The sequence below is a fragment of the Physeter macrocephalus genome, chromosome 20, assembly GCF_002837175.3.
Source record: "Physeter macrocephalus isolate SW-GA chromosome 20, ASM283717v5, whole genome shotgun sequence".
In the NCBI taxonomy this organism is placed as follows: Eukaryota; Metazoa; Chordata; class Mammalia; order Artiodactyla; family Physeteridae; genus Physeter; species Physeter macrocephalus.
Genome location: NC_041233.1, coordinates 38,430,344 through 38,564,808, shown reverse-complemented (window position 1 = coordinate 38,564,808; position 134,465 = coordinate 38,430,344). Strand labels below are relative to the sequence as shown.

The 134,465-nt window shown below is 47.8% G+C and overlaps 4 protein-coding genes across 18 annotated transcripts; 3 read left to right on the top strand and 1 right to left on the bottom strand.

The window, feature by feature from the left end:
• The first annotated feature begins 30,624 nt into the window (after positions 1-30,624).
• On the top strand, positions 30,625-52,219 carry TMEM72 (transmembrane protein 72). Its single transcript, XM_007129806.2, has 5 exons — positions 30,625-30,694; positions 44,893-44,959; positions 48,480-48,551; positions 50,165-50,304; positions 51,741-52,219. The coding sequence occupies exons 1-5, from the start codon at positions 30,625-30,627 to the stop codon at positions 52,217-52,219; spliced, it is 828 nt and encodes a 275-aa protein (XP_007129868.2).
• Positions 52,220-68,311: 16,092 nt separating this feature from the next.
• Positions 68,312-103,221, top strand: RASSF4 (Ras association domain family member 4). Of its 9 annotated transcripts, XM_055080821.1 has the most exons (11): positions 68,312-69,268; positions 78,382-78,475; positions 80,009-80,084; positions 91,253-91,383; positions 92,779-92,870; positions 93,582-93,739; positions 97,295-97,396; positions 97,643-97,694; positions 98,310-98,431; positions 99,293-99,390; positions 100,780-103,221. In XM_055080821.1, exons 2-11 carry the CDS (start codon positions 78,414-78,416, stop codon positions 100,838-100,840), a joined length of 954 nt encoding a protein of 317 aa, XP_054936796.1. In that variant the 5' UTR covers positions 68,312-69,268; positions 78,382-78,413; the 3' UTR covers positions 100,841-103,221. The 9 variants fall into 9 exon arrangements, with proteins under 9 accessions (XP_054936796.1, XP_028337915.1, XP_028337916.1 ...); XM_028482118.2 differs by lacking the exon at positions 68,312-69,268 and having other exon boundaries at positions 78,273-78,475; XM_028482116.2 differs by lacking the exons at positions 68,312-69,268; positions 78,382-78,475 and having other exon boundaries at positions 79,570-80,084.
• On the bottom strand, positions 86,047-108,302 carry DEPP1 (DEPP autophagy regulator 1). Of its 7 annotated transcripts, XR_008616060.1 has the most exons (10): positions 108,183-108,302; positions 107,881-108,022; positions 105,935-106,331; positions 104,276-104,489; positions 103,233-103,264; positions 95,343-95,501; positions 94,272-94,324; positions 91,575-91,693; positions 88,574-88,757; positions 87,536-87,553 (listed from the first exon to the last, which is right to left on the bottom strand). XR_008616060.1 is itself a non-coding variant. In XM_055080818.1 (6 exons), exon 6 carries the CDS (start codon positions 86,700-86,702, stop codon positions 86,076-86,078), a length of 627 nt encoding a protein of 208 aa, XP_054936793.1. In that variant the 5' UTR covers positions 86,703-86,729; positions 91,575-91,693; positions 94,272-94,324; positions 95,343-95,501; positions 103,233-103,264; positions 104,276-104,489; the 3' UTR covers positions 86,047-86,075. The 7 variants fall into 7 exon arrangements, 5 of the variants coding, with proteins under 5 accessions (XP_054936793.1, XP_054936792.1, XP_054936794.1 ...); XR_008616059.1 differs by lacking the exon at positions 88,574-88,757 and having other exon boundaries at positions 87,456-87,553; XM_055080818.1 differs by lacking the exons at positions 87,536-87,553; positions 88,574-88,757; positions 105,935-106,331; positions 107,881-108,022; positions 108,183-108,302 and adding an exon at positions 86,047-86,729.
• A 14,835-nt stretch (positions 108,303-123,137) lies between these two features.
• LOC129391624 (olfactory receptor 6C75-like) lies at positions 123,138-124,098 on the top strand. Its single transcript, XM_055080839.1, is given in 3 exon segments — positions 123,138-123,429; positions 123,432-123,820; positions 123,823-124,098. Coding segments are annotated over 3 exon segments (957 nt in total).
• The last annotated feature ends 10,367 nt before the right edge of the window (positions 124,099-134,465 follow it).

Sequence of the window (134,465 nt, the reverse complement as noted above, 5' to 3'; positions counted from 1 at the left end):
AGTGAGAGCCCCCCGTACCAAAAAAAAAAAAAAAAAAAAAAAAAAAAAAAAATGCATACAGGAAAACAAAAATATCTTGCACACAACAAGAAAAATGTAACAATGTCTGGCATCCAGTAAAAAATGATCACACATGCAAAGAGGCAGGGAAAATGACTCATACTGGGAAGAAAACTATCAGTGGATTGAGTGCCAAAACATAACATATCAAAATTGATGGGTTGTGGACAAAGAAATACTTGGAGGAAATTTATAGCACTAAAATAGGTTAGAAAAGAAGAAAATCTCAAATCTAGGATCTCAGCTTCCACCTTTTAAAAAAAAATAGAAAAGAAGAGCAAATTGAACTCAAAGTAAGCAGAAGAAAGGAAAAAATAAATATCAGGGCATAAATCAGTGGAATAGAAAACAGAAAACAAAAGATAAATATCAATGAAATTTAAAGCTGTAGGGGTTGTTTTGGGGTTTTTTTTTGCTGTTGTTGTTTGTTGTGGTTTTTTGTTTTTTTGTTTTGTTTTGTTTGGAAAATCATAAAGTTGATAAACCTCTAGTCAGATTGATGACCCAAAAAAGAGAAAAGATCCAAATTACTAATATCAGGAATGGGAGTTATGACATAATTGTAGACTCAACAGATGTTAAAAATAAAATAAGAGAATACTGTGAAAATCCTGAGACCCATATATTCAACAAGTTAGATAAAATGGACAAATTCCTTGAAAGACATTATCCATGCTCACTCAGGAGAAAAGAGATAACCTGAAAGAGCCTTGTATCTATTTTTTTAATTGAATTTTTACTTCAAAATCTTCTCACAAAGAAAATTCCAGGTCCAGATGGCTTTATTACCAAATATTTGAGGAAAAAACTAATACCAATTCTATATAAACTCTTCCAGAAAATTGTAAAGGAGGAAATACTTCTCAACCCATTCTAAGAAGCCAGCATTATCCAGATAACAAACCTGGACGCAGACATTACAAGAAAACTACAGACCGACGATATCCCTATGAACACGAAAGCAAAAAAAGAAAAAATAATTTTTTAAGCCACACAAAACTTTAGCAACTGAAATCTAACAACATAAAAATATAATCCATCATGACCAAGTGAGGTATATTCCAGGAATGCAAGGTTAGTTTATGATTTGAAAAATCAATCAATGTAATTCACCATATTTATAAATTTAATAAAGAAAAACCATATAAGCATCACAATAGACATAGTAAAAATTTTTCAAAAATCCAATTTCCATTCCTCATAATAACTCTAAGAAAACCAGAAATAGAAGGAATTTCCTCAATCTGGTAGAGGACCTCTATGATAAACCTACTGTTCATATTACAATTAGTGGTAGAAGGCTAAATGTTTCCCCCTAAGATCAAGATCAAAACAAGGATGTCCATTCTTACAACTTCTACTCAACATTCTTCTGGAGGTTCTAGTAAATCCAACAGGGCAAGGGAAAGAAATAAAAGGCAGAAAAAGACATCACATTACAATAAATCCAGGATTAACCAGAGAACAGTTACCTAGAACTCCCAGTTGACAGTAATATCTTTCTAGTTTGCCTCCACTGTTAGAAGTAACAGCTGAAATAATAATAGCTCCCACTCACTGAATGCCTACCTTAAGCCTGACATAAATTGGAGCTTTGGATATGCTACCTACAAGCTTTATTAACGCCACAAAAGGAAAAAAAAACTTAGTAACCATGTTCCACTGATGAGGAAAATGTGACTCACACATGTTAAGTGACAGTGGGGATTCCAATTCAGATCCATCTGGTTTTAAACTGCTCACAGAAAGCTGGAATTTTTTTCCATAAAGTAGCTTCCAAGGAATGACCCAAATCAAATGGTTTCTGCCAAATCTACCTACAAAAGTTTAAGCTCCTAGTTAATATTTTAAATCCTGGATCGCTATTAAATTTCATGCCTGTACTAACTTCTGCCTAATAAAATAGCTGTCTGGAGACTTGTACCGACGAAGATTGTGCAGCCAAGTTTGGGCTAAGTGAGAAAGATTGCAGACTGGATTCTAACGTTGTTTGTATTTGTTGGAATTCTCCAGAGAAACAGAGCCAATAGATGGACAGAGAAACAGAGCAAAAGAGAGAAAGGGAGAGGAGGGAAGGAAAAGGGGAAGGGGAGGGGAGAGGAGGGGAAGGGAGAAGAGATTTTTAAGGAATTGGTTCACATGATTGTGGGTGCCGTCAAGTTTGAAATTCACAGGGCAGGCTGGCAGAAAAATTCTGGCAGGAGTTGATACTGCAGTGTTCAGTTCCAGAGGCAGAATTCATTTCTCCCCAGGGGACCTCAGTCTTTTCTCATAAACCCTTCAACTGATTGGATAAGGCCCACCCACATTATAAAGAGTAGTCTGATTTACCCAAAGTCTACTAATTTAAATCTAAAAAGGACCTGCACAGCAACATCTAGACTAGTTTTTGACCAAACAGCTAAGCACCATGGCTCAGCCAAGCTGACACATAAAAGTAACTATCACACAGTCAGAGATCAGAAAGACAGTGCTCTGTAGAGCAGTGCGTCTCAAACTTTAGCATGTTTGGGAATCCCCTGGAGGGCTTGTGAAAACACAGACCCAGTAACTCTTCCACCCAAGTTTTACATATCTTGAATCAGTTCGAGACAGACATTCAGACAGTGCTGTTGGAGGGGAAATGAACTGCTCTGTAAGGTAGGAAGTTCCCCATGAACAGGGGGAGATTCAAGCTGGAGGACCCTTGGTGGGAATTTCATAGAGAGGAGTCAGGGAGCAGCTAGGACACTTCCTCTCCTCTCACACTGTGAAGTTCTATGAATCCCTGAATTCCAGCCCAAATTCCTGGGATGAAGCTTAAAAGGAAGAAACAAACTTTAAAGAAATAGAAGAAGGTGCCAGAGTTAATATAATTCTTATGGATAGCCCTTATAAAAATCACACGAATTGTGCTCTTGCATCTTTCATGCAGAAATCCAAAACCAGGTCATTAAAGCAGATTCGGGGTCTCAGTAAGTTAATGAATAAACAAACAAACAAAAGTCTACGCCTTCAGCAAAACTGTTCCAACTTGCATTAATCTGGAACTGAATGTCACATTTAATTCTGTTAAGGTTTGGCAGGGCCCCAGGCAGGGAATTGTTTGCATTCCATCAAGAAAAGCTGCTTTGGGTGCTAAGGAACCAGTAGTCTTAGTGGGGCCTGACTAGGGTGGCTAGAAGGCAGTGTTCCTCTTGGTGGGCTTACGCAGCACGAGTGAGATAAGGATCACTAGCCTGAATCCCAAAGGTAGCTCCCTATCCTCACTTTCATCATGGCCCAGCTCATCCTTCAGCCAGTGTTACTGCTAGAAACACCACCAGCTTGTGCAGCAAAACAAAACTACATGTATTCCCCGTGCAGCTGTGTTTCCCGTTGTACCATGCACGACCCAAAGATCAACTTTAAGACCCAGTTCCTGCTTTCTGAGAATTAGTGGACATAGCCTTAAACTTGGAGCCAGAAGACCTGAGTTTAAGACCGGGCTCCGCCCTTGGAGGACTCTGTGATTTGGACAAGTCAAATCACCCCTCTGAACCTTTGTTTCCTCATGGGTAAATAGGGCTGAAATGCCTGTCCCTTTATGCCCCACAGAAGGTCTTTGCAAGGGGTTATTAAGAAGCAACTCCTCACATGTGGTCCAAAGAAAGTTTTGGACCCAACTTGCCTGGGTTTTACAATATATGTCACAAAGGTAAAAATATGGCATGAGGTGTTCATAACCTTTCCTGTATTTCACTTTTATTGGCAGCGTGAATGGGAGCAGGATCCTGAATCGTTTATGTGTTCAGCCAGGGGACCAGCACGGTAGCTGTAGAGGTGGAAAGTGGTTGTGCAAGGGGGGTGGGCCAGAGATTTTAGGAGAGACCTGAAGAGGGACTGTGGTTTGTGAGAGGGGCTGAGGGAGAAACCATGATGGCAAGACTGCAATGAAACACTCCTGAAGGTTTGGTGAGACCTTATGCTGTGTTTTATGTTTCCCATATGCTAGCCCTCCAAAAGGCTTCAAGTCTTCTGTTACTCTGAAATGCTTTTGGAGTTGAAACTGCATTTCTTTTGATTCATCACAGTGCTAAGACTGGACCTTCACGACAAGGCAAGCAGGTCCAGATAATTTTTGGTTATACGTACTTAAAAGTCAATGCATTTTAGGATGAAAGCTAGGGTCCCTATATACGTATCCGTAGGCATAATAATAATAATGGTAATAATAATTTCTGACATTTCTCATATCTATCATTTCCAAAACATTCTTGTATGTTGGATACAATGCATTCTACGTGTTCTGCAAAGCGGAGACTTTGTTCCTCCCTTGGAGCTGGATGTTGTACACAGAGGTCACTTTTCCTAAGGGGAGTAACTGTAAGAATTCCATGTCCTAGAGAACAGACTTGTGGTTGCCAAGGGGGAGGGGGGGTGGAGGAGGGATGGATTGAGAGTTTGGGATTAGCAGATGCAAACTATTATATATAAGATGGATAAACGGCAAGGTCCTACTGTATAGCGCAGAGAAATATATTCAGTATCCTGTGATAAACCATACTGGAAAAGAATATGAAAAAGAATATATATCTATAACTGAACCTCTTTACTGTATAGCAGAAATTAACACAACATTGTAAATTGACTATACTTCAATAAAACTTAAAAAAAAAAATAGAAAGAATTCCATGTCCAATTAGAGCAGGTAAGGGAAGCTGTGAGATGTTTGATTGATGGGAACATGCTGGCTCCTCCTGCTTATGTGAGACAAGGCTGAACTCTAACTTCAGATCTGGCACCGTGGTCCTGTTTTTGCAGTGACATGTTCCCATCTAGACTTAAATGTCTGTTTATACATAGATACAGACAAGTACATTTCAGTTAACTAGATCCACCCGGTCTTGCTAGCAGAGAGTGGTTTTGCCTCTTATGAACTCTGCTCTTCCAGCCTCCAGGGATGATGAGTAAATGTCAACTAATAAAAAGGACAGCACTAAGAAAAACAGTGGGCTTCACCTACGTTCCTAGACTGTTAGATGAAAACAAAGGCTGAGATCAGATTAGCCGCATCTTCATAATGAGGTGAATGAATGGGGGAAGAGGAGCGTTTTGGATAACCACAGCTCTTATCCCGCCTTAGAGATAAGGCCTGGGCCGGCCGTGGTCCCCAGCCATGTCTGGGGCTCTATAACTGGGATATGGCTCCCCATCTCTCTGCCAGTTCTTCAGGGAATGAAGTTCCTCTTTTACCTAAAGTTCCTTTCCCCTTTCCCATACATGCTTACGTATGATGCATCCAGATCTCAGCTCTAGGCCTGGCTCCATCCACATCAGCCCAATATGTCTACAGGTGGCCCTTTAGTTTCTCAACGTGCCTTGAGTGACACAGCATTGGTGCCGGGGGTTTGTAAAAGCAATATGGTTACAGGAAGAGGAGAGAAGAAAAGATTTGGGGCATGAGATGGAGTGAAAAATCAGCAGCGCAGGCTGCATGCAGGGTGCGGACTTTTAAAATGCGGAGGAAAGTCTCGGTCCCTGCTGATGAGCCAGGAAGAAGAAGCCCAGAAGCAGAGTGGAGGACGGGCCAAGGCCTTGGCCTAGGAATGAAACTTAAAATTGCACCTGTGTGAAAGTGGCCTGTCCTCCCATCCGGCCAGGATGGCACTTGAAACACACCCACTGTTTGTGGCCAGTTCTTCTCACTCCCTTAAAGTAAGCAGATATAAAAAACAAGAGCAGGAGAATCAACCAGGCAGAACTTACTCCACGTACTGGGGGGACCCATGGACAAAATGTGAGGGATCATAAAATACAAGCGATGACCTCTGTGTCTGTGGCGATGCTGCCAAAGTACGGGCTGGTGGAACACACAGCCCCGCAGGGTCAGAGACAACTTCCAGCCCCCAGGCCTGCAGGGTCCCTCTGTGCCCCCCACCCCACCAATGTGGGGTCCTAGCTCCACCCACTGCAGTTCATGGTCATCTTCCGAGTGCAAAGGCTTTGCTCAAACTGCCACCCCAGTGAGTGTATGACCATGAGGGTCACTATTCCTGGCTCTAGTCCCCAGAGCTGCAGCTCTCCTTCCTGCGTGGAGCGGAGACCCCAGGACAAATGTCCCTCACCAGCTGTGGGAGTGACGAGGCTCTGTGTCACCAAGTCCAGTTTCATTTTTACATTCACACATGTAAAGTTGGGCCTTGGAAAGGATCTTTCCAAAAGGAAGAAAGCATACAATCCTCTGATTAATCAGAGCACTAGTCAAATCAAAGAATTCACCGAAGCCACACTGAGGCCTGAATGATCAATTGTGAGAGACAGGTCTTCTATCCAACCACATCAAATGAAGTAACTGGGTAACTTTCAAATGCTTCTTTATTTGTAGGGCTGGGCCAAGAATGAGAAAATATCTAAGTGAAAATTCAGAATCATCTGAACTTGGCATTTCCGATGGATCTCAGGGCTCGCTTATGTTCAATCCACTGACTCCTAATTAGGAAAGGAGCAGAGAATTCCAAAGAACAAGGTCCCTTGCCTTTCAGAATGGTTATAGGACTTCCAGATGGCATATTGAAAGGCATGACAATGGAGGCAAGCCTGCGGGTGGGATAAAACAGGTGCTTGAAAGCCAAAATGAGATGCCACACAGCACGGTTTGAGTTAATAGCGGCAGCGGAAAACAAAACAACCCCTTGTGACCGCTCTGGGTTGAGAAAACAGCCAGGTCATGGGACCCATTCCTGCAGGCCCTGGAGCAATCAACGGCTGGGCATGCGCTGAAACCTGGGAGGGAGCGGCCTGGTGACACTGAAAGGCCAGCTTGGGGGAGGTAAGGACGCCCCCACCACTTCCTTGCCGCACACCCACCTGCAGAGAAGGGGTTTCTGAGAAGGACCCGGGCGCACCTGGGCCGGGGAGGGGACGGCTGCCTCGATGCAGTGCACCCCTGCCCAGCACAAACGCCCCCTTAACCGAGGAGCTGCTCTCTCCACCTCCTCCCTCCGCCTCCCTGAGCCTCAGATCCGGATCAGCGGCGCTCAGAGGCTGCACACGTAGTGTGGAGGAAAGCACACGTGCTTGCGGGAGCAGACGCCCCTGCGCCCGGCCCCCAGTGGTGCTACTGTCTAGCTGTGGGTGTTGAGGAAGGCTCTCGAGCTCTCTGGGTCTGATCATCCTCATCTGTAAGGAGGTTCTTGGATACCCACCTTGCAGAGGACCGAGAACAATGTAGCGCACAACAGACTTAGCTCTTTGCATCCTCTCCTGTCCTTGGTTGCTCTCGAATCTCTTGGCTGGTCTCGGGGTACCTGCCACCCTGTGGGCGCTGAGGACAGGTCTGTGACTCACTCCTCCTGCTCCCCTTATGCCCAGCGGGGCTCTGGGTGGGTGTCCTTAGAGAATCTCTTCTTATCCACACCCGAGGCCTCAAATCCCCTACCCAATGTTCCAGAGGCCCCTCCCTGCAGCTCAAAGAATTTCCCCTGGGGCCACCTCCCACCCTCTGCTTCAAACCTCCTGATGCCTGGCCAGGCTTCCTGGGTTCCAGCCATCGTCTCAAATTTCAGAGCTCCTCTTTTCTCCACTCTACTCCCTTCTTTCCTTCCTTTCGCATTAATCTTTTTGTCTGCTTTGTCTCCTCTCTCTCCCTCCTTCCTATCTTTCCTTCCTCCCTCCCTCTCTCTCCCTGCCTCACTTCTTCCAGTTGATGAATGGTTTGCATGGCCCCCTGAGCTTTGATTTCATCTTACTGCCAAAGACACTACCCATCACCTCATTCCCTTACTCCCAAATCCTTCACTCAGGGCCCTGGGAAGTCATGTCCTCAGCCAGGCTCTGCTCCCTCCCCCAGACACTATCTAAAAGTTGGCAACGGTAGTGGACATTTGATTTGCAAAAGTAAAGTCAGGGGAGGTGGGCTTATTCTCTCCAGTGAGACCCTGGACATCTGCCTGCTCCAGGCCTGGTCTACCAGCCCTCCCTTCCAACCCCTGGACAAAAATTTGCATCCTTCCAATGTATCCTCTTCTGTTTAAGTTACTAGAATAGGTCCTCGTTGCTTCCAACCAAAGAACTCTCGCTGCATGAGTGAAGAGGGCAAGCCACCCAGGACAAGAGGGAGCAGGGAATACAGGCCACAGGGGACCCTATCTGAGGCCATTTCAGTCATCGAGGTGAGAAATGATTGGTGCTTAAGCTGAGGCAGGAGAAGTGAGTGTGCTCAGAAGGGGATGGATCAAAGGGCTATTAAGAAGAGCCCTTTGGAAGGTGGGTGGAAGATGAGCCCACCCCCAGGCTCCTGGTCAGGGTGTTAGATGGAAGGTGGGGCTCGTGCAAAGGTAGCACATGTGAAATGTGAAAGCCTCACCAAATACTTGCTCTGGCCTCCAAGTCCTTGTGGATCCAACTCTTTTTCTCCCCAGATTGCAGATTTAAAGCCAAGGCCAGGGGGCTTCCCTGGTGGCGCAGTGGTTGAGAGTCCGCCTGCCGATGCAGGGGACACGGGTTCGTGCCCCGGCCTGGGAAGATCCCACATGCCGCGGAGCGGCTGGGCCCGTGAGCCATGGCAGCTGAGCCTGCGCATCCGGAGCCTGTGCTCTGCAACGGGAGAGGCCACAACAGTGAGAGGCCCGCGTACCGCAAAAAAAAAAAAATAAATGCCAAGGCCAGGAAAGCCTTGTTAAAAGCAGGTTTGCTCTGATTCCTGGGTCCAGGAACTAGAAGGGCTCACTGATGGGCCAGGGATGTTCCCTGCCTAGGCTGTCTGCCTGCGGCTGGAAGACTTCTCTGTGTCTGGGGGACTACGCAGTTCCCAGGCCCGTGCGTGGCACGGGGGCTCTGGGAAGACACAGAACATGCGTCAAAACAGATGGCACGTGTTCCTTCAGCCACTGGAAAACAGAGCCATGGACAGACCAAGAGGAAGCTGCCGACGCTGGGGGTGCGTAAAAGGTGGTCTTGAACACAGTCACCCTGGAACAGTAGTGTTCCGTGTGTCCCATCCCATTTTCAGAGCTACAGCAAAAACCCGAGAAAATAAAGGTGCATGATTCAGGGTGAGCCTGAGCCTCCTCCACAAGGACAACTGGGAAGTGGTCCTTGGGTGATCAGGGACCAGCCTAAAAATGAGCTGACAACGGATTCTGGAATACTGAGGCCGGCCGGGAAGACCCAAATCATGTCATCGTCTGGACAATGATGATAAGTGAGACTCTGAACCAGGGGGAGGGCAACATTTACAACACTGGGCTGCTGTACAGGCAGATCACGTGGCAGATGCCCATTCGCTTGACCTCTGACCTTGGAGAGCTCACTTCGCCTTTCCCAGGCTGTCTTCTCTCCTTAGGGCTGTGGATGCATAAAGCATTGACAGAGTCCTGACACATGGTAAATGCTCAACACATTGGAGCTTTTATTTTCCTAAGACATCACTCTCTCTTTCTTTCCTTTCTCTCTAAAGGTGAGGCATTGCCCCACAACCTGCATCCCGCACAGCAGCAAAAGTCCAAGGAGATGGCATTCTCCTCCCACCCCTGCCAGGGACCAGCTGGACTTATGCAAGCGTTTCACGTCTCCAGAACTGAGCTTCTCCTCTCCTAACGAGTGGTGAAAAGGGATGATGTGTGGGGCCACTTCCTGCAAAAACCATGGAACTGAAAGTTCTGCGTTGCATGGTTCTCCACAGTATGTGCTCACGCAGCTGTGTAGTCTCAAGGCATCAGGAGTTCCCCAGCGGCTTTCATGCACAGGTAATGGGAAGGGTTGTCTTCACAGCTTAGTGTCAGTACCCAGATATCCTCGTGATAAAGTCAGCTTCGGAGTCTAAACTGCAATGTACTCCAGGTTCAACAACTCAGTATGAGAGAAGAAGTCTTAGACACTCTGGGAAAACATCACTTCTGAAAAAGATAAAACTAGCAAATAGTCCCAACAATGTTAATGGATATATTTATTATGTATAAATAATAATGAGAGACAAAAATCATATCCCTCTTTTCCATTAGTATTTTAAAACGCACAAAACTTAATAAAACTCATAAAATGTCCCTAAATACGGCTCCATTGCCATTTAGTCTTGTTCACTGATGACATTTCTATTTCCATTAAAGTATTCTTATAAGACTTCTTCTCCATGTCATCTCTGTCAACTCACAGTTGGCAATTTATGTTGTCTGCTTCCCCTCCTTACCTCTGTGACACTTTCTGGAATTCAGTCTTGGTGAGTGTCTGTCCTGAGAAGCTTGATAAATTGTATCTGGCAAATCCCTGGAGATGTCTGCTCACGTCATGATTCTGCTGTTTTAACACAAGCATCAGCACATTCACATGGCTCCGAGGAGGGTTCTCGTCACTCTTCAGTTCTAACACCCGCAGGTCCCACTGTTTAAAGGGCAACATAGTACTATGTGCCCAAAGAAAACAGAGGGGCAGTGTTGGGGGGGGGGGCAGCTAAGAGTCAGCCTGCATGGTTTTTACCGAGGTCACATACCTCATTCCAACACCAGGTCTCTGATTCATTGATACCAACAGAGGGTCCAACAGTTCAATTCAATTCTGACACTAACTACCCGGAGCCGATGCAGATCCCACAGGTTAAGGGCTCAGTCCCGCAAGACTGTCCCCACTTTAGATACCAGTTGCAAACGAAGTCCCCAGACCTGCCCTTCTGCCTGGCTGACTACAAATTCAGGGTTCCCATGGCCCCCTCAGGTTTATAATTTGCTAGAAGGAGTCAAGTCTACTTACAAGTATAATTTTATGATGTATGATGGATTAAATCATGGCCATTGGTGATTGAAGTCAATCCCCAGACCCTCTACCCTACGCAAAGGTCAGGAGGTGAAGCTGAAAGTTGTAACCTTCTAATCAGGTGGTTGGTTCCTCTGGCAACCAACCCCCATCCTGAAGCTCTGTAGGAGCTGCCAAGAATCAACTCATTAGCATAAATTCTGGTGTGGTCAACTCATTAGCATAAATTCTGGTGTGGTCAGAAGGGGCTTGTTATGAATAATAAAAAACGCTCAGGAAATTCCTCAGGTTTTAGGTTTTAGGTTCCTGTGTCAGGAACCAGGGACAAAGATCAAAAGTCTATTTTTTTTTTTTTTTTTTTTTTTTTTTGTGGTACGCAAAAAAGAGGCCACTGTTGTGGCCTCTCCCGTTGCGGAGCACAGGCTCCGGACGCACAAGCTCAGCGGCCATGGCTCACAGGCCCAGCCGCTCCGCGGCATGTGGGATCTTCCCGGACCAGGGCACGAACCCGTGTCCCCTGCATCGGCAGGCGGATTCTCAACCACTGCGCCACCAGGGAAGCCCCAAAAGTCTATTTTTGATTATACCACACAGCCAGAGCCAGGCTGGAATGCCAGAGGTGCCAGGTATCCCCTGGCTGACTGAGCAAGGTACTCACTCTCTATGAGCATTGGGTTCCTGGTCTGTAAACAAGATGTCCTCAAACCTAAAGGCAGGGTAGGCTTGTGAGCATCAGGAGGATAGTGTGAAAATGCCAAACAAGTGTGAGTTAAAACTCTCCATGATGACATTCTGTTTCACACCTAGCTAAAATCAGACCCAGCCAGAGTTCTCCTCCACAACTGTAAGTGTAGATTGCCACACCCACTAAAGAGAATTGTTTGTTAGTTTCTATAAACGTAAACATACATCTACCCTATGACTCAGCAATTCCACTCATAGGTATTTACCACAAGAAATAAATACCTGTGTCTACAAAAGAGAACTGTACTTGAATGTTCGTAGCAACTTTCTTCATAATAGTCAGTAAAAACCTGGAAATAACAGATGAATGGGTAAATGAATTATGGTATAATAAAAACAGATATAAAAACCCAAATGGAAGAATCTTAAATTTTTAAGAAGCCAGACACAAAGGATACATACCTTATGATTCCATTTATATTAAATCTAGAATAGTCAAAACTAATCTCTAACACACAAAAGTAAGAACACAGTGGTTGGGTGGTTGATTGGAGGGGGGTACAGGGAGCTCGCCTGGAGATTGAAAATGTTCTAGCCTTTGTTTTGAGTGGTAGTTACATAGATATATATGATTATCAAAATTCTCCAAACTGAAACATTAAAATCTTCCATGGTACTGTATATTGGTTGTGCCTCAATTTTTTAAAATCTTTTAAAGCTCTCTCCGTGAGGATCATGGACCTAGGCACTGAATGGAGATCTGTCTCTCAGTGGGAAGAGGGGGCCCTGGGCTCTAAAGGACAAAGTGGGGTCCATGTCTAATTCTACAACCCAACCCTCAATTCATTGCCAGGGACTTGCTAAGAAAGGGTTCCCATGCAGTCGTGGACATTTAAACTTGCCTACAGAGGCAGTGTCTATGAAATGCATTCCCTGAATCAGGATTTTTAACTGCCTCCCCCAGTTCTGAGCTCCCACACCAGAAACTCCTGGGACGTAACAAGGAACGTCATTCATCTCTGCATCCCCGGTACCTGGCTGGGGGCAGGCACACCACAGGCGCTCTATAAATTCTTAACTATACTAAATTGTTAAATACCAGAGTTGGCTATGGATGACTCAGAAAAGCCAATCTTTGGCACCAAAGTATCCAGTTTGCCAACATGCATTGACTATATTAACCATATAACTAAACAATTTCTACAAATCAACAGTGGTAGGGGTGGGATAGCTTTCTCCTCATACCACACACCAAAGAGACAACAAATGCAGCCCCTCACTCAGCAGCTGTGTTCTAAGGGAAGCAGAGAGATGGAGCATTGATGTTCTTGTTCTCTCTCTCTCTCTCTCTCTCTCTCTCTCTCTCTGTGAGAACTTCTGGTGTGCTGCCATGCTGATCAGAATAATCATATAAGCATTTGGTGAAGTGATTTATTAGGGGGTAAAAAGCCACATGAGGTCCTTCTCTACTCACCTCACTTCTGCTTTCTGCAACTTTCTTTTGCACTGAAGTGTGGGGAAGAGATAGAAGTAGAGGTTACAACTCCTGCTTCCGACCCATTGATCCCAGGATAAAGTCTCCCACCAACAAGTCCCTTAGGTAGATCAGAGTTGAGGGTACCTGCACCATTCCCAGCATCACCATGGAAACATCTCCACCTCTGGGAAATAATGAAAATTCCTGGTATAGAGTGAACTAGATTTAAAAAACAAGACAGAGTTAGCGCTGAGAGAGGAGTGATAAAGGGATCATTTTAATTAGGAAGTAAGAGGTCATACCACCCACAGGGGTTATGGGGATGTGCGTAGGCACCATTTACAAATCTAATATTGAAGCTGAGTTCAGCAGCTTGGAGTACCTATTAACCACACTCCCGTGACATTCACCTACCTGGTGTACATACATTGAGTTTTGCTACAAATAAGGGTTCTCGTCCTGCACGGCTGTTGTTAAACATTTACCAGTCAGCATGCTATTGTCCCAGAGCCCTGTGTACCTGCAGGAACTGTTGACCTTTACACTGGAAAGTGGTATGGTTTAGTCCATATCTCTGAACGACCCCCTGGCTGTAGTGTGGCATCTGGAATGGCAGGTGGAGGGGTGAGAGGCGGGGAGGTCAGCTGGCAGTCGATGGCACACATCAGAGGATAAGCAGGCAGCCCTGGGGTCGGCCACAGACACAGGGGTGATAAAGAGGAGGCAGATGAGGACAACGCCAGGAAGTGGGAACAGCAGGGCTTCTGCTGACCTGGGAAGGGCTGAAGGAAAACTAGAAGCAAAGTCTGCTCTGAGGTTCTGAATCTAAGTGGTGGGTAGATAGTGATGTCATAGAAGGAGATTAAACTGGGGACCAGGATCAAGAAAAATGAGTCTCTTTGAGCTGTTTTGAAATCAAAGTAATGGGTGGTACCCCATGACCCTGAACATAGGGTGTCAGCCAAGCAGAGATTGGAGGAAAGGTGTCCGTGTCCTTTGCTAACAGATCATCTCCCCTGCTCAGCATGTTTGCACCTTGTTTTATGATCTGAGCATCAGAGCTGGAAGAATGTTTGTGATCCTCAGACCTTCTCACCTCATTGAGCAGAGGAGATCATTAGGAGGTAAGCAGACCCCAAACCTGTCACTCCCAGGCCAGCTCCACAACCCTGGCACACCCCAAAACCAGGGCTGGGACAGGGGTCTGTTAGCGGCAGCACTTGCCCTGTCAGCAGGGGGCAACTTGATTTGCCATCAACTTTGATAGGACAGGCCCTTGTGCTGGACACAGGGGTGGAAGTGAAGGTAAAATAGCCCCAGGGAGATCCAAGAGTAGGAAGGACGCACCAAAGGGAGAAGAAAGCCACTGCGAGGGGCCCGAAGGTTAGCCTGGAGCCAGCTTTCACCTCCTGCTCAAATGTGCCCAGGCTCTGGCTCTCAGCCACCCTGAGAGGGACAGGGCGAGCTTCCACTCGGGCCCAGGACTGAGAGGAAGAAGAGTCTGGGTCCAGCGGGAGCAAAGTAAGAGAAGAGGCCACATCTGTCCAGGTACCGAGGTGTGCTGGGGCAGGGTCAAGGCAGGGCGAGGAAGCAGCCACTTCGAAATGGGTGACTCCAAGGGGGAGGCCCTGCAGCCACCAAAAAGAGTGTCAGTGCTCAGGGGGCGGCTCTCCTGAGGCCATTTATCCTGGTTTGGAGCATGAAAGGCTCCACATTTATGGGGTCCCCACTCGCCCATCCAGGCCGAATACAGGGTGGCAGAGCCAGAAGGAAGAGAGGCACATGTTCTGTGCCTGCCCCCCACCAGCTCAAAGAGAATAGTTTGCGTCTTCATTTGTTATAAACGTCTCTTGTGTGCCAGGCACTGTTCCAGGCACTGGGAATACTGGGGTGAGGGACCCCACAAAGTCCCTGCACTGAGAGAATGCATATGCTAGTGGAGGGGAGACAAACAGTAAGCAGGCATACAAATGAGAATACGTATGTATGTGTTAGGGAGAAACTAAAGGAGAATAACAGACCCTGGACAAATTCCTTGCGCCCTGTTTACTCACTCATAAAATGGGACTGATGTCCCCCCAGCAGGACCGTGGTGAAGCACAGGTGGGACGTGATGGGGTCCCCCCCAACCCTGGAGGGAGGGTGAGTGAGGCAAATTCAACCACTGGCGCTTTTGCCCTTTTTACTGTGGTCAATATACATAAAATTTACCATTTTAAACATTTTTAAGTGGCATTTAGTACATTCACAATGTTAAGCAACCATCACCACCATCCAATCCATCCCCAGAACTTTTTCATCATCCCAACAGAAACTATACCCACTAAACAATAACTCCACAATCCTCCTGCCCCCAGCCCCTGGCAACGTCTATTTTACTCTCTGTCTCTATGAATTTGCCTGTTCTAGGACCTCATAAAAGTGGAATCAAACAGAATTTGTCCTTTCGTGTCTAACATTTCACTTAGCTTCACCTACAAGAGGAATCACTGGATCTTACAGTAATTCTCTGTGTTTAGCTTTTTGAGGGACTGCTGTTTTCCAAAATGACTCCCACCAGCAGTGCACAAGGGTTCCAATTTCTCCACATCCTGGCCACACCTATTATTCTCCTTTTTTTTTAGTAATAGCCATTCAAGTGGGTGTGAAGCAGTCTTTTGCTCTCTTTTATATAATCACAATAATTATTGTCAGAATGTTTCCTGCATATATGTTCAGGACATGCCTGCATTGCTCTGTGCACTATTCATTTATAGTACACATTTTTGTCCAGAGTTGTATATACCAGCCTCTGCACTCTACCTTATGGGCAATTTAAGGCATTGTCAAAGGTACTCCCAAATGTATAACTGTCTCTATGCTTCTTTCCATGGAAACAGAAGTGTCAGCCTGTATAGAGAGCTTGGTATTGTGTCACTTCCAGACCTAGGATGTTAAAAGCCAGTCCTAGCCCTCTCCTCCCCCATCACCCTGCCACTCCTGTGCATGCTAAACCCTGTGCCCAGGAGGAAGGCAAGGCCAAGGGCAACTCACCCAGGCTTCACACTCATATTTATGAGCCATTGCTCTTTTTCAAAACAACTGGAACCAATGTGAGTGGGTAAAGAAGAGGGGAAATATAGAACCTTTAAACAGTCCCTGGCCAGACGTACCTGGTCCCCCAGATCTGATCCTCTGTGATCCTCAAGCTCAAACAATAAATAACACAGGTCCTGGAGCAGGACACACTCACAGGTGTAATTTATATCTCAAAATCCAAGCAAGTTCCAAAGAGCAGCCAAGCCTACAGATGTAAATCCCAGCTCATTCATACACTGACGTTCCATGGTCTGAAAAAAAAAGCAAGAAGGGCTTCCCTGGTGGCGCAGTGGTTGAGAGTCCACCTGCCGATGCAGGGGACACGGGTTCGTGCCCCGGTCTGGGAGGATCCCGCATGCCGAGGAGCGGCTGGGCCCGTGAGCCATGGCCGCTGAGCCTGCGCGTCCGGAGCCTGTGCTCCGCAACGGGAGAGGCCACAGCAGTGAGAGGCCTGCGTACCGCAAAAAAAAAAAAAAAAAAAAACAAGAAGATGCTTTCCTGGGTAAGAGTTACACCCAGCGAGGTCTTGAACTCCCAGGGAGGAGCACTTCCCGGCACTTCAACGAAAGCTATAGGCAGAGACTCCGGGAAAGACATCCGTGTCCTTGGCTACAGGTCATCTTCCCACTCAGCAAGTTTTCACCTCGTTTCACAGTCTCAGGGTATCAGAGCCAGGGGGATGTTGATGATCCTCGGACTTCTCACCTCATCACACAGATGAGATCATCGAGGCCCAGGGTTTCCATGCAGTAAGCAGCCTCAAGCCTGTCTCTCCCAGGCCAAGCCCCTTGACCCCTACACGCCCACCAACATCTATTAAGGGCGGCACCTATCCTTCCTCAAATGGGAGACTTTGAGATCATTGTTGACACATCGGTTTTGGTTCTTTTTTTTTAACTGACATTTGAGTCCCAGCTGATTCTTTTAGCAAGAACAAAACATTGACATGCCAATGGGTGGGTTCAGACGTGAGACCCCCTTCAGTGCAAATATGAAATACATCATTATGAATTATGTATGTCATAATGATGTATTTCATAATGATGTATTTCATATGGCAGGCTCAAAAGGAGAAAAGCCAAACACTGATCATAAAGCGACTAGAAACTGAAACTCCTCCTGTGAGGCAGGAGAAACTTCCTTGGAAGAAGACAGGGCCAGCTTCTTAGAAGCACACACACACACCCGAAGCTCGTGGGACCAGAGAGATGGAGTGACCCCACTGGGGAGGCCCACAGCCGTCCAGAGTAGCAGCTACACCTCTGTTCCATGAGTCCCCTGTGTTCAGGGATCCCTCTCAGGTCTCATATTGGAGGGCCTTTCTTCTGCTACATGTTTCCTTGCTGGACAAAAATAAGGGCCAGTTTAACAGAGACAAAGGAATATTCACCGAGCACTGCCATGTGCCCAGGCTGGGCCGGGAGCTTCACGCCTTGAAATTAAAAGGTGAGACCCCCACCCCACCCCACAGATGGACGGTGGAGCTGAACCTCAGACCACACACTGCCAGCAGAAACACCTCCTTGCCCATTAGACCCTGGCCTCCAACCCTGTCTGAGTTCTAACACCTACAAGGCCCAGGCTGATCTCCTCAGGAGCTGGTTTAGGGCGCTGAGGCAGCCTGCTCTTTGTTGTTGTTGTTTCCCAGTTGATCTTGATGTGCAGTGAGGATTGAGAGCCACTGTTAGACCAGCGGTTCTCAACATTACCAGCACAATAAAGTTACCTGAGGAGCTTTAAAAAAGGGTACTGACAGGGCTTCCCTGGTGGCGCAGTGATTGAGAGTCCACCTGCCGATGCAGGGGACGCGGGTTCGTGCCCCGGTCCGGGAAGATCCCACATGCCGCGGAGCGGCTAGGCCCGTGAGCCATGGCCGCTGAGCCTGCGCGTCCGGAGCCTGTGCTCCGCAACGGGAGAGGCCACAGCGGGGAGAGGCCCGTGTACCGCAAAAAAAAAAAAAAAAAAAAAAAGGGTACTGAGCCTGACTCCACCCCCCCATCCCCCCCATCCCCCCACCAACGTTCTGACTGAATTGGCCTGAGGTGCGGCCCAGGCATTAGAATGTGTAAAAGCTCCCCAGGTTGATTCCTCTGTGCAGTCAAGAATAAGACCCAACGTCTCAGGTGACACTTAGGGAAAGAGAGTCTGGATTTCTCAGCAAAGTCCAAGGACCCCAACCTCTGGGTGCTTAACCCCATAGGGTTCTGCCCACCTCATTCTCCAGGGTCAAAATCTCTGGTTTCACCTGCTCCTCAAACACCCTCCCGCACAGAGAAACCTGCAGCCAGTGCTCCAGAGGTCGGTTGGCCTGTGTCCTGCGCTGGAACCGCCTCTGAGGCTCTTCTCCTGCATCCTGACTTCCCTCATCCCTGTGTGAACTCTGAGCCCAGCTGGCTTCCCAGAAGACCCTGCCAGAGGCCTTTCAGTTCCTTCTGGTAGATTTTCTGGGTTATGTTACCTTTGCAAGGCATTAGCAGCCTGACTTCTGAGGCAATCAAGTTCCCAGTCTTCCAGGGAGGCCCCAATGACTGGGAAGCACTGGCAGCCTAAGAAACCTAAGCACAACGCAGAGACGGTCCAGCCCAAGAGCACAGTGAGGCAGGGAAGGACGGCTGATCTGGAGCCGGGGGTCTCATCAGAGTCACCCACAGGGCTTGTTAAACCCCAGATTGCTGGGCCCCACCCCTAGAGTTTCTAATTCAGTCGGGTGCCAGGGTTGGGGTTGGGGGGGGGCAGGATTTGCATCTCTAACAGGTGATGCTGCTGCTGCTGGTCCAGAGAGCATCCTTTGAGAGACACTGGTCCATAGGCTTTCTACCTTTCTCGCAATTGCAGTTTTCCTCTAAGGATTCCCTGAAAGGCTAAATAAAATACCCCAACTTCTTGTGCTTTGGTTCCCCTCCCCAATCTTCTGTAGAAGGCAGAGTATGCAGTGGAAGGATGGACAGTGTAGCAGGCAGAGTAATGGTCCCCCACAATGCCCATGTCCTAATCCCTGGGACCTGTGAGTGTTATGTTACATGGAAAAAGGGAAGTAAGGTTGCAGATGGAATTTAGTTGCTAATGAGCTGACCTTAAGTTAGGGATACTAGCCAGAGCTATCCAGGTACACCCAGTGCAGTAGCAGTGGAGCCATTTTCCCATCTGGGAGAGAAATGAGACAAAAGAAGAAGAGATTCAAAGGTGAGAGGGACTGGACCACATTTGACGGCTTCGAAGATGGAGAAAGGGGGCCACAAACTAAGGAATGTGAGTGCCTTCTAGAAGCTGGGAACAGCCCTCAGCTGACAGCCAGCAAGGAAATGGGGCTGTCAGTCCTACAGCCACAAGGAACTGAGCTCCGCCAAAAACCTGAATGAGCAAGGAAACAGATCTTCCCACAGAGTCCCCAGAAAGGAATCCAGCCCTGACAACACGTTGATTATAGCCCAGTGAGACATGTATGGGGCTTCTGACCTCCAATACTATGAGGTAATAAATTTGTGTCGTTTTAAGACACTAAATGTGTGGGAATTTATTACAATGGCAATAGGAAATTTTTACAGAAGGGGTGGAAACAATAACTGGAATTAACACTTATCGCATGTGATTTAGTTATCGCAATGGCTCCCACTGGGTTCAGTAAGGAGAACCATGTACCTGGGTTCCCCACATGTACTCAATAATTGGGCTCCCATTGCAGCCTCAGAACTTTGTGGTTTTACATCCCCGTGTGCTGCTTCTGTCCTGTGTGTGTGCCCTGGTGCAGTCTCCTCTGTCTCAAAGTTTCCAGAACCCCATTCCAAGGTAGTCTTTTGGACCAGGTAAAACAGGTGGGAATTATACAGGTAGAAACTGTAGGTGGAAGGAACAGAGGGGTGAGGTGTCACAGGAAAAGCAAACAGAGGAAAAGTGAGTCTAGCTTTTAAAGTTGAGAACATATAGGTAAGGAGCTGACAAAGGAAGTGGTCAGAATGTGGGACTTGATCCCAAGTGGAAGAGTATGTTGGCATCCCCACTGACCTAATGCAGCCTCTCCCTGGAAGCCTCCAGTGATGGGACCTTGCCGTGCTCAAGACAGCTCGGCTCACCATTACGCAGCTCACAGTGTGACAATTGATGGAAACTTCCCAGCAAGGAAAGAGGGATGTGGGTCTAGTGTGGTGAGGCACATGGTGAATGTCATCACTGAGATGAGGAAGGGGACTGACCCCACCCACGCTCCTTCCCAGCCAGGGACAGAGCCCCCTGTAACCAAACAAGGAGTTTCCTGTCCCTTGGCCTCTACATGGGCTACAACCATGACTGATGTGGGGCCAGCAAGTCTCACACACGTGCTTCAATAGCTGTGGATGGCCTGGGGCTGGCATCGTCTTGAGCACTGTGTCCTCTCCATCACTGAAGCCTCCACATCTGTGGCTTCAAGTGCTTCCTGGACGTCACTTCTAAGGAGCCTCCCTGGATGGGCTCAGCCATGTAGTTTCTCTCCCATAGCACTAAGTTCATGCAGCTTTTATACAGTAGTTTTTTTTTTTTTTTTTTTTTTGGTATGCAGGCCTCCCTCTGCTGTGGCCTCTCCCGTTGCGGAGCACAGGCTCCGGACGCGCAGGCTCAGCGGCCATGGCTCACGGGCCCAGCCGCTCCGTGGCACGTGGGATCCTCCCAGACCGGGGCGCGAACCCGGTTCCCCTGCATCGGCAGGCGGACGCGCAACCACTGCGCCACCAGGGAAGCCCTATACAGTAGTTTTTAACTATATACAACTTCATTCTCTCTGTACCACCTAGCAGTGGGCCTTCCATATATAGGCATTCTATATATTTTTGTTGGCAGGTGCACAATTCCAATATATTTTTAGCCTAAAAAATCAATTAGTTAGCAGCATGCGTGTTATAATCCTGTTGTGGTAATATGTTTTTCCATATATGCACAACTATATAACTCGAAGGATTTTCTCTAATATATTAGCATCTGGAGGGAGGCACTTCCTTAATTTTTATCCTTGTTTCTTGTTTCAAAATACACTTTTATTTTTGTTTAAGTAATAAAAAAGTAACCAAGCTTAATATGTCAAGAAATAATCAGTGCCTTAATAAAGCAACAATAACAAACAACTATTTGTTTCTCTAATTCCTCTCCCCAGTTCCACTCCCCAAAGACAAATGTCAACTCTTCTGGCAAATTCTTCCGATATTCACTTTCATATTTTTGGTAATATTCATTTTGCAGTTTTTGACTGATCAGCTGTAGTCATGAACTTGTGACATCCTCCTCACTACCTCTCCTCCCATCTTCCAAAAATATAATCATTCTAGATAATTGTTTTCTTCATTTCTGAGAAACTCTCTTGTGCTACATCTTCAATACTTTTTTTCCCCTTGCTCTGTCTGTCTGGAACTCCTATAGGTCAGTAGGTCAGTAGATGAACCTCAGCCTTTCCCTTCTATTTCTCTTTCTTTGTCTTTTGTTCTACTTGATTTTAGCTTCAAACCGTTCTATCATTTTTGTTTTGTTTGCTTTATTTTGTTTGGGTTCTGTTCATTTTCCTTTTCAAAATTTTTATGCTCTGGTTATTTTTTCATTGCGTTCTGTCCTAGTTTTATAGACGTAACATATTCCCACGTATCTCTCAAGATGGTAATAAGAGGGTTTATTAGTTTTAAGTTTTCTATATGCTTCCTACATTGCCTGCAACTTCTCTCTGAGCCCTCTTTTTCTGTTTGTTTTAGGCCCTCTCTGTCACATTGGCACCTTCCTCAAATATCTCATGGCCCTGCACTGTCCTTATACCTAGGACAAGGTACTGCAACAGTAATTGGGCATGTTCTGTGGAGATTTCAAGGACTTGTGGGTTTCACCGGAAGGTCATTAGAATTTTGGTTCCTCATAAGTTAGGGCCAAGGTCTTCCCTGGGGCTATTCATACTCTCCAGAAAGAGTCCTCCAGCTGACTGCCTGGGGATATAGGTCTGCCTGCTGCTATTCTAGAGTCAGGGAGGAGAAAAAGTCTGAAGAGCCCACAATTCAGCACAAGTCTGGCTTTAATCCTTGTCTTCTGTCCTCTGCTTTGCCTAGCCTTCCAAGGCCTGACACACTGCTACCATTCAGTTCATCTGGAGAAAAAGCCTCTGGGCTCCATTGACTGGGGAAGCAGGAGAAGGGCAGGGCAGAGAGAAGGGATGGGGGTCTCCAGATGATGTGGGTGCATTGGGTCTTCGTTGCTACGCGTGGGCTTTCTCTGGTTGCGGTGAGAGGGGGCTACTCTTCTTTGCTGTGTGCGGGCTTCTCACTGAGGCAGCTTCTCTTGTTACAGAGCATGGGCTCTAGTTGCACAGGCTCAGTCGTTGCAGTGCACGGGATTAGTTGCTCTGCGGCATGTGGGATCTTCCCAGACCAGGGCTCGAACGCGTGTCCCCTGCATTGGCTGGTGGATTCTTAACCACTGTGCCACCAGGGAAGTCCCTATTTACTGACTTTCAACTATCCACTCATTTTTAGCCCCACGCCTGACCCTTGCTCTTTAGTTCTTGGTGTCCCTGGGTGCTGAGCCCCTCAGGGATTTGCAGGGTGAAAGGCACACTGCTGACAGGAAAAACCTACTGCAGGCAAGTAGCTCGAAACTTCCCATGTTCTGAAAACTCAGTTGCCATGCCTCCATCCTTCACTTGAATCCTCCTTTCTGCTCTTACCTTGTGTCCTTGGAGTGAACACTTTTCAAAATTCTCACGCTGCACTTTGATGGGGGCGGAGGGGAGCCAAATGTCTACCACTAAATAGCCACATTCACCTGGAAACCCCTGTGTTTTCAAAAATAAACTCTTTTATAGTTATATCAGAAAATATATTTTTTTGGTATGTGGATGACCAATTGGGTGATGTTGGGTGACTGAACAGAAACAAATGAATAAAACAATTTAGTACTTATGGGAAGTTACAAATGACTTTGGTTGACTTACGAACAGAATTCTCATTTTTCCTGATAGAGCCTTGAACATCTTTTTATAATTTAAACCACAAAATCAGAATGTTCAGAGACACAATCATTAAAAGCACTGACACGGAACGGAAATTGTAGCTTCCCCCTCCTAATTTCACTCCAGCACTTACATTTCAGGGTGGGTGTGGTTTTCTGGGAGAACGCAGCCAGGAACTCTCATGAAGGAGCCTGTGTTCTTTCTCCTGAGCCTCCCTTGTGGCTCTGATTGATGAGGAAAACCCATTGCTCACAGCAACAGCAGAGGAAGACCCTGTCCGAAGCGACTCGACGCCTTTGACTAAGATATTGTTTCCGCTGCACATTGGGGCCCACTCCCAGGAACACTGGGCATTTAACCTCCTAAATGCTACAAACCTGGACTGGTATTTAGTCTCACTGTGTCCCCTGGGAGGACTGATGTCAGAGACCAATTTCCAGAAATCTGTGGTCATCAAGAAGGCCAAGCCCATGGAATGTTTAAAATCTTCCACAGCCGCACCCCATAAATCAGTGTCTTGACAGATGGTCCCAGGAGCCCAAGCTGCACCGGCAGGTCCATCTGACCACGTCTGATGAGGCTTACTCAGCAAAGCAGGCGGTGCCTGTGTCAGACCCCCACCAGGAATAGCAATCCCTCACACTGTCAGTCCTCTCTTTCAAGATGTCTTCATTGAAATGGACTTCAGGCTATAAAGACCTCAGCCTCAGTGACTCAGAAGGATCTGAAGAGTCCAACTGCTTCATTATAAACACAAAAAAACCAACACCCAAGAAGCATGACCTAACCAAGCTCACACTGATCTTAGAGGCAAGTTGGAATTCATCCCCAGGTAACCTGGCCTGAAGACCACTGTACCATCCCTTTGCCAGAACCAGGGTGTCAAAATGACAGCTGCCAAAGCCCTTATCTGAGCTGCAGTGGGGACAGACCCATGCAGCTTGGGTAGCCCCTCTCCACCCATTTCAGAGCAGATATCTCACCCCACCCTGCACAGGCAACACCTGGTGGACCCTGGGCATCTCTGTCTCCCTGGGAGCTCAAGACTTGCAAGAAAATCATTAATACAACCATGCACGCAAGCTGTGCACAGATTCTGGGTACTCCCTGCACTGTAAGGGAGCAAACACAGATTGCAGCAAACTCAGAGAAGGAGGGAGAGATGAGGGGCAAAGATGAGTTTCCCTGAAATGTATCAACTGCACACTCTCACACTGTTGGGTATGTGGCTTTGCCTACTTCCTGCTTTTTTGGCTAAATTGATCCTAAAGAACTAAAATATAAATAAAGGATCACCTTGAACAAGTGTCCTTCATTCATTCAAGCATCTACCATCCCTGAGTCCACAGATCTTGTCAGCTGGTGGGAGAGGGCAGCACTAAGAAGTAGGGAATAATTCAAACACAGTGTGACCGGTCCTGGGGGCCAGGGAGGAGAAGTAATTGACTGTGGAGATCAAAAACAATTCAAGGAGGTGCTTCTCACCTGGACTTTCAGTGTTGAGTGTAATGGTGATGAGGAGGAGAGACTATTGCAAAAGGAAACAAGATATTACAGAGAGAACGACATGAGGAAAGGCAGCATGAGTGTGTCTGGTGGGGCTGAGGCTGAGACCCCGGACAGTCTGGAGAAAGAGAAGAAGAGAGGGGGCAAAGATTGGAGAAATGGCGTGGGGCAGTTTACAGAAGGCCTGGGATCCTGGACTGAGGAGTTCAGAATTAATTCTTTAGGCAGTGGGAAATCTTTGAATGTATTAAGCAAAGTTGTAACTTGTGAAGATCTGCACTCTCCACCAACAATTCAGGCATAGGATGGAGGCTGGAAGACCAGGCTGTGGCAGTTAGCTGAGCAAGAAATAATGAGGGCTAAGCTCAAAGAGAGCTAGGAGCAACAGACAAGGCGAAGCAGATGAGGAGCAATTACAGTGTAGAATGAGAAGAACTGGGGAAAGAGGGAAAATGATTTTGATGTGTTTAGCTTTGGTGACTAGACTAATAATGAGGCTAGTATCCAGGATGTAAAACTCAGGAAAAAGGAAAAGAATGGCGTGGAAATACTAAGTTCAACTTGGGACATAATGAGTTTGATGTATAGTTTACCAAAATACAGGTGGAAATTTAGCTCCACAGCTAAGGAAAGGAGGCTTGGGCCAGAGGGCCTCCCTGGGAATTATTCTCATTCTGGTAACACTCAAGCCAGGCAATTAGAGAGAGTGGAGAGTGGATGAGAGAAAAGAGGGTTCCAAAGCATGTATTAGTTAACTCTTGATGAGTAACAGATTACCCTAAAACTTAGCAACTTGAAACAACAAGCTCAGCTGGGGGTGGGGTGAGGGTGGTGGTGTCTGGCTCAGGATCCTCATAAGATTATAGTCAAGCTGTCAGCCGGGGCCTGACATCTGAAGGTTCAACTGGGGCAGGGGGTCTGCTTTCAAGCTCACTCACGTTGCTGCTGTTGGCAGGAGGTATCATTTCCCCGATATGCGGCTTCTCAGTAGGGCTCCTCAAGACATGGCAACTGGCTTCCCCCGAGACAGAGAAAGTGGCCAAGGTAATGTCTCTTATAACCTAACATCAGGCTGACATTCTACCACTTCTTCCATATTCACTCACACAGACCAACCCTCCCAATGCGGGAGAACACCACACAAAGCTGTGAATACCAGGGGGGGAGATCACTGGAACCATTTGGAGGCTGCCAACCACAGATCACCACCAGGGAAACAGCGAAGAAAGAGGACTCAGTAAAGGACACATAGGAAAAGGAAAGAACGCAAGCCCTAATGCACGTAGGATGATTGCCAAAGGATAATGTCATAGGGGGGTTGTCCAGAAGGAAGGAAGAGTTAACAGTGTCAAATGCTAAAAAAATCCAAGAGGTGGAGTTGAATGAGCACAACAATTAGGCCACTGGGTCTGGGGGTCAGCTGCCAGGCCAGCATAGTTGCAGTGACATGTACCCGGGTAGAAGCCACATTTGAGTAGGTGAACAACTGAACAGAAAGCGAAACAATGGGAAGGAGTGGTAAATTTAGAGCACTTTCAAAAGTCTAGGTGGTGAAGGGAGGAAAGACTGCACGTGGCTTGCAGGGGAAAGCAGCGTCTTGCAGGATAGCTTTGCTCTTAGCTGTAGATGAGTAGATGGGAAAGGTGGAGGCAAAAGTGGAAGACATGGGTCCAAGGGCTCAGGAGACATACCAGGGCAGCGATCGAAAGCACAAGTGTGAGGACTAACCCCGCTGCCTCCATCGGAAGGAAAGGACAAGTGAGGGGGAGGATGCAGTTAAGAGGAATGCAAGGGGTTTTGGGGGTGCAGGTCTGAGGGTCTATTTTCTTCTGCAGACACTGAAATGAGGAGTGAGGTGACAGGGCATCTGAAGAGGCCAAAGGCTTAGACCACATCCCGGGATTTGTCTCCAGTACCAGGCACTTGCTTGAGTTATGCCCGTGAGCTTCCTACTATTTTGCTGAAGTTTCCTCACCCGCAACAGATGAAGATTCGTATACACCCACATTTCATCTTTTCCTGACTTATGCTCCCCAGAGCCATCCCAAGCATCTGGAATTTTTTTGCTGCTATTAATTGTGCACAATTTATGGCTATCCCATATAGTGAGGAGTATCTGTGAAGTATCCATTTATAGCAATACACAGAAGGTCTAGACAAGACCCAGGGAGAGCTGCAGCCCACCACTGGAAGCATTCTTTCCCATGGACCACCATTGGGAGAACAAGGTGGAGAGCTTCACCAAGCCCACCTCTGACTCCTGGGATCCAGGAGCAGTGAGGAAATCAACACCAAGCTTCCACCCAAAGCCTTTCTGAATGATCTGCCCAAGGGTACTGGGATGGTGTCCTCTCTTGGGGCAGCTTTGTGACAGAGGCAACTGTAAAACCAGAGGGGGCAAAAGAGGGAGCCAAGCTGAGACCACTGGACTCAAAATCTCCTCATTTCTGTTCTGTGTGAGCTTGAGCAAATGCACTTAACCAAACATGACTCAGTTTCCTCGCCTGTAAAATGTGAATAATAATAACAATAGGGTTGTGTATATAGCATTTAGCACAGCACCTAGCTATGACAATCGTCACTGACATCATCACTGGTTTTCAAAGCCCTGGAGTCAGGGCTTGGATTATTGTAAGTTTCTTGAGTCAACCTACCTTGCTATGGCTGCAACACACAGGGGCTCTGGTTGTTGTAGCACGAAACAAAATAATATAGTAAGTAAAGCTCTGGATGAGCCCTGTCATCTCAAAGAACAGCTACTCATTTTACCCTGGTTCTCTATGATGTTGAGGCCAGGCTGTGCCCCAGTTTGGGGTATCGTTGGTTCAGTGGGTGGAATCCTGTGTTAACAAACCTGCACAGGGTGGGCCACAGTGCAGTCAGTTTGTTCACCTATGTATTAGCTCCCATTTACTGGCATCTGCTCTGGACGGGTACTTTTGACATGGCACTTCTGACCCCGTAAGATAGCTAGTAGACCCATTTTACAGATAAGGAAGTTGAGACTAAAAGAGAGTAAGGAACGTCCCAGGCCACACAGCTGTTAATGGCAGAAGTGAGTTTGGAATCCATCCCCGCCAATCGCCACACTGCTTCTCTTCCCTGGCTGGGCATCCAGGGCCCACAGGCAGGTGGGCGAAAGAGGAACCAGGTAACGTAGGAAACCCCAGCTCTCTTCCTTTGAATTCTAGGTGGCATCGCTGGCACATCTCACAGTCCTTGTCTGGATTCTTTAAGGAATCATAATCATCTAGAATCACAGACTTCCGGGTCCGAATCATCCAATCAGTGCTTGAGAACTGCCCATCATGTCACCTCCCCCCACCAAGTATTCACGTGGGCTCCAAGGAGCTTATTATCTCCTGCAACAGTTCATCCTACCAGTGGGGGAATGATGGCTAGAACACCTTCACCTACTTGGAGCTAAAAGCTTCCCCCCATAACTTCCAGCCACTAGTGCAAGCTTGGACTCCTCAGGATGCAATAACAATTGAAACAATGCTTTCTGTGTATGAGATCCAGGTCACACCATTGTCTGGAGCAGTGGGGTCTCTAGCACTTTGCTTCTTAGGCCTCTGTAATCTGAGACTCCCTTTTTGTTATTCAGAGTACTTTTCCACACTCTTTATGCAGGTTCCTCAGCCCTGCACAGTGCTTGGTCCTTCCTTCTGTCCTGTCCCCTTCTCGGCCTTTCACAAGCTACCTGGGCAGTCCCCCAGTTGCCCCAGGAAACACCCCTTCTCTTTTTCCTCTGGACCCATTTATGACTACAAGGTCAGACTTGGATGTCTGGGTGCTTCTCTGCCTTCTCAGCCAGCATCTATTTTAAGGTCTCTGGCCCCTGGCTCCTGGCAATATTTTCTCTGAATTCTGAGAGGTCTAATCGGGCCCAACCAGATTTCTCCTTTCCCCGTGGAGCTCCACAGATCACTGAATCGTAGTAAGCGGGGTCATAAACTCTGCCAGAGTCTTCTTTGCAGTTTCTTGAAAAAGGGCCCTCTCTGGGGTTCCTCCACATTTTACCCTTATGACAGGCCCTACACCCCCTCCTCTTCCATCCCTCTTAGGGTGCAACCCCGGTGAAGCAAGGGGACCCTCAGGGATGGAAGAACATTCCTAATGCTCAGCCCCTGTAGTTCTCAGCCTCTCCCAACCTAAGCCCAGTGCACAAAACATGAGCTTCCCAAGAAAAAGGCTGTGCAGAGAAATGGAACCTACGTCAACTGGCTTACCAGCAAGGAACAGGTGAATTTAGCCAGCTCCGTAAGGACGTTGGGTGCTCAGTACTGCTGGTTATGCCCTTCATCTCACCCCCTCAACACCAGATAGCGGCCCACTCCGACACAGGCATATCCAAAGGGAGAGCGCGTTAAAAGTCAGAGACGCTTTCCCAGCAGCACAGCAGAACCTGCCCCTTCCAGGCTCTTTGACCGGAATTGGGTTACACGCTCATTCCTAAACCAAAGTTGCTAGGAAGAGAAAGCTGTGACCAGCACCAGAGGGCTGAACAGACCCCGCCAACGAAGGCCTGGAAGGACACCATATCTCCTGAGCATGGAGGGGCCAGGTTTACAGCATAGTCGGCTGCTGTTAGCGAGGAAGAAGCCAGGCGTGCTGTGGGGCACCCAGAGCTTCCCACGGAGCTCAGGAAGAACAGGTGCCTGAAGGACGTGAGCCACAGGCTGCTGACCCCAGCCCCCAGCACCTCCACCTGTGCAATTCAGCCTGTGCCACAGAGACTCAGGTACCAGCATCGGGGGAGAGGTGTGTGAGTGTCAAGACCTGTCGAAATTGGGAAGTTTGGAGTTGATGAACATAGTCTGCTATTAAACTCAGTCAGCTAACCAAAGAAATAAACACATACGTCAAATCATACATTTTTAAACTTGATCTTAAAGATCACATGAACACAGAAGTTCTTAAACTCATGCAAAGCAGGAAAATTAGTAGTCTTTATGGAACACTATGAAATCTTGATCAAATTAATCAATCAAATTAAAATAACAGCAAAGAATATTTATTATATGAGGGCTTACACACGCTCAACAAAGAAAAAAGCAAAATGGACTATGCCTGAGTTTTCTATTATTAGAATTTAGTTTGGAATTTTTTTCTCCTCCTTTGGTTGTTTTTGATGTCTACCGCATATGGGCAGAGACATAAAAAGTTCCAGAAAAATGCCTGGGAGGAAAACTAAAACTAGATATAATTCAATCCCTTGTGTCAGTTAGTAAAGTAAGAATTAGTAAAAGCCCACCATTGTCCAATTTTAAAGGACAGGCTTCTTGGAGCAGCTCTCAGAACATGCTTTGAGAACCACCAATCCAGCCAAATCTGCTCATTTGTTTTCTGCATAAGTTTCTAAGGCTCAGGCATATCTTTGGGTTTCCCCAAGGTCACCTAGTTAATTATTGACATAGCAACTCACCTCCCAAAGATTATAGTAATTTCCCACATCACATGTCAGGGATGCATGTCAGGGATAAAGAAAGGTCCGTCTGTGGCATGGGCCTGAGCTAAGCATGTCTGGTCAGAGTCCAAATATGCCACAGACTTGGAAGCTTTCTAATCCACCTAAATACAGCAGAATAGAGGCTTGGAACTCATTTCAAAAGTTGTTTCTGCTGGTGATTTAAAGACACATCCCTCTCTCCTATACACACACAAACACAAACCTGCATGTACACTGTGACCTCCAGACACTGACTCTCAGACCCTGAAGACCTCAGGTCCAGATGTGACTTTCTCTGTGCCTTTCTGCTACCCAGTAGGGCATGGCCTGGGCTGACTCCTTGGCTGGCTCCCCACTCCCAGCCAGAAACAGTTAATTGCCAGCTCCACGCTGCCTCCAGCCCAGCCCTAATCGGCCTGATCTCAGGCAGCCACGCTGGGGCCGCAGCAGCTCCAGACCAGGCCCTGGCTGCGTGGAGCAGTGGGGACATTCTTCCAAGGTAATGATTAAGCTGAGCACCTGGCAAGCTGGGAAAGTGAGCCCTATTCACACCTCGGCCAGGCTGGGGTGGCCTGGACTGGTTTGGGAAGGCAGGGTCCCAGGGTGCAAGAGCCCGGAGCTGGTAGCCACAGCCTCCCGCTGCACACAGGCCACCTGGAGCATCTCGGGCCAGAGCTTCTGCTGTCTGCCTTTCTGGGACCCTGCACCATGAAACTGCAGGTGTTCTGGACGGGGCTGGAATACACCTGTCGGCTCCTGGGCATCACCACTGCTGCAGGTAGGACCCCGCCCCCCAGCTTCAATCCTCTGTGTACTGGGCACAGCAGACAGGACTGCCCAAGGGGTGGGAGCCGGCCAGCGAGGGACGGGAAGAAACACCTGGCCACATAGTCATCATTTTCTTTCCCCAAACCCCAGAAACACTGCTCTTCAAGGCAGCAGCAGGTGCAGTGGAGTGAGCCTGGGGCTGGGATCCAGGGGCCTGGTACAGAATCTCTGCCTGGCAACCCACCGTCCCTGTGACCTTGGGAACATCATCATCTGTGAAATGAGCTGAAAGGGTCTGCCCCACCTCTTTGGGGGCTGTTGTGAGGTGGAGGTGGGTGCTGAAGGTGAAGCTGTAAAGGGCTGGGCAAATGTAAGAATCGGCTGCCTCACTGCACGGTCAAGGGTCACTGGAGTGCATCTTGTTTTATTCAAATCACAGCCCCACTTCATGGAGAGGGAATTCCCAGCACACAGGGCAGGCTGAGCTAGAGAGCTGGACACAGAGATCCCAGGCTTCCCTTAAAACACCGTGGGTTTGCGGGGAGAAATGGTCCCCCGTGCTGGGCTTCTCTTCCTCACCCAGCCTGATCCGGGGGCTGCTCGACTTGCCGGGAAGACAGATGGTTACAGTAGTACCTGCACAGCTGTGACCCTGAGCTCTACCTGCTCACTTCCCCAGCTTGGACCCGGACCCTAGCCCCGTGCCCACCACGTGGCTAGGACCTGTGTTGGGAAGGTGAGCAGGCAGCATTCTGAGCCGTGGCTCTGGCCCCCACTGTCCCCTGGGGACAAAGAAGAGACACCCACTGCTTACCAAGTCCTTGCCCACCAGTACCCACAATCTTACGAATGGGTCTTGGAAAATGGGAAATGGCTCCCAGCTCAGACCCAAACAGTGCTGGTTCCTACTCCAGCCCTGTCGCTCACCGATGTGTGACATTGGGAGAGCCACCTGGGCCCTCTGGGATCACACTGTCTAATCTTTATGACAGAGATAACTGAGCCTGCTAGCCAGGTGTTTTGGAGGGTTGAGGATGCATGAACTGAGCATAGCTAAGTAGAACTGAGGATGTAAACCTTTTGGGAGAAGCCCCAGGGCATACTTCAGAGCTCAGAGGGGATCTGTGCCATTCCCTGGGTTCAGGGCCAGCTTCACTGCTCTGCTGGCCAGTGGGTTCTTCTAGCAATTAGCCCTGACTTGGCACAGGGAGGCCTGCTGTCGATGGTCTAATCCCACCCCTCCTGTTACAAGAAGGAGCACCTAAGTTCAAATAGAGGCAGTGACCTTGCCCAAGGTCATGCTACAGGTCAGAGGGATAGCCGGCCTGGAACCCTGATGGCTCGATTTTTTAAAAGGCCAGGCCTCTGCCCAAAGAGCTCCTTCTTCTCAGGGCAGGAAGCCCCATCCGGTAGGCACCAGGACGGGTCTGGAATTGCTCTGCTGAGGGCCCTGAGTAAATGAACGAGTAGGGGAGCCAGGTCCAACCTCCATCAGAACCACCTTGTCACCTACATGAGCTCCAAGGCCCCTAAATGCCCATCCTGGGGAAGGAAAGTTAACCCTCAGTAGGGTTTCTGTGTCTGGGGTTTGAGTCCTCATCTACCACAGTTGATCTTGACTACACCTTACCCTCCTCTATGCCTTGGTTTCTAAATATGTAAAATGCACCCCTTTCATCTGTCATAAACCACAGTGACACTTCCCCCTGCCATGCTCTGCCCAGAGGGGAGACCTGGCTCCTGTCGGGAAGCTGTTTTAAGAGGTATATAAACTTTTAATGGATAGCTACAGACAGTTTAAAAGTCCAATTTATCTCTGCCAGTAGAAGGGTCTGCAGCCACACACACACCCCCCCCCCACACACACACACATGCTACACACACAAACTTCTCCTCTGAACTACAGCCCTTATCTCTGTGCAGAGGGCCAGTGTTAATGCAGAGGATGGTCCTCTGCCTTGGTTTTGATATAGGATCCAGGCTAAATATAGGCCACTATATTGCCTTCTAATGGCCAGGCTTTCCAATAATTGTGTTTGGGTTTTCTAGAGTGCTGGGAGCAGGTGGGAAGCTAGAAAGAGGGGCTTTAGTCATCTTGGGAAAATCTCGAGTTTCTTTCAGCACCACTGAACTGCTGGCCTATTTCCAATGTGTAAGATTTGCAAATTCCTTATTCTCTTAAGCCTCTTTTTTGTTGAAATCCTCTGTTAAGAAGTCCAGACCTCATTTATAGGGGCATTGCTGCTAGAGAGGAAATCAGACTTGAGACAGAGGCTGTCACTTTGCAGAAACTCTGGGAGACCTAAGGTAGCCCTGGTCTGCCTGTGGGGAGGAGTGTGGGTTTCCTAGAAACTAGGAAAAGGGTGTGACCCGAGGTCACCCGGAGTGTCACCTGCAGGGACCAGGCAGCTCCTGATCCAGCAGCCCCTCCCTGGTTTCCCTTTCCCTCTGCAGATGGATCTGAGGCTGTCAGCAGCTCTAAAGGCACCAGGACCTGGGACATGCACCAGGATGGCAAGGCCCAGCGGCTGTGGCCGAAGCACAGCTCACCTCTTCCTCCCCATTCAGCCCCTGTAAATGAAGCTTCATTAGGTTGTCCAGTGGTCCCAGGGGTCATTGCTGTCCCACCCCCATGACCAGCCCCACACCATGAGTGGGCACAGACAGAGCATTGCCACCGCCAAAGAAGGGTAAACAGGGCTTGCAGATTGACCCCAGGCAGAAGTGTTTTGAAAATTAGAAAATGAGGCAATTCTCTCCCTTTGAAGTCATAAGCTTTCCAGGTCATCGCAGACCCACTTCTCCTTATTTGACTTACACTTGGCTGGTGTCATTCATTTGTATCCCCTGCCTGGCCATGGAAGGCATTGGGTGTCCCTCTGTTGCTGAGATGTGGCACCAGGAGCCACCCAAGGAAAAGACACAACCGGGGAACTGCACACGGCCTGGGAGTACTCCACACCTGCCAGTAAAGATGCCGGATCCTTACGTGCCCATCCCTCCGGCAGGTTCTCACTGTGTCCACCTGAAGACAGGGTCATGACATCCGAGACAGAGACTCAGGCCCCTGTGTTTCATTCTCATTAACTGTCAGGAGTGGGGGGACCTGGGAAAATGGGTTTCAGCCCAGATGGGAGCGCTGAGGCCCAGGGCGCACTTCCTCCATAAAATGAGAAAGGGGCCTGTCCAGCGAGGCTGGTCCCCATCCTGTGCTTGGAAGGCAGGATTGGCTTCCCTTTGCACCTCTGCTGTCCTCCTTATCCCCCAGAGTGACTCCCCATGAACTTCCTCCCCAGTCCTCAGCCCCTGCCCGAAGCCTGCAGAGAGAGAGTGGGAAGAGCTCCCTGTGTCAGGGTACAGGGTACACCTTGAAGGCCCTCCAGATCTGGGTTGGGGTGCGGACGGAGGTGAGGAGATTCATTTCCCTAGGCCTTGACCCTGGAGAGAAAGCCCTCTCCTCACAGCTGTGTCCTTGCACAAGGGCAGGCCTGGGCTTCCCACAAAGAGGAACCGCTGAGGAAATGTCTCTGGGCCCTGTGGGGAGGCCTCTCAACTTTCCTCAGAGCAAAACTCACTCGAGCTTCTCCGTCCCAACCCTCAGGGGCATTTTTTCACTCTTCCAGCTTCTGCTCTTGATGTAACAGCTGCTCATGAACATTATTACCTGAGTATCTATCGTGACCCCTAGCTCAGTGCTACATGTTTTAAATGTAGTATTTCGTTTCATCCTCATAACTACCTTTTTTTTTAACATCTTTATTGGAGTATAATTCTCTCAACTTTCCTCAGAGCAAAACTCACTCGAGCTTCTCCGTCCCAACCCTCGGGGGCGTTTTTTCACTCTTCCAGCTTCTGCTCTTGATGTAACAGCTGCTCATGAACATTATTACCTGAGTATCTATCGTGACCCCTAACTCAGTGCTACATGTTTTAAATGTAGTATTTCGTTTCATCCTCATAACTTCAAGTCCACTCTCTAGTAGGTCTGTGTCTTTATTCCCATCTTGCCCCTAGGTTCTTCATGACATTTTTTTTTTATAACTACCCTTTGAAGCACCATCACACTCATCCTCATCCCCATTGCACTTGGGGGGGGAACTGAGGGCTGGTTGGTGAAGTACCTGGTTCAAAGTCTCACACTCAGGAAGCCAAGAGGCAAGATTTCCATTGATGACTATCTACTCCTGAGACCCTACTCTTCATCAGCATGCCTTCCACCTAAATCAGGCCAAAGGACATGTCTTGCTATGTCTTGGCGAAACGATAGGATGCAGAATGCAAGACACACAGAGGGTACCAAAGAGGCTGGCTGAGGCCACCCTATCTGTCTAGTGCCCCCACCATCGGTCAGTCCTGACCATGCACAGCCTCAGGCAGGTGAGGTCATGCTGAGAGTGGACACAGTTACACTGGCAAGAGAAGGGCACCACTCAGCCAACGAGGACAGGAGCCGGGCTTGAGACAAAGCCATTTTAAGCAAGTCCTGCTTGCCACAAATCAATTACTTTCGATCAACCTGGGATCACTTAGGAGTTTTGCTTTGTTCCAGGTTTTTGACCCATTAACCTCTTCTCTACATAAAGGACAGAGCCACATTCCTGACAGCCCCGTTCCTTGCCACATTCCATTCAGATGGAGACTTGGCTTATTAATATAGTCTAGGATAAAAGAAGCATTTAAACCCAGATGTTCTCATTATTTTTTAAAGAGTACAGCAAATGCGTAGTTTGACTTTAGCCCTATTCAAAGCCTTCAAAAGAAAAAAAACTAATGCTTCTGAGGCAATCATCTTGGGCCTTCCTTGCTAATTTCCACCCTTCTTAAATGTATATCTCAGTGTCCACCTCCTGCCATCTAAGGAAGCTTCATGCACTCCAACATGTCCACAGGTGGATTTATTACCAGGCAAGAACATATTGTTTTCAGATCCTGTAAGTGGATGTTGACTGTTTTCCAGTCTGATTGTCCCAATGAGCAAATGAAATATCCCCACCTTAGTTCCACCCTCTTACCACTGGAAGATAATATAACTTACTTCAAGCATTTCTTTCTTTACTTATATGTGCCTGTGTCCTCCTTCTTAGATTTAGAACAAAAAATCTGGATCTCCACCTAGGATTCATTTATCTGACAAACATTGGCTGAGTCCCCACTTTGTGCAATGTAGGCACATAGATTAGGATGGTATGACCTCTAACCTAGAGAAGCGCATGAGCTGACCAGGGAGACAAGCTAGTAAATACATATTCCAGTGCCAAACACTGCAGCCTAGTGTTTGAGAGGGTGAATTTGTGTCCTTCTCTGCCACTTAGTAGATGTGTGACCTTAGGCATGTCAGTTAATCACTTTAAATGTCAGTTTTCTCATCTATGAAATGGGAATAACAAGTGCATCTACGCTCTGGGAACGTGAGCATTCAATGAAACAATGACTAAAGCAGCAAACTTCATGGCACATAGATTCTCACTCAGCACTGGTTAATTTTAGAGGAACGTGCAGGACACAGGGACGGCACAGGGTGAGTAATGAGATCTTCTTGCAGGATGGAAAAAGAAGAAAGATCAGAGGAAAGGAACAAGCTAACATATGTCCCTGGAGGCTGGAAGGGGAGGAAGGGGCTAGACTGTGAAAGGTCTTACACTGAGTAACATTTTTCTTCACATTTGCGCTTGGGTCATTAAGATCATCCCACAGCACATTGGTTATTTCTACATCACATGTACTGATGAAACCAGAAGAAAGATGGTGGCCTCATTTTAGTTTTCATGGGCTGACAGTTCTTTTAAGATTTTTCTTTAGCTCGGTGCCACCATCTGATGACGCCTGTTATCAAAAAAGAATGTAGTCAGAAACAAATGGCTGATGCTGGGGAGATGGAGCCCTCCTGTGGCTTTCCCCTGAGCCTTCCTAGCTTGCCATAGGCTAGGTAAAGATCAGATAAAGAAACATGTAGAGACATGGATAGACCTAGAGACTGTCATACAGAGTGAAGTAAGTCAGAAGAGAAAAACAAATACCGTATATTAACGCATATATGTGGAATCTGAAAAAAATGGGTATAGATGGTCTTAGTTACAAAGCAGAAAGAGAGACACAGATGTGGAGAACAAACGTATGGATACCAAGGGGGAAAAGGGGAGTGGGTGGGTAGAATTGGAAGATTGGGATTGACATATATACACTCTTGATACTATGTATAAAATAGCTTGCTAATGAGAACCTACTGTATAGCACAGGGAACTCTACTCAGTGCTCTGTGGTGACCTAAATAAGAAGGAAATCCAAAAAAGAGGGCATATATGTATACGTATAGCTGATTCACTTTGCTGTACAGTATACACTAACACAATATTGTAAAGCAACTATACTCCAATAAAAAAAAAAAAGAAAGAAACACGGTATGTGTAGCATGGAGAGAGAACATTTGGAGGCACGGTCACTGTTTTCTAGTGCCGGGAAAGCTGCCATGTGGAAGAGTGAGCAGATGCATTCTCTTTAAATGCAAGAAAGAATAAGAATCAAATACTTCAGCCAAATACTTTGACCTGAAATCAAGACCTAGAAGAAATTTCCCTTGTGGGTCTCTACAAGAAGGATGCTATTCTGCCTGAGGGTCAATATCCTCAATAGCATCAGCAAAGGTCTGTAGAGTCCCTCCATGTAAACGATGTCATCAGCAAAAGGTGGGGTATTGGCCCAGATGGTTTCATAACCTTGAACTTTATAACCTTGAAGGAAGAAATAATATCTATGCTACACATCCTTTCCAGAAATTTGAAAAGGAGGGAGTACTTCTCAAGTCATTCTATGAACTATCATTATAGTGATACCAAAACTAGAAAAAGGCACCATGAGAAAAGAAAACTAGACTAATACCCCTCATCAACATAAATGTAAAAATTCTAAAAGTTCTGACAAATCAAATTAAAATGTATAAAAAATATAACCAAGTACAGTTTATCCCAGAAGTGTAAGGTTGCTTTAATATTTGAAAATCAATTTATGTAATTGACCATATTAACAAACTGAAAAAGAAAAGCTATATTATTATCTAAATAGATACAGTGTTTCCCTGGGAGTGGATGGAAGTTTTGGAAGGTAAGATTACAAGGATACAAGGAAACTTTTGGAGTGATAAATATGTTCACTATCTTGATTGGAGTGATGGTTTCCCTGGTATACACATGTGTCAATACTTACCAAATTGCACATTTTAAAGATGTGCAATTTGTTGCGTGTCAATTAGAGACATGGATAGACCTAGAGACTGTCATACAGAGTGAAGTAAGTCAGAAGAGAAAAACAAATACCGTATATTAACGCATATATGTGGAATCTGAAAAAAATGGGTATAGATGGTCTTAGTTACAAAGCAGAAAGAGAGACACAGATGTGGAGAACAAACGTATGGATACCAAGGGGGAAAAGGGGAGTGGGTGGGTAGAATTGGAAGATTGGGATTGACATATATACACTCTTGATACTATGTATAAAATAGCTTGCTAATGAGAACCTACTGTATAGCACAGGGAACTCTACTCAGTGCTCTGTGGTGACCTAAATAAGAAGGAAATCCAAAAAAGAGGGCATATATGTATACGTATAGCTGATTCACTTTGCTGTACAGTATACACTAACACAATATTGTAAAGCAACTATACTCCAATAAAAAAAAAAAAGAAAGAAACACGGTATGTGTAGCATGGAGAGAGAACATTTGGAGGCACGGTCACTGTTTTCTAGTGCCGGGAAAGCTGCCATGTGGAAGAGTGAGCAGATGCATTCTCTTTAAATGCAAGAAAGAATAAGAATCAAATACTTCAGCCAAATACTTTGACCTGAAATCAAGACCTAGAAGAAATTTCCCTTGTGGGTCTCTACAAGAAGGATGCTATTCTGCCTGAGGGTCAATATCCTCAATAGCATCAGCAAAGGTCTGTAGAGTCCCTCCATGTAAACGATGTCATCAGCAAAAGGTGGGGTATTGGCCCAGATGGTTTCATAACCTTGAACTTTATAACCTTGAAGGAAGAAATAATATCTATGCTACACATCCTTTCCAGAAATTTGAAAAGGAGGGAGTACTTCTCAAGTCATTCTATGAACTATCATTATAGTGATACCAAAACTAGAAAAAGGCACCATGAGAAAAGAAAACTAGACTAATACCCCTCATCAACATAAATGTAAAAATTCTAAAAGTTCTGACAAATCAAATTAAAATGTATAAAAAATATAACCAAGTACAGTTTATCCCAGAAGTGTAAGGTTGCTTTAATATTTGAAAATCAATTTATGTAATTGACCATATTAACAAACTGAAAAAGAAAAGCTATATTATTATCTAAATAGATACAGTGTTTCCCTGGGAGTGGATGGAAGTTTTGGAAGGTAAGATTACAAGGATACAAGGAAACTTTTGGAGTGATAAATATGTTCACTATCTTGATTGGAGTGATGGTTTCCCTGGTATACACATGTGTCAATACTTACCAAATTGCACATTTTAAAGATGTGCAATTTGTTGCGTGTCAATTATACCTCAATAAAGCTGTTTTTAATAGTGGATGTGTCAGTTATCTATTGCCAGAATAATGCTGTGTAACAACTGCAAAACCTTAGTGGCATAGAGTAATAAGCTTTTATCATTCACACATCTGGGCGAGTAGGTTAGGCAGCTCTGCTAATGTAGGCTGGGTGTACTCACCTATCTGAGGGTCAGACAGCTGTTGGTTTGTCTAGACTGGCCTTGGCTGGGATGATAAGGTCCCTTGTGCTCCAGCAGGCTGGCCTGGCCGTGTGCCCATGATAATGGCAGAGGCACGAGAAAGCAGGTCCAGTTCACAAGCCCGTTTCCCATCTGTGCTTGCCTGGTACCTGATAACATCCTGTTGTCCAAAGCAAGTCACATTGCTGAGCCCAGATTCAAGGGAAGGGGAAAGAGACCTCTCTTCAGTGCAAGGGACTGCAAAGTCATATAACAAAGGGTGTGGATACCAAGGGCGTGAAGGCTTGCAGGGGCATCATTGCAATCTACCACAGGCACTTTGGCCAATCCACAAGGCCAAACAAAATAGTCCTCTTGGATGGTCTACTATAGTCGATAGTAGAGAATCCAGTAGAGAATGAGGACTCTCTCACCTTCAGGAAATTCTCCCTAAGCAGGCTTGTGAGTGGGTTGGAGGGCACTGAGGCCCACCCTATACTCTAAAATCTCTTCTAACTGAATATCTAGAATTTTCTTCTATAAAATCTTGGCCTTTTCTCATAGTGTCTCTGAACCCTGGCTCATAGGTGTCACCTGAATAGCTCTCAACACACTGGTAAACTTCCCTGCCAGGCTTAGCATCTGCCACAACTTCTCCTGAGTTAAGAAACCTGCAGCTACTACTTTATTGTCTCATTGGATTCTTAGCAACTAGTTCCAACATCTCTGTGTTCTTAGAAATGGTGCAAACCTAGCCCTCACATCTACAGTCAGCTGTGACCCCCTTTGAACCATCCCCAGCCATTGTCATCAGATCAGTGTGTCCCTACCTGAGATGTCCCTACAGACACTAAGACCAGTAGGAGATATGCCATAGCTGAGGATGAAGAAGAGCAATAAGTACGATGTGGGGAGTTATGAGGTGCCCTTAGCAGCAGTGAATATGACATTCTCACCCGGCTCCCCAGGCATCCAGGGCCAAGACCACTGCCTGGCATGGAAAGCCAGTTAGCGTGGCCTCTAATGACCTCTGTGAAGTGTCCTATGTTGCCACCAGGGCACTGCACTGAATGCAAGACAGATGTCAAAACTCAACCCAGTGATGGAGTCGGACCAGATAAGCTACAGCCAACCATGACATCGGCCCTGAGGCAAAGGTAGCAGGAGGCCAGAAGCCTTGGAGAGAGCCCCTTAGCCATTAGTACCACAGACAGGCCTCATCCTCAGGAGCACACGGGCCCTTAGCAGGCTGCACAGAGGGGCTTAACCCATGAGATGTACAGGTAGATGGGGCTTTGGGCCACTTATATCAATCAGGCCTGCAGAAGGGACCTGAGACAGGAAAATCAATGAGCAACATCAATACAGAGAGAAGAGCTCTTGAGCCACAATAAAAATATGTATTAATGGAAGGAAAGGAGAAGAATAAACCCTCCCCTTCCCCTGAGACTACCGATGGGAAAAACCTGCCTCTCCTAATAATTCCATTAGCCGTCGTCTACATTTGCACAACTCTCTATAATTTACTAAGCCTGAGGCTCATAGTCAGTTATGCGTGTTTTATCATCCCCACTTTTCTGGAATAGGAAGCAAGCAAGGGAGTAATCGTTTGCTTGAGGAGCCAGGACTCTGCTTTTCTAATCAAGCCGCACGTTCGTTCTCTGTCACAGCACTGCACGCCCATAGCTTTCATCGACCCACACTCTGGACCAGAGCCTCAGGATGCCGGGAAAGATGCTCCGGTGTGTGCCTGGCCCAGGCCTGCACCACAGGTCCAGAATCTCTGATCCCTGCTAAGTCTGAACTATAACAAACAGCTCAGGAAGGCAACTCAGAAGAAAGCCCTGGCCTCTGGGAGAAGAAAATACTGTGCTGTGGTTGGACTCAGCCCAGACAGGAGGGAAAGAAACTAGAGGCCAGGGAATGAGACGCAGAGACCAGGCTTGTCCACAGATGCTGGTTCTAACCAGACGCCAGAAAAGATGCCTCCCTGGAGACGGTGAGGGGAAGTGAGATGGAGGGGTGGGCCGGACTGTGCCAGGGTGGGCTTGTAATACGATTCTTTTGGGTTGGGTTGAGAGGCAACAGGATCCTAAGGGACAGGCAGCAGGGAGGGACGGAAGGAGTCTAAGGCCCCTCAGTTGGGGTGTAAAAGTAGCACAGGTGGCTCCACCCAGCACCCGCCCCCGCTGTGGCACAAAGAACAATGCAGCCCAGGATCAAGGCTCCTCTGGGGCAATTCTTTCTTATGGAGAAGTTGTTATAATGAAGCCCTGATTCTGGGGACATGTGTGGCATTTGTCCCCCATCTCCATTCTCAATCTCAGCTCCTCTGTCCCCATGACCAGCTCAGGGCAAGGGCCACAGCGTCATTTGTTGGGGTGAGTGGCTGTTGTAGGTTGGCCAATTTTGCTCAGAGCTAGAGCCCTGTGAAACCACAGAAGACGAGATGGAAACACAGTCTAGGAATAGCTGTCAGGAGACATCACGGAGCCTGGGCAGGCAGCTGAGGGCAGAAGCTGGGTCGAGGCCACAAGCAGACAGACGGATGAGGGGGACCGAAGGAAGGACTTCACGTTGGCCAGCCCTGCCTCGACCTCACATGGTCTGCCTCTGAGAGCATGAGCCCCAGAACTGGGAGGATCCAGCAGGGGACCCTTAGGCCCCAGTGTCAAAGGGACTTATGGCCTCCAGTGAGAATCCCCTACGGATCTCCTGGCCTGAGGGGTCATGCTTCTGACTTCACCCCCTTGCTCTCCTCCCCCTACCAAACGGCATATCTCAGGTCCCTGGGCTTGCAGAATCCAGCATGTTTACTGTTGGTTGAGAGCTTTTGGAAGAGTGACCCCACTTTCCTTGATGCAAAACGGGCTACCTGGAGGCTGGGAAAGCTGCCCAGGCCAGAGGTAGAGGGAGGAAGGAGCCTGTGTGTATGGACCACGTGACATCTATGAGCACAAAGTCCAGTTTTTCAGACCTGTTTCTTTTCTCCAATCCAAGCAACAACTCTAGGAGATACAACGAATTCTCCCCATTCCCCGGATGGTAAACCCAGCTCAGTTGAATTAAGTACTTATCCACTGTTACCCACACAGAACTGGGATTTCAACCGAGCTCTCTCTTTTCCCTATTGTTATTCTCATTTTTTAACTGCAAACTGCCTCTAGAGTGTTCCTGAAATGCCCCTTTGACTATTGACCCTCTGTTTCCATCAAATGACATCAAAATAGCACTCCATATGCCAAAGGGGTGCAAATCAGGAAAAGGGGCTGAGCTCCCAAGACCCCTTCCTGCCATCTGCTGGTCTTCGCCAGAAGCCCATGCAAATCTACAAAGACTACAAGGTGGATGAAGGTCCTGCCTCACCCCAGAAGTGAACAATCACAAGCATCAGCCTTGAGCAGAAGACCCCTTCCCCAGGCCCTGGGTGGGAAGACACTTCCCCGGGCTGGACTGGATCCTTGTACAAAAAATTGGTGATTTCACTGAGCACCGGTGATGTGCTTGGCATTAATTAATTTACTGAATCCTCAGAGAGATTGGCTCAGCTATTAACTGGCAAATGGGAGACCGAAATGCAGGACCTGACCTAGGCATCCATGATTGGTTTGTTTGTTTCTTTGTTTTACTTATACTCCCCGTGCCACAGTTTCCTCTTCTGTAAAGTGAGGGTAACAGTACTTTCACATAGGACTGCTGTGATGATTAAATAAGTTAATAAGTGCTTAGGGCTGAGAACAGGACAGGAGATACAGTGAAAACTAAATACATGAATATTTGCCTGCATAACACACACACACACACACACACACACACACACACACACACACAGACACACACACAGGTCGACAGTGGAAACCAGGAAATGGCCCATCGCCTGGAGCCAGAAGGCTCAAGTTTGCTCTATCGGTCCTTTGTTTTCTAGATGTGTCCTTGGGAGAACTACACAAGGTCACCGAGCCTCATTTCTGTCCCTATGAATTGGGGAGTATAGAACTCCCTGTGCTGCGGGGATGCTGTGAGGAACCAGGACACGTGTGACCGTTGTGTATCAGCCACTGAGTGCTCTACAGGTCACATTAACACTGCAGAGGGGAGTGAGGCTGTGTGGCATCGCTGACTCCTCACCTGGGACAAGCCAGCAAGTGGCTAGGACCTGGAGAGGACAGAGGCCCAGTGTCCTCCACCACCCTGGCCCGTAACCACAGGGAACACTGGAACCCCCATCACTAAGAATACATAGGCACCCCCTTCCTCGATGGAGGCCCCTCCTCCCTGAAGTACTTCCGCATCCCCCCACGAAGGGAAGGGAGGAGGTGCTGGCGCCTAAGTGAACGGCTCCACCCTGCATTTCAGAAGACAGCATTTCCGCAGCGGACAAAGGGCTCCGGTCACCTGAGCATGGGTGCTTGCACAGCGAATCCGCCAGGGAAAAGAGGAGGCATCAGGCCCAGGGAAGCAGCCCCCCGCACGGCAGAGATGAAGGGCCACACACGGGCAGCCGAGAACAGAAGCTCAGCCCCACCATCTTTGACTCTCGGGGAGGGAGAGGAGCTGAAGTCACTGTTCGGCAAATACCAGCGTGGGTCGTCAGAGCCCAGAGAGAAATGTAGGGTGCGTGGGCTGTAATCAGTTAGGGCCAGAAAGAGGCCTGATGGGTGGGTCGCCACGGCGGGAGGAACATCTGCATGCTGTCTGTGGAACGTTTCCATCAGCGGGTGGGTGGGTCAGGGCTGCGGCTGGTTGAGTGAAGCCGTGGGAGCGAGGAGACAGCCAGGACCCAGCAAGTCCACAGACGTGGCTCCAAGATGGATTTACTCGTAGAAATGCAAGGTCAGGTATTTGAGCACAGACACCAACTGCCAAGGAGAGACGGGCGGAGAGATGAGGCTGAGCCACATCTCATGTCCCAGCAAAACCCCAGGGGCTTAATCAGCACTGGGTCCAAAGTGATGAGCCAGGAGTGCATGATGCAGCCGCCAAGCCAGCAAGTGAAAACGAGGGCACGGAAACAGCAAGAACCATGATCTGGGCGAGGGAACACAGGTGGGGGCAGGTCCCATGGCCAAGCTCTAGGGCCCAGAAACACAGCCCACATGGGCCTACAGGGTGGTAAGGGTCCTTGAAGCCACTCCATGTGGAGGACACCCGTGGAGCCCAGGGCTTGGTGGCCTGTCAGTGTGGGCTGTTTCAGGGGCACTAAAGGGGTGGCAGCATGATCAATGTGAACAGAAAAGGACAGGCATCTGCTCTGGGGAGACTGGATTAAAAGGCCTCTGGGGTGCTGCATGAAACCCCTCTGGTTTCCAGAGACCAATCCAGAAGGCTCCTTGCTCTCTTGCACCTTCCCAGCCACAGCTCCCTGTGTCACATGGAGAGGAGCCTACCCTGGCTCCCAATCGCCAGGAGAGGGCTCACTCCATGTCCAAGGAGCCTGCACAAGGCAGTGCTGTGGCTGGAGCACCTGGGCCCACTCTCCCCTCCTCTTCTTCTCCCCTTAGTGCTGATCGGCGTGGGCGCTGAGACCTTCCTCCAGGGACAGTTTAAAAGCCTGGCTTTCTATCTGCTGTGAGTATGTGTGCACGTGCCCTCCCTGCCTGTATGTTCTGTTCCAGCTCACCCCAAGTCCCTCTGCTGAGGCCCACCCACAGCATCCCCCCATCCCACACGAGCTCCATTCTGTCCCAAAGGTGAAAGGAGTAGAGGGGGCTTCTGGAATATCCCCTAGTTGGGAACGACTTTCGCCAGATCATCCCGTAAATCAAGCAATTAGCATCCCATCCGTCCATCCACCCACCCATCCATACATACATCTATCCATCCATCCATCTCTTCAGTCATGTCTTTATTCAGAAAACAGTAACCAAGCTCTTGCTTTAGAGATTGGGGAATCATTTCAAAGGACTCTCTATTTGAGCTCCTCTATGTGCAAAGCACAGTTAAATGTTTTATTTACCTTATGTCCTTTACTTTTGACAGCATTACAGAAGAAGTGCATATAGTCCGTTTGGCAGATTAAAAAAAAAAAAAATTCAGAGGGAGTAAGTAGCTCAGCCCACATCACCAATCCCTTGAACAGCAGGGCCCAGATTCATCCACCTGGGTCCACCTTCAGTTTCTCAGCCTCTGTCCTTTCTCCTCTGCCAGCTGCCTCTACAGACGCCCCCTAGTGGGAAAAAGATCGCTGTCCGGTGGTATCCCAGAAGGGTGAGGAGAGCCTGGGCTCCCTGCGGGCTCTACAGCCCAGCTTCTCAGCAGCTCCATCCTAAGGGAGCCTCGGCCTGCCTGCAGGGTCAGCAGGCTGCATCCTCTGCCCCCCACCTCCTCCCCTCCATACCCACCCTCATCACGGTGGCCTGGTCTATGTCCTAAGGAGCCCTCGAGCCTCTTCGGTTTGCTACATGGACCACACCCACCATCCACAACCCCGTCCCACCCTTCTGGCCCATCTCCACACTGCCACAACTTTAGCCACCTAGAAACCTGGCCCCTCTGTCCACCTTCAAGGGATCCCGGAGCCTCCAGCCCACACTCCTTTGCCATCTTCTGGCCTCCACCTTATTTCTTGTCACTCAACTTACACCCCAGGAGCTTCTGACTTTTTCTCAAACTCACCCACATCACCTCCCCTCTAAGCCGTTGCTCCCTCCTGTAGAGCACACGAGTGCCTTCCCAGCCACCCCGGCATTCCCAAAGCCTGTCATTCCTCCCTGCATTTCACCCTGGGAAGCCTCCCCGATCCTGGAGCCCCTGCTGGCTGGAAGTGGCTTCTCCTTGCTCCGAAGGCCCTCCACATCTTACTGAGCCTGTGCCTGGCCGCGACGCACTGTCTGCCTGGAATCCAGAAGCAGGGCGGGCCTTCCTCCTCTCCACATGGTTTCCTAGTTCACCCACAAACATCCACTTCGGGTAAGAGGTGGAGGGTATTATCCTACGGGACAGTCCATATCCATGGCTGCTTAATGCAGACTGCTTTCTACCCAGAACCCTGCCTCTTCCTGACTGCTCCGCCCCTGTCCTGAGGGGACACTGTGCCCATCTGGTCACTCTGTGGTCCAGTCCTAGAAGATGTTCCTTCCACCCTCAAGACCCCTGCCCCTCACTGTAAACTAGTCTATGTTCTCCACCCGTGCCCTGCTCTTACCCCTTGGGGTGGGCACCCATTGCCCACCCGGCCTATCCCTCCTGCCACTCACACCCCACTCACCCCTCAAGGGACACCCAAAGGCCCAAATGTCCGTCCCTCCTCTTTTCACTTCTCCCACTCACCCCCCTCCCATACTCACAATCTCCCCCACCCCCTGCAGATCTCAGAGTCCTGCCACTGTGTTCTCTCCGTCCACTGGAGCATCTCCCCGTAAGACTGTCACTTCCTGCTCTGCGTCCCCAGGGCCAAGCAGGGGCCATGGCCACGAGTAGGCACCAGTAGGAGCTGATCTGTCATTGGTTTTCTCTGGGCTTTTCTCCACTTCTCCTCTACCCCTGCTGCCTCCTGTCTTCCTCCTTCCAAAGAGGCCCCTCAGCGCCTTCCTCACACTTACCCACAAACGGTGGCTGAAGGGTCCACATGGGCAGCATGGAGCCCTGGGCAGAGGCCTTCGTGTGTAGGATGTTGCTACAAGGGCAGGGCTCTCTGCTTGGATTCACTGCCTCGTCTGAGTGGCCCAGCATCCCTGGCCTCAAGAGGCACAGCCTCCGTAGCACCAGTTGGGAAGTCTGAATGAGCCACTCTATTCCCAAAGCCTCAGTTTCCCCCTCTGCTCCAGGACATAGAAAAAGGCAGTGTCACTTGTTTATCAAAGCACATGCTCTGGTGTGCTTGGTAGGCATACAGGCTCTGCGGTCTGAGCGCTGGGTTCGAATCCTGCCCCACTACTGATCAGCTATGTGACCATAAGCAAGGGGCTTGACCTTCCCGTGCCTCAGTTTCCCCAGCTGCAAACTGAGGGTAATCACAGTGATTTAACAAAAATCATTAAATGAATTGGTATTTGTAAAGCCCTTAGAAATGTATGCCATGTATTCATTATGTAAATTCATTATTACCATTTAAAAGCTGAGGAGTAAGAGCTAGGCAGATACTGGGAGGCACAGAGAAAGTGGGAGAAGGTAGAGATTAAGTACTGTATGGTCAGAGGGAGAAAGAGAGAAATAACTAACATTGTCAAACGGACAAGAGAAGAAAGGGGGAGACCTCCAAGAGGTGCTAGCCTGTGCAAAGGCCATGTGGCACCTAACAGCTTCATGTAGGGCTTTCAAAGGCATGATAAGAAATTTTGTTTCTATAGGACAGTGAGACCCTCCAATAAAAAAATGTAAGTTCCCCTCCAAAGATTCTGATATATACAGTCTGGGGCTGGCCCAGGAGTCTCCAGGAGATTCTGACTGGAGGATCCCCGGACCACACTTGAAGCAGAGGAGACTTTGAAGCAGTCTGGATGGGGAGGAATATCAGATTCAGAAGGAGCCCTCGGGCAGCTTGGTGGTGATAGATTGGAGGAACAGGAGGCCAGGAGGTGAGGGTCAGGGAGTCAGGGAAGCCAAAAGGGGAAGCTGGTATAAGGATTCAGGGGGCAGTGTCCAATTCAGGCAATACAGGTGAGACCAGAAAGAATGGGAGTGATTCTCAGGCTGTCTAAGGAACACAGTCAGCCCCTGCTGGTGACTGTTTGGATGACGAGAAGGCAAGTGATCAGGAAGGGATCCAGCTTTAAGGCTCAGACAACCAGCAGTCGGTGTCAGCTCTGGCGACACTGGGTAGAAAGATGTGCCTGCCAGTGTCCAAGCAACAGCGTAGGGGTCAAGATCGTCTCCCCTGCTGGCCTGCAGCTCCCTCACCTATCTCTGGGCCCCGTCCTCCACCCCTACCCCCCACCACCGAGGCCCAGCCCAACGCAGCACAGGCCCTGGCGTCCAGGCAGCTTCTGGTTCATGTTGACTGGGTGACAAGATCAGGTCAAGAAACTCCTGGTCAGTTGTTCGGCTATACACGGAGGCCCAGGAGGCCAAGGCACTGTGAGAAGACAGCCGAGGAAAGTGAAGGGAGGGTCAGAGGGTACCCGGCCTCCTTCACCTGCCTCCGCCACAGGTTTACAGGAGCCGCCGTCTCCGTGAGTGAAGGGGCCTACTTCGTGGCTCGGCTGCTGGCCATCTGCTTCCAGTAAGTAGCCTCCAGAGCGGCCCCACTCCCACCCCCAGCCCCAGACACTCCCAGATGGCTCCACCCATGAGACCATGACCCGGTAGATGTTCTGCTCCAGAAGCAGCCACGGACAGCTTCCCTCCTGACCCTGCCGCGAGCCCCAGCCTGGACATGGGCTCAGGCTCGTGGAGCTCAATGGTCCCCTTTTCCCTTCTCCCAACCAGGGAGTGGACTGACACATCCATTCAGGGCCTGACCCCACCCAGAGTCCCTGACAGAGTCCATCCCCATCCTCTGGAAACAGCCAGGCACTGTACCCCCTGTCTGAGTCATCTACCACGGGGCGAGTACCTCGCGGAAAGCCAGCTTGGAGCAGGCAGAGCTGGGTTTGAGAACTGACTCTGCCTCCTGCTGGGACCCAGGGACAAGTCAGGGCCCACCTCCATGCCCGTTTGTGAGGCAGGAATGCAGATTTTGCAGAATCTTGGGAAGCCACATGACCACAGAGGCCTATACCTCTGCCCAGTCACGCTCCGTTCATGGAAGCTGTCATCAGGGTGGCCAAGGACTGACCCCTGGCCACAGTTCTCAGAATCTAGACAGTTGGGTCTCTAGGTGGTCAGCTAAAGAGCCAGGCTTCAAATCCAGCTGTCCTGGCATCGTGCAAGGCCACTGGCTGCCTCCCAGGGTTACCAGCCCTGAGGCAGCAGGGCTCCCCCATTTCTGCTGAATGTCACTGCTAAAGGACCCTTGCAACTTCTCAGGGCAGGGGAGGGAGGTGCCCTGGGCCTGAAGGGGCATTTTACCGTCTCTGGAGTCCCTCCACTCCCAGCCAGGGTTTGTTACAAAATAATGACCACCAGGGGGCACCAATGAGCCATGGCCGCAGAATGTGGGAGGAGGGCTGTGCTCTGGTCCAACACGTCATCCGCCAGCCCACACCACTCCCCCAAAGCCGGACTGGGCAGGAGGCGGTGTGCAGAGCCCCGCTCCAAGCCAATTCAGAGGATGAAGGAGATGGACCTAAAGGCAAACACTTTCCTCCTTTGCAACCTGGAGACAGCTCCCCTAAGGAAACCTGCTCAGCATCAGGCCTCTGCCAGGCCCACGTGTGATCCTTGCATGCCAGTTAACAGAGAAGCCCCCTTGGGCCAATGCCATCTCATGCCTAGCCAAGGCTCCTTTGAGTAGGGTGCAGCTGGATTCCAGCCCTCTCACCCATGTGGCCAGGCCCTTTGTGCAGTGCACACCCTTACAACTGTCCCAGCCAGGTGTCTCCTGTACTGCACACTTTCTGCACTGCACTGTGGACTTCCCAGTGTGCCCCTGAGTCTCTTACTCTTCTTCCCACTGCCTTTGAAGCATCCTGAGAGCATTTACCTTCCTCCCCCCTGGGCCAAACAGGCATGTCTGGGCTGCATTTCACAAAAAGTGCTGGAGACCCTCTGGAGAGGCTCAGACAAGGCCCCTAACTTGGAACCCACAGTGAGGACTTCATCCCCTGGGGGTATTCAACCAGAGGCCACTGCAGGGAACATGGCCATAATAGGACCCGATCCCAGACTCTGATGGCTTTATATATTGCTGGGGCTTTTCTGGGTCCCTGCCAATCCTGGACTTCCTCCCCCCAGGTGTCATCCAGGGTCCCTGGCCTACAGAGCAAGGGAGAAGGCCCACTGGCTGGGCTGCTTCCAGAGGTTCCTGGCCTACATGCTGCTCTCTGTGGCCTGCTTCCTCCACCCTGTCCTGGTCTGGCACGTGACCATCCCAGGTAGGAGCTCCAGGAGGTAGTGGAGGCAGGCAGCCCCCACTGCGGGTAGGCTCTGAGCAGAAGGGGCTGCATCTCGCTCTCGGGGACGTGCAGCGATGCTGGCTCCAGGGCCCCACTAGCTCCTCTGCCCTTTCTAGCATAGATCATAAGGATGAGGAACTGATCAAGTGACAGGAGAGTCCCAAGAAGTGCATCTTTCCTATAGGCGTCCAGAGGCTATACCCACAAAAGCGAACTGACCTTTTCTCCGATGCTTGTGTGTGGCCTGAGCTTTCAGAGGGAGCAAGATAGTCACTCCTCCATCCAAACCCTTCTGTGCCTCCTTAGCACCTACCCATTCAAGTCCAAACTCCTCAGCCTGGTTTGAAAGGCACACCGAATGGGATCCCCAAAGACCCTTGCAACTCCATATTCTTCTCCCACCCCATTCACCCTGCTAGTCAGCCCATGTTCTGGTCTCAGAAGCCAGCACTTGATGCTTCCACCTCCTGGGTTTTGACAATGATTTTTTCTGCTAGGACCCTTCTCCCTCCTCCTTAGCTGTGAAAACCACACCCCTCCTCACAACCCATCTAAAAATGCCAGGAAGCTAATGACTGCCCTTGGAGATGAGGTGGAAAGGTGGAGCCTCCTCTTCCTTCCTGCTGTTTCTCTTAAAATACCTGTCGTGGCCTCTCAGGGACACTGTGCAGCCTTCACTGGACTCCTGAGCAGGACTCAGCTCTGCCAAGGCCACAGCGAGCCACGGCCTCCCACTCCTTAGAGAGTGTGAGATGCATGGGAGGCCCTGGCCCTGGCACGAGGGACAGCCACCTTCACCTCTGCCTCTGGACAGGGTGGGGATCCCAGTAGGAGACAGAGGAGCCTCTGGCCTGGAGGCTGCATGAGGGGCCAGGAGGGGAGCCAACACTGTGCCAGCTGCACCCACAGGGATTTGCAATTTTCTCCATGTTTATAGGGCAGCGGGCAGTAAAGCGGGATCTCCCCACTCTTGGGAACGGAAGGAAGCCCAGTTCAGCAGTTGGGCCCAGTATCCAACATAGAGTCCAGGTCTGTCGAAGGCATTGCAGGTCCAGCCCCAACAAGCCGTCCCTGAGAGGGAGGCTGAGCGTGGTGATGGGAGGACAGGCGGGCAGCACCAGGATCGGCTGTCAGCAGGAAGGGGGCCTGGGGCACAGGGTCTCCTGGCTAACTGTCAGGGTGAGGGCCCCAGCACAGCACTGGCCCCACTGACGTCCCCCGGCCAGGCATCAGGCCTGCCACACGGGTCTGATGTGGGTCGGTGAGGACAAGTTAGGCGTGAGGGCTGGAGCACTGTGGGCCTGAGTGTGGCCGCCCAGGCGTGCCGCAGTGGCCCTTTGGGACGGTGGGCGTGGACAGCCTCTGGCTTTTCTCCGGGACACGTCCAGCATCCTGACCTCCCAGATCTCTTCCAGGCTCTATGCTCATCATGACTGGCCTGGCCTACTTCCTGCTGAGCAAGAGGAAAAAGAGCAAAGCTGCCGCGGAGGTGCTGGCCCCCGCAGAGCAGTACACGGACCCCTCTGGCAGCGCCGTGAGTACCACCGGCTCTGGGGACACCGAGCAAACGTACACCTTCCATGGGGCCCTCAAGGAGGGGCCTGGCTCCCTCTTCATCCACATGAAGAGCATCCTGAAAGGGACCAGGAAGCCCAACGCCCTCCAGCACCCAGACGCCCTGACGGAGCTGACTCTGGAGCCAGCTGACCCACTGGCCAAGAAGAAGCAGGTGCACTTTGAGGACAGTACGGTCAGAATGATCCCGGACCTGGCCGAAGACCTGGACGACGGGGACAGCGAGCCAGAGGAGGTCACCTCTGACACCAGCCCCATCATCCCTCCCCCCGAGGCCCCACTTTTCCTATCTTCCCTCACGGGCACCAGCCTCTTCTGAGCTGCTTGTTCCAGGCTGGGGGATGCTCAGCAAGGGGTCTGTATAGATAGACAGCCCTGCCTGGAATTTCCTGATGTCCAGGGGCCCTCCGGGGAGCTCGGGGTCTTCACAGGTCAGTTCTTCAACGGGTGACCAGACATCCCCACGGTAGCTGGGCCTCTGGGACCATCGCGCGACACGACAGGTCCTGCGGAGACCTTGAGGGTGGCTCAAACGAAGCTCGCACTGCCTCGAACCCTCACAAGTTCCTCTCTCCCAGACATGGAGCGGAGAAATCCTTGTGCTTTCCCCAAAGGAGACCAGCATTCCCACTTCACACAAGGCTGCGTCAGTCCAGAAGCCCTGGGGCTTCTCTTGCTCCTGACACAGGACCCAGCACTCAGCAAGGACTCACGGCCCATCTCATCTCTGATGTAACCTTTCAGCTTTGAAAGGCCAGGGATGCGCTGGCAGCTTACACATCTCAGAGGCAGGTGTAGACTACAGCTATGGGTCCTGAACTCCAACCGAGATGGTTCAGGACAGGGAGCAGGGAGAAAAGGCAAGGCTGCGAGCCCTCAGGATGGGAGCAGCGCCGAGCAGTGGGCCGAGTTCTCTGCGCGCTCTGGGGCTGGCGCTGGGCAGAGGAGTCACAGAGCGACTTGAGACAATGCAGCTCTGTGCTCACTGCAGGGAGAGCCAGGCCAGATGAGCAATGCTCATTCCAGAAGCATCGCCGAGGGCTCCCTACATCCTCACTACATGGGCTCTCAAGATTCCAAGTAGATGATGTAAACTGAAAGAGACTGAAATCTGACAATCCTCAGCTGTGAATGCCAACACACAGGACAAGGCGCCTGCTGTATGCAGGGACCACAGAGGCGGTGCCCTGGAGACTCACACAGTACAGAGACATTGCTCTGCCCTGCTTGGTGACTGTTGGGAGAATAGGTGAGAAATGTATATTTGTTGAAAATGGGAGAGAAGGAAGGAAGAGCGGGAAAAGAGGGAAGACAGGAAAGTGGGCGGGCAGCAGGCTAGGTCTCTGCCACAGGGCCACGGAAGTGACAGTTACCCCAGAATGAACAAAGAAAGATGAATCAGATACTCAGTGAAGGATATGCAGTATGTATTTCTACAGAGTGTTCTGTGGTCCATGGGATTGTTACAAGACAGAGCAGACACATTATTCTTCAGAGGCAATCTTAATTAATGAGAAATTATAATGCTTCTTCATTTGTGCGTGTGAGCAAACACCAGGGTTCTGTAGAGCAAAACTTAGAGCACATGCTTTAAGGTCTAGATTAGAAACATGTGCTCATTCTTGTACACTTTTCAACATTCCCTACAAGTTATTTTGTAAATGTATGGAAATAGCCTACCAGAAGCTTGTTATCAGTTTGGTGCCTGAATGCAGCAGGTATCCCAAACAAGCAGACTCCTCCCTGCAATAACCCAGTTCTTCTGTAAAACCAAGTGAGAAAAGACATTCTCACAAGCCTTCAGAGGTGGAAGCAATAGAGTTGTTTCTTTAGCTGCCACCGAGGAGGAATTTCAGGATCTGAGAGTCACAGCTGGGGGAGAGTGAGTAATATGGAACATGGGTCTGGGTAGGCAGGGATAGCACCTGATTCCGAATGGGCCAGGTGTCCCAGGCTGGCCTGCTGTGCACAGAAGGAGTCCCAAGTGGGGAGGAGCCAGGGTCTCCACCTGTCATGTGGAGAAGAGGATACGATGGGCACAGACACCCTCGTGGCACAGGCTTCTGGGGAACCCAACGGTCCTGCCCCATTCTCAGCCCAAGTCAGCAGAGCTGGATAGGTGAGTAGGCTGCAGGAAGCAAACTGGGAAGCATGATGTCTGAGCTTTCAGACCCCATTTAATAAACACCTCTGCTACAGCATCCTTTGAGATGTGTCTTAGAGGTGAGGCAGGCATTGGGAGTTCTGGGTGATATGCGTGTGACTCTGAGACATCTAGGCTTCCTGGTGGATGTCATCAGTTAAGGGAGGCTGCTGGGTTTGCTGCATTAGAGGTTGAGGCGATTATGAACTTACCCAGGTTAACAAAGTAAAGCTCTTCCACACTCTTATTGCTGACCCCACCCCCTCCCCCCCAAAAAAGGTTTGGGTGAGATCATTCAATAGACCAGAGCCCTCATCTCTGTCAATGGACCAGGCAAGAAAGTGGCACCTTCCTCAAAAGCAGGCGACTACCACGTCTCCATTTGATTCTCAGCCCAAGACGCTACAACCACATCCTTAGCTACTGCTATCCCTGCAAATATGTAATGACACCCATCCTTGCTGAGAAACAGAGACTAGAAGGGCTGACCTTGTTGTAGTCCGCCTCCCTTTTTCAGCAGAAGGCAGAGCAGATGTTGCATAGACGTAGAACAGAGCTATTGGAAGTAGAGCCCTGGGCTGGGGATTGTTAAATCTGCCCTCAACACGTTGATTGACCTGGGCCAAGCCCCTTCACTTCTCTGGTTTCAGGTTCCCCTAGTAAGTGGGAATAACGGCACTTCTCTCAGGATGGGTGCAATGAGTCCTCCAAGAAAGATGGGGAAAGTGCTTTTCAGATTACAAATCACCCAAGTCGGTGTGAGTGCATGTTCCTATTACTGTGGGGACCTCTCAGTGAGGAAGCCCCAAAGTAAGGAAACACAGAAAACATCACCAAGGCTTGTCTCCAGGGCAAGGCCAATGCAGGTCTCAAATCCAGATTCCAGGGCTTGAGCCTGGAAAGGGTGTAGATACCACCCTCCAGCTTAGAGAGCCATAGTGGGCCCCCAATCACGAGGAGCCATGCCCTGGGGGGTCACCCAGTGTTCCAATCTCTCTCCCACCAGTCCTAAAGGATTTTTTTAGTTTTTAAAATAACTTGATTGAGATATAATTCAAGTACCATAAAATTCACCAAAGTGTATAACTGAATGTCCTTTATTATGTTCATGATCGACCTCACCACAATCTAAGATCACAACATTTTCATCGCCCCTAAGAAAAGCCTGTTGCCCATGAGCAATTATTCCCCACCCCAATCCACTCCTATGCTAAGCAACCACTAATCTACTTTCTGTCTTTATAGATATTCCTATTCTGGACATTTCATGTCAATTGAATCCTGTATTGTAATATGTGGTCTTTTGTGACTTGCTTTATTCACTTAGCATAATGTTCTCAAGGTTCACCCATGTTGTAGCATGTATCTTTATTTTATTCCTTTTCCTGGTTGTATAATAGTCAATTATATGGTTATACTACTTGTGTTTATCCATTCATCTGTTGACGGACCTTTGGGTTGTTTCCATTTTGTGCCTATTATGAATAATGCTGCTATGAACATTTCCATGTACAAGTTTTTGGGTGGACATATATATTCATTTCCCTGATATATACTTAGGGGTTGAATTGCTTGGTCAAGTGGTAAATCAGTGTTTAACTTCTTGAGAAACTGCCAAACAGTTTTCCAAAGGGGCTGCACCATTTTACCTTACCATCAACAGTGTATGAGGGTTCTGATTTCTTCACATCTTCACCAACATTTGTTATTGTCTGACTTTTTTATTACAGTCATTCATTAATTATGGTTTTGATATGCATTTCCCTAATGACTAATGGTTTTGGGCAACGTTTCATGTAATTATTGACCATTTATATATCTTCTTTGACAAATGTCCATTCAAATGCTTTGCCCTTTTAAAAAAAATGGGTTATTTGCCCTTCTATTTTGAATTGTAAGGGTTTTTAACATATTCTGGATACTAGATTTTACCAGTTACATTATTTGCAAATGTTTTCTCCCATTCTATGGGTTGCCTCTTCTCTTTCTTGATAGAGTCCTTTGAAGCCTTTTATTTCTCTTTCTTGCCTGATTTCCCTAGCTACCACCACCAGTACAACATTGAATAGAACAAGAGCAGATATCCTTATCTTGTTCCTGATTCTTGGGGAAAGCATTCTTTCACCATTGAATATGATGTTACCTAGGTTTTTTGTAGCTGTCCTCATGAGGTTGAGGAAGTTTCTTTCTATTTCCACATTGCTGAGTGATTTTATCACGAAAGGTTATTGGGTTTGTCAAATGCTTGGGGCAAAACTGTAATGTAAAGTGAACGATGGAGGGAGAGGGAGCCCCCATATTATTAGCCATCCCTGCCCAGAGTGGAGTGCCTGGGATAATTTCCAAGAGATAGAGCTGAGAGGGAATAAGGGAATGGGTAGTTGTTCAAATGCCATATACCCTCCCTCTTCTCACCAAGATATAGTAGATTTTCTTGAATGAATTTTTCTCCATTTGCTATATGCCCTTAGGACAATTTCCAGAGATTTTTAATTTCCAGACACTTTTAATTTCCTCCAGTTAAATAGTTGGTTTGTAGGGAGAGTGTCCCCCGAGCTCCTTGCACTGCCAGTCCAGAAGTCTTGCTCCTAATTTTTTGTGCCATGACCATGAAGAAATGGGATGCATTGATGAGAACTGTGACCATCAAGTGCACAAGATGTAGGCTGGAGCCCTAGATCTGCTTTTCACCAGCTATGTGGCCAGAGCTCGTGTAACCCTTCTGAGCCTCCACTTCTCCATCAGTGAAAAGGAAATAATAAAAGTACCTACCTCCAAGAATTGACTGAGAGTTAAATATTATGATATAAGTGAAGTAAAGCACCTGGTTGCTGGCAGGGACTCAGTAAACATCAGCTCCCCGGCCCTCCTGGTCCTTGAGTGTTCCTTTTTTGGAATGCGGGAGCCTACAGCCATTCTGGAATCTTTTGCCAGCTCCTTTCTGCAGGCTGCACGTTACTGTCTCGAAGTCCCACCTTCCCTTTCAGCTCAGCCTGGAGCCAAAACCTTGCCAATGGCATATATGTCCTGGGAACACACTTGAGCCTCTTTTCCTGGTGTTCTACCCCATTCCACACCTCACTGATCTCTCAAAGGAAACATACTATTTGATTTATCCAAATGGGAGAACCTCTTGCACCATCCCCTGCCTGCACAAAATTTCAAGCTTTCTCTGCAAACTTGTCAGTCATCCAGCCTGCATCTTCCCCTCAAAACCCTGGGATAAGCTGGAGATTAGAGCTGCTGTCCTGTCGATGGCAGGAAAAACTACTGCTCTTGGGAGACAAAGAGGGACTGTCCCCATTGGCTGGATAGGGGCTGCCCCCATGCGATCTGCCTGGCTGGTTATTTTATCATTGTCTGGAGAAGAAGGAAGACCTTTGCACAGGAGAGAAGTGGAATTCAGAGAAGCCAAGTTTCATTTCAGTGGAGCATTATGCTGTGAGTTTCACATTATGACAAGGGTGAAGACACTTTATAAAAAGAAGCTTCCAGGAGGCCAGGAGAATGGTCCCACCGGGCTCTGCTGAGATTTGGGGCCTTGGGTCATTCCTCATATGTAACGTGAGAGAATGAGGTCATCTCTAAGGGTCCTGCCAGCTCCAAACCTCAGGGATGCCCAGCTGGGCACATTAACAGGGAGTACGTGCCCAGACTTCAGAGCAGGTCCAAGGAAAATCCGATATTGAGTCTAAAGATAGGCTGCGTGGTTTTTGCTGTTGTTGTTTTTTAACAGCATGATCATCCAGGAAATTTGTACAACCTCTTAAGACAGAGATCTGGGGCAGCCGGGAGCATTAGAACTGCTGGGGTGCGCTGACGTATACTGGGGCAGGTGCAAGAGCCCACCCAATGAAATGTTTACCACCTAATGGATATTGAAAGGCTTTGTGAGTCTCAAATCAAATTCCTTTTTGAAGAGAAGATGACAAGTAAATAGGCAATGCCTGTGATGATTCATTTGTCCCTAAACAGCTGCTTCTGTCTGAGGCTGAGCATGGTACACAGTGGGGATGAGGGGGCCTGAAGCCCACTATCGCTTCAGTATCCAGTTTCCGGGAAACTCGGTGAGATGTTTGCAGCTCCCAATCGCGGGTTCCTCTTTCCAAAGTGGAACACATCTCTCTTTTCGATCAGCAGCACCAGTATAAACTTAGAGACTAGGTTGCTAGGGACAAGAGTCCATTTAACTCAACAAATATTCATTAAACTCTTCCTGGTGGGCCAGGCACTATGCATGGTGCTGGGCTACAGGGCTGAGTCGAGCTTACTGTCTGACCCCATAGATGGAAGTGTGGCCGACATGAGGCAGATATAAGCGTTACAATGAAATTGCAGACAATGTGCCACGAGAGATGAATTCAGAGGGAGACCTAGGAAAGTAGATTTGTGTTGAGCTTCAAAAGAAGGACTAGAATATTACCAGGTATGTAATTGTCTATCCCGGGACAAGGGAAGCATGGCAAAGTCCATCAGAATCTGAAGCCAGCCGATATGTTCTCCATACATAACAAAGAAGATTTTTGTGCAGTACGAAAAGCGTAAGGCAGAGAGCCCTATCAAGAACAAAGACAATAACAATGGACAGAAGCGAGACCTGAGTGTGTGCGGGGCATTCAGTGCTTTGCAGGTGCATCTCCTCTAATCCTCACGGCCTATGAAGCAGGGTCTTTTACAGTTACATGCGGCAGACGGGAAATCATAGCACGGAGAATTTAGTAACTTGCACACTGGCTCACAGCTAAAAAGCCGTAGAGCCAGTATTCATTCCAGACTCCGGAGCCGAAATTCTTTTTTTTTTTTTTCATTTTTACTTTTGGCTGTGTTGGGTCTTCATTGCTGCACGCAGGCTTTCTCTACTTGCGGCGAGCAGGGGGTATTCTTCGATGCAGTGCGCGGGCTTCTCACTGCGGTGGCTTCTCTTGTTGTGGAGCATGGGCTCTAGGCACGCGGGCTCAGTAGTTGTGGCTCGTGGGTTCTTCGATGCAGTGCGCGGGCTTCTCACTGCGGTGGCTTCTCTTGTTGTGGAGCATGGGCTCTAGGCACGCGGGCTCAGTAGTTGTGGCTCATGGGCTCTAGAGCGCAGGCTCAGTAGTTGTGACGCACGGGCTTAGTTGCTCCGCGGCATGTGGGATCTTCCGGACCAGGGCTCGAACCCGTGTTCCCCGCATTGGCAGGCGGATTCTTAACCACTGTGCCACGAGGGAAGTCCCCGGAACCGAAATTCTTAATGCCATCAGGAGAACAAAGTGTTAGATTGGCCACAGACCTCATCAGCCTATTGCCTTGACCACGCCCCTTCCCCTGGGCCTCTCTCCCTTGTGTTTTGAAAGAGAAGGGTGTTGAACAAATGACCCTAAAGTGCTTGACATCTAAGTCATCTGAGACTGATTTTTCTCAGGGGTGGATGGAGAGGAGGAAAGGAACAGGGAGGGAGAAAGTTTAGGGAGCTAGCTCAGGTGGGACAAGGCAGAAAACCTTGTCCTCACTGAGGCTGTGACTGTGTTTACCCCACTTTTCACCCTGTGTTTGCATGCCCAGAAGCAGTTTCTATTCTGAGCATTAAACCCTCCCACCCCAACACAGAGAGAGCCTGAGCAGTGCCTGACTCCTGCCCCCGGCACGGTCAGTGCCCTGCGGCTCACCCTGCCGGAGGCCTGGCGCCTTTGGGGTTTTCCCTGGTGGCTGATGGGCCTGAGCCAAGCCTGGGAGCTGCGCCAAGCCCCGCCTCCACGCCCAGGACAAAACTCCCAGCCTCAGCGGGGTCTCCCCTGCATGGCAGGGGAGAAGTGGCAAAGTGAACATCTCTTTGACACTTAGGGAGACAGCATCACCAACCAGGCTACCCTCTGGCTTCCCTCCAGAGGCCCGGGGCTCCTGCCGCCCCTGCTTGCTGTGCTCCAGTCCCGGGGAGTGTTCCAGTCCCTGACCTTATGAAAAATGTCAGCAGAGAGACACCAGCCAGCACAACCTCCCAAAGCCCTCTTGCTCCCCTGAGCCCAGAGCCCCCTGGCTAAGGCGCCCCAGCAGCTGGTGGGAGGTCTTCCTGGCCTCAGGACCCCACGGCCGCTCTTCATTTCTCCACGGACCTTTTCAGTTGCCATTTCTCTGGCTTGGGCAGCTCACAGCCAGACCACTTTTCTCTAGCCAGGGTCCTCTCCCAGTTACTCAGAGCCTCCACCCCACCTAGTTGTGCTCAACGGAGGCCAGTACTCTCCTGAACTTCCTCTCCATCTGTTGTCCTCCCCCTCCCCCTTCAGACCTGGCTCACTCATCACAAGGCAGTGACTTTGCCCCCTGGAACGGGCTGGCCTTGTCTGCTGGGGCTTTGCAGTCAGGGCAGGCATTGCCGGACTTCTTCCCAGGGGCACTGTTGATCCCTTGCTTGCTGGTAGAGCCTGGATTTTCACAGCTGATCCATCTTCCTCCCCTCGGCCAGCCATGTGCTTCACCCTGCCAATCACAAGGGTCCACCCTCTGCAGCGCACCCATACCCCACTGCCGGACAGCACGAAGTGAGAGGGGGATGGCCCAGTACCTTCTGGAAAAGGTTTCCTTGCTACTAAAATGACCCTGACTTGATGACACCCTTCCTCTCCTTCATTTGAATATGGTCATGACTGCTGAGAAATATAGGAACCATTTGCAAATATGAGGGGGAACTTAACCAATATGCTGAGGATGAGTGCAGAGATGGAAAGAACTTGGGTCCTTGAAAATGTCTTTGAGACACTGACTTAACCAACCATGGAACTACCCATTTTGGGGGCTTTTTACTGTGTGAGATAATAAAATCCCTTTGGTTTGGGTTTTTTTTTGTGTGTGTGTGGTATGTGGTATGCGGGCCTCTCACTGTTGCGGCCTCTCCCATTGCGGAGCACGGGGTCTGGACGCACAGGCCCAGCGGCCATGGCTCACAGGCCCAGCCGCTCCGCGGCATGTGGGATCCTCCCGGACCGGGGCACGAACCCGTGTCCCCTGCATCGGCACGCGGACTCTCAACCACTGTGCCACCAGGGAAGCCCTGTTTGGGTTTTTTATTCCTCACAGATGAAAGCATCCCATGTTAGAGTGTAACTTACCCACACCCTTTGCCAGGTTTTGTATAAAGAAAATGTCCTATATCAACCCCAAATCTTTCTTTACCCGTGGACCAAATCAGGCCCTTTGCCTGCTTTGGTAAATAAAGTTTTACTGGAACACAGCCATGCCATTCGTTTACAGATTTGTCTATGGCTGCATCTGCTTGAGTAGTAGCAAGAAAGACAACATGGTCTACAAATAAGAAAATATTTACTATCTGGCCAACTCCTAATTTACACTCAGTAGGCCAATAGAGAAGCAAAAGTTCCTCAAAAATTGTCACAGATTATATATAGGTACATGAAAACATGAAATCCCTAGGAAAGGAGGCACTGTCACATCCTAAAGTGTCTCAAATGCCAAGCATCAGGCCACAACCTGCCACAGAGTCTGTCCCAAGAAGGACATGAGGGGATACAAGCTGTTGGTCAAACTCATGGGTTGTGATGGTTAATTTTCTGCATCCACTTGGCTAAACCATGGTGCCCAACTGTCTGGTCAAACAGAAGCCTAGACGTTGCTGTGAAGGTATTTTTTTTTTACATGGGATTAACATTTAAATCAGGAGACTTTGAGTTAAGCAGATTTCCCTCCATAATGTGGGTGGGTCTCATCCAATCTTAAGGCCTTAAGGGAGCTTTAAGAGCAAAGACTGAGGTTTCCTGAGGAAGAAACAATTCTGCTTCAAGACTGCAACATAGAAACCCTGACTGAGTTTCCAGCCTGCTGGTCTGCAGCTTTCAGACTCAAGCCTGCTACATCAACTCTCACCTGAATCTCCAGCCAGCTGGCCTTTCCAAAAGATTTTGGACCTGTCAGGCCCCACATTCACATGAGCCAATTCCTTTAAATAAATAAATAAATCTCTCATCTCTACCTATCACGATAGGGTATATAATAAATATAATATAATGTAATATAACATAATATATATTTCCTATTGGTCTGCTTCTCTTAAGAACCCTATTACACTGGTCACTCTAATTCTGTCCCATCTGTAAGGATGATATCTTAATTATTACAATAAGAGAGAGTTTTCAAAGTGAAGAGCCAGAAATGATTCCCAATGGACACAAAATTTAAGAATTTTAGTAATTATATGGCGCCATCCTTTCTTAAACACCCAGGACCTTAGTTTATAGTTACACATTTGGGGAAGGAAACTTGGGAATGGACAGCCTCTGTCACACCCGGGGCTAAACAGAGGTGGCTTTGATGGCAGGTTCAGAGGTAAGGTCAACTCAAGCTGAAACATCTTTTTAAACCCAGGGTTTACAGGTCAAGTCTGGCCAGCTTGCCCCTTCCCCACTGGGGATGTTTTACATTCCTTGGGAAGCTGCATACTTAGAAGAAGAGGTAGAGGAGGCCGCTCTTCCCTCCAGGACACAGTAGCAGCCACATTCTCTAGCTGGTGAGTCTCCCCAAAGTGCCTGAGGAAGATCATTTTGAAATTCACAACCCAGGAGCTGGACAAACGGCCCTTGTTTGTCAAATGCTCTGTGCTCTCTCAAGGTTCCTTTCTTTTCCATCTAGAAGGTCTCCACTTCCTTTGGCTGCTTAATATCCTGGCTTGAGGGAAGGTCTTAACACTTCTTAGTTCTCAGCCTTGAGTATCCGTCAGTATCTTGCTATTCACAGAAATTCTGGCTCCTAAGCAACACCAGACTCTGTGTGGAGGGAAAGCCTTACTGAAGACATTCTCCTTTGAGAAGAAGCCTTGTCCTGTAAATCCTCCTGCCCTTGTACTGTTTCATGACCAGCCTCTGTGTCCAGTAAATAGTCTTGCTCTTTGCTAAATGAATCAAAATGTTAAAAAAAAAAAAAGTCATTTTCTACTATTAAAATCATAGTTACATTGAAAATGCAGTTTGCTCAGGAATTTTGCATTGCCAGTTATTTTCATCTTATTTTTAAGACGTTATTAACTCATGGTCATTACAATATCCGTTCATAATAATCGACTTTCTAGCAGCCCCACATTGTCAGCATCCTCCAGGGGCATAGCCACATAGAAGGTGGAAGAACATATGAAATGCAGGTGAGTGGGGAGGTGACACAGGTCTGGGGGAGGCGCAGGAAGGCAGGGAAAATCCAAGGAAGTGGAGAGATGTCCTTTCCCTAGCCTTCTGATTTGTACCGTTGGATGAACCAAAAAAAAAGTATGTATGTCCAGTGTCAGGAAGATAAGGAGGAGGGGGTGAAGAGAAAGATCTTTGACTTATCAACAAACCAGACCTGTTTTATGTTCTCTGTCTGTAGATGTTCATGCCATCCTTGTCCTCACATATTTTTTTCGAGCAGATCTGGGGCCAATTTACATCCTCTTCTCTGGACCAAGTGGAGAAGGGACTTGAGATAAGCTGTTATTCTTCCCCAGAAGTAAGTTTCAGCAACAGTCTTTAGCTATATCACCGTTTAAAGCAAACTCTCTTCCTCCTAGGAAACCCAGTGCCTAAGCACTTATTAGTTCTGCAGAATGGGATACAAAAGGGTTTCCAAAGCATAACTTAAAGGACAAACAATACGTTAAGTGTGTGCGTGTGTGTGTGTGTGCGCGCGTGCGCACACAGGCGCACATGCATGCCCGTTTAAGGAGAAGGCACTTATATGGCATATATCATTGAAATTTATGTCCATTTGGAGAATAAATTCTCATTCCCAGCCCACCTCTGGAATGGGTTGCAGAATTCCATATATTAACCTGAAGTTATTATATTTATGCTAACAAATGGAGTTAATGAGAACCATTTCACATAGGAAAGAAAGGTAGATGGTATGCAAATAATTTGAGAAATCATCTGAAAACTGATGGCAAATTCTGCTGCATGTTAAGATCATGCAATGGGATGACCTTACTACTCAAGGATTCCACCAAAACGAATGGTGCAAGAAGCATTCTGTAAATGGCCTCTTCCTCCTGATGGGTTTAATAAAATAGAGCCCATTAAAGATAAAGAAAAGCTGCTTGGTTTAAATTGGATCTTACAGATCTCAATCAAGTACAGTCATCCAATTGTCTTCTAAAGAATATACATTCAGAACCTGCAGACTTTTTGAAAAATTGCTTTAGAAACTCTCTTGTTCAGAATCTTATGTTGGAGAGAGTAAAGGGGAAAAAGCACACGAAGTCATCCATAAAAGACTTTAGGCAATTAACCAGTAATTTTAATTCAAACTCCCCTTTACTGTTTTAAGGGAATGGCCTTGAAAATAATCTTCATTATTAATATTATTTATGTTAAAATACATAAGCCTATTTTTCCTTCAAGACACAGAGAAATCTAAATTGCATCTCAACAACATGTGATTATACCGAGTCATTTTCACGACTTGCCTCTTAAAGCACCAGAGGGAAGAAGGCAATTTCTCAGTCTTCTTGGAACCGTGCCCTACTGCCAAGAAGCTTCAAGCAAAAGCTGAGCAGAGCACCCTGCCCCAGGGGCAGCCTTACCTGATGCAAGAAGTCACATGTGTTTGATCAGACTCAGGCTCCTTTCCATTTCCACACTTACAAATCAAATATAAGTTTATTCTCTGTGGCTCTTTCTTAGCTAAAAATGTTGGATCATGAGTGCTCCCATTTGGCTTTTTATGGATCTTACAAGTCAGTCTGGACTGTTCACAAAATAATAACTTTTCTAAAGACTTTCTGATGCAGGAATGCTATAAAAAATGAGAGTGCCCAAGATTACACGATAATGCTCTCTTCCTTTAATGGACTCCCAAAGGCCCAGTTTATTGGGGGGATGCCCTGGGGGAAGTAGTCTTGCAGAAAATTCTGTGGCTTTCCTCAGCTTCCCTGAGGCCTGATCTTCCCATAGAGGTAGATATTGTTCTATTGTCATTCTCTGGTGGCACAAACATGACCCCCAGGGCTACCAGGGGGCAAACCCAGATTCTATGTCCCCTTGGATGGGGTAATGAGCCCCCCTAATTCTGTTTTCTTACCTGAATCTTGCAGAAAGGAAAAAAAAAAATCTGTCCTACACCAAATGTTGATTAAACACCTTGACATTCCAGGCAGAGTCAATATATAAGGAAACAGATATAATCTCCTTCTGTCAAGGAGCTCATGATAAAAGAAATGAAATACACAGTGTGCCAGAAAATAGTATGCATGGGCCAGGGATGGGCATTTTAGATAGTGGGAAGACCTCAAAGAAAAGCAATTTGTGTGTAAAACCTGAAAGAGATGAAGGAGTGAGTTCATGCAGATGTTTGAAGGGAAAGCTTTCCAGGCTGGGGGAATAGCATGTGCAAAGGCCGTGAGGTGGGAGTGGGCCTGGTATGTGGGAAGACGAGTGTGGTCAGAACAAAGAGACGGAGGAGAAGTGGGAGGAGATGAGGTCAGAGAGGCAATAAAAGGGGCAAGATCATCTAGGGGCAAAAGTGAAAGGTAGCAAACTATAGCCCATGGGACACATGTGGCCTATCCTGTTTTGTTAATAGTTTTATTGGAACCTCAGCCATGCCCTTGATTTGCTTGTTTTCTATGGATACTTTCGAACCACAACAGCAGAGCTAAGTAGCTGCAGCACAGAGCACTTAACCCACAAAGCCTAAAATATTTACTATCTGGCCCTTTACAGAAAAGACTTAACCAACCTCTGGCTTAAACCAATAGTGGTTTATTTTTCTCCATGGCAGGAAGTCTAGAGTAGGCAGTGAAGGCATTATGCAGCAACTCCATGATGTTAATAAAGACCCAGACTTCTTTTATCTTTGTGCTCCCCTAGCTTTAGTATGTGGACATGTTGTATCATAACCTCAAAATGGCTGCCAATGCTCCAGACATTACACATTTTCCACATTTGAGACAGAAAAGCAGGGAAAGGGGGTATCTATCTGACCCTTCTATCAGGAAAGCAAAAGTTGTCTTCACTCTCCCCCAGCACACTTTTCCCTATCTCTTGGCCCAGAATTGGGTCATGTGACCACTTATAGCTTCAAAGGAAGCTGAGAAAGCCATGAAAAAGATTGTCAAGACTGACTTAGACGCTAGCTTTCAACCTTTTTTGACTGCGGCCCACAGTGAGAAACACATTTTATATCACAGCCTAATACACACCAATGAAACATAGTGCAAACAAAAGTTTCACAAGACACAACTTACGTTTACTATGTGTGCTATACACTGATATTTTCTATTTTTTTTTAATACTAGTCACATCACCTACTAACTTAATTTCATGATACACTGTTGGGTTGTAAGTACAGTATGAAAAATACAAGTTGTCATGATCCTTCACCAGGGAGTGGAACATTGCTGCTCCAAACAAGTTGTTCACTCTTGCTCTCTCCCTCTCTGTCTCTCTCTCTGTCTTCCTCTCAACTTTTTTTTTTTAAGTATTGTTGATTCACAATGTTGTGTTAGTTTCTGGTGTACAGCAAAGTGATTCAGTTATGTATATATATATATATATATATATATATTCTTTTTCATATTCTTTTCCATTATGGTTTATCACAGGATATTGAATATAGTTCCCTGTGCTATACAATAGGACCTTGTTGTTTATCCATTCTATATATAATAGTTTACATCTGCTAATCCCAAACTCCCAGTCCATCCCTCCCCTATGCCCCCTTCCCCTTGGCAGCCACAAGTCTGTTCTCTATGTCTGTGAGTCTGTTTCTGTTTCGAAGATAAGTTCATTTGTGTCATATTTTAGATTTCACATGTCAGTGATATCATATGGTATTTGTCTTTCCCTTTCTGACTTACATCACTTAGTATGATAATCTCTAGGTCCATCCATGTAGCTACAAATGGCATTATTTCATTCTTCTTTAATGGCTGAGTAACATTTCATTGTATATATTTACCACATCTTCTTTATCCATTCATCTGTCCATGGACATTTAGGTTGTTTCCATGTCTTGGCTATTGTAAATAGTGCTGCTATGAACATTGGGTTCATGTATCTTTTCGAATTCTAGTTTTCTCCAAATTACTGGATCACATGGCAACTCTATTTTTAGTTTTTTGAGGAACCTCCATACTGTTCTCCATAGTGGCTGCATCAACTTTCCTTTCTTTTCCTTTCCTTTCCTTCCTTTCTCTCTTTCTTTTTTCCAAAGAAGGGAATGGGTACTGGGTTGGCAACTAACCATATACACAACACCCACCATAAGTGAGCTGCGGGTCAAATACAGTTTCATTGAATACCGAAGGAAAAGGTGAGTCTCCTTCTGAAGGTACTTGACGACGGACACTTTTGATCCATGTGAAATGAGGGTAGTAACACCCAACTCCCCAGGAATGTTGAGGGAATTGTGTGGGATCCCTGCTGTAAAGCACCTCGTCGAGTGCCTGACACACAGTGGGAGTGCAGGACACATCAGGTTGCCTCCTCAAAGCCAATCATCACTCCAGGCTAGTCCTGGCCCTGATGATAACATCAGCTTGACCCACACTCTCAGGTGCTGGAGGGCGCCAGGGAAATTGTATCTTACCTGGGTGCTATGTTTACTTATCCTATTGGGCATGAATGAACGCTCAGAGGTTGAGGACTATGTTGAATTTTACTTACTGTTAAAAACAAAACAAAACAAAACTTTTTGAAGCACCCAATTTTTGTCCTCAGCTTTGAGGATCAGACCTTTGGGCTATGCAGGAGTGGAGGTCCCCAACCACTGGGATGCCCTGAGCTGGCAGAGGATGGGCCACTCTTCACGAATTCATGTAAAGGCAGAGCTGAAAGATCCCTACCTGGCCTGGTCATCTTTAGCTCCCTCATTTTTACAGGTAGGGAAACTGAGGCCAGAGCGATTGCAACATGGCAAGGTCATGCAGGAAGTAGATGGTAGAGACCAATCTCTTTACCCCAAATCCAGCAGCCCTAACAACAACAATTAGCCCAGCCTGTCTCAAGTGGGGGCCAGGGGCTCAAAGACTCAAATCCTAGGCTGATTTTTGCCTATGTGGGCACCTGCATTTTTCTAAAAGGTCCATATCTGATTCTAAAATGGCCATGTGACTCTAAAAAGATTAGGAACCACAGATTGAACGAAAGTAAAATGATTCATGTTGGGGGAGGGAAGGGGAAGTCCCGAGGTCAGTACTGGGATAGTGATATAAAACAGAAATTGCAACTGTTTCCATCAACCCCTTCCCCTTCCCTGCCACCCCACACCCCAGAATCACTGAACTGTTCTGAGTTCCCCAAATGGCCTGTGCTCTTCTGTCCCCTCTGCTCTGCACAGGCAAATCCTCCTCCAGCAGGCAGTAACCGAAAGGATCTGATTTCTTTTATTTTTTACAAATGAGATTATTTATTTATTTATTTATTCATTTATTTATTTATGACTGCATTGGGTCTTCCTTGCTGTGCGCGGCCTTTCTCTAGTTGCGGCAAGCGGGGGTTACTCTTCGTTGTGGTGCGCGGGCTTCTCATTGCAGTGGCTTCTCTTGTTGCCGCACAGGGTTTCTAGGGTGCGTGGGCTTCATAGCTGTGGCACGCGGGCTCAGTAGTTGTGGCGCACGGGCTCAGTTGCTCCGCCGCATGTGGGATCTTCCCCGACCAGGGATCGGACCCGTGTCCCCCGCATTGGCAGGCAGATTCTTAACCACTGCGGCATCAGGGAAGTCCAGGGTCTGGCTTCTTAAATGGAGTGGAGCTCTGAGAGGCCACAGCAAGCAAACAGCCGGACTGCACACAGGTGGCCCTTGAGCAAAAACTAACATCGCTCAGGTTCTACTGATAACCTCCTCCTTCGTGACAGGCACACTAGTAATTGCGGGGCCCGCACAGCGACCTTTGTTGGAAACCCAAGGGTGTCCTTTCCCCCAAGGTCCCTGGCCTTGGGCTGCACACCGGACCCTCCCGACCGAGTCGGGGCTGCTTCCTCCGCGAGTCTCCAGGCGCCCTCTGTGTAGTCCGGGGACACCCCGCAAAGCAGACGCCCCAAACCTTCCCCGAGGCCCCTCAGACACAGCCTGCAGCGGACCCTCCCCGCGGTGCCCGGGGCTGGGCGGGCCGCACAAGGTGACGTGACGCCATTGGCCGGCGCGGAGCGAGGGGCGGGGAGGGGCGGGCCTGACGCTCCAAGCCCCGGAGCAGTAGGCGCTGCGGATGCATCTCCGGTGGCTGCGAGGGAAAGGCACCAGCAGCGGCTTCTGGAGAGCGCGATGAGTGGACGGTGAGTGATGAACGGGCGAGAGAGTTTGGGGCGTCCACGGAGCGCCGACCTCCGCCCACCGCCCGAGCCCAGGACCTTCCCCAGCCAGGGGCTCCGGAGTCTGGGCACGGGTGCCCTTGGCTGCCGCGTGCAAAGTCCCCTCCCTCTGCCAGCCTGGCGTATTGCGGGCCTCGGGCCCAAGGCTGAGAGTGAGCACTGCGCCAGGCACCTCCTCCAAGGAGAGGGCACTTTAGAAGCTAAAACCTGAGCACAGCAGGTGTGTGCGCGGCAGCAGGCTACATCTTTGCCCACCTTGTCTCTCATCTTGGCCAATATCCTAGAAGCATTGATCTTAGAATTGCGGGGAGAGGCTCAAAGTGCCTCTGGCACAATTCTCAGATTTCATGGATGGAAGACCATGAACACCAAGATAATAGCAGAAGCAGGGCCTCACAATTGCTATTTATAGAGGATTTGCCTTGTTCCCAGACCTGTGCTAAGGGCTTTAGCACAATATGCCACCTACTTCTCACAGCCTTGATACTTTCCTTATCCCCATTTTCAGATGAGAAAACTGAGCCTTTAAGAGTTATGGAATTGTCCCGTTGTGCCCAGATGAGTCAGTCAGTGGTGGAGTCAGGATTTTAACCCAGGGCTTGTTGTGCCAGGTCTCATTCATTTCACCCACTGACTTCAGAGTTCACCCTGCCAGCCACTCGCTTGCCCCCGTGCTCCTGACTGTATCCTACACTTCCCACTCCAGACAGATGCCTTTGTTTTTATTCATCTGGCACAGGCCTGGGGGAGTGAGGGCCTTCTCTCACACCAGGATCAGTGCCAGGCCAGTGCCAGTGTTTTCTTGAAACACTGAAAAGAGAGCTGTGAGTAATCCCACTTCACAGACGAATTAAATAGGGTCACAACAGGTGAGGGCTGGGCTTCTGGAATTTTAGCCCAAGCAGGTTGGACTCCAAAGCCATGTACTTGGACTTGCAGGAAGGATCCTCACTGGCTTCTCTCTAGTTTAACTGCTCACGGCACAATCAAGATTTGTTGCCAGAAGCCATGAGTAAATATTAACTACAACTAAAATGCCGATCTGCCTGCCCACCCCCGCTCCCCTGAGTAATTCCTGAGCTGCTGCCAGCAGGGTGGGAGGTGCTGGGGGGCGGCATGGGGGGTACTGGGGAGGGAGAGGAGAGGAAGGGGAAGGGAGAGAAGAGAAGATGAATGCCGTAAACCTAGGTCAAAAAATTGCTGGCTAAGAAGTTGTAATGGGGTGTGTTTCAACACTGTCGGTACGTTTTCGTTAGTTTTTGTCATTATTACCTCTGTGTGTAGTGCCTGTGGTTCGAGACTTTACAGGGAAACTGAGATAGAGGCCACAGATTAAAGTGTCAGTGTGAAAGCCGGGAGGTGGGACCATATTTCCACCATGAGACTCCAGCAAGTGGCCTGGAGGTCGAGAACAGAGTGAAGTTCAGGGTACCTCCGGGTGAGGGTCAGCTGGACAATGACCCATAACAACAGAACCTAAACAGAACTCAGGCGTGTGTTATAGCTCAGGTCCTGTAAATGCAAAGGCTCAAAGGGGAGACTCTGATTACCAGAAAGCACTCTGGACTTGACCCTGGTTTTGAGAGTGAACTCAGCCGGATGTTGTGGCTCACAGACGCTCCTGCTGAGGACTGTCATCCTCTCTGAGTCCCAGGTTCCCACCTCCAGAGCCTCACTGTCTCTCTGGAGACCCTGACTCCCACTGTGACCTCTACTGGGAACTTCTGTTTATCATGGGTGAACCCTCTATGAGGCCCATCTTACCTGTTTCCTCATTCACCTTCACAGCAGTTAGCGATTGAGCTAATGAGGAACCTGAGGTTCAGAGAGGGAAAAGGGACTTGCCTAAGGCCACACAGCTAAAGAATCCCAGAGCAGAGCTTTAAACCCAGATCCTTGCAAAGGCTGGTGGTTATTGTCTCACAGAAGTGCACTGAAGAAAATATTTTCAAATTGTTTTAAAGTAAATCAAAATCAAATAGGAAATGCCTGCACTTCCCGAAGCTTCTGCAGTTTTGTCACTCTTGTTAAAGGGGAACTTGCAGTTTGCTCAGTCTCCTTTTCTGGCTGTCTGACCTCCCACCCCAGGATGCACTGCTCAGAGAGATTTGGAACCCCCTTCCCTTGCCTTGCCTGACCTTGGCGGGTGGAGTCGAGGGTGTCATACAGCCCCATAGCCAAAGAGCTAGGAAGAGACCTAAAGACACTCTGGTCCAGCTGCCAGTACAATCCTGGCTAAACTGAGGTCCGAGAGATGTCACAACACGTTGCAGTCACGTGCCAAGCTGATACGCCAGTGAAGCTCATACCCAGACTTCTCTCTAGTACGCCCCTTTGCCTCCTCTCCCTTGCTGTGACACATTTCAGCAGAAGTTCTTAACCTGGGACCTGCAGACCCAGGAGCACCTGAGCAGGGCCTTACTGATCCTCCTGCAATGGTGTGCAAATTCAGTGTGTGTATGTGTGCACATGCATGCACACACGGGCATTTTTCTGGAGACAGTGTGTTAAGCTTTCAGGAGACTCCAGAGGGCTCCATGACCCAGAATATTCTGAGCCGAACCGTGTCTCACAGGAAACCATCTCCAGCAGCTGCATGCAGCACACAGGTCTGGTGCAGTGGGTAGCACTGGCTGGGGAGATGGGAGGACGTGGGGGACGAGGAGGGGCAGCCATTTTGAGCACCCAGTGCAGCCCTGCAGCCGCTGGCACTTGGCACTCGGAGGGCCTGCACCTCTGGCTCCAGGCCATTGGGATATTAACCAGTGGTCATTCTGAGTACCTGTTTGGCCCAAAAAGCATGGCTGAGAGGATTCCTTCTTTCCGAGATCTCTTCTTCCATAGGCAAGAGCTAAGCTCAGTCTAGGGAGGGAGAATCCCGCGGGGCCAGGGAATATGTATGTAAGGGGGAGCAGGAGGATTGGAAATGCTTTCTTGCCCCAGGGTGCCAGGCCTTGAAAGCAAGGACAGAAGCCAGAGACCTGGCTGCAGGGTTCTGGGTGCAGCACCGCTTCTAGGTGGCAACTGTCAGAAAGCTGTGAGGACGGCCAACCTGCCTGGATGCAGAGGGCCGGGCTCTTCAGAGGAAGAGCAATGGTGTCAGGGGGCATGGTGCTGGGATAGGCTCAGGGGGAGTGTTGGTGGAAGCCCAGGACCTCGGGGGTGGGGAGGATACAGTAAAGGTCAGCTGGGGTCAGGGGGTAGACTGAGGGGAAGGCGGCGAGTGGAGGTGCTGGGTGGCTCTGCAGCTGCCGTTCCTGCTCTCCCTCGACTCCAACTGGACTGTGCACAACGTCCCCCTGGGCTGCCAGCCACCAGGGCTGGGGCAGGGAGGGTGTGGCCAAACCCAGGGGGTGAAGTAGAGGAGAGAGGAAGGGCAAGGACAGCAGTGTGGAAGGGGATGGAAGCTGCAGCTGCTGCGTCCCTGCCCGCCATCCGCATCCCAACAGCTGGCTTTCTCGGCCAAAATACATTGCCAAGGGGTGGTCTGTGTCTGGCCAGACCCCCTCTCAGAGGCAGCTGGTACCAGCAGGCACTACAGCTTCTTCCTTGGTCAACCTCCTGCCATTTGCCGGTTAACAGGTGCTAGCTAAGGAGGGCCCATTTAAAGGTTCGTTGTTTTCCGCGCCACCTTCCTGCTGGCCCTGGCTGGCATTTGAAAGTTGCAGCCACGGGCTGCAGAGCAGGAGACTCAGGCTTCACAGGAATGCATGGCAGTGTCATCAGCACCTGCCCTTTCCCTAGGAACCTCCTACCTCCTTCTGGTCTGAGCAGCCTGGGCTGAGAGGCTCCCAGCTGTGCCCCACATGCTCCGTCCTCTTTCTTTGACTCGCCATGTCGCGGTCTTTACATATTTGATTTTAATTCTGCCTAAAGATGAACTTCAGAGTCATAATTTTATAAGATGTTAGAACAGAGGTTACCAAGCACTCAGATTTTCACAGACATCCTCAGAACATTTTAATTTGGATGCCGATACATTTTCCATTTTGCCAAGTTAGAACAACAACGACCATCTATCATTGCCACTATTTTATGAAAGAGAGGGCATCGTAGGACTAAAAAGTAGGCAGCACATCATCTTGAAATAAAAGGCTTTCGAATGCAGTGGATGTAGCCTCATGAAAACGCCACTGCGTTAGCTTTCTTTTTCTGCTTCTGCCGTTAGCCAGTAGGAAGTGGGCCGTAGTGATGGCCTGAGGAGCCGCAGAGCTGCCTTCTCCCATAATAACCAGCTCCATGACCCCGAAAGAGGAAAGATGGGCCGCAGCTTTAAAGGCTTCATTGTCCTTTGTCCCAAACCAAAGGCCAGGGACAATAGCGAGGGCAGGCAGCGGGCCCGCTGTCCTCAGCAGCCCCTCCTCATGGCTGGCAGAGCAGCTGCTGAAGTGGAAAGCGAAAACAATCCACTGCCTGTTCACTGGGACAGGTAACCATGGCTGGCTTGCTGCCCTGGGGCCCCTTCTGCGGGGGACAGGGAGCCCTGGCGCAGCCTGAGTCCTCGGGCTGGGGACAGAGCCTCCTCCAGCCAGGGAAGCAAGTGTGGAGGCCTGAGCTCTGTGCCCTGGGGCCTGGGGGAGGGGAGCAGGCTGGGACGAGGAAGGGACTCCCCAGAGCCACAGGGCTTGGCCTGCCCAGCTGCATCTGTCACTTTGTGCTTTGCAGCCTGCGCCTGGGTGGTGGGCCAGCCCATCCTCTCCCCGACTCCTGCTTCAACCAAAGCAGCCCCGCTTTAATCCGTTTGTGTGTTAAGCTTCTCCTAGGGCTTTATTTAAAGATAAGATTGTCCTTTTTTAAAAGGTAGAAAAACACGCCACTGAAGATTCATTAAGTCCTGCCCAACGCATGAGGACAGTGAGTGTTTAACGGGCGGTTTCAGAACACGCTCCAAATGGAGAGAAATCTCAGTTGGCTTTCTTCCCGGGGTCTGTGTGCCCGCCGTCCCTCAAAGCTCTCTCATTCAGGTTACCCCCTAGGATGCCTCTTAGGTACACATGCAGCTCACTTGAGAACCGGACAAGACACTGGGAGTATCAAAATCAATGAAAACCTCCTCTACCTCCAGTCGGGTAAAGGAGGCACAAATGCAGCACCGGCATTGGGAGAGGAATTCTGAGAGTGACCCCAGAGCTCAGGTCTGGAACACAAGGAGATGGAGGTGTTGCCGAATTGGGGTGGGGGGATAGGATACATGAGAACCAGAGACCACGAGACTGGCTTCGGGCCACGCACATGATGGATGTCAGAGGACACAGCAGTATGTGGTTCTCTCAAAGAAGAGACTTTTTCTATAGAGCAAAGTCTCCCCTGCTGTAAGGCTCAGACCCCGCCTGGCAATTTGAAAGAGCCCTTGTTCATTGCCTCCCCCGAGCCTTGCTCACTTATCTCCTTCCCTCACCTGGGATGGTGTACCCCATTCTCTGTCCCTGCCACATAAGCTGTTTACTCTACGAGCCACCTTCTCCTTTCACTTTGCTCTCTGCAATCCAGGACGCTTCTGCACTTTCCTCCTGATTCCCTCTGAGCTGTCTCCCCCAGCTGATGTCACCCAACTCCAGCTGGAGACACTCGGCTCGTTGGTCGTGTCCTTTAAATAAGCAGACTCTTGAGGATAAAGCATTCCAGAAGGCCATTGTGGGGAGCCTCTCCTATGTTACTCAGCACAGTATTATCAGAGCCCTAGGCAAAGCCACTGATGGGGCTCCCCGCCACGCACCTCACCTTCAACCAGAGCAGCCCCTTTAATCTGATTTGCATGACTGTTGCATTTGAACAAAGAGTTCTACAGTTGAGAAAATTTCTAACTCATTGGAGATCAATATTCTCATTGTACAGATGGGAAAATCAAGGAAAGCCCAGACAGGAAAAAGCATGCAACTGAAGCTACACGGGTCTTTAGCAGCTCCCAGCCCAAAGCACTTTAAGAAGCATCTTCTATTAATAACTAATCACTGCTTGATATAGAGAATTCCACTTGAAAGTGTCCCTACTAAATAGAGCAAAATGGGCATATTCCCCACATGCTTTGGGAGAATGAGTGTTATAAACGGAGTCATGTCATGCATCAGCAGTTATACACCCCCCCACACACACATACATATATATATATTCATTTTAACTTTATTATTTACTGAATTAGTCAGGATAGCCTAGGTTATGCTGCAGTAACAAATCCCTGAAACACAGCAGAGGTTTATTTCTCTTTCCCAGTCCATATTCGTTGTGGATTGGCAGAGGCGTCCGGTCTGCAGAAGCACTCTGGGACCCAGGCTGACCATCAAGAAGCTGTACTTACTGGGACATGTGGCTTTCTGGGTCACCACGACAGGGAACAGGAGAGCCGCAGGGTCATGCATTGGCTCAGATGCACTGGCTTCGGAGTGACAACAACACTTCTGTTTGCAGAGCTAGTCACGTGGCCCCATAGCTGCAGGGGGCTGGGGAACGGGAGCTATCATGTGATCATTCCAGGGGCAGTAATTGTCTCTACCACAGTCACCCAACTTTAAACAGTAAAATGTAGCCCATAAAAATCCAGATTTCTGGCTTCTCATGAAACACCAGAAGATCTGCCCCTCTGGAAAAGGAATGTGTCCCCAAGTCCCCTGACCAGTGTCCCTCAGCTGAGTCACTTCCCTGGCCCCTGCAGACTTTTGCATGATTTATTCCAGCTGTGTATGCACAACTCTGGAAAGTTGACTTTGGGGGACCCCATGAGGCTTTCTGTATTCGTCCAGTGATTTAACAGCCATTTGCAGACCTCCTGCCGCGTCCCAGGCTTGCACTCCATGCTGGAAACAAGTGGTGAGGCAGAAAAGCAACAGCCCAGACACACCACCCTCCTCCTCTCCTGGGAGAGTCAAAACAAGAGGCCGGCCCTCCAGGGGAGAGCCGGGGGCAGGAGCTAGGCCAGAGAGCAGCTGTTGCTGCTACTGCTGGAGAAGGGGTCTGCTCTGGCACGGGCTTCCTGGCGAGCGACGTTTTAGGGTATAGGACGAGGACGATGCTGGATTCTGAGCAGAGAATGGCTGTAAAAGCCCAAAGGGGAGAAAAAGCATAGAACCCATTAGGGGAACTGTGGAGCTCAGAGCAGGAAGTGGGGAGGAGTGGAAGAGAAGCTGGCTACAGAGGAAGGCAAGAGAAAAAACCATCTCTTGTTATTTCTGGGTAAATCCAGCCCTTTCCATTATTAAAGCAAGACAGTTGTGTCATGGACCCACAGAAACAGTGTTGACTGAGAAACACAGCCTTGCCCTGAGCTGAAGCCAGCTTCTGCATCAGAAGCATTTGAGGAAGGACCCAGAGAGGGAGCCTGGCAGATCACTTTTTCCACAGGGTATCTGAGGTGCTGAGGAACCGAAACCCTATTTTGAAATAGGCCAAGAAGAAGGCAGCTGGAAGTCCCCAGCTCTAGGCCCCCACGGTGCCAATGCCCTGTGCCCTACAGAGGCAGGGCTGGCTGCTGGCCACAGCTGGGGGCCTGCCCTCTCTGCAGGCCACAGTTTGCCTCACTGTAGACTCAGGCAGAGGGGAGGAATTTAGGAGATGATTCTGATGTCACTGGGAAGCCCACCTCTCTCAAACGATTCCCCTTCTCTACGCCAGGCGTGTGTCCCCTGCCTCCAGAATCAAATGCTCATTCAGGGCTGATGTGGCCACAAGAAGGCTGGCACATCTTGTTTGTGGGTGGATCAAGCCAGCAGGGAAGAGTATGCTAGGCTAGTCAGAGTCAGCACCCCTCTGCAGAGACGGGCTCTGCTCTGAGGTCACCGATACCACAGCAGTTGGACCTGACCTTGACCACCTCCCGCCCACCCCCAGTAGCACTGGCACACACACAGGTCAGGAAGACGCGATTGAGCCAGGTTTCTGTGAACAGATGTTGGGGTTTTTTGTGAAGGAGCCAAGCAAGCTCCATGGTGTGAAAGACACACTGTGTGCCCTGTTGGTGCCACCTCCCAGAGTAACAACCCCTCAGATTCCTAGCTGCAACTTGGGAGAAGGGGGGTAGAGGCAGGGTCAAGGTTAGAGTATGCATGTGTGTGTGAAGCTGTGGCTCAGTGCCCGACACATAGGGGGCCTTGATAAGAGAGTGCTCGGCCAGAATAATGCAGAGACAGAGAGAAGTAAGAATCTGTACGGAGGATGCCAACCGGATAGAGGAAGCTCTAGTGGATTTACCCTCCGTGAAAGAAACCCAGGAGGGCTTGGGAAGCTCCACAAACTTTTCCAGGTTGTGAATGAGAAGAGATAGAGACAGTTTCATGGGTGAGTCCATGAACAATCCTATAGGATAGAGGTTACTCCATGGTACAGATGAGAAAATGAAGGGTCTGGGGGTTTAAGTTACTGTCCGATATCAGTATAGAGAAGGGGCTAAGAGACCAGCATCTAGAGTCTAGATGCTTGTGTTCGGTGACTTTGCCATTTACTCACTGGGAATCTTGGGCCAAGTACTTCTGTCCCTGTTTTCTCATCTGTGAAATGGGAATAGGATGGTACTTACCTCATAATGGTGTTGTAAGGAATAAGCAAGATAATTCATAGAATATGCTCAACAGTGTCCAGCATGTAGTGAACATGGTACTGATTAGCCCGTCACTAGGAGAGCTGACTCCAAAGGCAGTGATGGGGGGACCACCTCAGGCTCCGTGGAAACGGAGGAGAAAGGCCAGGGGTGACTTAGAGGTTTGAGGGAGAAATCAAGGTAGAAACCATCATTCAGGGTGTCCATCAAGAAAAAAAGCATATAATCTGAAATATTGAGGAGATTGATCTCATTCCTGGGGATGATGACGAGGTTTGGGGAAGGGGTCTGATAGGGCAGTTCTGACCTTGCCCTGTCAGGGCTGACACGTGTGGGTGTGGGGTCCCATGAAGTCCTCTAGGTCTGGCCCTGTACCTGGGGGCAGGGGTGGGGTGGGAGTGAGGTAGGGGTCGGGGCGTGGGGACGTGAGAGGGTGGGGAGGTGGGAGGTGAGGCAGAAGCTCCAGCCTCTGCACCAAGGCTCCGGCGCCACACTGGCCATCACTCCTCCCAGCTTAGGTGTCTGTGGGCCCTCCTTTGTCTACCAGCAGGTAACTTCCGAGTCTGCAGACAACAGCAAAAGATGAAGGAAGATTGTCCACCCAGTTCTCACGTGCCCATCAGCGACAGCAAGTCCATTCTGAAGTAAGCCATTGTGAGCAAAGAGGGGTCTCCATGCCTGCCTTCCCCCTGTGGCCACTCCCCTGCCATGGGCAGCCTGTGGGTGGAGGAATTCTGGGCACTTTTTGCAGATACAATGGTGTGCCTGCCCCAGGGACAGTGATGAGAGCACTTCTTTTTGAAGTGCTTTGGAGATCAGGGATCAAGGCATGAGTTTGACCCCCGCCTCCTTGGGCAGACAAAAGCAGGAAAGTGTGACAGTGCCTGCTGTGAATCTGCAGAGATGGCATTTAATTTATATAAAAACTAGAGCAATACTAACATGTTATTGCATTAAACAGTTCAGGAAAAAAAAAAAAACCTCAAAACTAGTTTTGAGTTTTTATTGAAAAAGTATATTTTTCCCAGCTTATTTTTATTTATTTTATTTTGTTTATGATGAGACTCCTGGTCTCATCATAAAAATACTGTTGGGGATACTTTTCCCAGTTCATTGCTGAACTGAAGAAAAGTGTATTTTTTCATTTTATCTTGCTTTTCAACTCCTGAGCCCAGGTATTTTCTAAATTTGGGTAGCTTCTATCTGCCATCCTGAAGACAGACCAAGCCTCCTTGAAATGGACTAGCTTTTGCTGAGGACCTGCCTGCTGGGGTCCTCCTACTAAAGACCCTGAGAAAACAGACAGTACTCCCACACCATCATTTTCCTTATTTAGATCTGATAATAAGAACAATGTAACAATATTAAATATCATTTTGAAAAAAGTCATAATAACAACCATACATGATTTAGATATGTTATACATGTACATATCCTAACAATTTTATATTCAGCGTTTGCACACTTATAAGCACAGTGAACATGCAGTATTGAATCCTGCATTGTTAATGCCATTAAGTTGTAAATGGGTTCCCTTGTCAGTTACCATCACCCCACATCACACAGGGCTGCACAACAGAGCACCAGAGCGTGTTTTTCTCATCCATTTGGACAGAGTAGCCATCCTAGGGCCTTCAGGATCTTACTCTCAGGGGCTGTCACCTTCATCCCTTGATCACACGTCCAGGAAGTCAGGATGGGGAAGAGGCATCCTGGTGGTACCTTCATAGCAGCCACCCCAATCCCTTGTAGGAAGTAATATGGGGAGAAAAAGCAAGCCTTTAAAATGCCAGTTATCCAAGCCCAAGTGACTTATTCTGAGAAGGTGACTCAGAAGTAAGGTACAGGGAGATTGTCAGGAACTCTCATCTATAACAGTGAAATTGTGCAAACACCCTTGAAGTACAATAGCGTGACCTGGGCCCCTCTGTGAGTTTTGCTTCCTTCGCAGCCCCACCCCGGGCTTTCCAGGAGCGCCGATCTGTGAAACTCCTTAGAAGACCAAAGGGTGTGGGTCTGATGGCAAAATCTAGTCTCTCAATGGATTATATGTTGTTGGCAAAACGTGTACATTATGCCCATTTTACAAATGAGGAAACTGAGCCCAGCGAAGCCGAATGCCTTATCCAAGGCCCCACCACATTCCAAGAGCATATATGTGTCTTTACCTTTTTTAGGTCGGAGCTCTTAAGCCTGCTGAAAACCTACAACTGCTACCATGAGGGCAGAAGCTTTCAGCTGAGACACAGAGAGGTAAGGCCCATTTCTCTTCTTTTTCATAGGGTCACCATTTATCCTGGCTTGCCAAAAATAGTGCTGCTTTATACCTGTTAATCAAGGGTACTTCTTAAGACCATTTCCTTCACTCTGAGTGTCCAGTTTGGATAATAAATTGTAAGGTCACCCATCCCCTGAGTTGGGGACCAGGTTATCTCCTTTGAGATCCCTGCAAGGGGTACTGAGGGTCGGACCATCCCCGTGAGAATGCAGAGCTGATGGAAATCCCCTTGTGGGCCTTCTCCTTCCACCTGGGACTTTTGTCTTCTGAAGGCCGGGACATTGGAGTCTGAAATCTTTGAGACTGCACAGTCCAGTGCCTCCTCCGCTCATCCCAGCACAGATGAGGAACTCAGGACAAGGCCATGGCTTGCCCAAGTTCACGGGGCAATGCAGGAATGAAAGCAGAGTCTCTGTGCTTGTCAACCAAGAGGAAAGCCTTGCGATAGAGGAGAGCTCCCCAGAAGATGCTTACGGGGCCAGGAAGGTCCGCACATGAGAGGCATGGACGTGGGGAGTGGAGGACACTGGAGAGCACGGGTCACATCAAACCCAGGGCAGCTGTGCAGGGATGTGGGCTTGGTACACCCAGACCCTTCCTGATTTTTCAAAGGAAGCTAGATGTCTGGAATTTCATGTGGAATTCCCAAACCTCGAAGCACTGTGTGGCCTAAACAAAACAAGCCAAATACAAGCACGTGGGCACCAGCTGGACTCCACGGAGTGGCCAGCGGAGCCTAGGCTTGGGGAGCTGCTCACCGGGCAGATCAGGTGAAGGCCTGGTCTTGCCACCCACCATCCAGGACTTCCAGATCTTTCGCATGGGAACCCTGGTCGGGATATTGGGGCACTTGAAAAGCCAAAATGGGGTGTCTTATCGTGATCGTGATTAGGCTTTATTTTGGGAGGTTTCCACGGTTGAGATCAGGTTGACTCTTGGATTTTCTCTAGCCCATCAGTGTCTGGCAAGGGCCAGTGGCCTCTGAGTTCCCCTTCTGTTGTTGGACATGGGAACAGACAGTTCAAGCCCTGGCAACCCACAGAGACCTCATGCAGGTGGAAGCCACTCTGCTCACTAATCTCGCTTCCATTAGTTCTTCAAACAACCACACATCCCCTTCTGTAATTACTAGAACAGAGGGTGAGCCCCGAGGTTCAGGCAGCTCTGGGCAGCAGGGGGATCGCCAGTCAGTGTCAGGGAGGTGACCTCCATCAGCCAGGCCAGGCCAGTGTCACACAGTTCAGGAGCCTGGACGGGAGGGAGGCTGCTAGCTCCTGGCTCAGGCAGTGCTGGGCTGCCTGTGACAACCTGGAATGAAACAAACCTCACACTCTGCCTCCCCTTGATCCACCCACCCTGCATGGGGCCTTGGGACCAGCCCTGACAACTTGTTCCCCACCCCTCAGAATTTCTGCATGCTTCTTTGCTCGGGCTCCTCTGCAAGCAGCCTCTGACACCTGTCTCAGCAGCCCGCCCTAGCCCAGCTCCTTACTGCTGCCCTCAGGGTTATGATCCTAGCATCCTGCTATCTCTGCTTTCGCTGTCTCTTTTCTTACTTGAGTGATAAGCCCCTAGACCTGGGCCAAGTGCCCTCCTAGTCCTGCATCCCCTCGGCTAGGCATGGTGCGGTACCTGTGCATAGGTGTTAGATAACTAACCAGCAGATGCAGGCCTGGAGCAAGTTGGGATGAGTCCTGAGCCCCAGCGTGCTGGGCAGTTTTGATCTGTGCTGCTAAGTGAGGAGTTGGGCTCACTTCAGTTCTTGTGCTGAAGGCGTGGGGTGGGGTCTTGTGACTGGACCCTGTTCCTCAGCTCTGGGCCATCCAGCGATTGCTCTAAGATCATGATGGTTCTCAACATGTGGTCCCCACACCAGCAGCTTCCGCATCACCGGGGAACTGGTTAGAACTGCAAATTCTTATCACCCTCCTTCCCGCAGGCCTGCTGAATCAGAAACTCTTCACCCTCCCAGCTGTGTTTTGACAAGTCCTCCAGGGGATTCTGATGAAGGCCAAGTCTGAGAACAGCTAGTCTAAGAGCTTGATCTTGGCACTTGGGATTCCCCCAAACAATCCCCTCTGTAGGAACAGCTGAGTGGGGAGAGGGACTGGGAAGCCCCAAACCTGTTTGTGTGATGGGACAGTCCACATGGAGGAGTATAGGACCCTGCAGTGGGGACGAGGTGCTTCTGCTGGCCCCAAAGGCAGGAACTTAACATCCCACAGGAAGGGATTTTCATATTCCTAACCCTAAAGAAGGTGTGAGGGTCTGACCTGATCTCATTGGAGCCGGAAAGTACCTTTCAGGAACCTTCTGCAGCTCTAACAGCCAAGGTGTGCCGGCCTGAGGGAGTGTGTGTCTTTGGGGGGTGACCGCCACCATAGAGACAGGCTGCCCGCTTGGGAGTCGGGAGTTCTAATGCTGAAATGCGTGACTGGGTCCTGGGGCACCACGTCTCTGGGTGACTCACCCACCACCCACCGTCCGGGGCTCTGCAGTTCCTCAGGTTGCTGACCTGGGACCTTCTGGGCCTCAGAGACTCAAAGTTCCTAGAACTTGGCTGCCGGGCCACCTGAGACTGGGCTCTCCCGGCACTGCAGACGCTGAGGGCAGGGCAGACAAGCAGAGCTTTGCCTCTGTTGTATTTATTGTAGTACAAGAGCTTTGTAAGGGAGGAGTGATCATTTTCCAAACAAAGAAACTGAGACTCTTAGAGTCTCTGGCCCAAGATGACCCTGAAGGAAGTCAAAAGACTCTGGCGTGCCTCCAAGACCTGAGCAGAGAAGTGTATAATACAGGGATACCATCGCCAGCATTAAGCTCTGGAGGTCTGTGGAGGTCTTGATTGAGTATGACTCACCAGGCCTCAGGGACTCGGAAAGTGGTTCGTCCGTCACCCCTGCTCCCCAAGCTCGATCCCCAAGCTAAGCGTGGGGAGCTCAGCAGCGGGTATGCCCTCCCAGCGCCGCAAGGGGCTCTGCAAGAGACCCCCCCACCCAACTTGTTGTCTCCTGGGCCTTCCCCGGAGCATCCTCAGCCTGGCTGCTACAGTTTGGGGGCACTTTCTTGTCCACTGTCTCATCTGGGGCCCACAGAACTCGGAGAGATGAAATGTGTCACTGGCAGGGGCCACACCCTGGGGCAGGCATTTCCCTGTGAACTTTCCCCCAGCTTCTACAGAACTAGGAACAAAGAATTCCCGCTCAGGAGGCCGAAGCACTAGCTTCCTTCATTGTAAACCTTGCCTTTGGGATCATTTTGCTTGTTTTACAATGAAAAGTGTGATCAACTGGGAGCAATTGTGCTTTTTGAAGAGAGCAAAGCATTTTAACCAGGCTGGCTGGTGCCTCTAGAGAATAATGGACCACCCCGGAAATGCCAGTGGGCAAATATATCACTGCTGACTGTGTGAGCTGGAGGCAGTAGGGCCCTGGTGTCCTGGTGTGTGGTGTGTGGCCGCTGCCAAAGCCAGCCTCCCACCCTGCCCGGCGCTCAGTTCTGAGTAGGCCCAAAGCTCCCCCTGGTGGCCTGAGCACACACTACACCCAGTGTAGGACCTCAGCCCCTGGCCCCCTGCACAAGCGCAAGAAAGGGAAGGACCTTCCCTCTGCCAGGGGTCCCCTTCCCTCTTATAATGATCCCCCTTCTTCTAAGGCCTGAAGGCAGGAATGACAGAGTTGACAGACAGACCACCGGTTCCTGGTGAGTGCTAGGCCCGTGGATGTATTCCCTGGGGGTTCCTGAGTGCTTTCCAGTCTGTCTTTCCAGGCGGGAGAGGCATTTGTGTCCCTTCCCTGTCTCAGTGGTGGGTGGGAGAAGAATGAGAATGCTCCATAGGGCCCCACCACGAGGACTTTCTGTTCGGCTGTTCTGTACTCAGGAGCTTGGGACACTGCCAGAAGCCCCTTCCCACAGCCCTTTATTCATCTTTTTTTTTTTTTTTTTTTTTGGCACCTTCTGAAGGTGCCATTAGCTTCTTTTACATCGGGGATATTAGCAGAGGAGCCCAGAGCCCAGACATCTCCTTGGCCCTATCTGATCTCCCCAAATGCAGCAGTGTGATTTCTGAGCTTGGGGGGATTAGCATCTCCTTGGCCCTATCTGATCTCCCCAAATGCAGCAGTGTGATTTCTGAGCTTGGGGGGATTAGCCAGCATCATCCTAGTTTCACACCGCTTTGCTATGCGGCTGGCCCAGTAAGCCTGACCCATCCAGTCACCAGCCAGGCACCCGCTCAGCAGGTTAGCCCTCCTCACCACCTCCTTAGGATGTTCTGGTCAAAGCCTTCCCCACACATATTTGCTGGAGAAAGTCAGGGACCCAGAGGTTTGAGTCAACCAGAGACACAGCGGTTGTGACAGTTGGAAAATTTGTATACAGTGCTTATAACTCCATCTCCAAGTTCATTTGTACCGTTTCCCCAACCACTGTAGGGTATGAAGGACAGGCGTTGCTGTCCCCATTTTACAGATCAGGAAACTAAGTAAACTGCTTGTCTGAAACTTTTTCTTTTAAATTCATGGTTTACATTTTGCCTCCCCACAAAACACACATAAAAGAGGACAGATAAATATTGTAAATGTCCAAAGCAATTTTTTAAATATTTTAAAATCAGAAAGAAAGAAAGAAAGAAAGAAAGAAAAGAAAGAAAGAAAGAAAGAAAAGAATGAAAGAAAGAAAGAAAGGAAGAAAGGAAGAAAGAAAAGAAAAGAAAAAGGGGGGAAGGGAGGGATGGAAGGAGGGAGGGAGAGAGAGAAAAGGAAGGCAAAGTAGTTTGCTAGTCCACAGGGCAAGGAGGTGGAGGAAACTGAACCTGGCCATGAGCTTGCCCGTGGCCCCAGCTCCATCCTCCTTCTCTCCTCTGTCCCTCCCACGCTGACCAGGGCAGCCAGCTCTGGCTTGGCCCAAGAGAACAGGGCAATGGGTCTTAAGCCTGTCTCTTTTGAGTTGTCTGATGCCTCACCTGTCTCCCTGAGGAAAGAAATCTGCCCCCTCCCCCATCCCTCACCCTCACCTCCTTGCTTGCCAGATGCCTCTGAAAACTGGGATTTGCCAGGATGTAGGGGCCCAGGGCTGTGGGGGACCCATGGACATGTGGAGTGAGGCCCTGGCCCCTGAACTTGCCCAAGAGCAGGGCACCTGGACAACACCCTGCACTTTGCCCCACGGATAAGTGGCCCCTGGGTGGAGGCAAGTAAGGGTGGGGATGGGCGGGGACAGGGCCACCTGGTCCAGTCGTTTGGTGCCCTGCAGGCTGAGCTAGTGCAGGTTCTGTCTTGGCCGTCAGCGTGGGGAAAACATTCCCCACGACACAACAGGTCCTGTGAGGTGGAGCCTCTGAGGTACCCGCGGGTGCCCCAGTGACAAGTCCCCGAAACACAGCAGGTGCATTTGCTGAGACCCCCTGTTTGCTCATGGGGCTTTTGCGGGGAGCAGGGGTGTGGGGAGCCACGGGGCTGACTTGCGAGCGCCCAGGGCCTGGCTCTGAAACCACCGGGGCTGAGGCCTTTGCTTCTCCTCTCCCCCCACCTACTCATTTCCCCACCTGTGAGGCAGCCACGTAAACAACAGCTAGTCCATGTGTGGGCCTGTAACATGCGCCCCAGGATGTGTGCGCGTTTTAGCCCATTTACTCATCAGCACAACCTAGGAGGCAGGTCCCATTAATTACCCCCATTTTACCCGTGAGGAAACCAAGGAAGAGATGTTAAAATAACTTGCCCAAGATGATCAGCCAGTTAGGAGCAGTGCAAACAGGATGTGTATCGATTGCCACATCACGTGAGATAGGCTCTTATTCGGAGCAGGGGTCTCACTATGAGTTGCCAAAGCAGGGAGCCTCTGCAGAGGCAGTTCCCTCCCAGAGACCTACCAGGGGCGGTGCCCACCTGGGGTCGGGGGAGGGGGAGGGTGGAGAGGTGACACCGACCTGTATGTTATTTGCAGAAGTCTTTATTGGGGAGGGGTCAGAGTTCATGGATCACGGGGAGGTGCAAATAGAGAGTTCTGAGGATGCTGCTGGGACGGGGGCTTGTTGGGGAAACTGCATCCTGGCCAGGTTGCCCAGAAGCCTGGGAGCACTGGTGCCAGTCCGTCTGCAGTTTCAGCAGAGAGTGCCCTGGAGCCCTGACATCACTCAGCCTCCTTCTGGGGCTCCCCCGGGCCTTGCCACTGTCCGTCTGTCTGCATGAAGCCCAGGGGTCAGCAGAGGATCCAGTCCTCCTTGGTATGTCCCTCCCACTTGGCCGATTTTCCTGAGACTCCCCAAAGAGCCAGTCCAGGGGGTCCACAGTGCTGGCCCCAGGTAGTGTGGGCCGCTGGCCGCTGAAGCGGGTGGTGATGTCCTGTAGGGACCCAGTGGTGCAGCTCTTCTCACGGGAACGGGCTGGCCGGTGGGGTCTACTGGGTCGGACCCTGGCTGCAGCCTCATCCGGCACTGAGGTGGGCTGCGCCAGCTGACAAATGGACTTCACGTAGTCATCCAGGCTAGGGGAGGCGGGGGGGTCCTCTCCAGGCCCACCGGGCAGCATCTCCTCCAAGGTCTCCCGAATTGTGGGCAGGTGGGCCACGGAAAGCAAAAGCCGGGACCTCATGGCTGCCGGCCACAAGGAAGCAGCAACCTGTTGGTTGACAGAGGACTGGGGTGAAGGACTAGTGTGCCATCCTGACACCCTTCCTGTGTCCCCTCCCCACCTGAGGCTGCCTGGGTGAATCACATGCCTGAGAACAGTTTAAAGTCTGCAGATCCAAGACCAGGCTCGAACTCCTGGGCTCTTCCTGCTAACATTACTTAAGATTCTATCATTACTGTTGTCGAAGAACCCGTACAAATCAGAGAACCCAGCCTCACGGACTGGAGTCAGAGGAAACCTGGGTTTAAAACCAAACTTAACAGTTCCTGACCCGGAGTCCTTTGGCAAAGTCACCTCTCCAAGCTTCCACTTACTCATCCATAAAATGGGGTTAAAAATACACCTCTCCGGGGCGTTGGGAAAAACTTGTGGAATGACACCTCATGGGAAATTCCATTATGAATATAAAGCCCTCCGCAGCTGTTGTTACAGCAGTTAGCTGCATCCTGGTCTCTTACCCGCAGTGAGGCTGTGCGCGTCCCAGGCTGAGAACTGCTTCAAAGATACCCAACTCCTTTTTGTTTTACCTCAAACCAGAGGGCAGTTGCTCTCTCTTACCTGTAGCTGAGGAGGTCTGGGGTGGCCGGGGAGCTGGATGAGCAAGGAAGCCCACAGAAAGCCCCCAGGAAGCTCAGGGTCCTGTAGTTGGAGCCCTGTGTCCGCCGTCAGATTGCTGGGAGGAGGACGACGAGGAAGATGTGCGTCGGCCTCTGTACGATGTGCCACTGTCCAGAGTGGAATCCTCCCTGAGCTGTCTGGCAAACCTCGGGGCCTGGCAGCTGCTTTTATACCTTTCCACCAGCAATCAGTTACTGTCACACGGGCCAAAAATAGCAGTTCTCAGGAAGGCTCTCAGAGGAAAACAGCTTGGCGGGCGGGGCCTGGCCCAGCTGCCAGCTTGGAGCCAGCGTTTGCGCCTGTGGGACGTTCTGGGAATGTTTACTCTGCCGGGCAGGGGTGGGGTGGCCACTGGGAGAGGCAGGGGGCTCCACTGGGCTCCCACAAGCAGCCCTAGGGTCTGCCACCTCCGCCTAGAAGTGTTCCCCACTACACCTTACACTAGTACCCAGCAACCCCAGGACACTCTGGCCCGGTGCTAGCTCTTGCAGAGCCCTGGGCTTGCACCTGTGAGGGACCCTGCCAGATACAGCGATGCAGGGCTCAGCCTGGAGGCGGCTAAGGCCGGGCTCCCTGGGCCTGCTGGGAGTTGGGATGTGCCCACCTTCTTCTGGAACCAGGGGCAGCCTGCAGGGTCCTGGTCTTGCTGCTTCCCAGATGTGGTGCTTTCAAATGATAACTGGTTTGTTTCTTTGTTCCCTAGGTATCTAATTAGTACTCCTGTGCACCAGTGACTGTTCTAGGTACAGAGGACGTAAGCAGTGAACAAATCATTGCATCCTAGAGCTTAGCTGTTAGTGAGGGAAAGAATTAAGTACTCACTGGATGGGTGCTGTGATGTTGGGTACTGATTACAGCTGCAAAGAAAAGGCCAGCTGCGCTGTGGTCGAGGGGTCAGGAGGGTCCTCTCTAAGAGGGGACATTGAGCAGAGAGCTGAACAAATGAGGGTCGTGTGTTCCCAGTAGAGGGGCAGCATGTACAAAGCCACTGTGACAAGAGTCTGCTGGGTAGGGGACAGCCAGGGGCCCATATGACTGGCCCAGGTGGGGAGAAGTCAGTGGGTTTGGCATGGACACTGGGTTTCCCTCCGAAGCGGATGGACAGACACTGCAGGATTTGAACAAGGGTGCAAGAGTCTGGCTTCTGCTTTGAAGGACTGACTTGGCCGCTGTGCGTGGGCTAAAGGGCAGCTAACAGGGAGACCGAGGAGCACCTGGCCAGTGTTGGGAGGCCACTGCTAGTGTCCAGGGGTGAGTGTGTCAGCACAGGAGGCAGCTGAGGGAGAGGCAGGTGACCCTGGGAAAGCTCTTGTAGACAGCCAGCACCATACCCTTCTCAGACAGACCTCGCATCATCCACCTAGCCGTGGGCCCACCTGGAAGGTGCCTGTCTTGTTCCTGCAGGCAGGGGATGGAAAGCAGGTCACTGAGACAGAAGCTCAGGTTGGAAGTCTGATTGTTGGACAGACCCTAGGTGCCGAGGCAAGCGGGAGGAGCCGGCAGTCCCAAGTTCATGCATTCTGGCTAGAGTATTTCTCATGGGCCAAGGCATGGGGCCAACCCGTGATCAGGATTTCAGTTAAACATAGCAATTCCCACCTCGATGGCTCTTTCATCTGGATGCTTCTGTAGAGCCTTTGTCTGTTTCTCTGGCTCTCTTTGAATTCATTCGCAATCAGCAAATAAGCCAATAGGCTGAACTGAGGAGGGAAGTGTTGACTGGGATAGAATTAGGGGGCCCAGGTTGATTTCCCAACTTGTAGAAAGTCCAGGCCCCGGGACCTGTGTTCTCGTCCTGTTACTTCCCCACCTGCATGGTGAGGGCTGCCCTGGAGGTCCCTCTTCTCTACTTTGGGCTTCTCTGATTTGATCAGAGAAAGCTGCAGGCTGACAGGGCCTCCCCTCCATTCTGATGGGGCCAGGCTGGGGGGCAGTAGAGCAGTGGTAGGGGGCTCAGATTGGGCGCACCCATGCTGCTTGTGCAGGGACACCAGGCCTGAGTCACATCAGGCCAGCTGGTCTCCAGCATAGCTTAACCCTGACCTCAGAGGCAGCAGCTCTGCCTCAGCGCCTCGCTTCCCCAGAACAAGTCCCCCTGCCTCCTTCTGCATGGCAAGGTCCCCAGAGCCTTCATACAGCGACTTTGGAGGTCTGGCCTCAGTATGTCTAGCCTTGCTGCCCCTGCCCCAGCGGTGCCCCCAGGGTATCGAAGGGTCTGGGGCTGTGTCTGCTTCATCTCCTCCACCCAGAGTCTATCATGGGGCTGGTGTCCATGAACAAACATGTCCATGAATGAACACACCGAGATGTGTTCCTGGTGGGGCAGAGGCTCTCTCCAGCGACCTGTCAACGTCTGACGGAGGCATCTGAAGCTAAGTCTGAAAACAAAGACCTGAACCCCACTTTGGGTTTTCTTACTATCCCCACGGGGCCTTTAACTCCAGTGGATCAATCTAGTCTTTCCTTTACAGTTACGTATTACATACATACAGTTATATATCTTTAGTTACATATCTGTGCCTGTGTAGCATCAGTGGTTATCAAAAATAGGTCTGGGTTTTGTTGTTGTTTGTTTTCTTTTTTAGCAAATAGTGCAAGGCCATTCCAGAAAGCTCTGTGTATTTCTGATAAACTTAAACAGAGGAGAAATATTTCCTCCGTGTATGGCAGGGTGTTTTAAACTATTACTAACTAACCATGAAATCGACACTGCAGGAGACCTCTGTAAGCACTGCCAGGGATGTGACACTTTCTACAAGGTCCCTCTTCTCACAGGGATTTTGATGTCAGCAAGGAGAAAGGAATGGCATTTGTGAATCTAAAATGGTGCTTGAGACGGCTTTGGGAGAATGACGATTTAAGTTCATTGCCAGAAGACCAGTATCAAAGCAGATTAGGAGCACGTAGCTGGGAAGACCTAGACTCTGTGGAAGCGTGAAGCTGAGAAGGTTCCTGGCAGGTGCTCTGAGGGTGCAGACAGAGCAGCCTGGCCAGGCACACCTGTGGGAGTGATGAGGCTGGACACGGGGAGCCCGGAGGTGGTAGTGCTTATACAGGAGCCGGAAATAGGTCAGAGGAACAGAATCAAGGACCTGAGGGGAGCAAGTGGGAGCTGGCTGAGGGTGCCTCTGGAGGACTCTGTCGATTAGGACCTCAGGGTTGGTGGCAGGGGAGTGGCCATGCCATCTGCAGACCTTGGGAAATGAAGGCTGGTCGGGGGCGCGGGCTGGGAGCTGTTGTAGATATTCCGAGCGTGGGTGCCAGTGGTGGGGCGTGGGACTGTCCATATCCCAGGTGGTGAGGAAAGCAAGACTGGCCCTCAGGAAAGAAGGCAACTTGGTAATCTGGGGGTGGGTTCAGGCCACTAATGGGAACAGTGCGGGGACTGTTCCAGTCCACCTCTGCTCTCGTGGGCATGGGATCCAGTGCCCTCGGCACATGCCCAGTAGGGCCAGCTGGCCGTGGGTCCCCTGCCCAGGTGCAGCAGTGGGTGAAGAGGTGCCCTGTGTTGCACTGGTGTCTGCACAGCCGTGCTTCCCTGGAACGTGTTTCCTTGCCGCTCTGTGGACGTGCCTGCCAGACAGCGGCCGCGTTGCTGTGGGACACCTGACTCAGCAGCCCTGTCCCAGACCCTGCGGCCGGGCAGTGGAAGGGCACGCCTCAGGCTTCCTCTCGGCCCCGGGCCGTGTGCCTTGGAGCACACAGAAGTTCCTGGGCCTTCCCCCAAAGGAGGACAGGACGCCAGGGAGGAGAGGGCGTGTCTGGGGAGGCCTGAGTGCACGGTGAGTCCCGTGGGCAGGGGCTGAGTCCTGAGGGCGGGTGGGGAGGGTGGGCAGTGACCCCTGAGCGCGGCTGCTCCGGGGGAAGAGGCTGACCCGTGTGGATCCCCACAGGAAGAAGGGGCTCTGATCATCGAGGGGCTCCTCAACATCTCCTGGGGACTGAGGCGGCCCATCCGGCTCCAGATACAGGATGACAGGGAGCGCGTGCACCTCTCCCCCGCCTCCTGGGCACCAGGACGCCCGTGAGTGCCAGGCTGGGTGGGGCGGGGCCAGGTGGTCTCCGTGACCCCCCTTCAACCCGGTATCGTTTGGGGTGTCGGGGGCGGGGGAAGTTGCTCTCAGCCTAGCCCCATTCCCATTTGGGGCAGGAGCATGGCAGGATAACCCAACTTCATCCCTGTCACCCCGTGACGGCCTCAGCCCATGACCTCACCTGCCAACCTGCAGCCTCACCCCCAGGTGGTCCTTCTCCATGACAACCAAGTCACCTCCCTCTTGGAGAACGTTCCAGGCTCCCCTCACCTCCGGCTGTGCTTCTCAAACTTTCCTTGTCTGTAAGAGAGAGAGGGCTCTAGGTGGGGGGCTTCCAACACCCTCTGCAAGCTGAGCATCTCAGCATCTCCTGTTCTATGTTAAAAACGCACACAATTTTAGCCTCCTACTGCTCTGCTTTTATTCCAATATCAGAATTCATTTTTATAAATTTATCAGAATTTAATAGCAGATTTATTTAACTGTCAGAAGAATGTTTCAATCAGGATGAAATGGCTTTCTACCTGCCTTATCGTTTCAGTGGACGTTTGCCTCTTCCCACCCCACCCCATAGACAGGCAGTTTGCTGCTGCGTTTTGCTTGCTTCTGTATGTAATAAATCCTTCTAAGAGTCAGAAATTCAAAACATTTTCCCCTTCAGAAATTTAAGTAAAGTTGCTTCTCTGAGAGCCCTTAACACATTGACGCCCCTGGGGCGTCCCCAGGTATCCCTGGTCACTCATAGCAAATTTTGAGCCGCACAGACTTAGAGCTTTGAGTTTGGATGGGCTCCTTAGAAAGGAGGGTAAAAGTGGTCACACGAGCAGTCTCAGACAAGGGCCCTCAGAGGCCTCTCAGCATTGGGTTGGATGCTCTGTCTCCTCCTTGCAGGCTCCTCCTCACTGTGTGGCTACTTCCCATCACGCCCATTCCTTCTCCAGCCCACCACCAGCTACCCTGGCTTGGAGACCACCCTGCTCAGAGGCCCGGAGGTTGGCCCCCTCGAGGTTGCTGCTGCCTGACCGCCGCAGGCCTGAGGGCAGCCCAGAGAGCCCCCTCGGCATGTGGCTGCAGATGCCAGCTGCCTCAGCCCAACACCCAGCAGCACCTGGGCACTGTGTGTGTCCCTGTGTCCATGCAACGGCGCCCAGCACAGGACACCGGGTCTTCAGGACAGACTCCCTCTCCTTCCAGCAGACACTGGGGCGATCCTTTGCTTTTCTTTTAATCTTTTATGTTGACCTAATATGAAATCCTGGCCTCAGCTCTGCCTGCCCTGATTCTTGCCTGTGTCCTGTCCACAAAGACAGCCAGCCTCTTCTCTTTGACCTGAGCTACTTTTCTCTGCCTGCAGCCCTCTGAGCACCACGACTGTCTCTTTTCAGAAAGGAGCCACCTCTTCAGGATGGCAGAGTCACTGCCCAGGAACCAAGCGCTCAGGCCGGACCCAGGGAGGAGAGTTCCAGAGACAGCTCAGGTCAGTGGGGCCTCGAGCTGCCCAGGACCCTGTCCTGCTCATCTGGGGTGGGAAGGAAGGGAGGGGTTGGCTCATGACCACCGTCTCTGAATATCAGCTTTGTGGAGTAGCAAAGAATGGCTTGTTTCCCTTCAGGAGCGGCCCCTGCTAAATCCCTCCTCAACCCGGGAGAGGCTTTCTTATCGACTCCTCACCTAGGGAAAAGGAATCAGAGGCTTGCAGAGGTGGTGTAGTTTGCCTGAGTCCCTGCAACATGCACCCTAATAGAAAGGAGAGAACATCAGCAGAGGGTGCGGCTGCCTCCTGGCCTTGCAGGCATCTGGGACCTCTTTCCCACACGCCGGGATCCATACCTGTGTGTCTGTCCTCTCTGCGCTCTCCCCTTGCACTCAGTGAAGGGCTTGTCCCAGAGGACAGGGCTGGGGCTGTCAAAGTCCTGCTCTGGATCCCTGGAGACAGAGGCCCAGAGGCTTATGGCCATGTGGCATGGTGACACAGGTTATCCTGTCTGGGGGTCACCTTTCCCGTCTGCAAAGTGGGCATCACCCAGGCTGGACCCCAGCCTCCGTCACAGGGACAGTGGTCACATTGCCGTCTGCTGCAGCCCAGTGCTACAGGGAACCACGCTCCACACTCAGTACCACCACGGGAGCAGTTCTGTCACCACCGCCCTCACCCCAGCCTGACCCCCTCATCCACTTCTCACCACAGAGCCCATAGAGGAGGACGAGGAGACCCCACAGCTTATGCGGACCAAGAGCGATGCAGCCTGTGTGATCCAGAGGCGGCCCAGGTGCCGCGCCGCCGGTGAGGCCCAGAGGATCCGGCGACATCGGTTCTCTATCAACGGGCACTTTTACAACCACAAGGTGATGTCCCAGCCTGGCCTCTCCCCTGGGGCCTGAAGCTGAGGCCACAGGGAACAGCCCCAAGCACGGGTGTAACCACTGGGCCTTCTGTAGGCCGGGCTCCGTGGCGGTCATGCCAGAATTCACCTTCACCATGGCCCTGTGTGCGGATGTGGTCATGCCCCCGTCCTGATGGAGAAACAGGCTCAGGAGGAGAACTATCTTGCCCAAAGTCACATCAAAATATCATTCCCCTTCATGGCCCCAAAGTCTGTATTTTTTCCATCACACACTCACTGTCAATTCATTCTCAAAAGTTGCATGGGTATTTGGAAAGTGATGCCAAATTCACTTTTAATAAGGCGATTTTCTATGAGGTTTCCACCCAAGCTCAGTTGATATGGGAACGTCATGTCCCCTACTGTCATTTTCACTTGGTAGATGAAGGCAACTAGGTTGAGGTGTGCCCAGGAGCACGTGTGTCTGTGTCCCAGAGAACCCACACTGCTTCTGATTCCCAGCACTTAGCCTTTTGTCCAAGTATTGTACTGACCTCAGGAAAAAGAGCTCCTTCCCCAGATGACATCATTGCGTAAACAAACCAAACTGTAAAAGGAGAAGGTGATTGTTACTGTAAATGGTACGAGTGGCAGTTTGGGTGAGGCCCTAGATGGGGAGTGTCCTGGTAACAGAGCCACATCCTGCAGCACTGGGAAATTGGAAGCCAAGGTTTTTAGGTTAAGCAGCTGCCTTCTTGATAGGTAATGACTCATGGGAGGGGGAGGGGAGCCTGGGCAAAGGGAGGTCTCAGGGTCAGATATGAAGAACAGTCCCCCAGGTGAGGTCTGCTGGGAGCCATTCAAGCCACTCTTGGGGTGCCCTGCACTTCGGGATGAAGAATTCAGCAAGGCAGGCCAAAAGGACCCTGCTTCACCATCAGGACCTCCCTCCACTCCCTGCTAGGTTTGCAGTGAGTGTTAATGAGGGACAATAGGTTATCTTGACTAAATCCAGGAAAACCCAGGACTATTTGAGAGTAGTTTCCTGAGAGAGGGAGGGGGAGGCAGGGCTGAAGTTAAACAGAGATTAAGAATGTCTAGATTAGCCAAAGAACCCACCATCTGACTTGGGTATTCTTTAAATCTTGTTTCAAAGGGGTTTTGTCCTTAAAGTGTTAAGTACCATTTGCTAGTATTTGAATGTATATTGATATGCTATTTTAAGGGATTACTCAAAAATTTAGAAAGACTGTTTGCATGGGTTTAGGCTCTTTCTAGTTCTACATTCCTAAAAAGGAGCTTTTTGCTCCATGACTCAAGGTACCAAATAGCGGGGTTTATCTTCAGTACATTCACCTCTACTCTAAAGGAGTCATTTCTAACAGATGTGTTAAGCACACTAAATCTTACGTTAGTCATTGCAAATGTCACAGGGACATGGAGATGTCTGAGCACTCTGTAGCCTCTGAAATGAACAAATGAACAGTGAGGGCTTTCATCACAGCCTTTCATGTCCATTGGAGCCATCCTGCCAAGAAGGGCTTCTCAGCCAGCCAGCCCAACACTCGATACACTACCCATTCAGGCCCCAATAAGGGCAGATTTTCCCCCAGTCACAGATTTACCTGCGCCGAAATGTAGACCCATTCTTCCAGGCAAATTGAGTACGTTCCAGGACAGGAACTAGTGTTTTAGGCATGCTGGACAGTTGATTCACATCTCCTGGATGAGTAAGGGGCTCCCTCTTTTTCACCCTGCCCTACATGCATTCAGAATCAGCGTCCCTAGAAATCAGGCAACAAAGTACTTGAGTCACAGACAACAATTAAAAAAAAAAATTCCTAGAATTAACTTCCTGGGGTTTGTTATTCCAGGTTTTATTTCTTAGAACTGTACACTATTGCTTCACTCAATTATTTTCCAAAAGTGTTCTTATTCACAGTAATGTTGGCTTGATTTCCAGACTGGGTAAAACTTAGTACTTGTTTTCACTGCTTTGCCCTGGCCTGTTAGATTCAAATGTGTTCTGTGAGGGGAAAACCATTGTGGTTAGAGATGGGAAAACAGCCACGGTACCCTTTTTCCTACTTGGAGTTGGTTGGTATCTTCTTGAGAAAAGACTTCAGGCAGAAGAAACACTAACAATGTCTTATTGACATGACCTTTCTTCTCCTAGAAATAGCCTGACTTCTGTATTCCATATTTCTTAGAAACTGAAAACCTAGGCTGGCTTTCTGTATCACACAGAGGCATTCTACATTTCACTGTGCAGAAGGCAGGTCCAAGTTTGAGTCTGGCTCTGGTACTCGGGGACCAGCTGCGGACACTGAACAAGTCCCTCACGCACCCCGAGCCCCTACTGGGAAAAGCAGAGCTAGGGCCATACAGGAGGAATGTGTGAATTGGAATTTGGAAAGCAAGGAGGAGCTTACCCACACGGAAGTCAGACACGCAGGGAGGCCCCTGTGCCACAGTGGTGAAGCATGGGGTTTGGGGCAGCTCTGCCCTTTCTAGATGGGTGATGCTGACAAGCCACTTAACCTGTCCAAGCTTCCATGTCTTTCCTAAGAAAAGGGGACTAGTGACAGGTACCTCTAAGGGCTGTTGTGAGAATTAAATCAAAGATTACATATAAAGTATTTAGCAGGTTTACTACCTAGCTAGTGATCATTGAGGACTTAATAAATCTCAGACAATGCCCTGGTTGACTTTCATGGATGGTGTCTCATAAACAAAGGCAAGATACCTGTGAGAATGTCACGGGCCCCCATAACTGTGCAGAAGCCATGTGGCTAGAGCACAGGGTACTTGGGAGGGAACCATGTATCACATGTGCATAACATGAGAGGAGCCACGGATGGCACTGTCTAGGCTGTGGGACATGCTGTAAGACAGTACTTCTCAAAGTGTACCCTACAGATAGCATCACGGGGCATTTTCCTCAAATGCAGATTTTGATCCAGGAATCTGGACTTGGGGGGCCTGAGACTGTATGCTGACACAGCTGGTCCAGAACACACTTTGAGTTGCAGAATTTCTGAAAGGTTGTTCCTCTGGCCAACAGTGTGGGTAATGGATTGAAAGGGCGGAGACTGGAAGGGGAGAGTTGAGAAGCTGATGCAGTATAAACGGAGGGCCTCTCCTCAGGCACCGCTGGGAGAATGGAGAGGAATGGACAGATTTGAGAATGTTCAGCCTTAGGATCAGCAGACACTTGGTGATTTGATCGATAGAAAGAGTGAAGGAGAGACTGGTTCCCCCAACCCCTTGTGAGTTACTTCTACAGCCCTGGTTCCCGGAATCCAGAGAGCTGGACCTTATAGCTTTGTAGGCATCTTTCTTAGAGGCCTCTGGAAGATGTGAGTTGTTACAGCTTCCCTGCGCGTGCCCATATCTGGGCACAGCTTGTGTGTGGATCTTTGTGGATGGATAGACGCAGGTGTTCCCGAAGCCCAGGTTCGCCTGCTGCTCCAGCCTGCTCAGCACCATCTGGCCGACAGTATGCCCAGACCCTGCGTGATGTCAGCCCCGTGTCCCCTCTGGACTTGCCCTGAACTGCCTCCCCCTTTCTGTACAGACCTCCGTGTTTACTCCCGCCTATGGGTCCATGACCAACGTGAGAGTCAACAGCACCATGACCACCCTGCAGGTGCTCACCCTGCTGCTGAACAAGTTCCGAGTAAGTCTGGCCACAGACGGCCCTGCCCCAGTTGCTGGTGGTTTGCTGTTTTGTTGGGGGAGGGGGCTGGGGAAAGCCATGGCTCCTGGCTAGAAGGATGACCAAGGTTTCCTGAGCTGAGAGAGAGGGGAGGGTCCCTGGGGATTTGTGTGTGTGGCACTGAGGATGTGGTTACTACCAGGGGTCCCTTTCTGTCTCTCCTGTCTGGAAAAGCCGTGGCCTCACTTCCTGTTACTACCTGTGCAGGTGGAAAATGGTCCCAGTGAGTTTGCACTCTACATCGTTCACGAGTCTGGGGGTGAGTGTCTGCCTTTGCTTCCCGATCATAAACACAAAAGTCCCTGTCCATTTGGCAAGCTCACCAGCTGTGCTCGTTCTCTGGGCTGGCCTGTGCAGCGGGCACGGGGCAGGTACCCTCCTGGCCTTGGGACATGCTATGCCCCCACCACGAGCACCCCTCCCAGGCCCAAATCCAGGCACATTGTCATCCCTTTCAGAATCCCACCAAAACCACATGGTAAGCCGCTCTCTCCAGTAGGTTCAGCAGGGAGTGGGGAGGAATGTGCATCGGGGTCTTCAGGATGGATCAGAAGCCCCTCGCCCACTGAGAACTGCTGTTGCAGAACCTGTACTGCATGGCCCTATGTCCAGTGCTGCACAGCCCAGGTCTGATAACTGAGCAGGCCTGGCCTCCCCAAGTCCATTTCCCCATCCCCCGCTCCTTCAGCCACTGTTCCTCTCTGAGCTGGGCCTTCACTGAAGGACATGATCACACATCATCAGGGCAATGTCCATCACACAACACCTGGCAGTGTTGCCAGGCCCCCTGGACACCTGTCTTACATTATGTTCCTGTCCTGGAACAAAGAGACGCAGAGATGCCATGAATTTTGTCCACCACCTTCTTTTTCAGAGAGGACAAAATTAAAAGACTCTGAGTACCCGCTGATTTCCAGAATCCTGCACGGGCCCTGTGAGAAGATCGCCAGGATATTCCTGATGGAAGCTGACTTGGGCGAGGAAGTCCCCCACGATGTGAGTGAGGGCTGAGGCTCGGGGAGGCCTGCTCCTGAGTTAGGGGCTGGGGGACAGCATGGTGGACCCCCAAGGGCTCTTAAGGTGACCTTGGGCAGAGCCCTCTTGGGAGATGCTTCCAGGGTCCCCATGGCCGTTCTGAAGGACCGGTACAGTACTGGTTTCAGCCCTTCTTCTTCCTGTCAGCCACCACCAGATGTATTGGCTGGCTCAGGGGAGATGAGAAGTTGGGTCTTAGAAAACCATGACCTGGCCTTTCCCCCTCAGACAGATAGAATCTTTTCCTTCATTGCAGCGTGTTTTGTTGTCATTGCATTAAAGACCCACAACAAGGGCTCCTTAACTAGGGCCTAACTAGGGCTTATGGAAGGGACCCTGTGGAGGTCTGTGTCTCAGGACAGCCTGAGTCCTGGCTGGGCAATGGGCACATTTCCAAACTCCCTGCACAGAAAAGGCCTATAGGGTGTGGACCCCAATGAGAAGGCCCAGTGACCCTGTATTCCTTGAGCCATTCACAGACTAATGCAGTTTCATTCCATTGTTAAAAACAATGGCATTCCCACCGTCTCCACCCTACCCCCAGAGAACACCCAGCGTGACTCCACTCACTATTGAATGCTCTTCCTAAAATTCAGCTTAATCTTTCCTCCCAGGGATCATAGTTGCCTTTGAGGTAAGAATGGGCTCCATCCTCCCATTCTGGTACACACAGAGCAGTGTTGGGGGTGGGAGGAAAGCAGGACAGCCTCTTCCTTGGATTTAAGACCTTGCTGAATCGGCCGCTATGGAAGCCACGAGGAAAAGAAAACACACTTTTGGCTTCTAATTTAAAACACATTAAAATGTTCTTGGATTTTCTAGGTCGCTCAGTACATTAAGTTTGAAATGCCGGTGCTGGACAGTTTTGTTGAAAAATTAAAAGAAGAGGAGGAAAGAGAAATAATCAAACTGACCATGAAGTAAGCAGCACTTAAAGAGCCAGTCGTGGGTACTGAACGTCAGGGCAAGTCTGCAGGGCAGAGCACCCAGGCCCGGGGCTGGGAGACCTCTCTCCTCCAGGTGTGCCAGGTGTCCTCACGCAGCTCGGGGACACCTGCTAACCCTGGCTCCCCAGCACCGCCCTCTGACCCCTTGCTCAACACTGACACCAAGCTGGGGTGACAGCCTGCCAAGATAGGGGGATGCAGCCCAGACCACTCATCTAGCCTTGGCAATCTCACCAGCACAGGACAGGCACAAGCTGCTGAAAAATGCCCAGGAGAGTCAGGCAGGAGCACGGGTGGGCCCTGGACCAGGGTTGTGTCTTCTGCTGGTGACATTGCTCTGGAGGAGCAACTGAGAGGGGGCCTGCTTGTGCACCTTCAGCCTCGTCTGGGCCTTTCACGCTAGCCGGAATTCTAGGCCTGCCCCAAAGCAGCAGTTATTGGAACTGCCTGCACCAGCTGATGTTTGCAGGTGCAGGGGACCAGTTCAATGGAAAGGTGAGCAGGTGTTACCTGCTGGCTCCTGGGGAAGCTACATCAGGGCCCGGCTGTGTGAGGTCAGCCGGGTTGCACATCCCAATGATCTGTCTCTCCCTCTGCAGGGGGAACTCGGTCCCAGAGTTCCTCTTAGGAAGGGAAGGAGAGAGGCTGCTGTGAGGGCCCGCGGTCAGGGGACTGGTTCCGATTCTGGCATCTGGCTGAATGATTCTTAGAAAGGCTTCTATGTGTGCAGTCAGGCCCCATTCAGGCAGTCAGCAGAGACCTCGATCAGAGGAAACAGTCTACATGCAGTCGGCAGTGTCACCGTGGCTAGAAAGGACTTGAGGGTCACCTGGTCAGCCTGTTCAATGTACAGAGAGGAAACAGCGGCCTGAGATAAGGAGGCAGCACCACGTGACTGCAGAGCCAGGGCTTGAACGCAGGCTTCCTGATCCCTACTTCGCCGCCCTGTATACTCCAGCACACTCCCGTCTGTACTGGAGAATCTTTTTTTTTTTTTTAACATCCTTATTGGAGTATAATTGTTTTACAATGGTGTGTTAGTTTCTGCTTTATAACAAAGTGAATCAGCTATACATATACATATATCTCCGTATCTTGTACTGGAGAATCTTTGGCATAGAAAGATCATTCTGCTTTGAAGCTTGACAGGGTCTTCAGCCCTGTTTGACTGCTCCTCAAAGCCAGTGGTCTTGTGGGATGTGGGCCTGGCTTTTCCCTCTCCTGGCAGAGGAGAGATAGTGGCCACTAATCAGCCGGTCAGGAGCCGTGGGTCTCTGGGCCCAGCATCTATGTGCTCCCTTGCTCTCCCCCTCCCTGTCCCCTGCAGTATCAGTGAGTCCTCTTGGCTGTGTCTCCCTCCAGGTTCCAAGCCCTGCGTCTGACGATGCTACAGCGCCTGGAGCAGCTGGTGGAGGCCAAGTAGCCCCCCAGCACCTGCCTCTTCCGAAGCCCCCAGCAGCCAGTGCACTCTGAGCACTGGTGGCCGGGCCCTGATTGATTGTCACACAGATTGGTCACACTGGCTGAGGAATCCAGCACCCGTGTTTCTACCTGTCCACCTGCCTAGGTAGCATGAGTCCCGTGTCCCTGGGTCTTGGCTCCAAGGTGAGCACTCACAGTGCCCAGACCTAAGCCTGAGGAGCCAGGAACTCGCTGGGTGGGGTGTGCGTGTGAGACTGGCCTGGGCCGTGCGCAGCCCTGAAGCTGTGACATGGGCCACTTATGTAGCTGGATAGCATGGCCAGTCCTGTTCACTCCACACGTCTCCTGCTCTCCCAGTGCCCAGCCCAGGACCACAAGCCCTTATCCTCATCAAACTCATGAACCACTAGAGCCCCGTCTGCCCTCGTCTCATGCTGTCACTCAGAAACTCCGCTGGGTAAAGCAAGGGCTGCCATCGGGTATGGGATGAGCGATGCTCCCAGCCCTCACTTCACCATGGCGTCCCTGGCCCTCAAGCCTCTGATGTCACTCCATGAGCCTCACATAGCCCTGTGCCCCGGCAGCAGAGGTCAGACTGCGAGTAAGACCACCAGCAGCCCATCTTCTCTCTGCAACACTCACTCTGAGCTTCTTCAGCAAGACCTGAAGGGATTCTTGTAAGGAGCTCGCTGCAAGAAACATGTCAATTTGATCACACTGAGGAGGTGACCCGCGTGGCATTGAAAGGATGCTGCCAGGGTGCGTGCGAGTCCAGGAGCTGTCCAGGGACTGCCGGCAGTGGCTTGGGAAGGCCGCGCTCTGCCCCGTTGCTGCTCTCCTCGGACACCTGTGTGCCTCCTGCCCTCTCTGGGTGTGCATTCCTCCCCTCTCAATACTTCCCATCAAAGGGCCACCAAGGGAAAAATGTCTGTTTGAGGAGAAAGGGCTTTGAATTCCCTGGGGCCAGATGCAGAACAATTCGGGTTTGTCAGCTGATGGAAAACTTCTGGGATGAACAAGAAGACATTTGCAAAAATTGTGTAACAGTTTACATTGGTCATGTGAGGTGTTTGTCCAAAACAGAGCAAACTGGAGACCAAATTCTCCCACTGGGGCCCACGGATAGTGGATTTAAAAGGAAAAACTATAAAGTCTCCCAAATATAGAAATTCAATATGAGGGAGATTCCCCCGGTGCCTTGCGCAGCACCCATAAAGAACAGAGCCTGGGAGCAGCCGTGCTAATGGAACCCACTCTTCAGGGTGAACTTCACAACAGGATTGCCCCGACCTGGCGCCATCTGCACAGAGGCAGGCGCAGAGATGCCCAGGGGAGATCCGCTGTAGTTTCTGCTGTCTCTGCTCGCCTTTGGCAGCATAGTTCCCTGGGTACTCAATACAGGTGTGCTGTATTGAACTGAAGGAGTTAGGTTCAAGCTTTTTTGTTTTGCTTGTGTGTGTCCACCCTGACGCTCTGCTCTAACCTCTGACACTCTTGTCCCACAGTACGCGTGGCCAAGTTTGGCAGAAGAGCCAAAGCTGAGCCAAAGCTGAGCCACAGCCCACGGCTCATGACACTGACATGACTCCTTCCTTTCCGTGCACATTCTTGGGGCTGGTGTGGGGCCTGAGGACAGAGGCAGCTGCAGGGCACAGAGGAGGAGTCATTGGTGGGGGTCTGTGGACAGCCTGGACAACAAGCATAAGGGTCACCCCGAATCGCAGAGTCCCAGCATCAGGAAGACCTCGGGAGTCTTGCAGGGCTGGGGGCGGGGCATGGTGACAGGGTCTAGGAGAGGGTAGAGAACGACTCAAACAGGGCTCCTCAGTGAAATAGTGAAATAGCTCCCAGACCGTATTTATAAGCTCAGGTCAAGGACAACTGTTGTCCATTGTTCAGCAGTAATGGAGGACCGCCTTGTGCCAGACCTGTTTTCAGCCCTAGAGGGACAAAGACAGAGCCATGCTGTGCCCTGTGTTCAGGGGTCTCAGACAAGATCTGGGAGAAGCAGGCCATACACCCTGGATGGTCAGGGGACCAGCAGGGCAGAGAGATGGTGAAGGTCCCTGGAAGGAGGCCCAAGGCTGAGCCCGACTTGCCTAAGAGAGTGTGTGTGACATTCTAGCCTGAAGAGGCCTGCCAGCCCTGGAGCAGACAGGGCTTGGCATGTGGGAAGCCACCAGATGAAGAAACCCTCTGTAAACATCCCCAGTTTTGCTTTTGGGGTTTTTTGTTTTGTTTCATTTTCTTTCAGTTGTTACAATATTACTTCATTTAAGGCCTGTCTTGATACGTGTCACTTGTGAAATAGAATTATCAAAACTAATTTCTGAATAACATAGCTAAGAAATCACTAACAAGTTGTACAAAAAGGGGAAAATGTACAGACATACCTCAGAGATGTTGCAGGGTTGGTTCCAGGCCACTGCAATAAAGCAAATATCACAATAAAGTGAGTCACACAAATTGGTTGCCCAGTGCATGTAAAAGTTACATTTATGCCCTACTGTAGTCTATTAAGTGTACAATAGCATTATGTCTAAAAAAACAATGTACGTACCTTAATTTTAAAATACTTTATTGCTAAAAAATGCTAACAATCATCTGAGCCAAGTCGTAATCTTTTTGCAATAGTAACATCAAAGATTATTGATCATAGATCACCATAACAAATATAATAATAATGAAAGGCTTGAAAATTGTGATGTCAACTGAAAAAAAACACACAACCTAAAATTTGTGAGTTATGTTTTATTTGGGGACCTTACTGAGAACTATATCCCATGAGACAGCCTGTCAGACAGCTCTGAGGAACTGTTCCAAAGAGGTAAGGGAGGAACCAAGATATGCAGGAGTTTTTGCTTAAAAAAAAAAAAAAAAGCCAAACATGTAGTTGAACACCGAAAGATGACTGCTGATCACAAAAAGTTGAAGTCTCAAGTTAATGATTTTAGTGCCTTTTGGTGTATGGGAAGATGCAAGAGTCTGGGTTCATTAAAATTATTCCTTAGATACGCATCTTAACTCTCTAGGGCCAGCATCCTGTTTTTCTCCATCCTAAACTGCCCTCAGGGTGCACCCCTTGGAGCAGCTGCAGTGGCTGATGTCTTGATAGCACCAACATTTCTCGTTTACTGAAATGGCTGGCTACATTTTTTTTGTTCACAGTGAGAATTACCAAAATGTGACACAGAGACATAAAGTGAGCAAAGGTTATTGGGAAAATGGCACCAATAGATCTATTCAATGCAGGGTTGCCACAAACCTTCAATTAAAACAAAAAAAAAAATGCAATACCTGTGAAGCACTATAAAGCAAAGCACAATAAAACAAAGTATGCCTGTGCACTTCTGCAATCATCTGAGGGGTTACAAAACTTTTTATCAACACTACTTGCTTTTCAGAGGCAACTTGAAAAGCTGCTAATTCAGCTCACCCTGATACCACAATTTCAGACTTTCTCTGTGGCTCTGAAGTTTCCTGATGGTTTGTATGGGAGTTCCATGTGCCTCTCTCCACAGAGCTTAGATTATTTGTCATATGTTGCTTAACTCACTGGTATCGCAGGTAGTAAATGTATCCAAAGATAAAGTGAAGATTCCTGTGATGAGTGTCCTCTCTTAAAACAGGACGGTCTTCCCAGTTCAGACCTCCGGAACCAGGGAAAATAATAAACACAGGATAAAATCAACATGATTGCAAAAGAAGATCTGAACTCAGGAAAAACAGGGTGATTTGCCCAGAACAAATTACCAGAAGGAATCAAAAAACAGCTTGTTGTTTTTCCCATGGTGATAACCATATGCTACCTGCTTAGAATGTTTACCAGAAAATGGATTAAAGACCTTCCCACTGTTAAAATAAAGCCATTCATTCACCCAGGATACATCTGGCCCTAGTCCTAGGGAAACAAAGCACGAGGCTTATCCTGTCGGATCAGGTGATCTGTGGAGAAGCTGGCAATACACAATGTGCCCATGTGGGCAGGACCAGGTGCCCTGCAGCTGCAAAGCAGCAGTGGGATATTTTTGTCAGGTGCCCTGCTGGGCAGCAGCCTCCCTGCCCCTCCGTCCCTCAGCCACGATCGGGCAGGAAAGGCAGTCGCACTCAAGCCTTTCCAAATGTAAAAACAGCAAGTGCAAGTGCTGTATTTAGCCCCCGTGAGCTGTGACTGTCTGGGAGAAAGCCAGCTGCTGACCCGCCCTTGGACTCCCAGCATTCGAGTGGGGCTCTGCTCCCTCCTGGCTGGGCTTTTAACAGAGATGTTTTCTGCAAACTCAGGAATGGGAATTCCCAGAGTTTCCTTTCCCAGAGAACCCAAAGGAAACAGAAAGCAAAGTCTCAGGCTTGGTGGACAGAACCCTTGTTCAGGGGCCCTTCATGGGAGATAGACCGCTCCTTACTGCACTTGGCCCTTGGGCCACACATGTGACCGGCTTCTTTTGCATTATTGCCAAATGCAGACCCAAGGCAGCAGTGCTCCCTGTTGAGACAGTGCTTTTTGGTGTATGTCTCTGTCTGTCTGCAAGGGAGTGGGGTGCAAGGGACAAAGCCATAGTAAAGGGAAGCTGTCTTGCCAAGACTGTTCTCAGCCCAGAAGCCTCTTCTTCCTAGAACGAGCCCTTCAAATACAACTGGGCTCAGGGACACACTGGACCCCACTGCAAGCCGTTTCCCAGAGGATCCCCAGCCGTTAAGGGATCTGGCCTCTCTTGACCCAGTTTTCCCAGAAGGATGTGCTATCATGAGAACACAGCCTATCTTTGCTACCCTGACTGTACCTCCCTCCTTTTCCCTCCCCCCTTTCAGCTTTCTGTTTTGTAAATATCAAGTGTGACCAATTTCAATAATTTAATTTGTTTAAAAATAACCTGGAATTCTATTTGAGAGATACTGCTAGGTAGAGGTTAAGAGCATAGGCTCTGGACCCAAACTGTCTGACACTTGTGACCTTAGGCAAGTTACTTGCCTCCATTTTCTCATCTGTAATATGAGGATTATAACAATTCCTATCTCTTAAGATTGTGAAAGGTATATTAGCTTTGCTGTAGTAACAAATAACAACAAAAATAGTGACAATAACAAGAGTGTTTACTTCTCTGGCCTGTTACATGAGACTGCAGGTGGTCCAAGTGGGCGTACGTGGCTCTGCTCCACATGTCTTCTCATCCTGGGCTGAAGGCTGAAGGAGCAGCCCCTACGTGGGACATATTATTCTTGAGGCAGAGGGGAAGAACAGAGTGGTGGCAGAAACACAGTGACCCAAAGCTTCTTCTGGGATGGGCTATACTTTGTGTCCACACACATGCAGTTAGCCAATGCTACCCACATGTAAAGTCAACATCAGTGGGATGGGCTATCGTTCACTAGAAGACAATGAAAGTCACACAGGATTAAGCAGGGATGTTAAATCCAAGAAGGGTAGAGCAAATGCTCAGGAGCAGACATACCACAGGAATATTGAATGAGGCACTGCCACTGCTTCAGAGTGCCTAGAACATAATGAGCACTCAGTAAGTGTTGGCTATTATTATACTAACGAATAAACTGAGGGCATAAAACCCTGCCTGTTTTTTCTCCCTCTCTTTTTTCCTTTTACCCTTTATTCTTCCTCCCCTCCCCACCCCATAACCTTTTCTATCTCTTGCCCCTCTCCATCCTTACCTCCTACTCTGTCCACTCTTGGCCACCCATAGCCCTGTATTTCCTGACTTTTGTCTTTCTCCTTTTTAAATGTCAACTTTCTTTACCCAATTCCCTACTCCTCTAACCTACACATCTCTGGGCCTCTGTAGCTGGCCCATTTGTTTTTAGGTACAGGCAAAAGGGATAATCCACCTTTATGTGGGACATGAAGTTAGTTTTAACTATTAACTCTCTTACTAATAAAATTTTTTGAATAAATTTTTATTATTTTAATGTACATAGAGCAAACAGTTCCATCAGGTCATTTTTGTTCTTGAAACTTTTCCTAAACTATCTTTGACCATTGTCCCCTACCCCTACCCCCTCCAGCCACCAGCATCAACCACTTATAACAATTTAATAATAAAATAAAAATGCCTCATATTTCTTATGTGTTAGGCATTGTGCTAAGTGCCTTACATTATCTTATTTAATCTTTACAACAGTCCAGCTATCATCTAGATAACTGAGCTGACATTCCCTGTCCAGGCCTTAGTCAGTTTCACGCTTTGCCATCTGCAGAGCAGAAAGCTCCAGCTTGAGATCTGAACCTCTGATCTAGTGTGGCCTGTGCCAGCAACTCGCTGTGTACTTCAGGCAAGTTTCCCTCTCAGCCTTATTTTACTGCTCTTTAAGATGGATACGAGGATCCCTGCTTCGCAAGGCTATAAAGATGAATGACCAGAGAATAGATGTAAAAGCACTTTGTAAAGAAGCATCTTATAAATTCATTCATTCAACAAATACTTGCTGAGTGCCTGCTACCTTCTGAGCACTGTTCTTAGCACTACAGATATAACAAAGAACAAGAGACAGATCATGACAGCTTTGTGTGCCACTGTGAGGCCATGAGCTTTTGCTCTAATAACATGGGAAGCCTTTGGAGGATTTTGAACAAAATGAATGACATGATCTGACTTGGGTTTTAAGAAGATCACTCTGGGGCTGTGAGTAGACGTAGGGAGACCAGTGAGGAAGCCAATGCAATAATCCAGACAGGAGATAACAGCAGCTTGGTGGAGCTTATAGCAGTGGAGGTGTTGATAGTGGCTCAATTCTGGATATATTTTGAAGATCGAGCCAACAGAATTATAGATGGCTTGGATTTGGGTTTGGGGTGAAAAAAGAAACAACAGTGACATCGAGATTTTTGACCTGAGCAATTGGAAAGTTGGAATTGCCAACTGTCGGGATGAAGACTGATGAAGGAACAGGTTAGGTGAATATCAGAAGTTCATCTGGGGGTATGTTAGGTTTGGGATGTCCATCACACATGCAAATGGCACTGAGTAGTTAACTGGATATATAAGTCTAGAGTTCAGTAATATTTGCATCCCAAGGTTGGACTGGAGTTACCAGTTAGGGAGTCTTCAGCGACTACAGATGGTATCTGAAGCCATTAGACTGAAGGAGTTCTGCGGGCAAACGAGGGCCCAGAGAGAAGAGAGGAGATGGGATGACCCAGCACAGGTTAGGTTGGCGGAGGAGGAGGTTGGCTCTAAGAAATGAGAACCAGGAGAGATCATTACTAAAGAGAAACAAGGGGGTGTGTTGAAAATCACGAGACTTTGGAGCCAAGAAGACCCATTCCAATCCTTGGCCATCCCCTTATACACTGAACTCGAGCAAACTTCTACTCTAAGCCTTGGTTTCCTTACCTGTAAAATGAGTATGATCGTTCCCATTTTGTAAGGGCTTTTTGGTATAATCAAATAAGGTGACTCATGAAAAATATCAGGAACAGTTTAGGCTCTCCAAAAGTACCTCTATATAATTAATAATTAAACAATATTTGTAGAAAGAATGAAGTCTCGGGGTGGGACAGGCTGGTGTTGCGTTTCAAAAGGCGCGACACACAGGCTGCAGCTCGTCGGCCCTGTGGGTGGCTCCTCCATCTCAAAGGGAGAAGACCACAGGTCTTGTGGTCCTGGGGGCCACAGGACGCCTTCCAGGAGTAGGAGAGGAAAACAAAACGACAGGAAGAAACGAAAACTTGCTTTTTTCCGCTGGGTCCGTGAGCATAGAGGGTCACTCCGCCAGGATCCTAGAGCGACCGCGCGGCGCAGGCGAACGGCTCGGCCTGCACTTCCGGCGGCGCGAAGGGCGCGGGGCGAGCGAGCGAGCGAGGGCGGCGGCGGGATGGCGCGGTGAGTGGGCCGGGGCCTCAGGAGCGCGAGCTGGCCGCAGTGGGGCGGTGCCGACTGGGCAACGGGTTGCCGGGCGCGGCTTCAACTCCCGGCTGCCGCGAGGGCTCTGCGCTGGCTGGCGCCGGGGGCGGAGGGAGCGGGGCGGGCCCGGCCTGCGAGGAGCGGTAGCCGGAGGCCTCGGGAGAGCGGAGGCTTTAACGGAAGCCCGGGCGAGTTGAGGCCAGAGGAGGACAGGCCTGGGATCGTGAGCCGCATTCCTTACGCCCTCCATCAGGCGCGTGTCAGGATAAAACAGATTGAACCAAGCGCTTGGGTAGCACAGGGCTGTTCTGAGCGACTTAGAGACTCATTTAAACTTCTAACACCAGGATAATGTAGTGGCTTTATTGTCATCCCCATTTTATGGACGAGAAACCAGGCACATTCCAGTGAGGCGTATTCGCATGGCCAACAGCTCCATTCACTCAAGTTTCCCTTAATACCCGCACCCGCTGTGAAATGAGGCTGAGCACCAGTCGGAGCGCTGGACTTGGCGTTGGAAGTTGGCGTTGCAGTCAGTTCTGCCACTAAGAATACAGGCTCTGGGGTCAGGCTACTAGGGGGTGGGAACCTGGCTGAAGTATACTTGCCTTTCCTTAGAAATGGAAGTAAAATGAAGATAATCCCATAAACCTGCTCTGAGAATTAAATAAGATAGCACAGTGACTGGAACCCAGGCTGCCTGTTGGTATGATTTCCTCATCTGTAGTGTGCTAGGTGGTTTAGATAGTCTCTGAGTTTCCTACTAGAACTGACTTCTAGTGTTGAAAAATAAATGTGGGGTTTTTTTTCAGTGTATAATTACCATTATAGCTATTTTTGAACAGCAACATCATGTACCTGACATACCTCCTTGTAATAGATGTTCTTTAAATATTTACTAAAGTTAAGAAATGAGTAGTGCTCTCTCTGTAATTTTGTGTTGTATGCAGTTTGCTCTTTCTGATACTTAACCTTAATTGCAGCAGGTATACTTAAATACACGAAGTCTCAGCACTGTCAGGCCTGGAGTCTCAATTATACAATAAGATGATGGAAAGGCAAGAACAATGATGTAATTTTTGTTTTCAGTTATTTGCTTTGTAAGCTTGTGTGCAGAGACCCAGGGTAATTATTCCCATTTTAAAGTCTACTTGCTGACAATAAGATGTGGAAATTAGTTCCAATAATTGTATTACCTTTGCAGTCCTAGGTTTTCCCACATTGTCACCTATTTGGACTTTGTGCTTCTTTGGTTGTGGCCATTATTTTAAGTAACCTTATAAGTAATTAAATGAAATTAATTTATTTGAAATTTTGAATTTTTGTAGCATTTAGGTATTTTTTTTTAATTCCATCGTATTTTTACATGTAAACTTACTTTCTTCTCTTCCTCTTCTTGTGTTTTACCTGCCACCTTTTATTCTGTTTCATTACACTATCAAGTAAAAGTTCTTTTGAAATTTTTCTTTCTCAAAAATTCCTCGTTTCAAGTTTTCGAAAAATTGTCCTTTCTTGGATCATTGGAATCTAGAGGAAATAATTATGAAATATCTCTTCATTGACATTTTCCTCATCCAGTATTTATTGAATAGATTCACAGAAATGTTCCACTCCTTACAGAGTAGTTCTTACATTCAAAACAACTTATGCTACAAAGTTAGAACTCATTTGCTCTCTAAAGCTGTGAAAGTAGAATGGCTAAACAAACAAGGATAAACAGAAATATTTAACAAAGTAGTATGATTTGTCATTTCTTTCTAATTTGGACACCTTAATGAGCCACCCATGAGTATAAGTTTAACATGGGAGTAAGTATTAAAATATAATTATAATCTATTACCCAAATTTTGATTGTCTTTTGGAGTTCTTTTATTCCCATTAAGATATTACATTGTCTCCACTTTTTAATCTCATTTGTTATTGTCCAACAAAAATTTAGATTTCATATTATCACTTTTTTTTTTTATCCTGTCCCAACAGACAAAAACTCCAAAGGTAAATTTGGTTATTTTTATTAAGTTTGGACTCTGGAATTATTAGAATTATTTTGCAAGTATTTTTTGCCAGAATTGTCTTTGTTTTTATATATATTGAATACATTAAAAAAATTTTTTATTGGAGTATAGTTGCTTTACAGTGTTGTGTTAGTTTCTACCGTACAGCAAATACATATATACATATGTATATATATATACATATATGGCAAAATGCCCTCTTTTTTGGATTTCCTTCCCATTTAGATCACCACAGACACTGAGTAGAGTTCCTTGTGCTATACAGTAGTTTCTCATTAGTTATGTATTTTATACATAGTATCAGTAGTGTATATATGTCAATCCCAATCTCCCAGTTCATCCCACCCACCCACCCCCTTTCCTCGTATTCATGTTTGTTCTCTCTCTATGTCTGTGTCTCTGTTTCTGCTTTGTAAATAAGATCGTCTGTACCAATATTTTCAGATTCCATATATATGCCTTAATATACCATATTTAATTTAAAAATGGATGCAGTTTGATGCGCTGAAGAGGTATTAGAGTTGAATAATTAACAAATCATCTATAATTTGTTTTTTTTTTTTCTTCTACACATAGAAAATTCTGAGCTGTGTAGCTCTAGGAGGTGAAACATTCATTCAGAAGAAGAGTGTAGACTCTTAAGAATACATTTGGCTCTTCACCATGCGGTTAGGAAAACCTAAGGGAGGTATATCTCGGAGCTCAAGCCAAGGAAAAGTATATGAGAACCAGCGCAAAACAGTCCGGCAGCGGCAGAGATGGGGAATGACTGTTCGCTTTGAATCAAGCTTGAGTAGACTGAGAAGAAGCTTGGATGAGAAGCCTTATAAATGTGTCGAATGTGAAAAGAGTTTCAGTCAGAGCTCAACTCTTTTTCAACACCAGAAGATCCATACTGGAAAGAAATCCCATAAATGTGCTGATTGTGGAAAAAGTTTCTTTCAGAGTTCTAACCTCATTCAGCATCGACGGATCCATACTGGGGAAAAGCCCTACAAATGTGATGAGTGTGGAGAAAGGTTTAAACAGAGCTCAAATCTCATTCAGCACCAGAGAATTCATACTGGAGAAAAACCCTATCAGTGTGATGAATGTGGCCGATGTTTCAGCCAGAGTTCCCACCTCATTCAACATCAGAGAACCCACACAGGGGAGAAACCTTACCAGTGCAGTGAATGTGGCAAATGCTTCAGCCAGAGCTCTCATCTTAGGCAGCACATGAAGGTGCACAAAGAAGAGAAGCCTCGTAAAACCCGGGGCAAAAATATTAGGGCAAAAACTCACTTAGTATCATCATGGAAAGCTGGTAAAGGAAGGAAGTCAGTGGCTGGTCTCCGCTAAGTAAAGGGCACTGCATCAGCCCTCTTTTAAAAAATAAAAAGCACTTCTTTTAGAACTGGAGATATTTTTTAATAGTGCACTTAAATACTGTATCCCTTCCTAGCATGGAGACATTGGGAGTTTAATGACATTGGGCTGAGAGAAATTACATTGAGTCCAGCCTTCCTTATTTTTTATGTAACCTGGAGTACAAAGAATTGAAAATGTGTTTTGAGAGAATATAAGCTTGATCTCATTTGAAATTGCTTCTTGCATCATTTTGACAAAACAGTCATGTTTTGATGACACGTGTAGAAGTGTAGTTCCAATGACTACTCAGTTTCAGGAATTTCTGTGGAAGGAATACTTAAAAGGGAGAAGAAATTAATTCCATTAGTTTTGGGGTTCTGTAGTAGATGAGATTTTATGTTTGTAAAGTTTTGTAGTGTATTAGCCATTGGTTTGTAAGTATGACTCAAGATTCAACATATTAAAATGAATTCATGTTCACAAATTTTTAATCAACAAGGTGCATCACTCTATGTTAGCTTTCCTTTGTTTCTTTCCTGCTGCTTATGGATAATTATTAATTAAAGGAGTAGAATTTCCCTGTTTTTCACTAAATTCTTAGTAAGTGATACTCTAGAAGCCAAAGAGAGAACTGACCACAGGTCTCCTATTCCTGCTAGTACTATCCTTTGTGATGGTGTTACGCTGTGTCACTTGTTTTCCAGAAATTAGAATGGATTCATGTTAGTACATCCCCATGGTTTTGACTTCTTTTGGCATTCTCTTGTGCTCTGACAAACTGAGCTAGCCTTTTAGATCTATGAATAAATAATTAAACCAAAATTATTTTTCCAAAACCATCTCAACTTGCAAATTAAAAATCTACAATTTACTTGCCTCCCTGCCTTCCCCTTTGAGAGCTTCATATAACCCTGATTATCTTAAATGTTTGCCTGTAGCAAAGAGGTTTTTAAAAAATCAAGTGTTGGTGCATTGTAGCTCCTTTGAAATCTCAGTTTAACTTTTTCTGAGTTATTTGAATTATTTACAAAACCAAACAAACAAATTTCTTATCTTTCATCAGAACAATGCCGAGTACCAAACATTTTGATTAGCCTTCAGCTTAGGTTTTAATTTCTATTGAATGCTAACATTTTTTTTTTTTTTTTTTTTTTTTTTTGGTGCGCGGGGCTCGCACTGTTGTGGGCTCTCCCGTTGTGGGGCTTTGCGGTACGCGGGCCTCGCACTGTTGTGGCCTCTCCCGTTGTGGAGCACAGGCTCCGGACGCACAGGCTCAGCAGCCATGGCTCACGGGCCCAGCCGCTCCGCGGCATGTGGGATCTTCCCGGACCGGGGCACGAACCCGTGTTCCCTGCATTGGCATGCGGACTCTCAACCACTGTGCCACCAGGCAAGCCCTGATTTTTTTTTTTTTTTTTTTTTTTGTATCTTTCAAATCATAACAGTTCCTGCTGTACTCATAATGACAGTTATCCATAAAAAAATTTTTTTAATGGAGTATTTTGGATACTACTACCTTCTGTTTATTTCTCTCTTGGGAAATTGTTTTGATGTTGTAGGCAACATCTAAAATCACAGCCTTTGGAAGAATCACTTATTTTGCCTGTCTTCGATTGTCTCAAACTTGAACTTGGCCTCCCTCGTGGCCTTGTATTTGAGTGCAGAGTCATAGAAGATGGCTTTGTTGACAGCATTTCATCCAATAGGATATCCACAAAGTGTTTTGTGAGTACAGGCATGCCTTGGAGTACCACAATAAAGCAAATATCATGATGAAGTGAGTCACTTGAATGTTCTGATTTCCCAGTACATATAGAACTTATGTTTACACTGTACTGTAGTCTATTAACTGCAATAGCATTATGTCTAAAAAACAATGTAATACTTTAATTAAAAATACTTTATTGCTAAAAAATGCTAACCATCGTCTGAGCCTTCAGTGAGTCATAGCAGTAACGTCAAAGATCACTGATCACAGATCATAAATATAACAGTAATGAAAATGTTTGAAATATTGCAAGAATTGCCAAAATATGACAGAAAAATGAAGTGAACAAGTGCTGTTGGAAAAATGGCACCAATAGACTCGTTTGATGCAGGGTTGACACAAACCTTCAATTTGTTTAAAAAAAAAGCAGTAAAGCAAAGCACAATAAAACAAGGTATGCCTTATGCAGTGATCACAGTTATCTTTTACAAAAGACATTGTTTAGATTTTACTGATCGACTTATTATGTCTTCAGAGGCAGAAAAGCTATTGAATCAAATCTGAAATTGTCAGTGGCAAAAGTATTACTCCCACAGATTTAAAGGTGAGTTCAATTTTATTTTGACTTGAGTCAGTACTCCTGAGAGAAAGGGATACCTATAAAGGGCAAGAACCATCTAATAAGTTCCTAAGGGAAATGTAAGTATTTGTATAATTTTTTTTGGCAGGTAGTGGGAGTACATCTTCAAAATAGAAATTCATAGCCACAAACAGTATTTATTCCCCATGTTAGGGAAGTAAAGTGCTGTCATTCTGTTGAGAAAATAAATATTTGTTGAATACTGGCCATGTGTAAAAGACTGGTAGAAAAGGTAATTTTTTTTTTAAGGTAATACTGCCATTAAAATTGGGAGAATTTACATCTGGTACAGGGAAGAAGGAAGGGATCTTGAAAGGGATGACATTTACATTAGGTTAGGGAATAGAAACCCAAAAGTCTGTAGAGGCCAGATAGCTAATGTAAATGAAGTGAGAAGAGCTGAGTGCTGTAAACTGAAGTGCACGTGCCCATCTAAAAGGATAACCCTGACTCAGTTTTAGCCAGTTAATGCCATGCAGATTCTGGCCCAGATATACCAGGTCTTTTGATTTTTCAAGAGAAACAGATTTTAAAGTTCACAACACTTCTTACCAGTTTGCCACACCTGAACTGTGTTTTGAAGGCTCTGTGTGTGTGACTGTGTCTGTGTTGGCGGGGTGGGTGTCGGAGGGAGAGAGCCTGGTATGGTGAGAGGCAGAGATACATGATGGAGTGGAAGCTGCATAGCACAGAAGAATCTGCTCAGAGAACAGCAAGTGGCTGCTTTATTGACAGTCCAGTTTCATCTAAGAGTTGTGAGAGAGAAGGCTGGAATGGGCCTCCAGGAGAGCCTTAAATATCAACACTAAGAGTGAAATGGTTTAATAAGATGGGATGCATGAAGGTTTTTGGAGCACAGGTTAGAAGGTAATGGATGATCCAATGAGAAATAATAGCCAGCCAGAAGAAAAATCTCCCAGAAGAGACCCACTTGGCTCACTGGACCTACAAAGCTTCACTTCCTGCCTTGGGGCACAAGTCACCTTTCATTCCCTGCCCCACACTTAATGACATCAACTCCAAACTGCTCTGTACCTTTACTTATTCTGCTTTGTCTAGTATCTATTCTGAGAGGCCTCCAGAAAGTAGGCTTTGAACCTTCCTTAGATGTCCTTCCTTGAACTGAATTGTAATGATCCATGTTTCAATCTCTTTCTCATTCTCCCTCTCACCTACTAGACAGTGAACTCCTGGCTTATAGTAGTCATTCAATTGAAAGTTTTAATGAAGAAAGGCCAAGAAGGAAGTACAGAAAGAAGGTTAGAGAAAGAGGTAAGAAGTTAGTTCTGGAAAGTTTCCAGGTTGGCTGTCAGCTTCCATGGCAACCTAGCTAGAGTCCCACCTAGAACTTCACTTTCCCTGTCTGCCATCCCTCTCCCTCTTCTTCAGTCTTCTCTATTCTTTGGAAAGTCCTTGCTCATTGCATAATTCATTCTTCAGCCTTGCCCATAGCACACACTTATATTTGTTGAATGAATTAATTAAATAGGTAGTGAAAGGACAAATGTATAAAATACCATCAAACTCCAAGCAATCAGATTCTCATGGTCTGAAGGAACCTGGGAAGGCCACTCCTCTAAACTGGATGATTATTTTGTAATGACCAGATTCTTCTGTTATGCCCTTTAAAGTATAAAATACACATAGAATCTATATGGTTTTAGAAAACTAATGTCATTTTCAACTTTTAAGTCACCCAAAACTCTGTGTTTTTCCCCTTAAAACCATATCTGGAACATTTTTAGGACTTGGCAGACTTTAAAACAGACTTTTTATATATCAGTTTTGTGACCAAGCAATTCCAGATCCTCCAAAAGTCAGTGAAGTTTTTGGGAAGAGATGTGAAGTTGGTAATTTGGAGAGACTTTTCTATATGATTTGAAAGGTAGACACTTGGGTCACAGAGACCACTTGGTGTCCCTGAGAGTCAAGAGTACTCTTGTAATAGTCCAAGTTGAAAGAAATGTTTAAAGCAGGGCTATGGAGTAGGGAGTGCAGGGAGGAGAGAAGTAAGAGATACTGTGGTAACAGTGGGCAGGCCTGGAGACACATCAGATTTGAGGTGCAAGCAAGAGAGGAAACAAGATGATGGAGGTTTCCAGCCTAGGTGACTAGGAGGTTTGGGGGAGAAGACGATTAATTTGCTTTAGAAAGTGCTGATCTTGAGATGCTTGGAGTATCTGGGAGAAAAATATAATGGGAAATTGAATATCTGTGTCTGAAGTGTAGAAGATATTGAAGAAGGAACTCAATATTTGCGCCACTCTTTGCCAGATGCTTTATATATGTTAAATGTATACTAGTCTGCTTGGGCTGGCATAACAAGATATCTGACTTAGTGGCTTAAACAGCAGATGTTTATTTTCTCACAGTTCTGGAGACCAGAAGCCCATGTTCAAGGTTCCAGCAGAGATGGTTTCCAGTGAGGAATATCTTCGTACTTTCCAGACATCTGCCTTCTCACTGTGTCCTCACTTGGCCTTTCCTCACTCCATGCACAGGAGCAGAGAGAGAGATTTCATTCTCTAGTGTCTCTTAAAAGGATACCAGTCTAGTCCTATTAGATTAGGACCCCACCCTTATGACCTCATTTAACCTGAATTCCATCCTTAAAGGCCCTATCGACCAATATAACCCCCAGTCACACGGGGGGTTAGGGCTTTCCCATATGACTTTGGGGAGGAAACAATTCAGACCCCAATAGATATTTCCTTTTATAAACACAGAATTCCAGTAATTTACTCAAGGTTAAACAGGACCAAAAGGTCCATGTCCTTTTGAATGTCTTTATTTAAAATCTTGTTACCACATCCTAGACCATGTGAGATGAATCCACTTCTGTGGCTATCAGAAACAAAAGTAACAACCCCATCCTCTTTGACCTCAGAGAGAGAGGAGACTTGAAGAACAGGGACAATAAGAATGAGTGCTGACTCTACACACAGCCTTCAGCTCTCCTGACTCCCTGGCTGAGTCTACCTTGGTTGCATAGATTCCCATAAGTCTGGATTTATTTGTACCTTAAGAACCAAAGGATCATGAGAAGACAGGGAAACACACAGCAGATGAAGGAGCAAGGTAAAAACCCACCAGATCAAACAAATGAAGAGGAAATAGGCAGTCTACCTGAAAAAGAATTCAGAGTAATGATAGTAAAGATGATCCAAAATCTTGGAAATAGAATGGAGAAAATATAAGAAACATTTAACAGGGACCTAGAAGAACTGAAGAGCAAACAAACAATGATGAAAAACATTATAAATGAAATTAAAAATTCTCTAGAAGGAATCAATAGCAGAATAACTGAGGCAGAAGAACGGATAAGTGACCTGGAAGATAAAATAGTGGAAATAACTACTGCAGAGCAGAATAAAGAAAAAAGAATGAAAAGAATTGAGGACAGTCTCAGAGACCTCTGGGACAACATTAAATGCACCAATATTCGAATTATAGGGGTCCCAGAAGAAGAACAGAAAAAGAAAGGGACTGGGACTTACCTGGTGGCACAGTGGTTGAGAATTCGCCTGCCAGCGCAGGGAACACAGGTTCAATCCCTGGTGCGGGAATATCCCACATGCCACAGAGCAACTAAGCCCATGCGCCACAACTACTGAGCCTGCGCTCTAGAGCCCGCGAGCTACAACTACTGAGCCCGAGTGCCACAACTACTGAAGCCCATGTGCCTAGAGCCCATGCTCTGCAACAAGAGAAGCCACTGCAATGAGAAGCCTGTGCGCAATGAAGAGTAGCCCCCACTTGCTGCAACTAGAGAAAAACCCGCTCGCAACACCAAAACCCAATGCAGCCAAAAATAAAAAAATAAAATTTAAAAATTAAAAAAATAAATAAATTAAAAGAAAGGGACTGAGAAAATATTTGAAGAGATTATAGTTGAAAACTTCCCTAATACGGGAAAGGAAATAGTTAATCAAGTCCAGGAAGTGCAGGGAGTCCCATACAGGATAAATCCAAGGAAAAACATGCCAAGACACATCTTAATCAAACTATCAAAAATTAGATACAGGGCTTCCCTGGTGGCGCAGTGGTTGAAGTCCGCCTGCCGATGCAGGGGACACGGGTTCGTGCCCCGGTCCGGGAAGATCCCACATGCCACAGAGTGGCTGGGCCTGTGAGCCATGGCCGCTGAGCCTGCGCATCCGGAGCCTGTGCTCCGCAAGAGGAGAGGCCACAACAGTGAGAGGCCCATGTACCGCAAAAAAAAAAAAAAAAAAATTAGATAAAAAGAAAAAATATTAAAAACAGCAAGGGAAAAACAACAAATAATATACAAGGGAATCCCCATAAGGTAAACAGCTGATCTTTCAGCAGGAACTTTGAAAGCCAGAAGGGAGTGACAGGACATATTTAAAGTGATAAATGGGAAAAACCTACAACCAAGATTACTCAGCAAGGAACTCATTCAGATTCAACGGAGAAATTAAAACCTTTACAGACAAGCAAAAGCTAAGAGAATTCAGCACCACCAAACCAGCTTTACAACAAATGTGAAAGGAACTTCTCTAGGCAGGAAAAACAAAAGAAGGAAAAGACCCACAATAACAAACCCAACACAATTAAGAAAATGGTAATAGAAACATACATATCGAGAACTACCTTAAATGTAAATGGATTAAATGCTCAAACCAAAAGACAGACTGGCTGAATGGATACAAAAACAAGACCCATATATATACTGTCTACAAGTGACCCACTTCAGACCTAGGGACACATACAGACTGAAAGTGAGGGGATGGAAAAAGATATTCCATGCAAATGGAAATCAAAAGAAAGCTGGAGTAGCAAAGATGTCATATAAGACAAAATAGACTTTAAAATAAAGACTATTACAAGAGATAAAGAAGGACACTACATAATGATCAAGGGATCAATCCAAGAAGAAAATACAACAATTGTAAATATTTATGCACCCAACATAGGAGCACCTCAATACATAAGGCAAATGCTAACAGCCATAAAAGGGGAAATCGACAGTAACACAATCATAGTAGCAGACATTAACACCCCACTTTCACAATGGACATATCATCCAAAATGAAAATAAATAAGGAAACACAGGCTTTACATGATACATTAAACAAGATGGACTTAATTGATATTTATAGGACATTCCATCCAAAAACAACAGAATACACTTTCTTCTCAAGTGCTCACAGAATGTTCTCCAGGATAGATCATGTCTTGGGTCACAATTCAAGCCTGGGTAAATTTAAGAAAATTGAAATCGTATGAAGTATCTTTTCTGACCACAACACTATGAGACTAGATATCAGTTACAGGAAAAAAACATAAAAAACACAAACAAACAGGAGGCTAAACAATACACTACTTAATAACCAAGAGATCACTGAAGAAATCAAAGAGGAAATCAAAAATACCTAGAAACAAATGACAAAACATGGTGACCCAAAACCTATGGGATGCAGCAAAAGCAGTTCCAAGAGGGAAGTTTATAGCAACACAATCCTACCTCAAGTAACACGAAACTTCTCAAATAAACAACCTAATCTTACACCTAAAGCAATTAGAGAAAGAAAAACAAAAAAACCCCAAAGTTAGCAGAAGGAAAGAAATCATAAAGATCAGATCAGAAATAAATGAAAGGGGCTTCCCTGGTGGCGCAGTGGTTGAAAGTCCGCCTGCTGATGCAGGGGACACGGGTTCGTGCCCCGGTCTGGGAAGATCCCACATGCCACGGAGCGGCTGAGCCCGTGAGCCATGGCCGCTGAACCTGCGCGTCCGGAGCCTGTGCTATGCAACGGGAGAGGCCACAGCAGTGAGAGCCCTGCGAACAACAACAACAAAAAAAGAAAAAAAAATAAGAAATAAATGAAAAAGAAATGAAGGAAACAATAGCAAAGATCAATGAAACTAAAAGCTGGTTCTTTGAGAAGATAAACAAAATTGATAAACCATTAGCCACACTCATAGAAGAGCTAACACCTATCCTTCTTAAACTCTTCCAAAATAGAGCAGAGGGAGGAACACTCCCAAACTCATTCTACGAAGCCACCATCACCCTGATACCAAAACCAGCCAAAGATGTCACAAGAAAGAAAATTACAATCCAATATCACTGATGAACATAGATGCAAAAATCCTCAACAAAATACTAGCAGACAGAATCCAACAGCACATTAAAAGGATCATACACCATGATCAAGTGGGGTTTATCCCAGGAATGCAAGGATTCTTCAGTATACACAAATCAGTCAATGGGATACACCATATTAACAAATTGAAGGAGAAAAAACATATGATCATCTCAATAGATGCAGAAAAAGCTTTTGAACAAAATTCAACACCCATTTATGATAAAAAAACTCTCCAGAAAGTAGGCATAGAGGGAACTTATCTCAACATAATAAAGACCATATAGGACAAACCCACAGCCAACATCAAGTAGCAGGATACAAAATTAATGCACAGAAATCGCTTGCATTCCTATACCCTAATGATGAAAAATCTGACAGAGAAATGAAGGAAACACTCCCATTACCATTGCAACAAAAAGAATAAAATACCTAGGTATTAACCTACCTAAGGAGACAAAAGACCTGTATGCAGAAAACTATAAGACACTGATGAAAGAAATTAAAGATGATACAAACAGATGGAGAGATATACCATGTTCTTGGAAGAATCAACATTGTGAAAATGACTATACTACCCAAAGCAATCTCCAGATTCAATGCAATCCCTATCAAACTACCAGTGGCATTTTTCACAGAACGAGAACAAAAAATTTCACAAATTTGTATGGAAACACAAAAGACCCCAAATAGCCAAAGCAATCTTGAGAAAGAAAAACAAAACTGGAGGAATCAGGCTTCCGGACTTCAGACTATACTACAAACCTACAGTAATCAAGATAGTATGGTACTGGCATAAAAACAGAAATACAGATCAATAGAACAGGATAGAAAGCCCAGAGATAAACCCACGCACATATGGTCAGTTATTTTTGATAAAGGAGGCAAGAATATACCATGGAGAAAAGAGAGCCTCTTCGATAAGTGGTGCTGGGAAAACTGGACAGCTACTTGTAAAAAATGAAATTAGAACACTCCCTAACACCATGCACAAAAAAATAAACTCAAAATGGATTAAAGACCTCAATGTAAGGCCAGACACTATAAAACTCTTAGAGGAAAACATAGGCAGAACACTCTATGATATAAATCACAGCAAGATCCTTTCTGACCCAGCTCCTAGAGAAATGGAAATAAAAACAAAAATAGGGCTTCCCTGGTGGCACAGTGGTTGAGAGTCCGCCTGCCGATGTAGGGGGCACAGGTTCGTGCCTCTGTCTGGGAAGATCCCACATGCCGCGGAGTGGCTGGGCCCGTGAGCCACGGCCGCTGAGCCTGCGCATCCAGAGCCTGTGCTCCGCAATGGGAGAGGCCACAACAATGAGAGGCCCGCATACCACAAAAAAAATAAAAATAAAAATAAAAAAATAAAAAAATGGGACCTAATGAAACTTCAAAGCTTTTGCACAGCAAGGGAAACCATAAAAAAGACGAAAAGACAACCCTCAGAACATCAAAAAATCTACAAACAATAAATGCTGGAGAGGGTGTGGAGAAAAGGGAACCGTCTCGCACTGTTGGTGGGAATGTAAATTGATACAGCCACTATGGAGAACAGTATGGAGGTTCCTTAAAAAACTAAAAATAGAACTACCATACAACCCAGCAATCCCACTACTGGGCATATACCCTGAGAAAACCATAATTCAAAAAGAGTCATGTACCACAATGTTCATTGCAGCTCTATTTACAACAGCCAGGACATGGAAGCAACCTAAGTGTCCATAAACAGACGAATGGATAAAGAAGATGTGGCACATATATACAATGGAATATTACTCGCCATAAAAAGAAACGAAATTGAGTTATTTGTAGTGAGGTGGAAGACCTAGAGCCTGTCATACAGAGTGAAGTAAGTCAGAAAGAGAAAAACAAATACCATAGGCTACCATATATATATGGAATCTAAGAAAAAAAAATGGTCATGAAGAACATAGGAGCAAGACAGGAATAAAGACACAGACCTACTAGAGAATGGACTTGAGGATACGGGGAGGGGGAAGGCTAAGCTGTGACAAAGTGAGAGAGTGGCATGAGCATATATACACTACCAAACGTAAAATAGATAGCTAGTGGGAAGCAGCCGCATAGCACAAGGAAATCAGCTCGGTGCTTTGTGACCACCTAGGGGGTGGGATAGGGAGAGTGGGAGGGAGGGAGACGCAAGAGGGAAGAGATATGGGAACATATGTATATGTATAACTGATTCACTTTGTTATAAAGCAGAAACTAACACACCATTGTAAAGCAATTATACTCCAATAAAGATGTTAAAACATAAAAAAAGAATCATTGATATCACTTGACAAGTGAATTATATGCTCTATTTTATTTCATTCTCACCAGTATGTGAACAGGTAGATCCTATCTTCTTTTTACACAGAGAAAATAAAGTTCACAAAGGTTAACTAACTTTCCAAAGATAACCGATTTCTCAGGGATTAGAACTCAGTATTGAGCTAGTATTGAAGTCATGTCCTTCTGATTGAATAACCAACTAACTGGACTACTTTGCTATCTATGTAGGCACCTTCTTGGGTAGTTAAGTATTTTGATCTTGTGCTCCTCTAAAGCCTTTGTGCTCGCTGTGATGTCTTTATTGTAGGTTAAGACCCACAGATGATGCTGCTGTGGAAAGAGATGTTGATGGAAATGAGGGATGGGACAACTGTACAAGAATTCACCTTGGAGGGCTTTCCTACTGACCAGTACCTGGGAAAGGTCCTCTTCCTGGTGCACCTGCTGACATACCTGGCATCCATTGCAGGCCATGCGCTCATAGTCACCATCACTTGTTTTGACTCCTGGCTCCAGACACCTATGTACTTTTTCCTCAGCATTTTCTCCTTCTTTGAGTGTTGTTTCACAAGTGCTGTTATTCCTAAATTGTTGGTCATTTTTCTTTTAGGCAGACAATTTCCTTTGCTGCCTGTCTCACACAAGCCTTTGTGTTAGTATTTCTGGGAGCAGCAGGTTTCCTCCTCATAGTAGTGATATCTCTGGACCAATACTTGGCCATTTGCAAGCCTCTGCATTACCCTATCTTCACGAACCTGAAGACTTGTTTCCTCCTGTTCACAGCCTGCTGTGCTTTGGGCTTCACTCTCATTTCTAGTTTGGTGGTAAATGTGTCCCACGTATCCTTCTATAGCCCCCATGTCATCCCTCACTTCTTCTGTGACCTCGGCCCCCTGACCCATCTCTCCTGTTCTGACACCAGATCAGTTGAAATGTTGATCTTCAACCTTGCTTTGTTTGTCATTTTGACATCCCTTATTATAACCATCATTGCATATAGCAACATAAAGTAGTCACAATCATGGGACTCCCGTCAGCCAAGGAGCGACAGAAAGCTTTCTCCACCTGCTCCTCTCACCTCATTGTTCTCTCTCTGATGTACGTCAGCTGTGTCTTTATATATGTGAAACCAAAGCAAGTGAACAGGCTGGATTCCAATAAGGAGGCTGGCCTTATGAACACAGTGGTGACCCTGATGCTGAACCCTGTCATCTACACTCTACGGAACAAGCAGGTCCACCAGGCTCTGAGAAAGATGATGTGCAGAATGAAAATATCAAGATAAAAAAATCAAATGGTCTTGGAGTGGATAGCTTCAGAAAACCATTTGTCTTCATTTCAGACAATGTAGTAGTCCACATAGTTGTAGTGGAAAGTCTGTGGCAGACCTCACTTGATCTCTGTTTGCTCATCCCCAGCAATGAAAGATCTCTGTTTTCTCAAGGCCACTTTTCACCTTGGTGAACATAAATATCTTCTCCCTAAATATTCCACATACTGATGACATTTGATTTTAATTGCAAAATCCCTTACTAAATTTTCATTCTTCCCTCTGATTTAAACCACGTCTTAAAATTTCTGAAATTTAGTAATTTATGCTCTTTATTTTACTACCATTTGGCCATAAACATTATTCAACAGAATTAACAACTATTTACCAAAAGGCATTTGTATAATTAAAATGATAGAAGATTGTGGTTATGAAGGAAATGATGGAAACAGTACCAGTGCTCAGGTCTATATGCCCTTCATGCCTACCTCAAAGAAATAATGGTTATAGAACCCTTCATATTGGGATATATATGGTTGGCATCAGATGTGCTCTTAATTGCTGTTTTTGGATAGCTTAGCTACACATGTATGAATCACTTCCATGCTGAAAGAAATAGAACTGTTTTAGCTTTCATACCATCCTCTAAGGAGAGGGAATAACCACAGCATCCCACAGCTGACCAATGCTCCCATTTTCTAAATAATTTATTCCAGCTCCAAGCCCTCAGTTGCATAATGCATACTTATGATTCGTTCTTATCCTAAAACTGTTACTATAGAATGTGTGTGTTCATCAGTGAAAAGGAGCACTTATTCCACGTTTGTATGATTTCTTCCAAGACTCAAGGCAATGGAATCTAAGTTATTTGCTTATCGATCTACTTTATATTACTAATGAAAATAATTTAAACGTGTTTTTATGGTAGACTTGTGTTGTCAACTACAAGGTTGTGTTCCAATTGATAACCTATTTTAAAACCAACATTTCCAGTATTTCAATCCTCATCCATTGTGTGCTTTTAGCTCTTATTTCCAGGATAGAAATGTGTCTCTTTCATCTTCAGAGGAAATACCTCTAGAAGAGTAACACCATTTTTCTTTTCTTTTTGTTTGCTTTTTAACCCGAACTCTGAGATTAGACAATCACAAGTAAATTTTATGAAATATGTTCTACACCATGATTGAATCATACTTGGCCTTGAAGGTCATATTACAAAGTTCAGATTTCATCTTATTGACAATGAAGAAGTATTAAACATGCTCTAAAAAAAATCACAGCCGCGTTCTGATTAGTTACATATTATAATTCATAGCTGTGGATGTTGTATGAAAAAGAAATTGGAAAAACCAAGATCAAAGTAGGAAAGTGGATACAGAGACTGTTGCAGAAATCGGGAAAACGAGAATGACGGCTTAGGGAAGTGGCAGTGAAAATGGAATAAAAAGGGACCAGTAGTAAACTCTGAAACATTTCGCATTGGAAGCCCTAAGTTCTAAGCTTGGTGCTGCCTTCAATTAACTGGTCAACTTCCCAAAATACTTGTCACTTTATGCCACTGCAATGAGAAGCCCACGCACCGCAATGAAGAGTAGCCCTCGCTCACCTCAACTAGAGAAAGCATGCGAGCAGCAGCAAAGACCCAACTCAGCCAAAACTAACTAACTAACTAACTAACTAAATAATTTTTTTTTTAAAAAAAGAAAATATACATCAACCCAAAAGTCTCCTACCACCTCATTGTGACGATTCTATTTTATCTCCTTGTTGGCTTCGTAGCTATTACTCTTTGATTATCATTTCAGTGATTGCTTTAGTGTTTATACATACATCTTTAACTTATTGTCTATAGTCAAGTGATATTTTACCACTTCACATGTAATATAAGAAACTTGTAATAGTATACTTTCATTTCTACCCCCCGGGCTTTATGTTATTGCTAACATACATTTTCCTTGTACATATGTTACAATTTTTGTTGAAAGAGTCAATTATCTCTCAAAGAAATTTAAATAATTTTTAGAATATCTTATATACCTACCCATGTAGTTACTATTTCTGGTGATTTTCATTTCTTTTTCTAGATCCACATTTCCATCTGGTATAACTTCCTTCTCTTAGAAAAACTGACTTAACCAATTATTATTCTGCAGATTTGCTGGTGACCATCTTTTGTATGACTTCATTTTCAAAAGATATTTTCATAGGTATAGAATTCTAGGTTGGCATATTTTTATTCACAGTCCTTTAAAAGTATTGTGCCATTGTGATCTCATTTACTTATTTCCAAAGAGAAATCTATGTTATCTTCATCTTTGTTCCCTGTATGCAACTGTCTTTTCTCATCTGGCTGTTTTTAAGATTTTCTCTTTTACAATGGTTTTGAGCAATTTGATTATTATGTGCCTCGGTGTAGTTTTTTTCATGTCTCTAGTGCTTGAGTTTTGCTGAGATTTTTGGTTCTGTTTTCATGGAATTAGTAAAATTTTGGCAATTATTTCTTTAAAACTTTTTTGTCATCCCTCTTTCACACATACACTTCTCCTTCAGAAATCTGACTATATGCATGCTGGATAGCTTGAAATTATCCCATACTTCACTGGTGTTCTTTTCAGTTTAAATGAATTATTTTTGTGTGTGTTTTATTTTTTAAATTTTCTATAATTATATCTTCAAATTTGCTAATCTGTTGTCAGCAATGTCCAATATACTATTCATTCCATCCAATAAAATTCTCATCTGAGACATGTTGTTTTGACTCAAAGAAGGTACACTTTGCTTTTAAAAGCCCCCTTATTGAGGTATGATTGACATACAAAAAGCTGTGCATATGAGACTTCCCTGGTGGCACAGTGGTTAAGAATCTGCCTGCCAATGCAGGGGACATGGGTTCAAGCCCTGGTCCGGGAAGATCCCACATGCCGTGGAGCAACTAAGCCCTTGTGCCACAACTACTGAAACCCGCTCTCCACAACTACTGAAGCCTGCATGCCTAGAGCCCATGCTCCGCAGCAAGAGAAGCCACCACAATGAGAAGCCCGTGCACCACAACAAAGAGTAGCCCCCACTTGCCGCAACTAAAGAAAGCTCATGCACAGCAATGAAGACCCAACGCAGCCAAAAATAAATTAAAAGAAAAAGCTGTGTATACTTAATGTATACAACTTGATGAGACTGGAAATAAGTATGTGCTCATGAAACCATCATCACAATCAAGGCCATAAATCTATACATCACCTCCAAAAGTTTCTTCCAACCCCTTTATTTTTGTTTTCTTTTGTGGTTAAGAACACTTAATATAAGATCTGCCCTCTTATCAAAATTTTAACTACACAATAAAATATCATAGCAATAGGCCCTATGTTGTACAGTAGATCTCCAGAACTTATTCATCTTGCAGTACTGAAATTTGTATATTTTGACTGACACCTCCCCCTTTCTGGCTCCCCTCAGCACCTCTTAACCATTATTCTACTCTCTGTCCTATGAGTTTGGGTATCTTTTTTTTAATAAATGATACCTCTATGCATATATATATAATTTTTTAAGATTTATTATTTATTTATTTTATTTTATTTATTTTTGGCTGTGTTGGTTCTTAGTTGCAGCACGTGGGATCTTCGTTGAGGCATGCGGGATCTTTCATTACGGCACATGGTCTCTTTGTTGCGGTGCGCAGGCTTCTCTCTGGTTGCGGTGTGCAGGTTTTCTCTGCTCTAGTTGTGGCACACAGGCTCCAGAGCGCATGGGCTCTGCAGTTTTGCAGCATGAGGACTCTAGTTGAGGCACACGAGCTCAGTAGTTGTGGCGCATGGGCTTAGTTGCCCCGCAGCATGTGGGATCTTAGTTCCCTGACCAGGGATTGAACCCGCGTCCCCTGCATTGCAAGGTAGGTTCTTTACCACTGAACCACCAGGGAAGTCCCCAAGGTTGGATATTTTAGATTCCTCATAAAAAATGAGATCATGTAGTATTTGTCTTTCTGGGTCTAGCTTGTTTTACTTAGTACAATGTCCTCTAGGTCCACCCATGTTGTCACATATTTCAGGGTTTCCTTCTTTTTTAAGGTTCAATAATATTCTATTGATGTATATACCACGTTTTTATCCATTCATCCATCGATGGACACTTAAATTGTTCCTATATCTTGGCTGTTATGAATAATGTTGCAAAGAACCTGGAAGTGTAAATATCTCTTCAATATCTGGATTTCAGTTTCTTGAATACATACCCAGAAGTGGGATTTTTGGATCATATGGTAGTTCTATTTTTAATTTTTTAATAAACTTCCATACTATTTTCCACACTGGCTGCACCAGTTTACATCCCCATCAAAACTGTACAACGGTTCTCTTTTCTCCACATCTTCACCAACACTTCTTGTCCTTTGATTTTTTGATAATAGATATCCTAACAGGTGTGAGATAATATCTCATTGTGGTTTTGATTTGCATTTCCCTGATGATTAATGATGTTAAGCAGGTATGAGTGGCTCAGGTATTCTGTCTCTGTTAATTAAGTGGCAGACAGCATTGCACCAATTCAGTAGTTCTGACAAAAGTTAGTAGAGTCTAAATCTTGTGTCCTCTGTTGAGGCTAGTGTAACATTTTCCAAAAACTTTCAAAAACATTGCTCTTCCAGGCCCATTGGTCAGGTTAGGCAGGAGCTACAGCAAGCTTGCCGCTTATTAACAAAGTCCCTTGTTATCACAACCATGGACAGTACCATGACAAGCTATAATATACTCTGACGGTTAGGAGCTTATGCTGTGAATTCTTGGAGCTTCCTTTCAAATCTTATCTCCACCACCCACTCATTATGTGACTTGGCCATGTTACCTAGCCTCTTACAGTATTGCTAGAAAACTAGAGACAAATTGTCGCAGTACTTAGTCCCAGACCTGACATACAGAAACTCTCATATTAGCTGGCTGCAGTTGTCATACTGGCAGAAATGGCATAGCAGCAACCATGAATCTTCCAAATGTGAGACAGGCCATCTCCAGTTGGCTGTAGTTCAGTGGTTCTCATCCAGGAACAATTTTGTTCCCTCCCCCCTCACCTCCCAAGGAGATTTGGCAATGTCTGAAGACATTCTTGGTTGTCTTAAACTGGCATTGTCTTACTGGCATCTAGTTGGTAGAGGCCAGGGATGCTGCTAAATATCCTACAATGCACAGGACAACCCTCACAGAAATGATCCAGCCCAAATGTCAACAGTGTTGAGGCAGACAAATCTGAAGAAAAATGAAACCAGTCTAAAACACAACCATACAACTACCATATTGTCTTGGGCCAAAGGACAGGAATGTGGCTAAGACTGAAGCTCATGAAGCAGCTTCCACAGAGAGGGAGCTGGATGCACCACAGGGAAATATCTTACCTCCATCAGCCAGACACTTCACTGTGTGGTTGCTGGTGCTGGTAGACCAGTCTGGTTCCTACCACTTGCAGGAGGTCTGCTTGTGTCAGGGAAGCCAAAATGGTAAGGCCTCATGATTGGGGAATCATTCGAAGGAAGGATGTGCTTTCCTTAACTGATACTTGTTATCAAAGATAAAAAGCAGAGAAATAGAAGTGAAAGTTCTATCAGTTCCTCTCTATGGCTCTTCAAAGTATTGATAATGTGAAGTAATAGAAAAGTGCTGCCTGCTGAATGCATGCAAGGTCATGAGTCTGTCTGCATCAAATCACGAGGACTAATTTTAAAAGATAAAAGATTATGGGAAAGCAAGAGCTGCTTCTCTGTCTCAGCTAAGGGAGGCACACTGGTGCCAGTTTCCACAAAAAAAACCAGAGTCTCAGTTTCCAGGTCAGTTTAAGGAAAAGAATGCATTTGTTCTGAGAAGGCAAACTCCAAGCAAGGCAACACTCAGCAGGGAGGGATGGTCTATCTGGACCAAAAGGGCTACAGAGAGAGGACCAGCTGCTTAGATAGAGTTCAGATGGATAAGATGAACAGAGCCCAAGACAGGGGACTCAACTGAAGAGGAAAGAGAAGAAGTGATCTGAAAAAAATGGACCTGATTGAATTTGAAGAGAAGGAAAAAGAAAAAGAACATTGGGTCTGAAAGAAGATGGGCTTTGGGAGCTGGGAGAGAATCTAGGACTAAGGAAATGTTGATGATCCATCTCTGTCAGGGAACTCCCTTTTTCGGCCTTTCCTGAGTAGGGATGGTGTCACTCAGGAGCCTGAGGCTTCCTGAGATTAACAGGATCTAATTTAAATCAGGGGCCACTGAATGATTTCTCATTTACCCAGCACAGTTGATTCTCCTCACTAGGTCATTTTTACAGTCAAATCCATAGAGGTCCCAGCAGCCTCTTTCTGTGTGGTCACATGCTATTTAGCCCCCACTTACCCTTTCCAGTTAACCACTGCAAACATCACTCTGAGCCAGGCAGGGGTGAGGAGCTGTGATATCTCAGCTTCCTTGGCTGCTCCTGTCCTCAGTGATCACTCACCAATAGCAACATCTTAAACCTGCATAGCACTTGATATCATTGTCTTCAGTTCTCTCATTCAGTCTTGGCTGCATCTCTAGGTTGATTTATTGTTCTCATTATATTTAGAAAGAAACTAGAGCTCAAATGGATTGAGTGCTCTGAAAGAGCCTGAATATGAACCAATATCTTCTTCCCACCAGCTCAGGGCTCTTTCCACATTACACACATCTCTGTGCATCCAAAGCACCATTATACCACACCGTGTAATGCAGCCCCCTTCATGCCTTTCCTTTTTATATTCACCAGCATGGGTACTAGGGTCTTCTTAATTGGGTTATCAGTTTTCTAAGGGTACAAATCAAGTCTCATATTTCTGCTTTGTCAAATGAGTAATGCTCTGTTAAACACTTGATACTTGTCTAAGTATTTTATTTTTTAATCCATTACAAAATATAGAAAATATAAAACTATAAGAAACCAAGATGAATAACACAACATATGTTCTTCATGGCATGTTGAAAACCTATTAGTGATCAGGGGACTTCTCTGGTGGTCCAGTGGTTAAGAATCCGCCTTCCAATGCAGGGGATGTGGGTTCCATCCCTGGATTGGGAACTAAGATCCCACATGCCAAGGGGCAACTAAGCTTATGTGCCACAACTAGAGAGAAGCCTGCTCGCGACAACAAAGAGCCTGAGTGCTGCAACAAAAGATTCCATGTGCCACAACTAAGACCCGACGCAGCTAAAAATAAATAAATAAATAAATAAATACTTAAAAAAAGAAAGAAAATCTATTAGTGATCAAACTGAGTCATTAGCGGTAGTTTTCAAAGCCCTATTCATTGCATAGTCTCTGAGACCACTGAGGGCTTCAACATGTTTTTTTGTGTGTCAGAATCCCATTAGAAGAGATTAGATTTGGTTTCTACCAACCTATGTGCCAATGCCACAGTCAGCCTATGGTTCATGAAATTCTTGAATTTCATGCCCCAAATCATTCTGCTTCTGATGAATGACAATGAGAATACTGGATGAAGAACCATCCAGTTAAAAGGGATGAACAACTCATCCTTTTTAAATCAATATCAGATTGTACTCTCAGCTTCCATCTACAATAGCAAACAATATGTTTTTCTTCAATCCCAAAGATTCAGTTATACACTCACAACTTGCTTCTATCATTTTTAATCGGTCATAATAAAGAGAATCAATTTTTTAGTCCAGTTAAACATGGAGGATTTGTCCACCCAGTTGTATTCTGAAACAATGGGAGGGCAGCATTGCCTTCTTGCAATGCTGTGTAACTTTTAGAGCTAAATCATCACAGTTGATTTGAGAACAAAGTAAAGGAAGAGTGAGTGAGAAATCGCAGGCATTTTTCTAAATGCATAGCCCAGGTTTTAAAGTTGAAATTTCTACATTCAAAACAAAGTAGTGATTGCATGTCATACTCATCAAACTGTACGCATTAAATATGTGCAGTTTTTATATATCAATTATATCTCAATAAAGCTGCTAAAACAAAGTGATGATCCTATACATTTCACCTTGAGAGTTACTGAGAAGAAAAGGGAAAAACAGAAACAACAGTTTTCATTAGAATCAGAAACTATTTTTGAAGTCTAATTGGCTCCAGAGGAAACACTTGGGGTAAGATAGTAGGAGGAGATTTCTTTGGGGCCAGTGGTCACCTTTAAGAAATTCTTCAGATCGCCAGGTTGATACTGTCAGAATCAAGTTGAATTGTACCACATCTAGCTGGTGTCTGAGAATTGTTTGGTGGTGTGGGAAACCCTCCCACACATCAGAATTGGTGACCAGAATCCTAAGGCCCAAAAGATAAGAATGAGGTAGCCATATGATGAGTGGGGCAGAGGAGCTTTTAAGAATGAGTGACTGGGGGGCAGAAGGGGAATTGGTGACCAGAATCCTAAGGCCCAAAAGATAAGAATGAGGTAGCCATATGATGAGTGGGGCAGAGGAGCTTTTAAGAATGAGTGACTGGGGGGCAGAAGAGGAACCAAGATGGTGGAGTAGAAGGACGTGCCCTCACCCACTCTTGTGAGAACACCAGAATCACAACTAGCTGCTGGACAATCATCGACAGGAAGACACTGGAACTCACCAAAAAAGATACCCCACATCCAAAGACAAAGGAGAAGCCACAATGAGATGGTAGGAGGGGCACAATTGTAGTAAAATCAAATCCCATAACTGCTGGGTGGGTGACTCACAGACTGGAGAACACTTATACCACAGAAGTCCACCCACTGGAGTGAAGGTTCTGAGCCCCACATCAGGCTTCCCAACCTGGGGGTCCAGCAATGGAAGGAAGAATTCCTAGAGAATCAGACTTTGAAGCCCAGTGGGATTTGACTGCAGGACTTCGACAGGACTGGGGGAAACAGAGACTCCACTCTTGCAGGGCACACACAAAGTAGTGTGCACATCGGGACCCAGGGGAAGGAGCAGTGACCCCAGGGGAGACTGAATCAGACCTAACTGCTAGTGTTGGAGGGTCTCCTGCAGAGGAGGGAGGCGGCTGTGGCTCACCTTGGGGACAAGGACACTGGCAGCAGAAGTTCTGGGAAGTACTCCTTGGTGTGAGCCCTCCCAGAGTCTGCCATTAGCCCCACCAAAGAGCCCAGGTAGGCTCCAGTGTTAGGTTGCCTCAGGCCAAACAACCCACAGGGAGGGAACCCAGCCCCACCCATCAGCAGTCAAGTGGATTAAAGTTTTACTGAGCTCTGCCCACCAGAGCAACAGTCAACTCTACCCACCACCAGTCCCTCCCATCAGGAAACTTGCACAAGTCTCTTAGATAGCCAGAGGGCAGACAGCAGAAGCAACAAGAAGTACAATCCTGCAGCCTGTGGAACAAAAACCACATTCACAGAAAGATAGACAAGATGAAAAGGCAGAGGGCTATGTACCAGATGAAGGAACAAGATAAAACCCCAGAAAAACAACTAAATGAAGTGGAGATAGGCAACCTTCCAGAAAAACAGAATGGTGGAATTCACTGCTGTGGAACAGAATAAAGAAAAAAGAATGAAAAGCAATGAAGACAGCCTAAGAGACCTGTGGGACAACATTAAAAGCAACAACATTCACATTATGGGGGTCGCAGAAGGAGAAGAGAGAGAGAAAGGACCAGAGAAAATATTTGAAGAGATTATAGTCATAAACTTCCCTAACATGGGACAGGAAATAGCCACCCAAGTCCAGGAAGTGCAGCAAGTCCCATACAGGATAAACCCAAGGAGAAACACGCTGAGACACATAGTAATCAAATTGGCAAAAATTAAAGACAAAGAAAAATTATTGAAAGCAGCAAGGGAAAAATGACAAATAACATACAAGGGAACTCCCATAAGGGTAACAGCTGATTTTTCAGCAGAAACTCTACAAGCCAGAAGGGAGTGGCATGATATACTTAAAGTGATGAAAGGGAAGAACCTACAACCAAGATTGCTCTACCCAGAAAGCATCTCATTCAGATTCGATGGAGAAATCAAAAGCTTTACAGACAAGCAAAAGCTAAGAGAATTCAGCACCACCAAACCAGCCCTACAACAAATGCTAAAGGAACTTCTCTAAGTGGGAAACACAGGGAAGAAAAGGACCTACCAAAAAAAACCCAAAACAATTAAGAAAATGGTCATAGGAACCTACATATCGATAATTGCCTTAAACGTGAATGGATTAAATGCAGCAACCAAAAGACACAGGCTTGCTGAATGGATACTAAAACAAGACCCATATATATGCTGTCTACAAGAGACCCACTTCAGACCTAGGGACACATACAGACTGAAAGTGAGGGGATGGAAAACGATGTTCCATGCAAATGGAAATCAAAAGAAAGCTGGAGTAGCTATACTCATATCAGATAAAATAGACTTTAAAATAAAGAATGTTACAAGAGACAAG

Excerpts from the sequence above, each read along its gene's own strand:
- TMEM72 (XM_007129806.2), top strand. The coding sequence starts at position 30,625 with ATGAAACTGCAGGTGTTCTGGACGGGGCTGGAATACACCTGTCGGCTC. Across the intron at positions 30,695-44,892 it reads GGGCATCACCACTGCTGCAG|TGCTGATCGGCGTGGGCGCT; the intron begins GTAGGACCCCGC and ends TTCTCCCCTTAG. Across the intron at positions 50,305-51,740 it reads CTGGCACGTGACCATCCCAG|GCTCTATGCTCATCATGACT; the intron begins GTAGGAGCTCCA and ends GATCTCTTCCAG.
- RASSF4 (XM_028482110.2), top strand. The coding sequence starts at position 79,851 with ATGGCAAAATCTAGTCTCTCAATGGATTATATGTTGTTGGCAAAACGT. Across the intron at positions 80,085-91,252 it reads TTCAGCTGAGACACAGAGAG|GAAGAAGGGGCTCTGATCAT; the intron begins GTAAGGCCCATT and ends GGATCCCCACAG. Across the intron at positions 91,384-92,778 it reads TCCTGGGCACCAGGACGCCC|AAAGGAGCCACCTCTTCAGG; the intron begins GTGAGTGCCAGG and ends GTCTCTTTTCAG.
- DEPP1 (XM_055080817.1), bottom strand. The coding sequence starts at position 95,364 with ATGGGTCTACATTTCGGCGCAG. Across the intron at positions 94,325-95,342 it reads GGGTCTACATTTCGGCGCAG|TTTGGTTTGTTTACGCAATG; the intron begins GTAAATCTGTGA and ends CTCCTTTTACAG. Across the intron at positions 86,730-94,271 it reads AAGGAGCTCTTTTTCCTGAG|GTTGCTGCTTCCTTGTGGCC; the intron begins GTCAGTACAATA and ends GTCAACCAACAG.